General features: G+C 35.0%; 4 protein-coding genes and 1 long non-coding RNA gene across 6 annotated transcripts; 3 read left to right on the top strand and 2 right to left on the bottom strand.

The window, feature by feature from the left end:
* Positions 1–9,779: 9,779 nt before the first annotated feature.
* On the top strand, positions 9,780–16,805 carry LOC106052418 (uncharacterized). The gene is made up of 2 exons (XM_013207791.2): positions 9,780–9,939; positions 11,425–16,805. The coding sequence occupies exon 2, from the start codon at positions 11,578–11,580 to the stop codon at positions 13,291–13,293; it is 1,716 nt and encodes a 571-aa protein (XP_013063245.1). The 5' UTR covers positions 9,780–9,939; positions 11,425–11,577; the 3' UTR covers positions 13,294–16,805.
* A 2,103-nt stretch (positions 16,806–18,908) lies between these two features.
* On the bottom strand, positions 18,909–25,019 carry LOC106052424 (uncharacterized). The gene is made up of 5 exons (XM_056025963.1): positions 24,776–25,019; positions 24,041–24,230; positions 22,695–22,904; positions 21,579–21,784; positions 18,909–20,470 (listed from the first exon to the last, which is right to left on the bottom strand). Exons 1-5 carry the CDS (start codon positions 24,941–24,943, stop codon positions 19,781–19,783), a joined length of 1,464 nt encoding a protein of 487 aa, XP_055881938.1. The 5' UTR covers positions 24,944–25,019; the 3' UTR covers positions 18,909–19,780.
* A 328-nt stretch (positions 25,020–25,347) lies between these two features.
* On the top strand, positions 25,348–36,682 carry LOC106052432 (HSPB1-associated protein 1-like). The gene is made up of 7 exons (XM_056025962.1): positions 25,348–25,627; positions 30,117–30,299; positions 31,517–31,649; positions 31,832–31,964; positions 32,431–32,550; positions 33,612–33,734; positions 35,536–36,682. Exons 1-7 carry the CDS (start codon positions 25,483–25,485, stop codon positions 36,505–36,507), a joined length of 1,809 nt encoding a protein of 602 aa, XP_055881937.1. The 5' UTR covers positions 25,348–25,482; the 3' UTR covers positions 36,508–36,682.
* A 3,824-nt stretch (positions 36,683–40,506) lies between these two features.
* LOC106052438 (testin-like) lies at positions 40,507–106,056 on the top strand. 2 transcript variants are annotated; one of them, XM_013207828.2, is made up of 9 exons: positions 40,507–40,838; positions 55,446–55,535; positions 77,131–77,219; positions 90,297–90,540; positions 100,210–100,440; positions 101,159–101,371; positions 102,726–102,884; positions 103,880–103,971; positions 104,702–106,056. In XM_013207828.2, the coding sequence occupies exons 2-9, from the start codon at positions 55,485–55,487 to the stop codon at positions 104,838–104,840; spliced, it is 1,218 nt and encodes a 405-aa protein (XP_013063282.2). In that variant the 5' UTR covers positions 40,507–40,838; positions 55,446–55,484; the 3' UTR covers positions 104,841–106,056. The 2 variants fall into 2 exon arrangements, with proteins under 2 accessions (XP_013063282.2, XP_055883143.1); XM_056027168.1 differs by lacking the exon at positions 40,507–40,838 and adding an exon at positions 53,892–53,990.
* Positions 43,376–51,531, bottom strand: LOC129925869 (uncharacterized). Its single transcript, XR_008777613.1, has 3 exons — positions 51,482–51,531; positions 44,291–44,420; positions 43,376–43,701 (listed from the first exon to the last, which is right to left on the bottom strand). It is a non-coding gene; the product is annotated as an uncharacterized LOC129925869 (long non-coding RNA).
* Positions 106,057–130,636: the final 24,580 nt, after the last annotated feature.

The raw sequence follows: 130,636 nt of genomic DNA, 5'->3' as shown, positions 1-130,636 counted from the left end.
GCACAAGATACACCTAAACAACCTGCACCCATTTAAAAATAAAGTAAGAAATCATCCTATAATCATTAGTTTTTTGTTAAAATAAAATATTCATAATTCACCTTCACCTATCCCTTAGCCTGTTGGACCATTGGGGTACCACACAAGATTTGTCAACCATCCTTCTCCATTCCTTTCTGTCTTTTGCTTGGATAGAACTTCTTTCAATGGCAAGCCTGTCCATTCTTTTATGTTGTCTTCCCATTTCTTTTTCATAATTAGATATCAACTGACTGCTTTTGAGAAGATTTACTAAATTATATATATATTATAAATTATATCTGTATATATAATTGGCAATATTATGTTCTACATTGTAATACTTAGAGATCACTATTTTACTATGAATTGTGTTTTAGAAAAATTTAAAATGGCCATGAAATAATTCAAATTCTTAAATGAGCTATTTATACTAATTGTCATGAAAATAAATTATGCAGAAACTTTTAAAATGGTTTGGCAACATGTTTTTGGCAAATTATTTTTGATATAGTTCATTTTTAGGCTGTAACAAAGTTACAGAGTATTTGTGCTTTAACTTCAACTGTAAATGATTTTTTTATATGTAAATATACATTTTATTTATGTTATTTATATTGCTAGCAATAGTAGCATTTAAACTTCTTCACTGGCATTCATCTGTGATAAATATTTTTTTTTGTAAATTGAAGTTTAAAATTAAAACAGACAATCATTTTAACATATACATTCTCTTTTTTTTTTTTTTTTTTTGCTACTTTTATTTTTAGCAATATTTTTTTTTACTGCTTTTTAGTATTTTTGTCCGATAAATGTGCCATGATCTCAGTTTTTTTTGTCATTTAATTTTTCCTTTATTTTGTTCACAGCATTTTGTCATGTATTTATTTCTGTTCAAATCTGAGTTTCTTAAAAAAAAATAATTTTTTAAATAAATAATTGAAGCCAAAATCTCTTAGAATTTAAACAAAACTTTTATTTGACTATATAACCCTACAAAACTGTATGTTAGTCAGCTCCTACCAAAAAATATCTTTATCCTTGTACATTTATTTTTTTTTTACATTCAAATAGGCCAATGTTTTTATGATTAAAATCCACTCATTTATTGATTTCACTTTGTGTAAGGACAAGCAAATAGTTTTGTGCTTATTTATATGCTTTTACATATTAGTGCTGTTCAATTGTAAAAGTACTTGTGATTAGTGATTCTCAAACCCACGTTAATGGGATTTTATGGCCTTTTTAAATTTGACTTTCAACAATGAGAATTTTAAATATGTTATAGCAACTCAAAAAACATATTGACATTATTTGTATTAACCGCAAGTGTGTGTGTGTGTGTGAGTCACAATTAGAAAGAACAAAAGAATAAATAGATTGCAGGGGGAGTAATTATCATACTTAATTTTTAAAAATACTATTCAGATACAATTTTGATAAATAAATACTTGTTTTTTATATTCAATTATAATTTAGAGTGAGATATTTATAATTTGTATCATCTTTGTTATGTTAGCATCCATCCCCCATTGTCCTGGGAGAAGTTAAGGCTAGGATGTAATTAGATTAAATTCTGAAGGAATTCCCAAAATATGTAAAAACATAATAATTATATTATAATCTAAAGCCTTATTTAGATGTCAAAGGTCTATGACTTTGTACATGTAATCTCTGTTACAGTTGTTGTGGCATGCATTTAATCACTTTTTCAAGAATCAGACTAATTGGTATGAACATTGCAGCAATGAAGGCTGTCTTCATTAATTATGCTGCACATTGTTAGTGTTTCTTAAATTTCTTTGTTGTGCAAAATGTTTTTCTCAGTGTTCAGGCTGAATTTTTTTTTCTAAGGATATTTCATTAAATAAATAAGGAAATATAAAGAATTTACACACAAAAAAAGAAAAGAAATATTGAATGACTATTGAAATGTAAAAGGTTATTGTCTATGAGTATTTCTATTCCAAAATTTGTTTTTACTTTTCATACTACTAAATCTTGCCTTCAATGTATTAAGACTGGGTGGAATTTCCCATTTGTGTGTAAGTTCATTTGTTTTCAGAAGAAGTTGGAATAAACATTCCCAATCTATTCAGACCTGATCAACATGTTTTCATAAGTTTCAATCTCATAATAGTGAACTGCTCAGGACATTTTTTTTTTATTTTGTGCCATGATGATTTCAATTATGTATACAAAAACTGCTAAATAAATAGAACAATTTAAATATAACAAAAAACTTTTTTAAAAACTTTTCAGATATTTGAGACATTGATAACTATACACAATGGCATAAAATTTCTCTCTAGATCTTGTGACTTTTTACACGTCTGCTATCTTGCATTTTTACAAGAGTCCTATTGGCGCTTTTTTGTAAGGTAGGGGAAAAAAGTTGCTGAGTCTGAATTCAAACTTGTATCACCATGGTTTGCCATTGATCTATTCAAGTACTCATAAAAATAGAAGGTTTTATTAGTCTTTTTTTTATTTAAATATATTTACAAACGACCTAATATTGTAATTATTGTCATGGGTTGCCATTCAATGATTTACTACATTTTCCACATAAAACAAAAATAATTAATTAAGACTAATTGATAAATTTATTGCTTAATTTTTTTTTATTGATGCATATGTTCTCATCGACAGTGAATAATTCTACTAAGTTTCAACTAGATCCAAAAATGGGAAGTGGGAGAAATTGATTGTAAAAAAAATAACCAGACATATGGAGTGACTTATATAAGTTCAGTAACAACATAAAATTAAAAAGTATAACCAATAGAGGAAATCAGTGGAAAAAGAATGTAAGAAGTTTCATGATTGTGCACAACAATTTGCAAGGAAAATATGGAAGGTTTTATTTTGTGTATGTTTATAATTGGCATAAATCTATATCTGTTGAAATTGCACATTAAAAATTAGTTGGTCAAACAATTTATTTGTTTGTGAATTTATTGTTTTGATTTCCCTTTCGTTATGCTTATAGAAACTTAAAAAACACTTCTCACAATTTAATTTATTTCTGTATTGGTGGTAGAGAAATAAAGGAATCCTAAGTAACATTAAAGAATAGCACCATAATAAAATGTGCTTAAAAAAACTAATGATTTTAGGAGGGTGAAGGAATGGTTTTCCAATGTGATACATCAATTGCCAGCTGCCTCTAAGTTTGTTTGCCATATTTTTTTTTTTACTGATAGTTAATTTTTTTTATGGCCTATTCAGTCCCAAAGCCACTATGGGTCGTATGTATCATGGAAATGAGATGAAAGCCTGCGGGAATTAGCTGTGGTCGGAACGATGTCGCCCACACATCAGTTCTCCCCTTTCCACGCAGCTGTTTCAAAAAAAAAAAAGCGGCAAGTAGCCTACCGATACAGTTTTGGGGCAGCGGCTGCGCAGACTCCTGGTTTTTCCTCAGGGCTGACTCCCGAAACTTCCCATGCTTGCAAGGCAGCAGATTTTCAAATTCAGATTTTCCTTCTCATCGGTAGATAGCCAGCAATGGCTAACGAGCCTCTACTGCCCGAAGCTTACTGGTTTAGGCGCCAGTTGCTCCCCTTCGCCCCTTCTCCTGTTGGTGAAAACAGTTCCGCCGGACTCAGTATCTGAGCCATACGTGAAGGCTGGACTCGTTGTCAGATGCTATTTGAGAAGCATGGCATTAGGAAGCATTTATTAGGATATATATATATAGCGGAGTGCTTATATCCATCACCACTTCCGGCAATGACTTTGGTTACGCAATTAACCAACACAGCGCCCTTACGACGCTAAAAAGTAATAAAGGATTGATGAGGATGATGATGAGGAAGGTGAGCTACTGATAACATCGTTGGGCATGTACTGTGAGATGAGAATAGGAGAGGGGGAACTATGTCATAGAGCACGTTTTCTATGACGTAGCTACTGATAGCACCCTAGGGGAATGTTGCTATAAAACATGTGATAATGAGGAATGTTAAGGTTTGTGGTCAAACTATGAATAGAAGTTTATGGTCAAGCTATGAATAGAAGTTTATGTCAGCTATGAGTAGAAGTTTATGGTCAAGCTATGAGTAAATCTTTCTTCTTCTTCTTCTTCTTCATCGTTCTCATTGTTATGTTGGAGTGTTCATATGACTAGACCAATACATGAGATGAACTGCGCAGTGGTTTCCAAATCAGGGAGCTCTCCATATAGTTTTCTTTCTATTGGGGTGATTTGGGGCCAATGTCTTATACGGGCCTCTTGGTAGAGAGAGCAGTTTTGGAGGACGTGGTCGGCATTTTCTGGTGATACTCCACATGGGCAGATTTCACTGGTTCCAATTTTGAGCTTCCGGAACATGTGTTGTCGCATTCTGTTGTGTCCGGTCCTGAGTCGAAAGATTAGACGTTGGTCTTGTCGGGATAGCTTATAGTAAGCATCATCTTTCTTGTGATTTGGATGGGAGCTCGTTCATTTCTCATTTATTTTATCTACAATTAATTTCTTCATTTCTTCTGGATAGAGTGCAGAGTTTACTTGTGAGTTTGTTCTCCCACTCTTGGCGAGTGTGTCAGCCTTCTCATTTCCTGCTAGTTGTATGTGAGCTGGTATCCATTGAATAACAGTTTTTTTTGCTGTTGTGGTTGAGCTTTGTGAGTGCTGTTCTGAGGTTTTTAATATAAGGGGAATCAGAGTTTTGCAGGCTTTGGAGGGTTGTTTTTGCGTCTGTTAGAAAGACAATCTGACTGTGAGGGGAACTTGGATGATTTGCTAGCATGGTAGCAGCTAGTGCTAGTGCTTCCCTTTCTGCTCTGTGACTGTCAGAGAGCTCTCCAGTTGCAAAGGATTTTTCTAGTTTTCCTCCATCTGGCCATTCGATAAGTATTCCAGCTCCTCCATTTGTGGTGGCTTTATGGGATGAGCCATCCGTGTAAACTCTGATCCACTGATTGCTAGAGTAATTGTTATGTAGAAAACAGTTCACTATTTCCTTGAGCTCTGTTGGTCTGTAATCAGATTTTCTTTTTATGTTTTCAATATGGTCCCTTATAGTAGGAAGAGGGCTTTCGTCCCAGGGTGGAGATTCATTATAGTGTATCGAGGATTCCAGAGTAATTTTTTCAAGTTGGTGTTTCTTTTTTAGGTTTAGAGATTCCTGTATGAAATTGGTCCTTTTGAGACGGTTTTTTTGTGCCAGTTTTGTGGATTTTTGTTCTGAGTGGGTGCCTCTCCAAGGTTTCCAATTTAGTGAATTGGGAAAGGATTTTTATTTCTCTTCTTTCATCCAGAGAGATCAGATGGCAGCGGTTTCCTCCATAGCTCTTATGGGTGTTGTTTTGATTGCTCCTGTCATTATCCTTAGACCAATATTTTGAACCTTGTCTATTTTTCTTAGGTTGGTTTGGGCTGCTGAGCCCCATGCTGTGGCACCATATTCTAGTACAGGTCTTACATAACTGGTATAGGTCTTTTTCAGGATGTTTTGATTAGCTCCCCAATCTGTGCCAGCTAATTTTTTCAAGAGGGATAGTCTCTGGATGCCTTTACTCTGTGTTTTATCTATTTGGTTTTTCCAGGTTAGTCTCGGGTCATAGGTGACTCCAAGATAAGTAGGGCTGTCATTTTTTTCTAAAGCTTCCTTATCTAATGTTAATTTTATTGTTTGTTGTTTTGTTGACAGTGAGAATATGGTATATGTTGTCTTTTTTGTGTTAATGGACATGCCCCAGTCTTTGGACCAATTATTGAGTTTATCAAGAGCATCTTGTAATCGAAATTTCGATGTCCCTACATATTCTTCTGTGCTAATTAAGGCAAGGTCATCTGCATACATGCTGCTCTTAACTTTTTTGGGTAGGTTTTGATTTAGATCGTTTATGAATATTAGGAAAAGTGTTGGGGATAGGACTCCTCCTTGGGGGACACCATTTTTTATACCCACTGTGTGGCTTCTTTGTCCTTGCATGCAAACTAAGGCTTTTCTATTATTTAGGTATTCCTTTATCCAGTTGTACATTCTGTGGGATATGTGATGCTGGATTAGCTTGAGCAAGAGACCTTGTTCCCAGACTTTGTCAAATGCTTTTTCTAAGTCAACCCACACAATTGTTGTTGGTTTCTTTTCTTGAAAGCCGTCTTCTATTTCTTGTGTGATGAAGGCAATTTGATCTTCTGTTGATCTGCCTTTTCTAAAGCCAGCCTGGGCTTCAGTGAGTAGGTTATTTGACTCAAGGATCCATGTCAGCCTTCTATTTATCACTCTTTCCATCAGTTTGCAAGTACAGCTAGTGAGGCTGATGGGACGGTAGCTATCCAGTTTATTTCTTGGCTTGCCGTGCTTTAGTATAGGGATCATAATGGCTTTTTTCCAGATGTTTGGAATTCTGCCAGATTTCCAGCTAGCATTGAATAATTGTAGCAGTTTTCTTTTGGCTTGAGGACCCAAGTGAAGAAGCATGTCGTTTGATATTTTGTCTGGGCCCGGGGCTTGTTTTGGTTTGAGGACTTTTAGGGATTCATCTAGTTCCTTCATTTTAAGATTAGTGGTCATTCCCAAGGAGTAAGCTGGATTGTTTTCTTTAAATTTATCTTGGATTTCTGAGTTTACATCTTTATTTCTACTTTCATTAATTTGTATTTGTCCTACGCTTTGGAAAAACTTAATGAATTCATTTGCTGCTTCTTGGCCTTTCAGGGGTTTGTTGTCCTTTTCTATTACTATAGGAGTTGTTCTGTTTTCTTCCTGGTTGAGACATTTGGCTATACGCCAGAGTTTGTGGCCATCTCTATCTACGTTTAGTTGTTCTGTTTTTTCATGCCAACTTTTCCTCATGGCGGAAAGGTAATTTTTCCTGAAAACTGCGTTAGCTGCTTTTAGATTTATGTTATTTTCTATACAAGGGTTATTTTCTACTGTGTTTCTGGCTTCAATAGTGGCATTGTGGAGTTGTTGAAGGTGATCAGACCAGTTGGGGATATAATCTTTTCTTGCTCCTCTAGGAATTGATTCCTTAGCTGCTAGGAGTGTTGCTTTGGAGAAAGCTGAGAATGACTTATTAACCTGATTTGATTTGCAGTTTATTGAAGTTGTATATAGGTCTGTGAGCTTTGAGAATAGGTGCCAGTTGGCTTTTTTGTAGTTCCATCTGGGGATGGTGGAGTTTTCTGATATTTTGAAGGAGGTATCGATACTGATCAATATGGGTCTGTGGTCACTGGTGGCTAGCTGGTCTGCGACTTCTCTAGTGCACTTTTTGGATAAGTTGTCTGTTGCAAAGGCTAGATCTGGAGTGGTTGATGTTAGCCAGGCTCTTGAAAAAAAGGTTGGTTTGTCCTCAGGTTTATTTAGCAAGATAAGTCTGTTCTCTGCTTGCCATTCTTCAATTTCTTCTCCCCTGGCATTTAGGTCTGGGTATCCCCAGCTCTGAGAGTGACTATTCATATCTCCTAAGATTAGACAGTCTTCTTGGTCAGGTATTTGTATGTGGTCAATCTCTATTTCCTTGTCTGGTGGGAAGTAGCAGTTAAATAGATTAATATTTCCATCTGGGAGAATTAGCTTAGTTCCCATTATTTCTGATTCTGAGGAGTTGGGCATAGTTATGTCTGTGGTAGGGATGTCATTTTTAATGAGGGTGAGGATTCCTCCTTTGGGTCTGATTTCTCTATCTTGTCTGATGCAGGTGTAGCCTCTAATGGAGAAACGAAGATTACTGTTCAAATGAGTTTCTTGGATGCAAACTACATCAATTTCTTTCTCATGCAGAAATATTTTTAGAGCTTCTTTTTTCTTTTGGATGCCCTCTGCGTTCCATTGTAAGATTTTTAGACTTTTGGTCTTGGAGTGTTGGCCAGTAGTATTTACTTTCTTGTCCCTGCTCCTGGCTCCACAGGCAGAGATAGAAGAACCACCAGCTCGCTTGTGTGGGCTCCTTCGAGGCGGAGAGCCCGGCCCCCTACCTGCGCGGCGGGATTCCACAGGCAGGACGCCACATCTATTAGAATCGTTACTGAACTCCAACATAGATGAGGTTGCGTGTCAATGTGTTATGCGCCAGGAGGCCCATTGACTCCGACTTCAGCCTGCTTTTCTTTCTGGGTGTGCTCCCATAGCCTTTGATCATCCAAGATCATCTGCAAGGCAGCAGGTGTTTATTTTCGGAGTTTTCTCTCCTAGATGAACTGCTATCCCTAGCTAACGGGTTTCATCTACCCGGGTTTAGAGTTAGAGCGCCCTATACTCGCTTTTTGCAATCATTTCCCTGGATTTCTGAGATGTTTTTAGTAAATATTCTAACCACTGGAATACTTCACCTCATCCTCCATGACTGCAAACCAGTTGGTCCGCGGCTGTTTATTTGCTATTCACAGCTAACCCTTATATCTAAGGGTCTTTCCCCTATCCGCCACCTGGGGACGCGCTTGGTAGAAGGTGGTAGCTCCCCCAAGAGTAAATCTTTCTAAAGTGGCTATATCACAGAAAGATTTTAAATATTATATCCCCCTCCCTGAGATTTTTCACAACGTCTTAAGATTTTTAGACCAGACATCAGAGACTAGGTTTTGAAAGTAAAGCCAGACTGGTCAATTATTCAGATACTCGCGTACCAGAGGAATGCTAGCTTTAAATAAAACTGAAGAAAAACACACTCGTTACATTTAGACGAGAGCCACGATATCATATCATGTAATAGACACTATTGGAGCATTTGGCTGTCATCAATTAGTTCTGAGAGTTCGCAACACGAGGTACTCTATCAAAGCTGGATGCGCGCTGGACTGTCGTTCGTTCGCCTCGATGGTGCCCGCTGCCATCTCCCGTCGTCCTGCGGGGAGTTTGGATTAGGAATACCTGATACATGATGGAGGAATAAGCTAGAAAGCAGTGAACAAAAAAATGTGCTTGATATGATATGATATCTTAATGAGTAGATAATGCCTTTCAATTTGTAATAGTTCCCTAACTGTTAACAGACTAAAGGATACGTGAAGGCGGAATAAGCTAGATAGCAGTGAACAGAAAATGTGCTTGATATCTTAATGAGATTTTTAATAGTTCCCGAGGCAGATAGATATATGCAAATAAGTCTTGGCGCGTTCTCTGATTTTATGCAACTAAGGATGGCTGCCTGGTCGTGCGGTTTGTGCGCTGGACTGTCGTTCGGATTTATCGACGGTCGAGGGTTCAAACCCTGCCCGCTCCCATCCCCCGTCGTCCTGCGGGAGGTTTGGACTAGGAAGTAAACTATCTTCAACTCTGAAGGAACATCCTAAAAATGTAAAACAAAACAATTCCGTAGGAAGAATATCATAGCCTAATAGGCTATATGAACAAATTATGGACATTGAAAATTGAGGGAAGGGGGGAAATCTATAAGCATGTCACACAAAGCAATGATAAAATTTAATTAAATGTAGGGTTAACATTATAAGCAATAATACTTGGCTACTTGTCTCTGTGAATGTACACTTTGGTTTCTTATAGTTATAATGTTTTTTGTTTGGTGTAATGTACAAATTGTAAGACAAATTTCCTTACGGATAATAAAGATTATTATTATTATAAAATAATATTTATTTTTGGAATCTACATAATTTACATTCATGTCTTTTTTTATTTAATTCTTTTTTATAAGGAGCTGATCTCAGCACCCTAGCCGACCTTGCATTAAATCTATAAATTTCCGATTGTAGGCTAATCCACGAAAATCATAATTTTAATCATGGCTAACATAACTCATAACATATGCTGCAAGAATGTCAGTATTTTGAAGCAATGTTCTAAATATACATCTGACGAACATTTGGAAAGGGAGGTAACACAACTTTTTTTTTTCTCTTCTTGTCGGTGCTCATTGCTCGCTCTCCTTCAACAAAAGGGTTAACTATCTTCCCAAGATGGCTGCTTTCGTAAGGCTGTAGGCACTTTTTCGCCCACTTACAACGTAAGTGAATTGCATTCTGAATAAACATTTACAATCTACAAGATGCTTTAGCATTCATTGTCGTAATCATACGCAAACGCCTTCAATTTTTTTTTTAAATGGATTTCTTTTTTATCGACCTCATTGTTTGAGAACTGAGTCAACCAAGCGAATCAGTTGAAATGAATCACATAACACATTTAACATTGATCATAGACATTCCAGCCATTTTACCCAGCTGGGTGATGGTTCTTGGTTCTTACTGCTCACATACCATTATGATTAGTCACTTAACCATGCTCTGCTAGCTCTATATGATACTATATCATATCATATATATCTAATTTAGAATAATAATTTATTATAAATAATAGATCTTCTGCACTAATTTTCTTTCATAATTTAATTAAAAAGGAATTCATTATAATAAGATAAAGATTGATGAAATGATGGGGAGGGGGACAGGTCTCAGGTAGAAGTCTGTTTTTGTCAAATTTTAAAGAAAAAAGTCAAATAGTCCCTACCATTTCGATATTAAGTCTAGTATAGATCTAGAATCTAGATGTCTAGAATTCTTGATAGATCTTGAAAATCTAAACTAGAATCTAGTTTTCTAGTACCAGTATAATAAAATACACATACACAAAATACACTCCAACACCTATTTTTTTCTCTTTAAACATCATTAATTCATTTCTACACATTTTTAGTGACACCTCAATATTTAATAAGGCAAAATCCCTATTGTTTATTTGTCATATATTTAAATGTAAAAAACAAACAAAGGCGCCATCGAGAATTAAACTTTATCCTCTTCTTCATTTTTCTCAATGTACATATAAATGTGCAGTCACTTATGGTTTTCTGAAAGCAAACATGTTTTTAAAATTATTCACATACACTGGAAGCACATAATTAAACATTTTTATAAACCATTTTTAGAAGGAACTTAAACAATTCACATTGAATCTTTCTTTTTCACTAGTAACTTCATCTTAACATAGATCTATCATTCCAATTATACTGGTATTAAGAAAATAAAATCAAATTTTCTATATACCTGGTACTGCTTTTAATTTTGTAGATTTAAGCATGGTATTTAAAGCATGTATATACATATAATATACTCTTGCTTTAAAAAAATAATTTGTCATTTATATTTTATTTTTTCAATTCAAACATACCATTTTTAAAACATTTAAAAGTTTTTTTGATTTTCTACTTATAATAAATATTTTTTGAAAGACTTAATAGTTGCAACAGCTACTTATAATTAATAGTGTTCTAAATCTGTGCACTTCTTTTTTTTTTTAAACTAAGTATGGAAATTGTCAGCACATTATTGAATTATTGTATAAACAATTTATAATTTATTAATCAATTTTACTAAACCCTTTAAACTTTTATGGTATGAACAATAAACATTTATTTATGACCTAGAGTTTTTGTTTTTTTATCAATTTTTTTCTTATCTTTCATAATATAGTTATATATTTTACTTTTCAGGGGGAAGAGACTTCGGTTTCGATGATCATAAGCCAACGTAAAAAAAAAGGGTTGGTTTTTTTTTACAGTAGTACAATATAGCCAATCATCTTCATCAGATTTTGTTATAGATTGAATATTTTACACCAAAAAAAAGCAAGAATAAATCTGAAAATGGCAGATGATCCAGGCCACCAAGCTATGTTGTATTTCTTGGAAATATTAATGTACAGCAATGCTCCCATGAGTATCAGCCAGCTTGCTGGACGTTTTGGGAGCCGTAATTTTACCTCAGAAATGCGTCAAAGTGCTGGTGGAAATGAAGCCGGCTTGAAGAAATTTCTTCTGAAGTATCCCTCCCTATTTTCTGTAAATGGTAACCTTGTCAGCCTTAACGATGGTACCGCCCTTGGGGGAAATTTTCGAGAGTCAAGTCCTGCCTCTTCTTCTAGTCACTCTTGTCTTCCAGATGTCTCTATAGAAACAGAAGCAGTTCAGTTTTTTAGAGCCAAATATCTGAAGAAGGGTGAAAAGTGGATGCCTGTGAAGAGTCTGGCAGGACATCTTTCTCAAGCCTCTCCTGAAATAAGAGAGTGTGTTGGACCTCAAAATGAATTTCTTTCTTTTCTTTTGAAACATCCACTTATTTTCGAAGTAAAAGATGACAATGTATGCCTTAAAGATAATATCCGCTGCAATGCTGCTGACACAGACTCATCTTCTGAACCACCAGTATTACCTCCTACAACTCCCAAAAATAAGCGCCGTCCAAAGTCGCTAGATGTATCTGACTTGCCTAAGCCTGTTGGAGGCCGCACAGTGACTGTAGCTCCAGTTCCTGTCTCTTCAGTGACAACTAAAGCTGGTCCTGTGACAATGACAGCAAATGAGTACAAAGCTGTCATGTTTATTAAAAGTATTATCCAGAAGAAAGGGGACATGAAAGTCAACAGTTTGTCTGGCCATTTCAGTCAAGCTCCTGAGAGTCTAAGGAACACAATCGGTTGGAGCAAGCCAGAACTGCAGCAGTTTATCTCGGCTCATGATAATATCTTTACCATTGGTGAGGATGAAGTGGTGTCTGTTATTAAGAACACTAGATTAAATGTCATTATCACTGGAAGCAGGCCACATGTTCAGACTAAGCCCTCCGTGAGTGGGCGCAAAGGCCAGATATTTCATGTGGCCAAGCTTTGGGGCATCATTGATCTTGGCATGCACGAACATGTCTTCATAGATAGAACAATTTTCGGTAAGAACATTGACGATCTTAACAAACTTCTCAAGATTGGCGAATGGGTTATGTTTGATGCAGTTCCTGCTCCTAAAGGCAGCAGAGCTCGCTGGAAAGCAACAAAAGTGTGGAAGGAGAATGAGTCTATAGAGGATCTGATTGACAAAGTTGCAGCAAAGCTTGATCTTCCAATAGATGGAATACCAAGAGAGCCACAGGTCCCTCTTGGCAATATGAATGATGAGATCAGAAAGATTTATCCTGATCTTGATGACAGTACTTTTTCCAGCACAACTCCTCTGAATATCGGCGGGATTAAGTATTCCTTTCAAGATGCTGCCCCCAGTGGTGCTGGTGTGGTGCCAGTGTGGAACTTTCACCACGTAGAGCTGGAAGGGATGAAAGATGTAGATGAGCTAAACTTTAGTGATGATGATGGAGATATATCTCCCCAGGTGTCTATGGTGGCTGAAAGGCAGTACATGAATCGTTCTGTTTTGATGGATAGTCCCAGGGCAGGAGCTGCAAACATCAACGGTTCTGATGGCAACCTTAACAACTCAGACGCTGAAGGTAAGAAGTTTGTCTCGGTGGGTTGTCAAACTATTGTCACTGGAGATGTTCTGGCAACCCAACTTTTTCACGAGGATCTGTGAAGTACCAAAATAACACTTTTTTTTAAAGCTTTTGTTATTTTTGTACCATTTCCATCATAACAATAATATCTTTGTGTAAGCTCACAAATAACAAGAAATGTATCTCAGAACTGTGATGTAAAAGGTAACGTACAGGTTTCTTATTTTTTAAATTGATTTTTTTTATTTTACTAAATTACTTTTTTAACAAAATATTTAATTATAGCTCAGCTCTAATGAAATTGAAGTTATGAAGTGATTTAATAGTTTTTTAAACTTTAAAATGGACTTCTCCTTACTATTTCAAACATTTTTAAAATCTCACCTACATTTAAAAAGTAATCCTGGCTTTGTTTTAATGTTTAATAGTGTTCAATTTTTATGTTTGTACAAAAAACAACAACTAATTGGTACATAAACAAGGTTATTTATATATATCATTCTCTTTTTTATGTCATTGGATGTGTTTAATAGTGTAAAACAAAATATTTATATAGATTATTTAACAAGCAATCACTTTCTAAAAATATTTTGACTTGCTATAAATGTAACTATTTTTTTCTTATTTTTTTACAGTGTATTTTACCTACCTGTATATTGTGATAATTCTATGGTTACACAATCTATTCATTTATTTGTAATTTAATTTCAACCTAAAGATTCTAAATTCAATGTTAGTTCATTTTTCAGACATTTTCGATTGTACAAGTTAAACAATGGGATGGAGTATTTGTTTTTACTTAAGATTGAATTAAAGAGAGTTTAAATGACAAACTCCTGTTGTAGTATGTTGTGCTTTGTAATATATAGCCTCATCATAGTCTTCCAATATTCATGTACACTTTAAGTTTTATGGAAACCAAAAATTTTATTTAAAGTATCTATGTACCATTTAATATTGCTAGAAAAGCTCTTTCATAGTAAAATGGTAGAACATTGGCTTTTATAATTTGGTAAAAAAAAATTTAAAAAATTCACCATCCCCTAGTTCTTGTTTCAAACATTTAAAAAGGATTCTAATAACTGGCTAGTTATAGAACTATTTAAATATGTACTGTGCAGTGTATTGTGTAGTAAAGTAATATATAGTGTTGGTGTAGATCACATTTTTATGTCCAATTATACAAATAAAATTCTAATACAATACAATGGTTATGATATTATGATACTAGACTTGATGAATACCACTAATTAAAAAAAAAGTATTAAATGATGGGGCATTTTATACTGGTTTTTTTTTTACTGAGATATACTTTTTTTTTAACCATATTTTAATTAATTACTCAATTGTAAAAATTGATTACTTGGGCAAATCTTGGCATACTGTTAGAAAAATATAATACTTATTGCGCTCAAGGCTTTGAGTTTTATTTAGCCAGGATTATACATATATGTTTTTTTATATAAAACTTCTAATGACTGCTTTAGTTATAAATATCACAAGTTTGATAAACTAACTCTTGGTGCTACATGGGCCTGAAGCGTCACTCCTTTAACTGCATGTCAGTTCTAAAATTTAATTTTAGTTTGAGATTTAGTAATTTAGTAAGATAATGCAGTCACTTAAATACTCTGAAAGGTACTTCAAAAATTTATCTGTAATGAAAATCTAATCAAGGCTTGTGCAGTACTAATTGAAATATATATCTGTATGGGTGATTCCCCTGTATATTAAGGTTCTTGTATGAGAATGATAGACTCTGCTCAGATGGAAAATACAGGTGGATTTGTATTGTGAGGTGTGGGTAATTGCCAAACACTTTGTCTTACCGCACAAGTCAGTATTGGGTATATAATTTATTAACTTTTGAATTTGTACAATGTTGCATTTATATATATAGTAGATAGAAGTCTCTTTAAATAAAACCTTTTTTTCTTTTTAGCTGAAAAATTTTAAGGTAGAACTAACTATTTATACAATTGTTCAATAGTTCCTGTTGTAATTTGTAAACATTTCCCTGATGTTATATCATTTAAGTTAAAACATTGGACAATATAAAAGTCGCATCAAAGAATGTTTCAGGTTTTATTGAATGCATAACATCATAAAGGTACTTTTTTCTTTGTACAATTGTTATCATTTTTATTGTTTTTATCCTTAAATTATTTAATTTTGTTTTTTATTTTTTTGACAAATTATTATTGGAAAAATAATTTTTCAATGTTTATAGGTAAAATGTAATTTTTCTGTTTTGAATCAATTGATGGCTGTTAATCTGATCACATAAAACATTTATTTTCATATAACCTTTCATGTGCAATATGATTATGTAACTTTAATATAGTGTTTCAAATACTTTGTTTTTGCTATGTATATAAGTCAACCAACATTTGCTAAATTTTTAATTGAATTCATTTTTATAAAGACAAATCACATGCTTAGTGCTTTTTTTTTTCCTACCTCTATTCTGTTTTTTTTTTACTGGCAATTCCTTCATTTCATTTGAAAGGAAGGCTCTCAACACAAGTTATGACATGACTCCTAAAAGATGACTAAATATATATCCCACACAGTTCAAAGTTTAAAATGTAGCTGCTAGTTGTCCTACACAAGACTGGAAACTCATAAATATTTGCCAAATTAAATGTTAGAAATAATTTGTTCTTTATTGTGATAGTTATTGTGCTATTTTCTAAGTATACCAGTATTTTAAAATTTTGCCAAAATGGTCTATACAAACATGAACATGTAAAAGTCAGTTTCTCTTAAGAGTTAAAAAAAAATAAGCACTAAGCTTGTGAAATGTTTTCTTATGCTTCAACATTGCTACCCACGTTGTTCAATAACTGATTTATTCCAAATGACTTTTGGTTTCTTTTATAATATTGTTATGGAAATTTAGTTCTCTAGATTTAACAAAGTGACACATGATATTCCATTTACATAAAACAGTCAAGTTGTTCTGTTTGATACAGTTTTTATTTAACATAAATGTTTATTTTAAATCTCTTCTTTGCAACTTAGAAATGTGTACCTTATATATTCAGTTACAAGATATTGAGCTAACCAAGTCATAATCTACTCAAATCTATGCATTTTATTTCTTCTTCTGTGTCAATGTAATCCTCTCTGTAGTGTTCCTTTTGCAGCTTCAAGATTGTGATGTTGCTAGCATTGTCATGAAGAATTATTTGATAAGTACAAGATTTTAGTCTTTCTGCATGCAATTTTCAGTGATGTACATTCATGACTTGTGAGCATGTCAAGTTTTGTTTTACTGGTTTCATAGGCTGGTGATATGTTTGGGGCAGAATGTAGATGTTTTTGTCAAGCTGAAGGACACATTGATATGATTTCTGTTGTTTTAGTCTACCATGTGTATGTTTTCTGTAGTTTTGGTTTCCATATAATATTCCTGAAGCTAAAAAGATCTCCACATTTTCCCCCCACTTCCCCTCTTTTTCCTGTAATGGCTGTCATCATGACATAGATGGTACAGGCTGAGACCTAAACATTGGAATGTTTGTTTTCAGAGAAATTTTGTGCTGTGTTGCTTTTCAACAGACAAATAAATATGTCAGCTATAAATCTTTATTTGTATTTTTTTTTATAATTAATATTAGTAAAAAAAAATTATATATTGTATGTATTTTATTGTCTGGGGTGTGCTGTCCCTCGCTTGGCACAGGCTAAGCCACCCAACAACTATGCATTATGTAATACATGAAACACACACACACACAGTGTTACGTCAGAAATTGATTGTAAACACCCATTTTGTACATTTCAAAAGTTATTTATATATGATGCTAAAAGCATCAAATTAGGTCATATCAAATAAGGTCATGTCACAAATAAAGTTCTTTCTTGAAGAGGCACTTCTGTGACTGAATTGGTGATTGAACATTAGGTAAGATTCCTTGAACATATCCTTAGGCAAGATGAAATACATTTACTAAAACATTTAAGCCGAAAATAGCGTCACACCTTTTAGACCTAAAATTCATGAGCTTTAGCTTGGAAAGTGGCCTGTGGAAGTCACCTATGATCAAACTCTAAGGAAATAGCCTGTCGCCCTATGAGCAGAACAGTGCTGGAGGACTTAAGTCTAAGTAAGTATTCAAATTATCAGGAACCAGACACCTGAGAACTATAATTGGTTGAAGGACAGAAAGCCCTGGTGAGAAACTGTTTGGCTTAGCTCCCATACAGGTGAAGTGAAAATACTGTTCATTTTATTATTGTCATTCTGAAACAATCTGAGAAAATGTTGACCTAAAAACTTGATAAAAAAAGAATTAAGCCTAAAATTTGAAAGTCAAATTTGTTATTTATGTTATGACACAAGGGAATTAATTCATCTACATTGTGCAAGCAAATGTAAATCAAAAGAAACAATTGAACATAATTAAATGTTTCACAAAATATTAGAATACTTTGAATGGTAATGGATATAAGTATGGTACAGACCCATTATTCAGCTGCCCTTGTTTGTGCTGTCAGATTAATATACAAAACATAAAAGTGCATTTTTAAATCTGATTTCAGAGTAAGTCTTCATTAGCCTTGAAACATTTGCCACAACACAGGTGTCTAATGCATAGACCCTTAAATTTTTGAAATTACAAGAGTTGTATTGTAGGCTGATACATAGAAACCATTTTGAAAGTAAGATGAAAAATGTAGCTAGTGTAATTCAACAGTTGTATGAGATGACTTCTTTCTCAGGTCACATTCATTGCTATTCTTTAGTTCATTCAAACAAAATCCATACAGAAATGTGATCTTTCTAGCCTAATTATGATTCTATCCATTCTTTCTGTGCATACAAGTAAATGCAATAGAATATACATACATTTAAAGAAAGATGATCAAGACAGAGTAAGTTGACAAATATTCTCATATTTGTCTTGCACAAATCATTAATGATAATTATGGTATGTTAAGATTGAGTCCTTTTTGGTCACTGTTGATGATGTGATTTAAGTGTGCATTGAATTGGGGTATAATATGTAGGTACTTGTGACCCTCAGAAGCAGTGTAACCAGAAACTCCCTTATCACCTTGTTAGCAGCTTGCATTTGGAAAAAAAAAGTCTTTTTATTTCATGTTAAGATCTCAAAAACTAAACTTACTTTTGAAAATCCAATAAACACTAAACTTCATAGTGCTGGAAATAGGTTTTCTGAAATTTAAAATGTTTTTTTTAATTCATGTACACACACACATATAAACCATTTCTTAAAAAAAAAAGATAAAAGGCAAGTGATGCTATGTACTGTCTTAACTAAATTGAGCTGGATTATCCATACAATCCGAAGAACAAGGGAATATATTGCAATGCAGGCACTGGACTGGTATCACAGAGGAAAAGAAAGGCTGGGAGACCAAAGCAATCGGCATGGATGATATCAATAGAGCAAGATAAAAATGGCTGAATAGACATGGACCCATCTGATCGGAACAGCAATGAAGAATCCAAAGGCGAAATACTATTGCAGTCATATGCTCCAATGGAAGTCAAAAGGACTAAGTCAAAGACTGTCTTAGCTTCAAAAAAGAATTAGCTAATTGTTGATACTCTGTCATTGGTTCATAGCTCCAAACAGCTAGTACAACTAAACCGATGTAGGTGTATTCAATTCTTAATGTATAGCTTCAAATAAACTTGAACTAACTTCTTGTTTAACAAAACTTAATGTAACTTTTATTAACAATATACACAGATTCAACAAGTTAAAAATGACATAACAAGATGTAACTCACTAAACAATACAGCTCCTTCAGTGACGTGTCTTTCACTTGTTCTCCCATCTTCAACTTTCACACCAGTGTTTATAAACTTGAACCACAGACCTCTTCATGATTTCAATAGAATCTTTTCAGCCTACGCAACCAAACCATCGCCCACCTTTTTTATAGTTACATCAGAACATGCATTATATATACTCCATAGCAATAATGAGAATGAACTAGGACTCCATTATCATCAGATTTGAAATAGCTGCACTGGCTAAATCCTATGAAAAAGTACTGGTATGCTTTTGTTTTTAATATAAGTTGTGCATATTATATACACAGATGTATAAACCATTTTTAAAAACATGGTTAAAGTAATATTTTTCATTATGTACTGCTTAAAATTGTAGGCAGAATGCGCCACCAAAAGAATGAATACACAAGTGTAATAGTTACCAGTAATTATGGTTAAAAAGATTACAAAAAATCCTCATTTGTCATCTCATATTATATTTAATATTTTGGCACAATTTAGGCCATGTATGTAACAAAAAAGTCCATTTTGTCAATGTTGAAAATGTAAAAGTATTTTATTGTGGAAGCTTATATTATTTAAGGTTTCCTATTCTCCAATATATTTGTATTCTTTATCATAGTGAGTATGATTGTTGACTTTCAACATTAAACAACAAGCTGCCATCAGTACAAAATGAGTTGCACAAATACGCAGATTTTATATCACAGTTTTGTAATCATGAATAATATATTTCTAACATTTCCATGTTAATTACAACTGAAGTATGATAAAAAAAAAACATGGTTTATAGATTATAATGATAGTTTTGTAAAAACCATTAAATGGTCAGATGGAAACATTTCTTCAGGTAACACAGAATAAATTAAATTAATGCTGTCATTAAATATTACATTAAAAAAACAAAGCAAAGAAAATAAATAAATGGACATTAAAAACATTAGTACAAAGGGAGGCAACCTACAAATAACAAAGAAGCTGGCCATCTTGGACTTGTATTTACGAGGTACTATGTCTATCTTGAGAAATAGTCCTTTGTTGAATAAACAGCATCTGTAGCCTAGAATGTCCCAGACAAGCTCTTGATTGAATCGGGATGAGACAACCAGGGCTTTGACCATTGAGTAAAAAAGAGTTACCACCGCAACACAAAAGGAAACCACAAAGAACAAGAAAAGAAGAAACACCCAACTTGTACATTCATTACAGTCTGGAATGTTACAGTTTAGTTTATTCCCTCCATGTATGCAAACTCCACAGCGGCATGAACCATGAGGGCCGCAGTCATGAAAGCATGAATAGCCATGCCTTCCCATGAAAGAATCATATGATGTCTGTATCACAGTTAAAGCTCTATTTCTTAAAACAGAGGTATACAAATTATTTTTATATGCCAGTCCATTGCCTGTTACACTTATTTGCTTCACTGTTAAATTTTTGGAAATGATAATTCGGTCTGGTCTATTCACAAGTCCTGGCTCTGGCTGAAAATATAAAAGTAAATGTTAATATAGGATATAATGACAAATTTTACAATATTGTATTTTACTCTTTTTATATTAAATGGGAACAAAATAAATAAGATTTGCCAACTAATTTTGCATTTTAAACATCTACAAACTCCCTGTGTGGTACCAAGACCAATCTCTATATTAGGCCTGAACACAGACCTGTGACATGGCAACTTGTGGTCAGTGGAAACCAATAACTCATTGTGATGTCAGAGGTCTGTAGTATGTGATGAGGCAACAAGCTACTATAACGATTAGTCTCAGTGGTACAGAGTTCTGGAATACCAGTGATGAGATGAAATGAGAGCAGATAATATATAAAATTTTATGGCAAAAATAACCATTTCTTTTAAGAGATAAGCATTAACTTTTTTTCAGAAATAATTCATCAGAGAAGATGATAGGCTACTAGGAAAAGCAACTCTTGGTAGACATAAACTTTTGTCTTTGAAAAAAACACTAATACATACACAATGACTATTTTATTTTGTAGACTTTGTATATGAAGTTAATGATAATGCCTGTGACAGTATGACAAGATACAAATTAGTCCTATTACTGTCAAATCCTTCCTCTAACTGTTGCTAATGGTTGAAAGAATATAAAAAAAAATATTCTTGTCTACTCTAACCTGTCTTTTAGAACACAATTCAGAAAATAATATTGAATTCTACAAATACAATATGTACCGGTATTATAAGTATGTCAATTAGAAAATCTACTAAAAAAGAAAGAATAAAAAAGCTTTAAATCAAGTTTATCAACATTAATTTAAAGATACTCAGCAAGACTAAACAATGGACAAAATTACAACAGACAAAAGATTTTCAGAATACAAGGAAATACAAAGGAGAAATAGCTTAGGTCAACAATAATAATGTCAGGATATAGGTGTGTACCATGCATAGGCTGGTCGACATCTAAAAATAGAATAGTTATATTAAAAGCTTCTGAAAAAGTATATTAATGCTTAAATAAAAATATAAAACTTGTTTTATCTTGGAGGCATGGTGGTTGAGTAGTAAAGCACTTGATTTATGTTTAAATAAACTGAGCTTTGGTTAATATTAATACAACTTACCATGTTACTGAAAGTGAAACCTGTAGAATCATGACTATCAAAGGAAATCCAGGCATCCTTGAAAGTACCTATAAGATAACTTAAATTGGGGTAGCGTTTAATAAAGCAGGAGGACTGCCTTTTGGATGTAAACATGTCCATTGGTCCAGGAAAGTCAGTGTAAGCATTGAAGTCACCAAGTATTATTACATTGAAAAGTTCCAGTGCTAAATTTGTAAAAAAACAAAACAACAACATATAAACTTATTTGCCATTACATCTTACATCTTTAAGAATCAATAAAAAAAAATTAATGATTTCTTTCCCTTGTTCAATACCAAACAAAATAATTAATTACCAAGAATGTATTAAATAATTGACTAATTTTTTAAACCGATTCTTGTGTTGTCAGGTGGAGGAATTATTAATCGAAAAAATTTCAACTTGATCCAAGATTGGGCGTGGGAGAAATAATGTGTACAAAAATTGTACCAGACAGACAGAGTGAGTTGTAAAAAAAGATGGTATGTGTAGCAGCACTCCTTCATAGGGGAATGTGTGTGTGGTTTATTATAAATACATTGTTTAAGTTAAAATACAAGTTTATGGGTGTGTGTTTTATTCTTAGCAAAATGTTCTGTATTGTTTTCACCAGAGAACACAATTATCATGTCTGTTTCATTCCTTTACTACAGACATAGATTGCTCTCTACATAGCCCAAGCAGAGCTTCACGAGGCTCAATAGTTTTGCTAGCCCTTTCTTAAGAGTCACTGCTTTAACTAGCACTTCTTTTAACTCATTCATTTAACACTGGTTTAGCTAGCCTTCTTTTAACTCATTCATTTAACACTGGTTTAGCTAGCCCTTCTTTGAACTATTCATTTAACACTGGTTTAACTAGCCTTCTTTGAACTCATTCATTTAATACTAGTTTAACTAGCCCTTCTTTGAACTCATTCATTTAACACTGGTTTAGCTAGCCTTCAGTGTATCCTATAGTTTGTTTTACCTCTCAAATAAAGCATAGTAGCTTTAATTAAGCTCAAACTTAATCTTTTTTTTTTCAAGCATAATTTTCAGTGATTAAAAAAAAGGCATAGTAATATTATATACTTCTACTTTAATGTTTACTTACTGGAGATGTACCTCATAAGTTCTTCAGCATTTGAACATTGTTGATGTCTATCATATGAAAAGTGCACCACAATAACATTGACAAAAGTGGAAGGATCCAACCTAATCTTAACATGTAGCGCTATCCTTGGATTTGTATCCGTCTGTCCAACACTTGTAAAATTGATCACAGTGGATGCTATGATTTGTTTTCTGCTTAATATGCCAAGACCTTAACAATGTTAGAAAATAAATAAAAAAAAATTATAGTAACTATTTAATAATGTCAAGGTAACTGAAAACTATGTCACACCATATTGAAGCAAAGCTCTAAGATAATGCACATTCAGTCCTACTCCCCATGAGAGGTTGCATGTTTTTCCTGAGGATAGCTAAATAATAGCATAGTAGAAAAAAAATGTTAAGATGAAAAACTATATTAATAGGCTAAACGTAGCATGAGAGAAGGTGCTGCTGCAAGGATTGGAATAACAGCAAGTCCTTATGTTGTTTTTCTTTTTAGGTTTCTGATGTTCCCTCAGAAATGAAGATTATTATGTCCAAACCTCCTGCAGGGGATAGAACAAGACAGGGTTCAAACTTGGGATTATTGTGACAACATAGCACACCACCAGCTATAAGCCATCCTTCCATACAGGTTGTAATCTGGCATGTAGGTGTAAATCCAAATTACAAACACATCTAAATTAAAATTCACATCAAGTTACAGAATCTCTTTAAAAGTTCAATCATCAGCAATACAATTTCTAACACCTGATAATATCAGATTTTAACAAAACTAACTTCATCACACTAAGGGGCATGGTGACTGTTTTTTAAAAGTGCTTGGCTTTGGAACAGATGGGTCTTGCGTTCAAATAAGTGTCTACCCAACTCCATTAGTTGGAGAAAAGTAAAGGCAGTTGGTCATTGTGCTGGCCCATGACACCATTGTTAACTGTGGGCCGCAGAAACAGATGACCTTAACATGATCTGCCCCATAGATCACATGGTCAGAAAGGGGTACTTGACTTTTTTTTTTAAACACACTCAACTCCTACTTTAATGTTCCCATTTGTTTAAATTTCATCTCTTTCATCATCATTCTCTTATTACCATGCCCAGCCTCTACAGTTAATAAATAATCATACACAAAATGTATACTAACATCTTCATTAAAAAAAAAAAAAACATTCTTGACATGTCATAACACTCCTGAAAATATAGAGCCACAGTAAAAGTTATGTTGCTATTTAATGCTCTGCAAAAAGAGATGAGGATATGTAAGATAATGAATATACAAGAAAAGAACTAAACATAAATAATAAAAATTTCCCCACAAATTCATGTCAACCAGTTTAAACGTACCTTCTTTATTCCATTCATACCAATAAGAATTCAATGGCTTAGATACTTCTCCTGCAACCCTTGAGAAAGTCCATTTAAATTCTGGCAGTAAACTTTTAAACTCATCTAGTTGTGATGTAGCTGGATATGTTTTCAAAACTGTCTGACGCACCTCTTGGAATGCCATTATGTCAATTTCATTTTCTTTAATCTAAAAAAAAATAAATAATTTTATATTATATTTTTTTTTCCTATCGCCTACTGATATAGACTCTAAATGATAAAAAAACAATAGCTGTTTTTATTTCTCATATTTCTTATTAAATGGTAACTCTGATGGTTTTGGCACTTTTTGATATATAGATTAATAGATGATCGGATAGATCTAGAATCTATACAAAATACTATTTTTTTATATTCTATTATAATTATATTATTAATTTATATATGTATCTAGTATGTGTTTTCATTTACTAATGATTTACAGTAAATTTACAGATAAAGAATATATTAATCTTTTCATTTTATTTTAAATAACTTAGTAATTGATGTTTTTCTGACTAAATTTTTCATAATCATGACATCAGACATGAGATGATGTATTTTTTGTTTAGAGTTCTACTTTAGACTGACTTTACTGTCTTTACAGACTATAGTAAATTTAGTTATTACTTAGGTCTTAGACTTAGGCTTAGTAAATTTACAATCTAGTTACCGTTGGCGTTACTCGTTAGTAGTCTACTTAGTATTACTTACAAGTTCAGCGATATGTTGAACTCTTACTCTCCAATTGAACATAACATTCCATAAATTACAAGTTCCAATAGTTAAAGATAGGCTTGCAATATAACTCAGTTTTGTAAAAATCAACAATAATCTGAAAATTAATAATAACTGCAAAGACCTAGTGCTAGATCTAGTCATGATTGTGCATTGAGAAAGAGATTTCAAGATCCTAATTCTTCGTTTCAGCTTAGCATTAGGTACTTAGTAAACATTCAAACTTTTTAATGTTCATGTACAACCTAAATATAGATGTCAAGATTAAAGTATCGCACTAATTTTGTAATGAATGTTATTCTGGCCTATAGTTTACAATGTTAACTCATAAGAGTTTAAAACTCATTTAATTCTTCTAGTATATCTTCTATTATTTAAATGAAAAAAATATTTTAATATAACTGTTAAACTAGTCTATGCATGTATTAAATGATGTGTTAAATGGTAAATAAGACCATACCAATAAAATGCGAAAATTCTAAGGTATATAAAAATCTAGATCTGTATATGTCAGTGTTGTTACAAATCATCAAAAAATTACAGTTTTTAAATTTTGTGTTTAAATATATCGACCTCCTACGTAACCTTAATGCCTTAATTATACTAGAGATAATCATAAAATCAAAAATGGTATAACTTTTGCCCTTTAATTGTAACCAGCGTTGGAAAAAAATTAACAAATCATGGCAAACATTGAAAATCTATCACTACCACTATTATTTCCAACTATAACAGAAAAGTGGTCATGTCAGTCTTGGAATTTTGATTATTTATCAGAAATTTTAGATTCAAAATTGTTTTCATGCAGAGTTTCCGAAAAATCATGTGGTAAGTATTAAAATTAGAGTAATTCAATTGTGATATAGATCTACTATTATGATATATAGATCTAGTAGTTTATTTATTTCGGACATTACATGAATTCGGACATTCGCTGTTTTTTGTGGTCATTAAATAATTATTTTAATATGTATTATAATAGGCACTTCAACAAAAAAATTTGTTTTGATCATATTGTTTTGTAATTGATATCATTAAATAGAGCTTGGTGTCCCATTTACAAAAATATCAAATTTATGTTTCTATGATAAGTAGAAGCAAAGTTATGATTTTTTTTGTATTTATTTTTTTTTCCTTCTTTGGCTTTGTATTCAATAAAAAATTTAGGTACCCGAATTTTGACTTTTTGTTATTAAGGCATGCATATCTTTCTTATTATTCAATATTTTTGGTTCAAATTTTCAGAAGACTTTATGCATGTTATTTAAAACGTAATACTACCCCAATCTTACATCTAAACCGATTTTTCATACTTTTCCAGCCGGGCGAAGCTGAAAATAGAGACGACAAATTTGGTCGAAATTTGACTTAATTAATGCACAACTTTTTTTTATTTGTCAATATTTCCATTTCAAATTTTCAGGAGACTTACATGTTCTTTATATCATTTTATAACCCCCAAATCTTTCATCTAAATCTATTTTTTATACTTTTACAGCCAGACAAAGCTAAAAATAGAACCGACGAATTTGGTCGGAATTTGACTTATTCAAGCACAACTTTTTTATTTATTAATATTACCATTTCAAATTTTCAAGAAACTTTAAACATGTTATTTGCTACAAAAATAAATAATAATTTTAAAGAAAAAAAAAAGCAATTCAAAATTGTGACATTTATTTTTAAAAATTGTACTACGGGAACAGCTAGATTTTTTTCAAATATTGACGAGAACTTGTTTTTATTTCTTAATATTTAATCATAAAATTAAAAGGAGACTTTAAACAGCTGGAGTATGAAAAAGTTATCTTTAAAAAACATTTTTAAAATATTGACCTTTTTTTTTATTTAAAAAAAAAATGCAGATGTAAAATTACAAAATATTTGGATGTGGGGGGGGGGGGGGAAAGCGAGGCAATAGGCAATAGAAATCAATACAATTAGTCAAATTGCCAAAATTAGATATCAGAATGTCTCTTTTATAAAGTTTAAAATATACTGAGTCTATATATATATATATTATATATACAGACATAATCTAAACAAACTTATAATATAACATCTAGATCTAATTTATAACAATATAGCCTATATTAAAAAGCTGTTTTAGTTTTTAGGCTATTTCTCAGATTTTCTCCCATTAAATTTCACATAGAAAAATAGATCTAAATTTAGTCCTCAACATTCTAGATCTAGAAACTAGTAGCCTATTAGTTTATTAAGACAATTAAGTATAGACTAGACTAGTATATATATCAATTAAAGATCTAATCTATCTTATCTAATTCTTATTCTAGATTTCATTCTAAGCATCTGTTCCTATTCTAGAAAATAGATCTAAGTCTAAGCCTAAATCTAAGTATTAGACCTAGATCTACACTCTAGTGTATGATTAAAACAATAATTTGATTTTTCTACATTATCTGTTGCTTCTCTAGATCTATTACTAACTAAATCTAGATCTACATTAATACGAGTTTTTTTGCTTCATTATCTATATTAATAAACAAGGAAACTTCGTTTTTATTATATTTTATAAGTATTTTATTACTACTTCCGGTAGAATTGATAGCAAAATGGCTACTTTCGATTTGGTGGTCATTTTGGCATTCATATACCAAGAGTGCCATCCAAAATAGCTTTATAATCACACGTGATTCTTATGTAGATATGGATACTACAAATTACTAACCAATATAAATAATTACAAAACAAAAATAAAAAAGTAATCATATCTGGAACACACCCTAATTTTGGAAACTTAAAAAAAAACGATCTAGTAAATCAATCCCGTCAAATTTGGTATCAAAAGTATCGCCATTTTCTCCCCGACAAAATGATACTCTAATCTAGAAGATCTGTTAAAAAATAATGACGTTTTACGCACTTTTCCGACGGTAACCGGGGACGCGACCGAAACCATGAGGACCAGTTTTTAAACACACTTCCGGCGTACAAAAATAGCGATGTTGAAGTACCTAATTATAAAACTAGCGTGCTGTATAATAATAATGTGCTTGTCCATTTTCCAATGCTTCTAACCCAATTTCCTTCCATTTAGGTGTCTTTTTATGTAAGAAAATCGAATTTCAAATTTGTTAGTCAGGTGGTTTTTTTTTCCTATGTTACCCGGATGACTTTAGCTCTTCCTAGAGTTAAGACTATATTTTTTGATTGGCTAAGTCTATACTAATGAGCCCGGGAATATTTATTCTGTTTTTGGAGCTAATTTATTTGATTCATAAGCCAAGTTTTCTAATTCCATACCAAAAAAAATTAATACGGTGTCCGAATTAAATTACGATTTTCTTACCAAAATTTATTTCGGACAGCCAGTTTTGGACATCAATAAAAATGATCTTATATTATATTTGTTCGTTTGTTGTTGTTTTTTTTAAATAGAGAATAAATGGGCAAATGTTTGGAGTGAGCTTGGTACATTGAATGAAGTTAAATGCTTAGATCTAGACCTACTAGATAGATCTAGATTTATATAGAGTGAATATAGAGGATTCAGTTAGGCAAGAATGGCTATCGTAACCTGTAGGGGCCTACTATACTACAAAAGATCATCTGTATTAGAAATTTATTAAATTAATAAACAAAAAAAACACAAACATTCAACACACATCTAATCATGCAAACCCCAAACATTCAACACACATAAAATATGATAAAATAAACAAACATAAAATAAGTCTAAAAGTCGGTGCAGAAATCACTATTCCAGTGACCTAATTTTGGTAGAATAAGTGTGTTCATATTTTTATTTTTTGTGTTCGTATTTATGCATAGTTTGAAAACATCCTAATGATTTCATGTGAGGGGCTATGCCTGGGGATCTTAAAATTTAGTTAATGTTAATATAGAATTAAAATCTGAGTTTATTGATGCCTAAATATAGAGACTGTCCGAAATAAATTATAGTGTCCGGAATCAAATAATGTGGGTCAAATGTGTCCGAATTAAATGAAAACACACCGCCTCTTTGACCTTAAATATAATAACAAATATACGTTTGGGGAACAAATATAAGTAGTCATCCTTATTCTCCTTTCACTATAGAAGATTTTGATATGTAATTTTCTTTTCTATGTCAGACCATTGTAAAATAATGCACTGTCAAAGTCAAACTTTCAAATTTGGGCCTATAGGTGTCCGAATAGCATAAACTACTCTGGATCTACTTGATAGATCTAGATCTATAGTTTATAAAGTCTATAATCTAGATTTAGTTCTAGTTTCAGTAAAAGTCAAGATTTATTTTTGATTAAGAATATTCATGATACTAATGTCATGATAGTAAATCATAAATGGTAATGACACTGATGTAAATCATTTTTAAATGAGTAACTTACAGTAAGTATGATTAGTAATGGTAATATAGATTATTATATACTAATTATTATAATTATAGTCTAAATAAATGTAAATAAATTTAATAAGCAAAAACAGGAGATCCTCATGTTACAAAACTTACATCAGTCCCAAGTTACAATGTTTTGTGGTTATGACACATCATCTCCCATATAGTATAGTGAAACAGTATGTAAAAGTAATGGTAATATAGATTATTATATACTAATTATTATAATTATAGTCTAAATAAATGTAAATAAATTTAATAAGCAAAAACAGGAGGTCCTCATGTTACAAAACTTACATCAGTCCCAAGTTACAATGTTTTGTGGTTATGACACATCATCTCCCATATAGTATAGTGAAATAGTATGTAAATGTAACTAGATCTATAGTCTATAAGCCTTGTTACCTTGTTTCAACTGAACCCTTTAGCCACTAAGCAGTTGTCAGAAATATCTCCATCCCAAAGAGAAGGGATATAATTTAGTAAAAATAAGTTCTAAATTTATTTTATTTTTTTTTTACAGAAAAAAACGAATAAAAAGCCTAAACATTAGCCTAAATATGTTCCATTTTTGTAGGCTAGCAAAAAAAACAAACAACTTAATTTCTAAAATCATATAAATCCATTCCAACATGCTGCAGATATAATTATAATCATTTATTTTAAAAAATTTGTGAAACATGCATTATATATGACTTCTAGACATACATAAATGTATAGATGGAGAGAAATAAAAAAGGCTTAATAATGGATGGAATCATTATGTGACTGCTTGTGTGAATTGAAATCTTGTTTTTTACATCTAATAGATTAAAACTATTTGCAAATATACTGGTATAAATATTTATATATGCTAATTATTGAATAAACATTTAACTATTACATTTGTATGTGTCCAAATCATAATTTGATTGTTTATTAACATTAAACTTATTGTGTTTGTTTTTGAAGGGCAAAAAATGGAGACACATTATGATTATCATATGATCACAATAAAACAGTTCAATGAATGGCTTCATGATGATTCTCGAGATGGACCATTGGTAGATTATTGCAGAGAAAAGTATTCTTGCTACATTGATTATAAATATATGAAAGATATGTTTTCAGACGTTCCTCACATTTTCAAAGAAGGTAAATCAAATCTCTCACTATTGTTACAAGTGGTGTTGACCTAATGATTTCAACTTTGTAATTGTCAGGAGAGTTGAGTCATAAACTTGAAACACTGGGCCAATAAAAGCTTCGTCTGTCTGGGAGGGATCTAAGGAGATGTAAATAGATCAAAGCCTATTTCCAATGGCTATTCCAAAGACTCTTGGACTAGAGGTGAGGCTGAAGGCTAAGCACACCGGGGAATTTCCTCCATTTTCCTTTTAATGTACCACAGTGACTTGGCTGTTTGACTGTTCACCACAGAACGACCCCTTTAGGAACATGGTGTGGATTGTAACAGGGTTGTTGTAATGAACTAAGTTCTATGGCACCCCAAAGGGAATCTTCTTTTGCCTAATGACTCAGACAAAATATCAGTTTTTTTCTTAAAGAGCTACAGATTTAAATGTATGTTTTTCATCTAGTACACACACTGGGATGTACAGCTTAAAACTGACAATGAATGTAACATATTTTATAGACATTTGACACAAGTAACAGGACAAAAATACAAAAGCTCTATACTGGTTGTTTTGCCTTGGCTCATCTGCCTGGGCAATCCATCAACTTATTATATTAATTGTATTAAATGTACACAAGTAATATCAATGCCAAACAATACGACCCATGCACTACAACTATGCATGGCCTGTAAAAACCCTGCAGTCTATATTCAGATCAAGCTTGAATAGACTCACAAACTTGAGTCCCTAAAGAAGATAAATATGAATTCCTTGTGATCCCCACTCAACATGACCATAATGATGAATTGATTTGGAGCAACAAAATAAAGATAAAAGTAGAACAAAATTAACTTACTCAGTACTGGGGAACAACAAAGAACCAGCCATCCAAGCTGAAAACAAGAAACAATAACATTTGAAGAGCGCATCTGGCAACAGCACATAAGATACTATGGTGCATAAAAGAGAAACACAGAACAAAGAAACAACTTAATATGTGCATGACATGAACCACATCATTCTAACTAATTGGAACCATATGTCAAGACAATGGGTCAGCAGGAAAACCTTTTAAAATAAAATTAAAATTTGAACTGGCAGTTAATTACAGATATCAGACTTGTTCTTTACCCAGGCCTTTCAATAAAGATTATCTCAAAATTTATGTAAAATTAATGATTTTCTTGTTTTTTTAATTATTATTATATTTTTTTTTTGTGAATATAATTTCAGTTCAATGGAGAGATTTTGGCTTACAAGATTTTGATGGCTATGATAGTACTATTTGGTTAGGCAGTGAAGGTGCCAATACTCCTGGCCACCAAGATACATATGGATTCAATTTAGTAGTACAGATCTATGGCAGGTTAAGAATATTTTGTATGCTATATATTATATTATTACTCTTAAGTTCAGCAATTTTTTATTGTTTTTTTTTAAATTAACTTTCTTGACTGTTAAATGAACACAAACTAAAATTACTGACTGTCTAACATAATAATGTTGTGTCTTCTATGAAATTTATTAAAATAATGAATTCTTTTCAAGAAAATTGTGGATTTTATTTCCTCCTGAAGACAGTCGATATTTGTACCCTACACGTATTCCATATGAGGAATCAAGCATTTTCACATTGGTCAACTTAAGAAATCCAGATCTCACTAAACATCCCAAGTTCAAAGTAAGCTAAAAACAATTATCATTAAAGTACAAATAATGGGGTGTGGTGACACATGGTCAAGGGTTTTGATTCAAACTAGTTTGAATTTTTGCTCTATTATAATCATATATTATATTATAATTCACTTTTCTTTTGCATATAAATTTATTAACAAAATCAGTTTAAAATCTCCCTGTAAATTTGAATTTTTTAAATTTTTGATTTGAATGATGACATTTTAAAAAAATGTTCAGCCTAATACTATCCAACCTTGTTAAATCAAATTTCATGGGAATTTTTTCACATTTCCAAAAGAATATATATATATATATATATATATATATATATATATATATATATATATATATATATATATATATATATATATATATATATATATATATATATATATATTTATACTGAAATTTAATATTATAATTATTTTTGTACATTTTTATACATAAAACTCTCTAATTTTCATGTCTAGTTCACTCATCCAGTAATAGTAGAACTGTGCCCAGGACAAACATTGTATGTACCTAGACATTGGTGGCATTATGTTGAATCTCTTGAACCATCAATAAGTGTTAACATATGGGTGCCATTGGTAAGTGTTGCTTTTTTTTTCCCTCTTGCCATGTTTCTACATTGCTTAATTCTTGGAAATTGTTTTGTTGGGACATTAGTGTTGACTTAACAACTTCATACCATCTGTCTCAAACCTTTTTTGTTTTCAGGCAATCTACAAAGCATAAGATAGCTCATTATTTCATTGCTACCCAAATATCTGTTTTTTCTTTTCTTTTCCTTTTTTTTTTAAATCTTTTAATTCTCTGCCTTCAAAGTTGTTTTTTTAGGTCATTGCCTTAACAATACTGAAGGAATCATGAAATGGGACAGTTAGATTTGTGCTCAGTATTCTGTTCATTATTATAAATGTTTATTTGATAATGCTTTGATGGGATTTTTTTTTAAATGTGCTCGATTGGTACATAGGTCTAAGAGATTCCACATGCTAAAACAAATTAGTACAAGTGCTTCTCCTTCCCTAGAGCTATCAGACCATGTAATGGGTTGCCAGGAAAACCAATGACGTAGCAGAATTTAAGTTTCTGATTAACATGCATGGCTAGATTGGAACATGGATAAGCATATTGTTAATGCAGTGGCTGAGTAATAAAGGGCTTTGCTTCCAAACTGATGGGTCCCAGGTTCAAATCCTGGTGAAGACTGGTATTTTTTATTTCAGGATCTTTAGGGCGCCTCTGAGTCTACCCTGCTCTAATGGGAACCTGACAATAGTTGGGGAAAGTAAAAACAGTTGGTTATTATGCTGGCCAAATGACAACCCCATTAACCGTGGGCCACAGAAACAAATGACCTTTACATCATCTGCCCCATAGATTGCAGATTCAAAGTAAGCTAAAAAAAATTATTAAAGTACAAATAATGGGGTGTGGTGACACATGGTCAAGGGTTTTGATTCAAACTGACAGAGGAACTTTACTTTTACTTTTTGAAGGAACATCTGTAATTTATAAACTATGAAAATGTGTTCTATCCTAATAGTAGAAATAATACAATTTAATTTTTTTTTTTTTTTTGCTGTTGTTTTTAATTGAATTCAAAATGTTATATTTTATTTTGTGTATATTTTAATATTGACAGAAAGTTGACTGTCAGAGTCATGTTACAGAAGCTGTGACCCGTTGTCTTATTACTGGTCTCTTGCCAACTCTGGATTTAAGTGAAAATAATCTGATGAAAGCTAATTGGATTAACCCAAAAGAGGTTTGTTGCATTGTTTTACACTATTAATCCTATGTTTTGAAGATTTTATCATGACACTGTAATGATAAATAAATATATTTATTTGTTAAAATGTTTACTTTGAAATAAGTGCACACTGTGGCGATTACTGCTCAAACTTCCAAGCCGAAATTGAGGCAATTACCATAGTACTACAGACAGTGGAAAACAAAGTATATGAAGGAGTGCAATCACCATCAGATATTGTTGTCTTTACAGACTCCCAATCCACTCTGCAAGCACTTAACAGCAGCACCTCAAACAGCCCAAGAGAGTTGACAACACTAATTGTGATAATCCTTCAGATGTTATCAAAATTAAATATCAAAATCACATGGACACATTGGCATCATGGGAAATGAAAAGGAAGATAATCTATCAAAGCAGGATCATCTGTGGAACAACCAGATAGATCTGTTAACTACCTCACACTAAGGTCAATGCTAGTCAACAATCACAAAGAGGAGTGGCTCAACCAATGGGCATCAAGATGGAAACAGTCCTACCATGTACAAAGAAATGACTATGCCTAACAAACAGGACAGTATTAACTTCCTCCCCCGCAAAGAACAATCTACAATTTTCCAACTAAGAACAGGACACACACCTCTGCTAAATTACCATCTGAACAAAGAAATTCCACACAACTCCCTCTTTGTAGATTCTGCTCCCACCCTTATGAAACCGTAAATCATATCCTCTTTGAATGCCCATTCCTAATCCACCTTAGGCAGACCCTACTTCCACTACAGCCCAACATAACCTAAGACCCTGTACGGCAGTGCTGAACAACTGAAGAAAACAGCACACTATTTTTCCTTGGCAGAGTCTGCAAAAGAGCTGACAGCTCAGCAGCAATAAAGCTGGCTAGAAGAAGAAGATGTTAAAAATAAAAAGCTTTGTAATAAAATGTATACATTTATACATTTTAAAAATGTTTCAATTCTTTTGATATATGAATTTCACACATCATAAATTACTTTGGATCATGCTAGGTCATGTTTTAAAATTGTCTTATTTACTTAGACTTCTTTAGTTCCTCCCAAACCATTTGGCGCATAGTGCAGCAAGCTCTCTCCACAGAGATCCTTCATAAGTGACTTCCTTACCCATCCTAGCTGGTGCCCTTGATATTCTAAAAAGTATGATGCCATGTTAGATTTTGCTTTCTTCTTTTCAGCTTCCATGTTATGGTTGACTTTACTAAACATTTTTCATCTAGTCTAAAGATATGTCCCACAAATCTCAAATGATGTTCAGTCACAACTTCACTTACGGGCTGAGTACCCATGTTGGAAAAGATTTCTCTGTTGGTGACATATCTTGGTATGTTATTCCTAGGATCATTCTCAGCCATCACAGCTGAGCCACGTTTAGCCTCTTTTTGACCTTTATGGACAATTTCCACAATTTGCAAGCATAAATGACCATTGGGACAATGATAATTAGGATTTCGAGGCTTATTGATTTGTTTGCCTAGATAGACTGTATTTTTTTAAGATAGCTCCTGCTTAAGTAGATAACTTTTCTATCTGTTTAAGCTCTGTATTCCCAAATGTTGACAGTGGTGTTAGTTTACTTTTAGTCAGTAACAGTAACTTTTATTTTATGAAGGTTTATCCAGAGGCCAATTTTGAGTGTGTCAAATCAAGATCTCTTTTGTAAACATTTAATTCTTAATTGTTGTTAAAATTTTAATTATATGTGGAGCATTTTATTGTCCTATTTGTTTAATTAATTGTTGTTTTTTTTTTCATCTCATTTATTCTTTTATATCAAACAGACTCTTGATTCCATGGATGTAAACCTGGCATATCTAAACACGGCATTGAGTTTATTGATGAAGAGCAAAAGGGAGATAACTGAAAACAGACATCATGTAGTAGGGGAAATATTTGAAAGAAAATTTCAAGAAACACCTAAAGAACAGAGTACAGAATTTGATAAAGAAAATAGCAGTGCAGCTTCATTGTGCCAAGATCCTGAAGTACAACTACCTGGAAAAGATTATTTAAAAATCTTGTACACCAAATTAACAACTATGTCTGTAAAGCAAGGCCCTAGTCCATTTTGCTTGTGTTATGGAAATAAAAGCCACATCAAAAGAAAGTCATCTTCTATAAGATGTACTGCAAAAATACAGAAACAATCTCCCCATCAAATACCAAGTGATGAGACTGATAAAAAAGAAACCTTTGATAAGAATTCAGAAATACTAGCATTTGAAATTCATTGTGATGCCAAACAGCAGTCTGAAAACAGTGACACAAATTTAGATGTTAGTGCATTGCAGTGTGGATCAAAGAGGGACCTGAGTGTTATTTATGCTTTGGGTTCATGTTCTGTCAAATCTTACTTAACATTCGTACATGACCTTTGTCAAAAAAGCAATTGTCAATGTCTAGCAGGCAGAGCTGAAGCATCAAATGTAGCCACTACAAACTCTTTAACAAATCACTCACATGGCAGTACTGCACCTCAGTTGGAATTTCCTGACTTCTGGAAGGGAGAGCAGGATTTACAATCTAAAGAACCTCAGATCAATAGAGCCCAAACTTTCTCCTTGTTCCACAGTGATTCCCAGACAGTAGAGACTGACCTGGTTAGTACGGAACAGATAGAGACAAGAGTCAAGCAGTTGTTAGATGAGCAGGACATTGCAGAGAACTTACTTGCATGTGTTTTACAGCCTGATGTTGTTAACATACTCTCTGAGAAACTTGTTGAAATGTGTCTTGAATCAAATAAATCCTAGGAATAACCTGGTTTTGAAAACTATTTATATATTATAGCTAATTTTAAAAAACGTTTCCTGATAGTTACATATGTTTAACTTTTGTATGTTTATCATTGTTCCTGTATACTTCTAGTACTAAATGTATATACAAAAATATGTGATTCATTATTTAGTAAATCAAAATTAATTTATACACATATTAATTGTGATTTTCGTAAATAAATAATTTAGATTGATTAAAAAGTTCTTTTGAAGATAAACTCAACACAATAGAATACACTATGCAAGAAGCTTTAAATAAATACAAAATGTCTGCAGTTTGTCTTACACAAAGGTTATGACTTTCCTTTGGTTATCCACCATTTTCCTCCTCTTCCCATTGCCCTGATACTAAAATGCCTGTCTGTATTTTTCAATGAAGTAGGAAGAACTTGCTTTCTCACTTGGAGCGTAGACTAATTTATTTTTTTATTAGGCTTCATGATCCCTCTACTTAAATTAATTGCAGACTTTATATTGCAATGTAATTGTTGGTGTATTTGTTTTTAGCACATGCCAACTCTTATCAAACTATAAAAAAAAAAACGATTATAAATACTATATCTAAGAAATGTTGCTAAAAAACCCTCTCAGAGATTTCAACATGATAATATGGTTTAGTCTAGAAATGAACTTACTCCAACCAGACATAAACATGGATTGGCTTACATTTATACAACTGAGGTCCTAATGATGGTTTCATCTTTAAAGGGGGAAAAAAATGTGTTTCTGCTAATAGACAATGTTAACTAAATGTTTTCTTGATTGTTTTACTGTGTAAACATTTCTGCCATCACGAAAATGCCTCAACACCCCATCCTTCATCTTCCTCATGTGCTGATTAAAAAAGGTCAAAGGTTACTCTTTAAGGAAAAAAAAAACACGTCTAGAATTCTGTATGATAGTGGCAATATAAGAGAGGGGGGGGCAGTGAGAAGGGTGAGTAACTCTTGCAATGATTGCATCTTGAGGAGTTTCACAAGTGCGTAAAATGAGGTGGAGGTTACACGTGTAAAATGTAGGAAATGCAACTTCATTTGAATGAAACCTAGTTAGTTTTCCCATAATTATGTAGCCTATTGGTTGCTAAAGCTGTGAGGTGTATCAAATAGTTTTTTGTTTTTTTTTTGGATTGCAAGTACAAACACAGTACAGACTAATTTCTTTTTAAAATGACATTCCGTAATATTAAACAACTGTATGGCATCTACATTATCTACGATTGTTTTGAAGATTACAAAAGTAGTCGAAAATAAATATGTCTTACACTCTGTCAATGCTGAAACATGTTTTTACATGTCAAGTCACTGCTGGTGTCTGTGTGTAAAATGCTTTGTATACAACTGACCCACAGGGGCAGTCTGCGAGTTCGTAACCCTACACACATTCATTTTTACTGTGCTGCTGATCTGTAATCTCTTGTGCAGGTGAAAAGATCTTGATCGGAGAACTCAATATTGTCATCAGCTGTTTCGTTTTGCCATAGGCTCGGTGTTGGCCCAAAGTGGAGGCTGATCTGTTGCATTTAAGTCGCGGTATTTAAACAAAAACAAAATCTATGTCTGTTTTACATGCGTGAGAACAATGTCTGTCTCCAATTGGGCTGGTGTGCTCACTGATTTAAAGGACATTTACTTTTTTTTTTCCCTATACCACAGTGTTCTAAATATCCAAGTTTTGTGAAAGATTCGAATAGTTGTCTTCTCTCTCTTTTATATAGTTGACATGTACTTCTTTATGAATGATCACATTTTGTTATAGCGGCACTAAAGCCTAATGTTTAGTCTGTCGGCATTTTGGCGGTGCGAAGCAAGGCGTAAAAAAAAAAAAGAGGAAAATCGCTTTTAGAAACATGTCCAATTTTACATTGTAGGCTTTTTATTTTTTAAATATCTCTTGTATAGCGCATCGTTAATGCTATAGTATAGCATAAGCTCAGTGCGCTATGGTCCAATCTTTTTTGTGGGCCGGTGTTTTTGTGCTGCCTTCAGGATCAGCAAATAGAACTGCACGAGTCCATCACGTTTAAATTTTGCTTGCATAATCAACGTAGGTCTGCTTCTGACTTTAACACTCACACTAAAACCGTTCGTTATAGAGGACCTCAATACTGACCTACAACGTCACACTCCGTGGGCAGTGGAGAACTGTGACGTGGCAAAGAGCTATTGGTTTAAACTGCCCACAGGTTGTGACATTGCAGGTCAGTGTTCAGGCCTTCTATAATGATACAATTCTTCTTTTCTAAAAAATGCATTTATCAACATGACTTACTTTATTTTGTTCTAAAGGCAATGGGTTGGAATAGAACTCGTTTTTTGTTTCTATGGAATCATATATTAAAAAAAAAAAGAAAACAGAAGGCCGAATGTTTACACATGTCTTCTTACACCATTTCATCCACTTAGAAGTGCACACACATACACAGAGTCGCATTTTTTTTAGCTATCACGTGGCTCTTACGTCTGGTAGCTCGCCGCCTATCTCAGCACACCGTGATGCCAATGATAATGATGTCATAATAATTTGTAAGAAACTCTTTGAAGAGTTCCTTTCCTTATAACAAGAGGCCCCCGGGGGTAGGGTGGTTGCCAGTAACAACTTACGATGTCAACGACAAGTCATTAACATCCAATTAGAGTAGCTACTGAATTAAATATGCATATTAATAGTTTGTTGTGTTTAAGGGTCCGTTGGAATTAAACAATCTGCGACTTTCTCCCTCCATTCCGTCCATTCCTTGATGTCTTCCAACCTATCTTTCTATCTCAGTATCTGTCCTATTGTCTATCAATCTAATACCTGCCTATCCATCCATAAATCTCCTCACTGCTGCCCACATCAGCTTGATCACACCTTATTATTTTACTCCCACGCCCCCTTCCCTTCCCTTGTGTGCCAAGTTATCGTTTGTTTTCATCCAACTGTAGCAATAAACACCTGGTTATTAGATACCCTTGTACACACCCTGCTTCCCTGGACCGTATGGCTTTTGTTCAGACTGTTCTCTTTATGTGCGTGTGTGTGAGTGAGAGGAGCCATGCTACTGGTCTGGTAGGTCTTGACCCCAAGTGACCTTTCTCACACCTGCACTCCCTTGTATTCTCCCTCAAAAAGAAAAAGAAAAGTGTACAGTGAAGCAAGGTACCATGTCCAGGTTAGGTTGTACCCACATCAAGTTCTAAAGCTCCATGTTCCATACCAGTCCGTGACAATTGAAACAATCTTTTTTTTTTCTGTGTTTTGTTGTTGCACACTTTAAAATTTATATGGATTGGTCTTTGGGGTAACTTACATTTTGTTTATAAAAACTGTAAGAGAGAGACTCACCTTTTCAGGAATACCTTCTAAAGTAAAGACATTATATAGATCTATTTATTTTTATTTTTTCAACTCCTAATTACAGCTCTTAAACATCATCAGATTTTGGCCTTTGAAGAAATCGAAACAAGGTTTTAGCTTCACAGTAAAGCTAGAACACCTGACCACATGAATGTTAAGAGTTAAGGCACCTGACCAGCTGCACCGGAGTTGGGAGTTGGGACACCTGACCAGCTACATGTTTTAATTATTTAAAGTAAAAATTTATTAAAAACAGAGGCGTCATTTGACGGTACCTCAGGTCCTGTGTCTGACAGGGGCCCAGCAAAAATGTACATTAATACCTTCACTTTCGCACAATGGTTTGTAAAAGACAATAAACATACTCATTTTTTTTTAAAATTCGGGTAATGAGTAGTTAGTATTGGTATCTAGCGCTCCTTCATAACATTCAAATTGATGAGCTAACTAGTACTCAATATACATTCGTTTCAAGTGGTAAATAGAGGTTTTTTCCCCTTCAGTAAGAAGGGAAGGGGAGGAAAGCCTAGTGAGAGGAATGGCGATTGTCTCTCTTGTACGCGCGCGTGAGTTGCTTCCTCTTGCGCTGGGATTCCGAGGCAGCAGATATATTTATATCTACGGTATTCTATAACAGCGATAGAAGAGGTGTAGTGCTATATAGGTCCTCCCACCCTCCTCCTTCCCATTTCTCTCTACTGGTTGTAATCTAAGCATTAAAACTATGTTAAGTCGTTGATATGTGCAAGTGTATCGCACCAGCGCGTGCCGCGTATTTGTTGTTTACAGTGGTAGAGGAATATTTAGTTGAACTCTAGTGCTGATTAAGTTGGCTGTTGTATATAGCGAGAGGTTTAGTCGTTTGTACTTATTAAACTGTTGTAGTTCGTGAATAAACAAGAGGTAGAGCACTTTAGGACATAACTTCCATCGAGAGGAGCAAAGATTTTTTTTCCAGCTCTATATAGGTGAGTGATCTGTTAAGTCTCTTAGTTTTATCATCGACTCTTTGTGAGTCTTTTGAGTGTATATGCTTCGAACTCCATCACTTTAGCCTATGTAGTATGTAGGCCCCTTTGCTATGCAAATGCAAGTAAACATTCCAGTTCTTATTTGATTCTGCTAAGTCAGAATATGCATACGTTTTTGGTTAAGCTAATGTCCAAATACTTCTACTAAAGACTCATTTGACATAGAAATAATTACACAAATATTATCTTATTATGATCTTGTTAAATTAAATTATTATCTTATTAAATACAGACGATTTTAGTTGAAATATCATCGGTTATTCACTGCGAACAAAAGCACCTTCACGTGTCAGTAATTTAAATGAGGGAATGGGGATTTAAAATATTCCCTTTAGTTAAAAAAGAATCAAATTGAGTTCAGCTCATCAAAAAACTTTTTGGCCAAAAATTGATAATTTGAATTAACCAGCACACACATTACGTAGAGATCTGTGCCATATGGTCCAGGAAAAAATTCTTTGTAGAATTTCATTGTGAGAAAAAAACGAACATATTTGTTATAAAAATATTGGGTAACTAATGCTAAACCATAGACATGTCTATGTGCTAAACATATTTCATTCCAACCTTAGATAACGACACATAAAAAAAAAGAAAATTCTACCCATTTCTTTTCTCAAAGTTTGAAACTATTCTGCCTTTAAATCCAATTAAAATATTCAAACTGCAAAAGTTGTTTATTCATATCTTTACAAACTATGTCATCTGATATAAATAAGCATGGTGAAAAAAATGTTTAAATAAAAAAACGTGTAGATTTAATTCCAATGATTTCTTGTAGAGTAGACTATTGTTCAATATCGGCTCGTGTTATTGCGGAATCTTGTTTACAAAGATGTACGAGAGAGGCTACGAAATGATTCAAAGTTCCAACTTTATTGAACGAAGTTGCAGACCCACTCCTGTAAACGCCCCTGAAAAAAAATGTAGGCAATTATCATATAAGATAATGGCTCAGCTGGGGAGGGTGGGGGCAAAATCAAGTGGATTTCATTCTGTGTAAACTGTATGAGTGTTATGTACCAGTTGTTATGGGTGTATATGTCTATTGCAATATATTGTATAAAACAGAGTGTCAATACACATTTTAATTTCTTTTTTTTTAAAGATATTAGTAGCTAGATAGAATATGTTAATTAATCATTTTAAGGATACAACTACAAAGGAGTCCCCTCCCTCCATTTTTGTCCTTGACCAAATGGCACTTAAGATTAACATAATGTTTTTGTCTGTTAATTAGCCATGAATCATGAATGCATTGCTCTCCCATCACAAAACTAGGTCAGTGGTTAGACTCGCTAACGAAACACGTGCCTGTGTGTTACAGAATTACTTTTTTGTTTTCTGCTTCGTTCGAACTTATTCAAGTCTAGACTTATCACGCCTAATGTCATAAGGGGGAGACGATCGTGGGATGGGAGAATATCAGAGATATTTTAAAATTCGGGAATTATTCGAAACTTTAGAAAGTTCTAAGAGAACGCAGCTCTACAGAGAGAGAGAGAGAGAGAGAGAGAGAGAGAGAGAAAGAAATGTGTTCTTCTGTTCTTGAGAGTAGGTCAGGTTTAGTTGCGTGCAAGACTAACAATACCGAATGTAACTCATCAGTCATTACATCGAAGTGTGAGTAAAAAACAAAGTTTCAATAAAACTGATCGAGTCAGCTTTTACACGCTCCACTGAGCCAATTATGAAGTTCTTCTTTAATAATAATAATTATTATTAGTATTATCATTATTGTATTTTGTTTGGCAGTGCCAGAGAATGAATATTAGTTCCTTTCTATAATTATAAACACCCTAAGAAGATTTTCGTTGTTTGTCAGAAGGCAGTACTGCTGTTGACCTCACCAAAAAAAAAAATTCCTCAGTGGTCACTGTTAAGGGGACTACAAGAAATTTTGTCTCCCTCTAACGAATTTCGACCCTGGCAGTGCCAAAGAAGGAAACCTAGTTCATTTCTATAATAATAGGTTAGGCTTAATATTTTATAGTATAGATAATAATAATCTTTACTACCCTGGAAGCGATTTGTTTTACGATGTTCTGAGCCTGAAGTAGATTCTCTGTTAGAAAATATAAAAATAAATCCTTTATAAAAAAATTTTTATTTAATTTCTACCTCACTGGCCTATAAAACTTGTGAAGAGCACAGGGAAGACTACAACCATGACAACTGTCTCAAGAAATGTATGTGATCTTTATCAGTAGAAGAAGTATTCTCGATAATTATCATTGCAAATAATAATTAGTTTAACTGGGAGCAAATGATCTGGAAATCTGTTTATTTGTAATGTAAATAGTATATAGTCGACGTGACCTATTGTGCAATGTTTGCATTTGGGGGAGACCAAAAATTATTCAAAGGTTACATTTAAAAAACAATTATTAAAAATAAATTAATTATTTAATATAGATAACAAAAAGAATACGTATGTATGATTACAATCATAATGATGAGAGTGTTAATGACTCTGAAGACAAATTTAACATTTTCTTTTTCTATGACATTCTTGATGTAAAATTGCATACATTAAATGACAACTTTAAGATGCCTAAATAGCACACAAAATTTCAAAATTGTATACAGAACTAGCAAATACCCGTATGCTACGGTTGATATAGTTGGTTTTAATATGTTTATTTTGCCCACAACACTATTTCATCCTTCAACAAAACGGTTAGCATTACAATGCTCCCTTCAACAAAATTATCTGGCTCTCAAATTCTACGTCCTCTCTTCAATCAAACGTCAAGCGGACCGCTAATTTAGTCTTTTGTTTGGTCCATCGGTTGTAGTCCTAAAAAAAAGAAAAAAAAAGATAATTATGTGGAAATTATGGACTACGTGTGGCTGAACTAAATAAGTTGACAATACAGTCATTGAAAGGTTTGTTCTTGATATGCTTGAATACATAGATTTTTAGGAAGTAGATAATGAAATATTTCTTAATCGTTGTCCAAGGCGGCTCCTATTGACCTCGTATGTGATATTTTAAACTATCTAGTTCTATTTATTTCTTGCATATTGAAACACGTAATATGAAAAAAAATGTGTTTAATCCAATCCTCCTTCATGAAGCTGATGCTAGGTCTATTATTTCTCATTTTATGTAGTTCTTGTAATGCTTCAATATGACAAGGAGTCTTTCCAGTGAACTTTGCACAACCATTGATATAGATCTAGTTTAATATTTTACATCAGTGTATCTTATCGTTTCAAAACATTACTGGAGCTTACATAAGACAGCGCACACAATATTCAGTTACGTCTATTTATTTCTTCAACACCTTCTTGAATTAAAAACAAACATTTGGAACTTGACACTGAAACCATGTGGAATAACGAAACAAATAAAACGTAACCAAATTTAATTTCCAGATACTTACACTGTGAACAATTGGAACGAGTTTTCTTTGTGTGGCCAACTATCTGTATTTTGTTTCCCAAAGGTTGACATTATTTGTTAAATTTCTAAAACAGTTGTTTTTCAGGGCCGGCCTTAGATGATTGGCGGCCCTAGGCAAAGTGAATTTGGTGGCCACAAATGAAATAGAAAAAAAAAATACTAAAATTATGCAATTTATAAAAAAAAAACAAGTGTACTCCAACAATAAAATTAAGGACAAGTTTTGCTATTTATCTAAAAATATGATAACATCTGAGGCCCCGAACAATCGGATGCCCTAGGCGGTTGCCTAGTTTGTCTATGACTTAGACCGGTCCTGCACACATTGAAGAAGATACAAACCAATATTTGTATTTGTAAAAACATGAGTAGTGAAGAACAATTTAATGTAATACCTAATTGTACACAATGTATTTATTGCATGGGCGTAGCCAGGATTTTTTTTCGGGGGGGGGGGGGGTTTCGGGGGGTGAATTTTTTCTCCCACCCCCCCCCGACCCCCCCTCCCCCGCGAAAAAAACATTGTATGTATTTATGTGTGTGTGTGTGTGTACATAATCTTTATTACATTCTGACCCTTCATTCTTTCGGAAGACGTTTATTGTGCCCTAGAATAGGTTCTTCCATGAGTTAGTGAAAAAATTGTAGATTCCCCGACATTACTAGCAAAGAGGTCTGGGGAAGCGCTAGTAGCTCCCCCAACGCGGAGCGAAGCCCCGCCGCCAAGCACTATTTCTGATATTGAAAACCAACAAAATGCATATTCTGAGGTATCTACAGTGCATTTTCCTGCTATTAAAAAGTTCTATTTCAAAAAGCTAATATGCTATTCTTACTGACTTAGACCCTCCCTCGTCGTTCGGCGCATTTGCCATCCAACTGTTTCCATAAAATTGTAGACTCCCCGCCATTACTAGCAAGGGGGTCTGGGGGAGCGCCAGGAGCTCCCCAGCGCGGGGCGAAGCCCCGCCCGCCAAGCACTATTTCTGGTATGGAAAGCCAACAAAATGCATATTCTGAGGTATCTACAGTCCATTTTAATGCTATTAAAAAGTTTTATTTTAAAAACCTAATGTGCTATTCTTACTGACTTAGACCCTCCCACGCCGTTCGGAGCATTTGACGTCAAGCAGTTTCCATAAAAATATGTCACTGGTAATGTCTGAAGCCTCTTCCCACCTACCATGAGGACTTCCATGAATGAGTGGCGTCAAGTTGTACTAGGATATCATTGCAACTCTTCTTATGTGTAATTCATTTTGTCGGAGAACATGTCCCGCAAACCTCATGCGTCGTTCTCTCACAATCTTACTAAGGGGTCGATCCCCAGTTCGGCATAGGATTTCCTTGATTTAGATCCGATCTCTATAACTGACTCCTGAAATCTGTCTTAGCCATCTTTGTTGAGCTATATTTAGTGTTTTTCGATTTCGGTAGATGACTATTCACTGCAGTTTATTAATGGAGCCCTGCCACTGGTAAAAATGTGTAACCTCTCTTGAATACGCTCTTGGAATTACGTGACTTTAGTTTGATTTAGATTTTATATCGAAAAGAGAAGTTTTATCGTCACAATCTTCTGTTGGGGGTTTTCCACCTCAAAATGCTCTGTAGGGGGATCTTAGACTCAAAACCATCTGGAGGGGTTATAAACTTTAAAAAAAAAAACCCATCTGTAGAAGAAACTCAAAATCCTCGATTGGCTTGGCTACGCTCAAATAATTTTAGTGTGCAATTTGCTTTTTTTTTATATTGAAGATGTATTTTTAGCAGCAAACCCCTCTGAATGGGGGTTTAAACTCAAAACCCCTTTGACTACGCTCATAGATTTTAGAGTGAGTAATTTTCTTTTATTTATATTAAAGAGGTACTTTTTGCTTCAAACTCCACTGGAGGGGAGTTTAAACTCAAAACCCCATAGACTAAACTCATAACATTTTTAGTGTATAATTTGCTTTTTTTTATTATTAAAAAGAGGTATTTTTTACCTTCAAACCCCACTGAAGTGGGGTTTAAACTCAAAACTGAGTCAAAACCCATTTATCTACGCTCATAACATTTTGAGTGCGTAATTAGCTTTTTTTTTATATTAAAGAGGGGGTTTATCGTAAATTTTAGACGGGGTTTTAAAATCAAAATCTTCCTTAACTGTGCTCTTGGAATTAGGGGATTTTCGTTTGCATTTTTTTTTGTTTTGTTTTATAGAAGAGGGGGAGTTAACTGCAAAAACCCCAGGTAGGGGGTTTAAAACTCAAAACCCCTGGTAGGGGGTTTTAAACTCAAAACCCCTAGTAGGGGTTTTTAAACTCGAATCGCTCTAGTAGGGGTTTTAAACTTGAACCCCCCTGGTAGGGGTTTTTAAACTCGAACCCCCCTGGTAGGAGTTTTTAAACTCGAACCCCCCTGGTAGGGGGTTTTAAACTTAAAACCTCTTTGGTTTTGCTAGGGCAAGTGATGGTTTACTATTAAAATCTCACCTAAAATAAACAAAATCAAAGCAAAAAATCAGTCACTAAATTCCCCGGGGGGGGGGGGGGAAGGGGGGGGATTTCATTTCGGGGGGGGGGGGGTTGAACCCCAAGAACCCCCCCTTGGCTACGCCCATGATTTATTGTCACTACATTCATTGATCACACATCAAAATGTTAAGGTTTGTAAAATTTGAAGGAATCAAATAGCAAAATGTGTTCATCCGGCTGAATCACGAGTCCAAAAGGTTAGCTTGAAGATGGATATTGTTAGCTAAACAGATTAGAGGTCATCATTTAATATAGCTGGATTTCTAGACTAGCTGAATTTCTAGTGTGATAATATTGAAGAGATTAGAGACAAGATTAGTACTTTTGGTCCCCACGATGACCAGTTAACTACTGTCAAAAAACACAAACTTAAACGCTATGGCCTTATCACAAGGTCCTTAGGGCTCGTAAAAACCTTCCTTCAAGAAACAGTACCAGGAAAAAGAAGAAAAGGCAGACAGAGAAACCGATGGGAAGACAGCATAAATAATGGACGAGCCTGTCTTAGATTAGATTCTTATCAAAGGCGAAAGAGAGAGAGAGAGGGAGAGAGACGGTCAACAGATCATGTGTGGTGCCCCAGCAGTCCAACAGACTTAGTGATAGATGAAGGTGAATAATGTTGAAAGTTTCACACGGTTGACATAAGAGTTTGTTCGATATCGCATGCATGGGAAACTCCTTAAGGTTGAAATCCCAACATTTGGGGGGAGGGGCGCAGGTCATTTAGGTTTTGGTAAGTTACATAGTGTAGTGAAAACTTTTTTAAAAACTTTTTTCACCAGTATTTTTTAAGTTGCATCCAGGGCCAACCCTAACACTTGCGGGGCCCTGTGTGAAACGAATTACGAAGGGCCCAGTCTGGGCAGGGATTAGGATTATAAGTGAAAATTTAGATTTTGTATTTGAAAGTAAATTCGTCTTTACATTTTATTCATTATTTCATCTTTATTAAGTACGAAATCCCGATCAAATTTACTTTACGAGCCATGAGTCCTACAGTATATCATCAAAATTCTGATTCTTACATAGATCACGCTCAATAGAAAGAATTGCCAAATTGTTCAATCGTGAATTGTTGACCTCAAGTAATTCTTGATTAGTTTGAGGCGCGAGAAACTTTCACCAGATGTCACAGTTAGGGTATCGCTAAAAATATTCTGAGTGCAACAAAGTAGTTTGGGGAAGCGTATCTTTCACTAAAATTTCTACTGGGGTTTTTGGCACTATTTTGGTAGAAATGCCTTAAAGACGACAATTTTGTCTATTTTTTGAGGAAATTTTAATAATTTCAGTTATAATGGTTTAATTTAATAATTTACACGTAGAATTAGTGCGGGCCATTGAAAGTATGGGGCCCACTGCGGCCGCATAGGCTGCAGTGGCCTAAGGCAGGCCCTGGTTGCATTTAATGTCTTATACACAACACAAGTGACAACAAAACAAAGCGATAAAGACTTTTGAGGGCGCAGTTGCATAATTTTCACAATATGTGCTTCATTGGAGCCAAAAGTTTGGATTTACATTGTTGAGCGAAAACTGAAGTCCAACTGCCTTTTTTTTTTTCTCAGGAAAATTGGTTACATTAACATTAAGTCATCACTGAGGACAACAAACAATGCGATAAAGACTTTCGATGACGCTGTCGTTCTGACTGTATGTCTATAATACCCCACTTTCAGCAAGACCAACAGGGGTTACTTATTCACAAATGTAGATAGTTCATGATTATTCACACTGTCCATTGAAATATATTTGCAGTACTTCATTAGTTGTAAATTTAGCATTACAAATTTCGGAGCTTAAGCAATAAGCTTAGAATGTTTTTTTTTTCGTTTTTTTTTAAGAAAACCTCAGAATTTGCGCTATTCAATTTTAGCTTTATCATCATATGAATTTTTGGTCCTTAGGCCTCTTCTCTCTGCCTCTTTTTAGATTTTTCCGGTCGTTTTGTGAATACAAGAATAAGGAAATTGAAAGATTGTTTTTTTTCAATTCTTTTGTTTTTAAACTGGTTTAATTTTTCTGCATAATACTGCAGTGTACTATATTTCAGTGATCTGTGATCAAAAGTAAAACTGTACTTAAAAGGTTAACATTTATGAGATAATAAATAAACCTACATATTTACCTTTATGGTGTCGCATGTAAATTAAGTCCCCCTTTCCTACAGTTTATATATTTTATTAATCAATTATTAATAAAGCATTGTCTTTGATGCTTACATATGTCTCATGGCTACACAGACCCAGCGTCAACCTACATATTTTGTCACAACTGAAGTTGACTTTCGAATATGTTACGTCGGGTTTAAAATCAATCAGTTTTTTTTTAACTCCGTTAAAATGTAGCGTTGATTAGGCCATCAAATGGAGTTAAAGCAATCACCGTTGCACATTCTACTCTGCATGTTGCAAATAAAATCGTGATTATGTCTCTTCGTAACTGCTCATTCCATTTAGAGGAGGAAAAGTGGAAATGCAAGAACAATAATTGTAAAAAAATATTTTTAAAATCCTTAAAAAAAACAAAGCTTATCTAAGGTGAAGAACTCCGCACTTACAACTGTACCACTCATGAATATATATAGAAGTTATTTCCCTTTTTTCAATATCAAACAAAATATTTAATTATCAATAACTAATTAACTAATTGGTTAATTTTTATTTTAAAAAAATGATTCATGTTTTGTTAGGTACAATAAATAATTGTTTAAAGTTTCCCCTTGATCCGAGAATGGGTGTGGGAGATATAACGTGCACGATTACTTAAGGGGACAAAACACGACATATGTAGCCATAACTGTATATAATGAAGGATTCGTTTTTTTTTTTGTGTTGGTATCAAAATAATAAATAACCAGTTGACTAATTTTTTTAATTAATTCCTGTATTGTCAACGACAACGAATTTGCAAAGTTTCAAGTTGATCAGAGAACGTGGTGTGGAAGAAGAAACGTGTTCAAACTTTTGTACCAGACAGGCAGAGTTCATATAATCTTTGTAATAATAAACATTTACAGGGAGACATAATGAACTAATTAGTAGAATATAAAATTAGTAGAATATAAAATTAGTAGAATATAAAAACTAATCACCACAGTTTGTTAATGGAGACGTATGTTGGCTATAAATATTAAATTGAACAAGATAGTTGACCTAACCCTTAGGATTTACATAATTGACGGGTTGATGAATAAATTTAATTTAAAAAAATAGAGTTGCTATAAATTTAATGCTTTTTTTTAACCCTTAAAGTGCTGATCTTTTTTACAAGAGTGCATACAAAAAGCAATTACAATTCTACTGTTTCGAGGCTAAACTACCACACGCATCTAAAGCAGAACACCTTAGTTTTACTTGTTTCGGGTGTTTCTTTGTTTTACATGATTCTGTAGTTTCTTTAATTTACACGTTTCGGATGTTTCTAAATGTTTGAACATCATGACATCCTAGCCCAAATGTTCCTCAGGACGGTGGAAGAGGGCAGTAGACTTGGAATGAACCCGGCGGCAGTCCAGAGCGCATACCACCTGAAAAGACAGCCATTTCTATGAACTCTTAGTTAATATGTAACTAGGTATTCGTTGAAACTGTAACAATGGAAATTAGCTTTTCACACTTAATTAATATTCCACGCAATTATCTCATTTTAATTTCTTTTTAAAAATGACGTCATTTGTGGTCAATTTTCAATACACTGAGCTGCGTAAAGCCATTTCTTCAATTTATAATTTAAGGACTCTAATTAAAAAAAAAAACGACGTCACTTCCTAGACGTGGTTAAGTATTGACCTATATAAATTAACATTACAAGTATCACTTGAATGCGATACTTTAAAAACACTTCTAGTTTAATCATAAATGAAATAATAACTGAAAAATTATGAAACAACCGTATTGATGAATTAATTAAATAATCAAACAAAGCATTTGAAGTTATTAAAAAGAATGTTTACTAATCAAACAGGAAGATAAAACTAAAATGCTACCTTGGTTAGGGCAATACTAGAAATGCATCCTTTGTTTGGGATCCCTCAACTCGGGAAAAAAAAAAAGACATTAGAAATGACACAAAATAGAGCCGTAAGATAACTAATAAACGAAAATTCCTATTTGATTAGAATAAGACTATTAGTAAAATCATTAAATCTAGAGACTGAAAAGTAAAGTAGCGGTACTACATAAAAAACTGAACAATAATTTACAAACAGAAAAAAACAAAACCTAATAAAATACTCAGAAAGAAACAAAAGATAAAGACACATTTCTTATTCCATATGTTAGAACGGTAGTACTCATTCGTATAAATGCCAGTTCTTCATTAGTGGCGTTACAATCAGCCAGGAAAACCAACGACCTAGCACTGATTAAAATGCATGACCAGATTGACACATGAAATGGGTAAGACGAACTATGTTCTATTTTTTGAAGTAACATCTGTAATTTATAAGATAAGAAGATAAACCAAAGCAGTTTTGACGGTATCAGTGGGAAAACTGAAAACATTTTCTTAGGTCGTAACCAAATGTGATAACATAATGTCCTTAAATAACACCGCCTGTATTGAAACCTAAAAACTAGACCTGACTTATTCTGAGGCTCTAAGACTAGACCCGAATTATTCTATTAAAACACTAAGACATCACTCACCCACTCGACGATGGTCACACAAGATCAGAACCAAGTGGTCAACTTCCTGCTCTCAAAGCCAAAAAGTTACAATGAACTATTGTTCCTCCACAAGGACATGTCATTCCACTGGCGGATCCAGGGGGGGGGCGGTAGGGGCGATCGCCCCCCCCCCCCCCACTCGGCCGACCCCCCCCCCCCGAAGGGGGGGGGGCGGACGAACTTTAGTATAGGATTCACACAATTTGTATACAAATTTATTACTTATGTTAAAAATATATACTAATTATTTATATTTCAACCTATTTTTAGATTATTTCGCCCCCCCTCTAGTATGTTGGCCGATTTGGTGGGGTCGGGAGGGGGCGAAGGTATCAATCCCGCCCCCCCCTACACTTTCGAGTGGGGGGGGCGGTCCAATTTATTGGTAGAAATCACAGCCTGCTAACAAATCAATCAAATATCTATACCCCTGCAACTTGTTATTGATATTTTAACCGATCTTTATATTATGTCGTTCCTTGTTTGCCGATTGGTGGGGGGGGGGACGAATACCTCTTCTGCCCTTCCCACCTAAACCCTTTGAGTGGGGGGGGCGGTCCGTTTTTATGGAGAAATCATAGTTTGTGAACAAAATTAGTTGAATTAATATATAAATTTTATATTATGTCGCTCCCTTTCTGGTGGGGTGAGTTGGGGGGGGGGCGATTGCATGTACTGCCCTCCCCACTCTAGCCCTCTGAGTGCTGGGGGGGCGGTCCTATTTTTGTGGAGAATCATAGTTTTTGAATAAAATTAGTTATATAATATAAACTACGTATTGATATGTGACCCATTGTAAATATGTCGTACCACACTCTAATCTCAAATTGTATCATTAGTAAATTTAAATGAAAAAGTGTTGTACCAGGTGGAAGGGGCGATACATGCTATCGCATTTCCCCCATCGGACAAATCAATACTTTTTCTTTTTGTATTATAGTTAAGAAATTACAAAATTAAAAAAATCTGTCACTAATATAATTTATATATACTATAAATTAAATTCTTATATCGAGTCGCCCCATACCTATTCTTTAATGCCAAATGCAATCTTTAGCAGAAATTAGTAAAGGAGCGAGGATTAATCGTTTGCACTCTACCGCCATTCCCATTTCCAGACAGAGTTTTTGTAATTTCACATGAAGTTATCATAAGTATTTTAAGAAAGACTTTGCATTGGAAAAGTTAGAATTCAAACGAAATTTTTCAGTATAAGAGTCATGATTGAGATGAGTTCTAAACTCAAATAACATTTTCATAGTCACCTTTTCCCAACCTTTACTCAATCTGATATTTTTCTAGCTAAAAAAATTTGAAACTATAACTCACAATTTATACCATAGTTTTCATGAATACTATTTATCGAATAAGTTTTTTTTCGGCGGCGATCCTCAAAGCAAAAATCTAAATACGTGGGGTATCCTATCTTTTCAAGGAACAAATCGGTTTTATTTGCAATGTATTATGGGCCTATAAATTCAAATTAGAATACTTTTCAAGTACAACATTATTCGAAAGGTCGTTTTTTAATAGTATGAATAATGAGCTTCAGGTCAGGAGAATGCGTTTCTGCAATAAATAATGCAAGAAAACGCTTTTGGCGTCGGGGCTTCGCCCCGAACTTCATTTATGGGTAATGAGTTGTAGATGTCAGGAGAATGCGTTTCTGCAGAGAAGAATGTAAGACAAGGCTTTTGGCGTCGGGGCTTTGCCCCGAACTTCATTTATGGGTAATGAGTTGTAGATGTCAGGAGAATGCGTTTCTGCAATGAAGAATGCAAGAAAACGCTTTTGGCGTCGGGGCTTCGCCCCGTACTCCATTGATGAATAATGAGCTGTACTTGTCAGGAGAGTGCGTTTCTGCAGTGAAAAAAGCAAGAAAACGCTTATGGGGTCGGGGCTTCGCCTCGAACTCCATTGATGAATAATGAGCTGTACTTGTCAGGAGAATGCGTTTCTGCAGTGAAAAAAGCAAGAAAACGCTTATGGCGTCGGGGCTTCGCCCCGAACTTCACCAGAGAACCTTATAGCGCTGCACCAGTTGTTTTGTTTTTCGCCGAAGGTTGAGAAATGATGCTTTTTTAATTCTCATATTTATATATATATTTTTATATATATATATATATATATATATATATATATATATATATATATATATATAAATATATATATATATATACACATATATATATGTGTGTGTGTGTGCGCGCGCGCGCGTGTGTGTGTGTGTGTGCGCGCGTGTGTGTGTGTGTGTGCGCGCGCTCTGTATGCACGTTTATGCGTAGGGTTAGGGTTTGGAAAAAAATCGCCCCCCCCCCCACTCCAAAGTTCTGGATCCGCTAGTGTGTCATTCTCACTTTGTTCATTTTTGTTTCAAAGCTTCGGACGTTCACAAAGAGATACCATTCTCACTTGGTTCACTTTGTTTCAAAGTTTTGGACGTTTCTTCAATAAATGAAGATTATTTATTCTTCTACCGGACGGCAAGGTACGAACTGACTAGCATCATGAAGATAGCGCATACCTTACGACTAGAGATACTCGATTGTAACAATTTGAACTCATTGCAGTTATGATTCACTTGTGTGAATGTCTTGTAATATTTAATATTGTGTCATCTTGAGAATGGTCAATAATAATAAGAATGTAATAGGAGGTCAATTTAAATAGTAAAAAAATAACATGATTATCTATAAATAGCGTCTAGATTGTTCTGACATATTTTTTTTACATAGCAACAAACTATAACATTATCTAACATCTAAAATCCTCATGCCCAGAAAATGAAACCTTTCCTTCCAATCACAATCTCAGATTCTATTTATACAAAGAGGATTACAATCTCAGATTCTATTTATACAAAGAGGATTACAATCTCGGATTCTATTTATACAAAGAGGATTACAATCTCAGATTCTATTTAAACAAAGAGGATTACAATCTCGGATTCTATTTATACAAAGATGATTACAATCTCAGATTCTATTTAAACAAAGAGGATTACAATCTCGGATTCTATTTATACAAAGATGATTGCAATCTCAGATGATTCTATTTAAACAGAGGATTACAATCTCAGATTCTATTTAAACAAAGAGGATTACAATCTCGGATTCTATTTATACAAAGATGATTGCAATCTCAGATGATTCTATTTAAACAGAGGATTACAATCTCAGATTCTATTTATACAAAGAGGATTACAATCTCAGATTCTATTTATACAAAGAGGATTACAATCTCAGATTCTATTTAAACAAAGAGGATTACAATCTCAGATTCTATTTAAACAAAGAGGATTACAATCTCGGATTCTATTTATACAAAGATGATTGCAATTTAAACAGAGGATTACAATCTCAGATTCTATTTATAGATGATTGCAATCTCAGATGATTCTATTTAAACAGAGGATTACAATCTCAGATTCTATTTAAACAAAGATGATTACAATCTCAGATTCTATTTATACAAAGAGGATTACAATCTCGGATTCTATTTATACAAAGATGATTGCAATCTCAGATTCTATTTAAACAAAGAGGATTACAATCTCAGATTCTATTTAAACAAAGATGATTACAATCTCAGATTCTATTTAAACAAAGAGGATTACAATCTCGGATTCTATTTATACAAAGATGATTACAATCTCAGATTCTATTTAAACAAAGAGGATTACAATCTCAGATTCTATTTAAACAAAGATGATTGCAATCTCAGATTCTATTTAAACAAAGAGGATTACAATCTCGGATTCTATTTATACAAAGATGATTACAATCTCAGATTCTATTTAAACAAAGAGGATTACAATCTCAGATTCTATTTAAACAAAGATGATTGCAATCTCAGATTCTATTTAAACAAAGAGGATTACAATCTCGGATTCTATTTATACAAAGATGATTATTATCTCAGTTTCGATGTTTCTTTTCCTCAGAGTGTTTTGATGAGACCTTGAAATAAATCTCTCTAAATAATGGCCACAGTCTTACCTGATGTGACTAGCTGTGGTAGCAGACCACATGTGGTAAGTACACGTTGTAGAATTCAATTTGTTAAAATCCCTAAATCAGGTTAATTACAATTACACTTATCCCCTATTGTTTTTTTTATCTTCTGCAAAGCTTTTTGTCTCAGCCAAATTGTCGCCCTTCATTGATTCTTTATATACTAATTGCTTCTTCTTCCTTATTCTATAGTTTGTACAAAATAATTTGTTAAAATTTACAAGTTGATGATTATGTGATTTGGTCTTAATATTGAAATCTGCGAGTTTTGCTTAAACTAGCTAAATAATTGCAAAACAACTTTTAAAAAATATTAGAAAGGCAGTTTTTAATGTAAAACCAGAAATGTCTAATTTAAGTCATTGGGTAACTTGCATGACTAGATTGACATAGAAACACATCTCATTCCATTTCATTTTCTATTTTGCTATAACGTCTGTATTTTATAAGATATGAAGATAATTTTTAAAGCATTTCGGATTTGCATATTTTAAAAAAAATCACATTTATTGCATTTCAAACTGTTTTGGATGAAAGCTACATATATTTTTAAAATCTTATTTCCATTGACAAGTCAAAGCATTGCTTAAGAAAAATATCTACTTGTAGTTTATCAGGTTCCAATTCTTCTTCTCATTTCTACATTACAAACTGAATCTATAAAAACGTTTGCTGACAACTCTACGTGTCAGGTGATTCTGAGACTCACTAAAGAGAAGCACTTTAAAAAATAATTCCAAAATAGTTCTTCGCAAGGACCGATGGTAGAGTATCTCCAGAAACATCTTCAGTGATGGCTGTAAAAGAAACTTTCAAAACTTTTTAGAATTTTCATATAATCCAACAAGGCAACTACTTCATTTTTGTAGTTTTTGAAGGGTATTGTCAATCAATTGGATGTCACTAATTGTACCTAGATAAGTGCCTAAAAAGAAATAGATGTGGACCACTAGCGGATCCAGAACTTTGGAGTGGGGGGGCGATTTTTTTCCAAACCCTAACCCTAACGCCCAGTAAACCCTAACCCTACGCATAAACGTGCACACACACACACACACACACACACACACACACAGGCACACACACACACACATATATATATAAATATGAGAATAAAAAAAGCAGCATTTCTCAACCTTCGGCGAAAAACAAAACAACTGGGGCTGCGCTATAAGGTTCTCTGGTGAAGTTCGGGGCGAAGCCCCGACGCCATAAGCGTTTTCTCGCATTCTTCACTGCAGAAACGCATTCTCCTGACCTGAAGCTCATTCTTCATACTATTAAAAAACGACCTTTCGAATAATGTTGTACTTGAAAAATATTCTAATTTGAATTTATAGGCCCATAACACATTGCAAATAAAACCGATTTGTTCCTTGAAAAGATAGGATACCCAACGTATTTAGATTTTTGCTTTGAAGATCGCCGCCGAAAAAAAACTTAAAACTTATTCGATAAATATTTTTCAAGAAAACTCTAGTATAAATTGTGAGTTATAGTCCCAAATTTATTTAGCTAGAAAAATATCAGATTGAAAAGGTTGGGAAAAGGTGACTATAAAAACGTTATTAGAGTTTAGAACTCATCTCAATCATGACTCTTATACTGAAAAATTTCGTTTGAATTCTAACTTTTCCAATGCAAAGTCTTTCTTAAAATACTTATGATAACTTCATGTGAAATTACAAAAACTCTGTCTGGAAATGGGAATGGCGGTAGAGTGCAAACGATTAATCCTCGCTCCTTTACTAATTTCTGCTAAAGATTGCATTTGGCATTAAAGAATAGGTATGGGGCAACTCGATATAAGAATTTAATTTATAGTATATATAAATTATATTAGTGACAGATTTTTTTAATTTTGTAATTTCTTAACTATAATACAAAAAGAAAAAGTATTGATTTGTCCGATGGGGGAAATGCGATTGCATGTATCGCCCCTCCCACCTGGTACAACCCTTTTTCATTTAAATTTACTAATGATACAATTTGAGATTAGAGTGTGGTACGACATATTTACAATGGGTCACATATGAATACCTAGTTTATATTATATAGATATTCAACTAATTTTATTCACAAACTATGATTCTCCACAAAAATAGGACCGCCCCCCCAGCACTCAGAGAACTAGAGTGGGGAGGGCCGTACATGCAATCGCCCCCCCCTCACCCCACCGAATCGGCCAAAATACCAGAAAGGGAGAAACATAATATAAAATTTATATATTAATTCAACTAATTTTGTTCACAAACTATTATTTGTCCATAAAAACGGACCGCCCCCCCCCCCCACTCAAAGGGTTTAGGTGGGAAGGGCAGAAGAGGTATTCGTCCCCCCCCCCCACACACCAAATCGGCAAACAGGGAACGACATAATATAAAGATCGGTTAAAATATCAATAACAAGTTACAAGCATATAGATATTTAATTGATTTGTTAGCAGGCTGTGATTTCTACCAATAAATTGGACCGCCCCCCCCCCACTCGAAAGTGTAGGGGGGGGAGGGATTGATACCATCGCCCCCTCCCGACCCCACCAAATCGGCCAACATACTAGAGGGGGGGGGCGAAATAATCTAAAAATAGGTTGAAATATAAATAATTAGTATATATTTTTAACATAAGTAATGAATTCGTATACAAAATTGTGTGAATCCTATACTAAAGTTCGTCCGCCCCCCCCCCCTTTGGGGGGGGGGTCGGCCGAGTGGGGGGGGCGATCGCCTTTACCGCCCCCCCCCCCCTGGATCCGCCAGTGATGTGGACGACTAATCTGGTTGTGTAGGCTGTAGGCGTAGTTAGGAATTCGGCTTGACCTCTTTGGGCGCCCCTGCATTTTGACATTCGACATCATGACATGACATAATGGCGTAATACTTAATATTTAATGTAAAACACTGATTTGGGGGCCCCCATCAAGTGGGGTCCCAGGGGGATTTTCAAATTTCCCCTCCCCCACCATAGTAGGGCCTACAAGCTAATAAACAAAGGTGTGAACGTTGAAGAGACCAGGCGAGAGATGTGAGACAGCAAGGCGTTTTGTTTTCTTAGAGTGAGTTTTGTTGAAAGTGTTCAGGATAGCATAATTTGATATGTGTTTCTACAATCATAAATATTGAAAGCTATGTACGCTATGTAGACTACGTAAGCTATGTAATCTATATCGGTTATATAAGCTATGTAGGCTATGTAAGCTATGTAGGCTATGTAAGCTATGTAATCTATATCGGTTATATAAGCTATGTAGGCCATGTAAGCTATGTAGGCTATGTAAGCTATGTAATCTATATCGGTTATATAAGCTACGTAGGCCATGTAAGCTATGTAGACTACGTAAGCTATGTAATCTATATCGGTTATATAAGATACGTAGGCCATGTAAGCTATGTAGACTACGTAAGCTATGTAATCTATATCGGTTATATAAGCTACGTAGGCCATGTAAGCTATGTAGACTACGTAAGCTATGTAATCTATATCGGTTATATAAGCTACGTAGACCATGTAAGCTATGTAGACTACGTAAGCTATGTAATCTATATAGGTTATATAAGCTACGTAGGCCATGTAAGTTATGTAGACTACGTAAGCTATGTAATCTATATCGGTTATATAAGCTACGTAGGCCATGTAAGCTATGTAGACTACGTAAGCTATGTAATCTATATCGGTTATATAAGCTACGTAGGCCATGTAAGCTATGTAGACTACGTAAGCTATGTAATCTATATCGGTTATATAAGATACGTAGGCCATGTAAGCTATGTAGACTACGTAAGCTATGTAATCTATATCGGTTATATAAGCTACGTAGGCCATGTAAGCTATGTAGGCTATGTAAGCTATGTAGGCTATGTATGTAGGTTACGTAGACTATGTAGGCTTTGTAAGCTATGCAGGCTATGTAGGCTATATAGACTATGTAGGCTATGTAGGCTAGGATATGTAGGCTATGTAAGCTATGTAAGCTATATAAGCTATGTAGGCTATGTAAGTGTTATGTAGGCTATGTAAGTTTTATGTAGGCTAAGTAAGTGTTATGTAGGTTATGTAGGCTATGTAGTCTGTGTAAGCTAAGTAAGCTATGTAAGTGCTATGTAGGCTATGTAGGCTATGTAAGTGTTATGTAGGCTATGTAAGTGTTATGTAGGCTATGCAAGCTATGTAAGTGTTATGTAGGCTATGTAGGCTATGTAAGTGTTATGTAAGCTATGTAAGTGTTATGTAGGCTATGTAGCCTATGTAAGTGTTATGTAGGCTGTGTAGGCTATGTAAGTGTTATGTAGGCTATGTAGGCTATGTAAGTGTTATGTAGGCTATGTAAGTGTTATGTAGGCTATGTAAGTGTTATGTAGGCTATGCAAGCTATGTAGGCTATGCAAGCTATGTTTGCAAATAAAATTATATTCGGTTTTGTTTATAAAGAAGTTTGTTCAATTTTATTTAAAGTTCTTTATTAAGAATTTCATACTCCTACACCGGTCTACTAGATGTTTGGAGCTACAAACCAACGAGTATCATCAGTAGTGCTCGACCCTCTAACCTACTAAATTTGAAATAAATCATGTTATATCAGGTAGAACTTCAGAAGTAGGTCACAGACACACACACGTTGTAGGTAGGAAAGACTTGTGTGAGACAAGAACATTGTGTTCAATGCTCAATGTGCGCTAGTGTTTGTATGTGAGTACTCTTGGCCACCAAACAATATTTGTTAACCACTTATGGATTTGTCTTTAATTATTGGAAATAAAACTTGCTCCGATTCATCAAAAATGTACTTCTAACGTTCACGTGTTATGACCGGATGGATCTCTGTGCTGCTGAGCAAAAGGCATGAGTTCGAATCCTGGCCGAGAGGACTGGAGTATAGTCAAACAATAAAATCAACTCAAGCTGTAAATGGTACTAGGCTAGAGACATACCAAGACTCGTCTCATTTGTCTTCATTGCTTTTCATTGTTCGAGGAGTTAGCGAACAGAAAGATAAACTATCTGGCTAAGCTGTCGTTTGGTTCGCTAATGTGGGTGGCTTCTAACCGAGTCAAGGCGACACTATTTGGTGACACATAATAGTAACCTAAGTAGCACGTCAGACACAGTTGAGCTAATTCTCTGTGATCTCTTCTCTACCCACCTGTGGTCCCATCAGGGGCATATGCCACCAACCAGCTTCCTCCAGGCGTCTCTGTTCTAGGCTAGTCTCTCTGTGCCCTCTTTGATCTGCCCTAAGTTAGTTAACTGAATGGTAACTTCCCCTGTAAACTAGTATATTACTATTATATTTATGTTTAAGTGATATGCGTATTATCCTACTCTGCGAGTTCGAAAAAAAAATATGATCTCTAAGAAAAAAATGGTTTATTCTGTAAACTTGAGAATGTCGTTTCTATCGGTTATTGGAATGCTCACATTTTCCCATACCGAGGGAGTTCAATTATAAGGCATGTCAGTCAAAGTCTATAAGGGAAGTAAGCAGGCATGCTTTTTACTCTGCTCAACAAGTTCTGAATCCTGACCTCTAGCTCGTTTCCAAAATTACAACAGGGCGTGGCCAGCCATCATTAGGTCAAGTCAATTGTCCCCTACTTGAACCTGATCCTATCTGACTCAATGTCATAATTTACATGCCTGACAGTTACATCTATGTTGAAGTGTATATTCTACATAAGTCTGGATATAACTTGCCTATTTTGAACACGTTGATTCACACACTCATATGCTATTAAAGTCAATCAAGTTTTTGCGCCATGTTAGACAATTACTTGTTCAACTTTTCTCTTTCAATCTTTGAGTGTGCCAGAGCCGACACACACTGTGTGATGCCCTGCAGAGTGTTTCAAAACTGTATACTTTTTTTTTAGAAAATTAAAATGTCCTAGTGATCAAAATGAGTTGAGTTTTTTTCTGTTACCGTGTCGTCGTATTACTAGGGACGACAACTTATTTCAGTTGTGTTGTGGAATTACTAGGGACGACAACTTATTTATATCATCGAATCCACCTACAGAGATGACAACGTAATTGTATAAAATCTCTTTTTCAGAGATTTGCTCTGTTGTTGTTTTTCATCCTACCATGAAATGTTTTTGAAAGTGATTCTTTCTCATGACCTTTTAATTTTGTTCAATATTTCAGTGTATCACAATTTTTTTAAACTCAGTAAAGTACAACATCTATAGCATAGAATCTTCTATCCTTACCATACATATATGTTGTACCTTTTTTTTTTATTTATTTGGCATTCAACCAATTTCATCTTTTTTTTTTCAATCTTTATCTGTTCTTTCTATTTTTTTTTTCATTACTATCTATTTTTTTTTTCTTTGTTCCCTCTATCCCAAGACCTATCGTTTCATTTTCTTATAACTACATTTTTTCTTCAACACTCCTTAGAACCGAGGGAGGAACAAATTAGACATGCTCCAAGAGAAAAACGAGACCCCCCCCCCCACCCCAAAAAAAAAAATTTTTATTTATCTTTCTTTTCTTTCTTCAAATGGGGTCATACCGGGCATGACTCACGCGAGATAACTCTTGCACCAAGGGCAGACAACTGATGGTGCACTCCTAGTCTGTCCACAACATCGTAACCTACTGTAAAGGCAATGTTAAAGTCATAACACGGGGCGTCACTGACGTAGCGTAAGGGAGGAGGGGGGGCAGGGATGGGGAGCGGTTTCTCTTGCGTAAAATTTGGCTCTAGCTTCTCTGACATTTCAAATAATTACAGGGATTGTTAGATCTGATTGTTTACGCTAGTCTTACATTTTAGTGAGTGAGTGTGGAATTTACAAATGACCCCAATGAATCCTTGAACTCTGGCTTCCATTAAAGCTGGCATTTTGTGTATTCATATTTGACGTGCTTTCAACGTAGGTCAATCATTATATTTCAGATTTCTTCGCCTGTCCATCTTCGTCAGGCTAGGCTTTTTTATATAAAAAAAAAAACAAGAATTATGGACATATTAAAAAAAAAAAAAAGGATAACCGAACACAGACAGCTGGCCGTTAATAAACTAATCAATCAAATTGACCAAATCTTCGTTTTTAGCTATCGTTTGAATTCTTCAGAAGAAATTTTTTTTTAGCTTAGACCTAGCATTAGTGCAAGTTATTTGGTATTGAAAATAAACAAGGTATCATGTTACACACACACACACACCTGTTTGCCCTTCTCTTTACACCTCCTTCTTCCTTTTCTCACTCTTAGCCTTTCTTCTTCCATCACTCTCTCTCTCTCTCTCTTTGTTTTTTTTTCCTATCGCTCTATTACTCCCTTGGTTATTATCCCTCCCCTCTCTCCTTCTATCTCTCTATTCCTCTACCATGCAACGAACAAAACGTAATTTAGATTATGGCTCATGTCCTATCAATGTCCTCTAGAGCCTTTAGAAGTTGTGTTCTTTTTTTCTGAGATGTTGGGAGGAGGGGGGGGGCGGATGGATCGATCCATGCTAATTCTTACCCAAGATGTAAACACGAATTATGGGATTATAATGGCGACTGTGTCTCCACTTTAGGCGTTGCTCTCTATAGATGTACACTGCGTCTGCCTCTCTCCGTGACGTAAATAGTTCCCCAAGAGATAAACACCGATGTTTCCATTGTTTACATCACATGGGAGTACCACTGTACTGGCAGTATTCCAAGTGAGCAGAGCCAGGAGGTCGAGTTGGCGAGGAGAGTGGGTTTGAGACCTAGATATAACTTTATGTTTCTATACACTCTTTCTATTGACTCTCTCGACTTATTTTTTTTTTTCTGCGACCCTTTCAAAAATGTTTCGGTTGTTACACTTCATTTATGCTTCTTGTATTTAGGAGCTGCCAATGAGAGCTGAGAATTGTGTAGTGTAATGAACGAAACATTTGGTGAGATAGAAACTGAGCAGAAACATTTAAAGGAGAAATGTTTGCTGTTTAGTCAAAATGTATGGGTTAATATACTCTCTAAGCAAACTCTGTGGGTGGGTGTGTGCGTGTATGTGTGCGTGTTGGAGCTCGCTCTCTTCTTTGATTTGAAGACGAGGCTTTGTTAATGCAAATTTGTTAACTCCAAATTTTTCTAATGCTGAACATGTGCTTCACATGGCAAACTATCTCATTAGAACAATTAAATCATGTATTTGCCGGACTAATGTCGAATTTAATTATTATTATTATTTACGTAAATCGAAGTTCAAACTATTCAGAGTGAGAGACAGATTGTAGGACTTAAAAGTAATTAGAATTGATAGAGCATCCTACAATCTAATATTTAATTAGCATTGATAGAGCATCCTACAATCTAATATTTAATTAATCATTCATCAATGTCATCTGTCTGTTGAACGAGCCCGAATTATTGACAACAGTTATTTGTCTCTATAGTTTAGAGAGTTAATGTGTCTATAAGGCATGTTTGAGAATTCGAACAATTAATAAGGAAGAACCAGTCTTTTCTTAATTTTGACAGACGACTTCCATGTCTCACATGCATTGTTGCTGTTGGGATGACGATTGTGTTGAGAAGGTGAATTTTTTTGTCTCGAGTCCAATGGCTTGACTTGTCCAAATAGGCTGCAGCCTTTGGAAAATGCTCCCTGCCTTTCTTATTCGGCAAGCTACATCATGGTAGGCATCCCCATCATTTGTTATGATGCTGCCAAAGTAAGTGAACTTGTCCAACTCTTCAAGCATTAACTCCCCAAGTCTGACGGGGGCACCCTTTTGCCGTATATCACAATCGCAAAATTTTAGTCTTTTTCAAGTTTATGCGGAGGCCAATTTTGGGTGCCTCTCTGTGTAGGCTCTCCGTCATTTCTTGCATGCATTTATTTGCAGCCCTGAGTAGTGCAACGTCATCTGCGAAGTCCAAGTCCTTTCTTCGGTTTTGTTCATGCCATGGAATACCAAAGGCAGTCTGGTTCATTGTTCTCCTCATTATTTAGTCCATGGCTAGGAGGAAAAGGAAGGAAGATAAGAAGCACCCCTGTCTCACACCTGTCTCACCCCTGTCTCACACCTGTCTCGATGCTTAAAAACCCTCAGTTGCTCCTTCTTCTGTTTTAAGGCAGCAACTAGATTGACTGTATAGGTGTCGTAGAATCTGGACGAATTTTTCTGGGATGCCGTATTCTCTAACTATTTTCCATAGTGATTCTCGGTGGACACTATCAAACGCTTTCTTAAATTCTACGAAACTGTTGGTACTCCAGACTTTGTACTATGATATTTCGTAGGACAAAGGTCTGCTCTGCACATGATCTTCCTTTTCGGAAGCCTGTTTGTTCTTCTCTGAGTCTGTCATCTACAGACTGTTAAAGCCGTCTCAACAGAACAGTGCTGAAAACTTTGCCCGGGCCAAAGAGGAGAGTAATGCCCCTCCAAATGTTGCAGGATTTTACTGTGTTTATAATACATTCCGAAAATCTGCAATCTTTAATGGAAAAGGACATCGACCATTTATAGGCTCCTTTTAGGTAAAGACACAGAATCTCTTTGTTTAAAAAAAAAATAGACTAGCCACGGTATGTCCATTATTGTTAGAATGTTTTGTTTCGTGTAATGCACACATTGTAGGACAAATGTCTCTTATGGATAATATAGATTATTATTATCATGATCAATAAAAGGATTTCTGATATATCTCCGTTCGTTTTGTGTTGTAACAATGGGGCCTGCCCAATTTCTGTTCCAAATGGCAGCTTAGCATACGAAATGTAAGGAACTAACATAGGTCTAGATTTCTGCTTGTGTAAGTTAAAATAAAGAGCTAGATCTACTTTGTTTTTACACGTTAGGAGATCGTTTTTATCAGTAGCGGCCTTATGGGGTGGCAAGTGGGGCAACAAACTTGATCATTACAAATTTTCCTAATAAAATCCGATTGCACGTCGATGTTTATATACAAAATAAACTCTTTGGATGGCTTGCTTCCGCCTGTGTTTTATATGCTACTGTTCGTAGACATCGTACGGCCATGGGAGTATTTAAAAAAAAAAACTTTTTCAACTTGAAAGAAAAATGTTTTATGCTGGACAATTACAATACAGTATATAATGTGTTTAAGCGGCCAATAGTAGGCTAACAGTACCCACGTAATGTTCTATGTTTTGTAACAAAACTAAGGCCCACGAGCGTTAGAGGCGGACATACTGAATTGTTATTGTTACAGCGTTAGAGAAGAATTAGCCCGTTAGCGTGATGTGGTACGGTACATTTAGTCTACTATTACGGCTCAGGGCCCCGCACAAGACACTCGCCCAGGGCCCCGCGCACTGCTAAGGCCGCCCCTGGTTCTTATGACAAAGACACTTGAAGCTAATCAGATTTAAACAGGATGTCGCTATTTATTCTCACCCTTACCTCTCTTTCAAAAAGAGGCACACAAAAAAAATCCAAGTTGATTGCACGTGTTTCGGAATCAAAAAAATAATAAACAAACAGAATGTGCTATGTATTTCAACCCTAACCTACATATTGTTTACCGAAGATCTTGTTGGAAATTTTATTATTAGTTATTCCCGTCATTATTCAAGTTGATATTATTGGATCAAATAAAAATATTATATTTAAAAAATCAACAAAAAGATTTTCCCACGATGCCAGATTTTTATGCATCTCACGTCTAGGAAATGTACGTTTAGATTGATTATCTGTGAGTTCGCTGGTAGTGTGAAGACTTTTTTTTTAATGCTATTTTTTTTTTTAAAGACTTGGTTTTGTATACCTGTGCACTCAATATGCACGTGTTGAGATTTCTGACTTTTATTGCAGGGGTTCCACAGTTATGGTTCCTGGAATACGTTTCATTCAGTATGGATATTTTTTGGAGGGATATTCAAGGATATAAATAAAATATAGTTTAGTCGTTAACCTTTTTAATACTGATTTCTTATTGGTTTTTTAATTTTATTATATGAGTACATTTCACTCAGATGCAACTATATTTATACTTGTTAGTTCTAACTACGTACGACTGTTTTTCAGTTTCAGTTTATATTTTCACATTATAGCATTTTTTTTTTTACAAAGTTAATATCAACTCACTCTGTCTGTGTGGTAAAAAGTTTGTACACATTATTTCTCCCACACCCAATCTCGGATCAAGTTGAAATTTTTCAAAATTATTTCTTGTACCTGACAAAACAAGAATCAATAAATAAAAAATAAACAGTTATTTAATTAGCACAATTGCCATTGATCATGTCATTGATTATTTTGTTTGGTATCGAACTAGGATAATACAGATGTGGTGGTATAAGTGGAATTAGTTCCCTTGAGGAGGCTTGAGCCCCGAGTTCGAATTCTAGTCGCACACACTTTTTTTAAATCCATTTTAAAAGCAATCACGGTAACAGTAACAAGATACCTGCTAATTAGTGATCCAAGAAAAAAGAAAAAAATAGTAATGATTATTTTTATTGTAAAGGAATATCCAATGTGTGCATTATGTAGGCCTAATTTTATTAGATTTGATGCACTCCTGACAAAGTTTGAGGACCTTGACTTCTTCGCTCACTTCTGATATAGCATTTTAAAAAAAAAAACAAGATTAAATTAACCAAAAAAAAACCCATTTACGTGGAGAAATGACGTATTTTAGAACTGATGAGTAAGACAGGGATAGAAATCTGTGGAAGAAATAGTTTCCTGTTTCAAATCTTGCTAAGAAGTAAATACGCGTAGGCATTCAAGTCTTTTAGATATATATAGTTTGGTTTACAAACTTATGCATCTACCTAAAGACCTATTATTGATTGACAACCTGAATGCTTATAATGTATTAAATTACATATTCTTTATTAATAGAGTGTAGAGGTAAAGCCTGCAGCGCCTCCAAATAAAGAAAAAAAATGGAGGAGTTGTGAAAGCAAAAGACAAAGCCAAGAAAGCTGTATTAAATGGGCAACCTGATAAAAAAAAATCAGGACCTCTGTATACCTTAGACAGCAAAAAAAAAAAACGTAAAACTTCCTAGAGCTCCAAAGTGTCCACGTCAAAGTGTGAACAGAAATAATAAGCTTGACCAGCATGCATTGATTAAATATCCTTTAACAACTGAGTCTGCCATGAAAACAATAGAAGCCAACAACAATCTAGTGTTTATTGTGGACATGAGAGCCAACAAACACATGATACAAATGGCAGTTAAGAAGTTGTTCGTTATAGATAGTTCCAAAGTTAATACTTTAATCAGGCCAGGGTGTGAAAAGAAAGCTCGTGTTCACTTGGCTTCTGATTATGATGCATTGGATGTTGCTAACAACATTGGCATCATCTAAAAAAAAAATCTAAATGACTTATGATGATGAAAAAATAAATAATTTATTAAAGGATGAGATCAGTTTGGCTAACAAGGTGAGAAAAAGTATAGCTACTATAGGACATTCTTCTTCTTCGTCATTCTCATTTTTATATTGGAGCGTTCAGATGAAGAAACCAATACATGAGATGAACTGCGCAGTGGTTTCCAAATCAGAGAGCTCTCCATATAGTTTTCTTTCTATTGGGGTGTTTTGGGGCCAGTACAGGCCTCTTGATAAAGTGAACAGTTTTGAAGGACATGATCAGCATTCTCTGGTAACACTCCACATGGGCAGATTTCAGTGGCTCCAATTTTGGACATTCAATAAGGTAGTTGTGGGGAAGAAAAATGACGTCTACTGAGTAATTATGGTCATGTCTTCGATTCCGAAGGTTAAGTTAACTGAGTAGGGAGAATCTATTTACTTTAAAAGGGGGAAGCCTTTGATTTTTTAAAAGTTGGTTGTTTTTTTTTTTTGGGGGGGGGGAGCTTGAGTGGCCTCTTATTAGTTAAAAGGTCATGGCGGTAATTAAATCATTTATTAAACCTTTGTATTTTATTTTCGATATTTCTCCAAAAAGCCTCAGTCCTTATATAAAGTATTAATAGAAATAGCACAAAAATAAGACTTCTATATTTCTGTTAAATCTCGAAGCATTCTAAGTATATTTTCTTTCTATTTCCTTAAATAAAAACAGAAAATATCTGTCGGAATGTGTGTGTAAAAACTTTCTAAGAACAAAATGAAATCAAAATTATTCGGGAGCTCGCCATTGTGGACACTTTCAAAAGTGAACTAATAAAAGCAAATGTTTTTTTTGTTTTCTTTTTCTATTTCTCTCGAAAACACTAGATATCTAGATATTTTTAAGGGCCTATTTCTTGTTTGTTTGTTTGGGGTTGTGAGGAAAGCAAAAGAGAGCCTTTTGAATGTATCAATAGTAAATCGAGAAGTCCGGAATAAAATAATAATTAAAAAAAAACACCTGCTTATCCAGGGTAAAGAACTCCGCACTTAGCGCTATATCTCTCAATAATTTAGAAGCTATTTTCCTTATTCGATACCAAACAAAATAATTAATTACCAATAACAAATTGACTAAAAAAGGGTTATTTTATTTTTATTGTTCCATATTTTTTATATTAAAATAAATAATGGTTAAAAGTTTCAACTTGATCCTAGAAGGGGGGTGGAAAAAATAAGGTGTTCAATTATCTAAAGGGATGAAACTCTACATATTTACCCCTATATGTCCATACTGAAGGATTAATTTCCCTTGTTGGTATCAATCAAAATAATTAGTCTCCAATAATTACTTGACTAATTGGTTAGGTTTTTTTTTATTGATAATTGATTCATGTCTTGTCTATGCCAAAAAATAATTGTGCAAAATTTCAACTTGATCCGAGAATGGGTATGGCAGAAATAACGTGGACAAACATGTTTACAAGACAGAAAGACAAACAGATAGACAAACATGCAGGGTTCATATAAGCTTTGTATAAAAACCAAGAAGTTTAAAAAAAAAACAACTCTTAAGCTTAAACACTGATTCGGCTTTGGAATATCGTAGACGTCTCTGTACCGGACCCCACTTCAGAACAAAAAAGATCTTGGTCTTATGTTTGGACACACATAGTATGTTCTTCAACGACTGACCTCAGACACTTTACACTCTACAGCAGCTATGTCCGAACTGAAGTGCGCGAGCTAAACATCCGTCCCATGTCGCTGTGTCCGTCCCTTCGAGACGTTTGACAACATTGCATACAGAAGTCACAGAGGCGCGATTCTATTAGATTGAACGATTTTGTTTTACAAACCTTATATCAACTCACTCTATCTGTCTGTCTGGTAAAAAACTTACATCAACTCACTCTGTCTGTCTGGTAAAAAACTTACATCAACTCACTCTGTCGGTAAAAAACTTACATCAACTCACTCTGTCGGTAAAAAACTTAATCAACTCACTCTGTCTGTCTGTCTGGTAAAAAGTTTGTAAGAGTTATTTCTCCCACACCCAATTTCGGATCAAGCTGAAAAATTATTTTTTTTAACCTGACAAAACAAAAATCGATAAAAAAAAATTAAACAATTAGTTAATTAACTTTTGGGAATTAATTATTTCGTTTGGTACCGTTTGGAAAGAAGTTGTACTTGACTGATACGTTGGTATAAGTTGAATTAGTCCCCTTTATACTTTGCAGGTCGCCTCTTAAAATTTGAAACCAACAATAGATAACTATAAAACCTTCTATTTTCATAAGCACCTGTGTCCTGGCACATTGACTAGTACATTTACCCTAAGAGGCTAAGGATGTTTGAGCCCCCGAGTTGGAATAAAGGTCTTTCTTTTTTTTTTTAAACGCCTTAAAAGAGATCGGTACTAGAGATGGGAAACGAACCGAACCCGAACCGAACGAACCGAACTCGAACCTCACTTATGACCGAACCGAACCCGAACTTTGAAACTGCTTGGTACGAACCGAACCGAACGAACCCTCCTTTTCTTCACCGAACTAATTTTGCAATTTTTACTTCCCTTTTTAATATTTTGGGTTTAAAAAAAATTACTTAAATATTTTATTTAAATTCTAATGATTCCATTATACTTTGAAAACTTGGGAGGGGGTGGTGATGGTAGTTTGAAAAAAAAAAGCGGCGCGCTTTGATACCCATGGGTTTTTCCGTACGTGCCGACTCTCCCCTAACCTTGAATTTTCGCGGGCTGTTAGCAATATTGGTTTTGAGTCGAATAGGCGCCCTCTAATTAGATCTAGATCTAGATTCAAGTTCCTAGTAAGTAGAAAGTTGACATTAAAATATTGTCACTTTTATTTGAGATGGCTATTAGTTGAGAGTAGAATATTTTTTGCCGATTAGAGAGTGTAGATATAAATAAGTCCATTTGTGTTCTAGTTTAAAATAAATTTTAATTATCTTCTATTAAGTGATTTATTTTTACAAAATTGTGAAGTATTCTATATTGGAATATTATCAGTGGCTTAGCAAGGGTGGGGGAGGAGGGGGAGAAATGTAAAATACCCCCGGGCCCCCAAATTATTGTTTTTTTACAATAAATATTCAATATTACACAAAAATGCAGTGGCCCCCAAAGAGGTCCAGCCCCTCCCGGGCCCCCAAATGATGAAAAATTCCTATCTACGCCCCTGAATATTTTTACTATTATTGTGTTTTGCATTATTGATCATCAGTATTTTTAATGTAGCGTTTCTCAAACTTTGGGTCCTCTCCCGTGGGTGGCGATGGTTAGTACCTTGAATTGGGGGATGGGGAGACGCAAATTCTTGACAAAAAGGGGTGTCATAAAGTGTGTGTGTGTTTTTTCTGGTGGCGGTAAGAAGAGGTTAAGCGATTGATTGGTGTTTATGCATTAAGGATGATGAAATTAGCGTAATGCAAATGTGAAAGGGCAGACAATCTTGAGACATGAAAGAGTAAAGACGTTGTTTTGTGGTGACCTAGATTTTGTTTAAATATCAGTATATTTCATTAATATTACATCTCTATCTCAAGTTAAATATCAGTTTATTTCATTAATATTACATCTCTATCTCAAGTTAAATATCAGTTTATTTCATTAATATTACATCTCTATCTCAAGTTAAATATCAGTTTATTTCATTAATATTACATCTCTATCTCAAGTTAAATATCAGTTTATTTCATTAATATTACATCTCTATCTCAAGTTAAATATCAGTTTATTTCATTAATATTACATCTCTATCTCAAGTTAAATATCAGTTTATTTCATTAATATTACATCTCTATCTCAAGTTAAATATCAGTTTATTTCATTAATATTACATCTCTATATCAAGTTAAATATCAGTATATTTCATTAATATTACATCTCTATCTCAAGTTAAATATCAGTATATTTCATTAATATTACATCTCTATCTCAAGTTAAATATCAGTATATTTCATTAATATTACATCTCTATCTCAAGTTAAATATCAGTATATTTCATTAATATTACATCTCTATCTCAAGTTAAATATCAGTATATTTCATTAATATTACATCTCTATCTCAAGTTAAATATCAGTATATTTCATTAATATTACATCTCTATCTCAAGTTAAATATCAGTATATTTCATTAATATTACATCTCTATCTCAAGTTAAATATCAGTATATTTCATTAATATTACATCTCTATCTCAAGTTAAATATCAGTATATTTCATTAATATTACATCTCTATCTCAAGTTAAATATCAGTATATTTCATTAATATTACATCTCTATCTCAAGTTAAATATCAGTTTATTTCATTAATATTACATCTCTATCTCAAGTTAAATATCAGTATATTTCATTAATATTACATCTCTATCTCAAGTTAAATATCAGTATATTTCATTAATATTACATCTCTATCTCAAGTTAAATATCAGTATATTTCATTAATATTACATCTCTATCTCAAGTTAAATATCAGTTTATTTCATTAATATTACATCTCTATCTCAAGTTAAATATCAGTCTATTTCATTAATATTACATCTCTATCTCAAGTTAAATATCAGTATATTTCATTAATATTACATCTCTATCTCAAGTTAAATATCAGTCTATTTCATTAATATTACATCTCTATCTCAAGTTAAATATCAGTCTATTTCATTAATATTACATCTCTATCTCAAGTTAAATATCAGTATATTTCATTAATATTACATCTCTATCTCAAGTTAAATATCAGTATATTTCATTAATATTACATCTCTATCTCAAGTTAAATATCAGTATATTTCATTAATATTACATCTCTATCTCAAGTTAAATATCAGTATATTTCATTAATATTACATCTCTATCTCAAGTTAAATATCAGTATATTTCATTAATATTACATCTCTATCTCAAGTTAAATATCAGTATATTTCATTAATATTACATCTCTATCTCAAGTTAAATATCAGTATATTTCATTAATATTACATCTCTATCTCAAGTTAAATATCAGTATATTTCATTAATATTACATCTCTATCTCAAGTTAAATATCAGTATATTTCATTAATATTACATCTCTATCTCAAGTTAAATATCAGTTTATTTCATTAATATTACATCTCTATCTCAAGTTAAATATCAGTATATTTCATTAATATTACATCTCTATCTCAAGTTAAATATCAGTATATTTCATTAATATTACATCTCTATCTCAAGTTAAATATCAGTATATTTCATTAATATTACATCTCTATCTCAAGTTAAATATCAGTTTATTTCATTAATATTACATCTCTATCTCAAGTTAAATATCAGTCTATTTCATTAATATTACATCTCTATCTCAAGTTAAATATCAGTATATTTCATTAATATTACATCTCTATCTCAAGTTAAATATCAGTCTATTTCATTAATATTACATCTCTATCTCAAGTTAAATATCAGTATATTTCATTAATATTACATCTCTATCTCAAGTTAAATATCAGTATATTTCATTAATATTACATCTCTATCTCAAGTTAAATATGTGAATATTGTAATAACAGTTAGGCTATATTGAGTTGTTCACATAAGAACTTTATTTTAAAGTTTATTAAGTTTATATATTATTGTAAGGCTTGTCTTCGAGTCCGAAGATTAGATAGGAATGCAGTTTTTCCCATGTCTGCGCAGGCCCAGCTGTGACCTACATATTTTGCCACATCCAGGGCAAGCAAAACCACTGTTCGCAGGTGGTCGATTTAGTTTTTCTTTTCGCGTCTTCGTTTGTCCACGGAAGCGGGTTCTCTTTTGGTCTCAAATGTGTATCCCGCGGCCTTCGGGAGTGAACTCCAACTGATTCGTTTTAAGGCCGCATGCAACCAGCTGCTCTCTTCTATGTCAGCTAAGCAAATTTGACGCCTAAGCTGGTCTTTGAAGCGTTTCCGTGGGGCGCCTCTGTAACGTCGACCACCTTTTAGCTCACCAAAAAAAAAAGACTGCCTTTGGCATACGTTCGTCTCCCATACGGGATACGTGCCCTGCCCAGCGTAACTGTCGGACTATAAGAAGTCCATCTATACTATCCTTACCGGTAAAAATATAAAACGCCTATATTGGTTCAATTGTACTAGCTGTTTGTAAGCGACAAACCAACGACCAACTAACAAAGAGAGGGGGCATCGAAAAAAAAAGTTTTATTTTTATTGTAACTTATCTGAATATTAGTATAATTACATGTTTAAAAATTAAAATATATTAAGTGGAGATGTCATTTTATCTTCTAATAAGACCTTGTCAACTGAAGACTGCTTTTTGCGAGGCGCGTATGCACAATATGGGTCAAAACGTTTTGAAGAAAACATTTTAAAACATCTCCGCTAGTGTGATTCTTCTGCATTTTTTTTTGTCTCAGAATAGTCGAATTTCTTCCGTATATTGCAATTTATAATAGTGACGACTTATGTGTGAAAAAAAATCCTCGATAGAGACGTCTTTACACGAAGAATATTTCTTTAAAAAGATCACGCCCATTATAGAAGTACGTGCGCAATATGTAGGCCTACCTAGAATGTCCCTTGCATAATTCTATTGGCCAGGTCTGCCTCTTTATTATTAGATTTAATATGGCCCTCGACTTTTTTTATTATGATGAATAGTGCGTTCTGAAAGAAAGCACATCGATATTAGCCTTTTAAAAAAATTCGCTTAGCGCCGAGTCACGCCCTGACTTGAGCGAAAACCTGCCGCATCTTCATTTCTATCTCCATTAAAAATTTTTTACAACGCTTTAAATGTATGTAGGCAACATTATTTTGGCAAAAGTATTGCCCATAGGCCTATTATATATTGCAAAGTATTTGTTTTATGTAAAAATTCAAATAAAAAAGTTTTAACTAATAAATTGCATTAAACCTTATAACTTAATTTTGCTATTACATAATTTCATAACATCGAACCGAGCCGAACCCGAACTTTAGACATGACCGAACCGAACCGAACCCGAACTATACTCGTCATCGAACCGAACTGAACTCGAACTTAAATCTGACCGAACCGAACCGAACCGGAACTTTAAAAGTTGGGTTCGATTCCCATCTCTAATCGGTACCATCCATTCAGATAGCCCCATCTTGAGACAGCTAAAAGAATGAAATTGCGCTAAACAATCGCACAGATTTATTATTGTTAGTCTAGATCTATTACAAATTTAATGACTGATCTAAACTAACTACGCTTAATGTAAGTTGTTTTTTAAAAAAGTAATTTCTATATTGTTTTGTTAGCTTTATTGAGGGCACATGGCACCTGTGTGGTAAATGTACATGACGACAAGGGCTGGACAATATTTTTATATAGCTACTTTTATAGCGCTACTTTCATGCTTAAAGCATGCTCAGAGCGCTTTGGTCCAATCTAATTTGTGAACCGGTGGGGGGGGGGGGGGTGGGGGGAGGGGGTATCTAGTAGTTGGTTTTCCGTGCTTTAGGCGCTCAGTAAACACAACTCTGCCCGAGTCGGGTGTCGAACCTCGAGCCCCCTTCTAGGTAGCCAAGCCAAGCCAAGTTCAAGCGCACTTAGCCACTCGACCACGCTTCCCACTATTTGCTCTAGAAACATCTAAATGATGGACGTTATTTTGTTTGCACATATAAATTAATAATAATAATAATAATAATAATAATAATAATAATAATAAAGAATGTAAAAACTATATTTCCCTTGGTTTGATTACATTGTACTGTTGCTGGGTTTAGCGTGTTGAAGACTGAGATAACATTGTTTTAAATAAAATGATGCAGTAGCTTCTGGATGAGAAACTAGCTTACACCGATGGAATTATTTTTTCAAAGGGGTAAACAGAGCTCTATGGTGCAATAGCTCTACCTGTTGTATCCTGCTCTCCTTTAGAAGAGGTAGAGAAAGACGTGCTGGTCACGTGCCGACCGGGAAATAGATTAAAAAACAAACGTCTCAGTTAACGTTACTTTTGATGAGGGGTGGCCTCGTTTTGAAAAATTGAATCACTATTGACGTCATCGCTTCGTCACAGAAAGCCTCGACCTCCAAGAGCCTTGGCTTATTATTTCTGGCTCAGGTTTTCAAATCTCATCGGGGCAATCTAAGTAGAGATTAATGGATACTACTGTCTCAACATCCTCGATTGGCTGGAATCCATTTGTTTGTGTGTATCACGTGACGTTCTAATTCTCTATGATCTAAATGTCTTATTCCAGATTGTGTTGTTATTTTGTTTTGTTTTATTATGGAAAGTTCAGAAGTTTATGAATATTTGTTGCAAAATGCTTTTCTAGTTCCTCTTACATTCCGCCTTTCCAGCTTTCGAATCCCACTGCTAATACGTACCTTGGCAATAACGCAAACACATAGACCTATCTCTCTCTCTCTCTCTCTCTCTCACACACACACACACACACACATACACACACACACACACACACACACGAACGATCATCCAATTTTGTGCCAAAGACGTAATGATGAACAACAGACAGACAGTGAGCAAGATGTGTGTAAACAAGAGCTCACCACAGGGAGGAAAAGGGGGGAGGGAGGTAGCACGTGTAATTAAAGTTTATTTATGTTCGAATGCAGTGGAAGGTACGGAGGGGGGGGGAGGAGTTTGGGAGCTGGGGTGGCAGGGTATGAGCATAAAATGAAAGTTGGTACAAAACAGCTTTTGTTGTATTGATCAGATATTAACACAATGCTATCAGTAAATAAAATTTGATTTAGGGAAATACAATTATAATGTTGGGCTATAGGAAAAATAAATGATATGAACTTTAAGAATAATCTATCCATCCATCCATCCATCTATCTATCTATCTATCTATCTATCTATCTATCTATCTATCTATCTATCTATCTATCTATCTATCTATCTATCTATCTATCTATCTATCTATTTATCTATCTATCTATCTATCTATCTATTTATCTATCTATCTATCTATCTATCTATCTATCTATGTGTTTATCTATGTGTGTATCTATGTGTTTATTTGTATGTTAACATTTAAATACTAATAAGTAGCGTATGATAATTTTGTAAATTATCTAATTATTTATAACATGTGTTTAATTTTTTCCCATTTTCTCCTCTCCCCCCCCCCAAAAAAAAAACGAATCATCCACCTCTTCCTTTTACCATATAACTATGATAAGTATTCTGCAAGTCCTGTGATAACTTCTGGTCATAAAAAGATCATTCAAACATTTTTGAATTAAAATTGTTTGAATGAAACCAATGCAATTAAGAATAATTTCATTTAAATCAAGTTAAAGACTCACACTATATTGATTTCCTCTTTCCAAAGAGCCCGTGTCATATTAAGGATTACAGCAATGGACCAAGATGTCTCAAATGCACAGACAATTGCCCGGGCCTAGACCTGCATTACTTTAGGTAAGAGAAAGCAGCTAAAAGATGTGTTACCTATTTGTTGTGATTCTTATATTGACATGAAACTGACTTTATATTTTGATCATTCTGTTACTCTCTCTCTCTCTCTCTTTCTTTCTCTCTCTCTCCTATTCTATCTCTCTCTTCTTCTCTCTCTCTCTTCTTCTCTCCCACTCTGTCTTCCTCTCTCCCTCCCTCTCTTCATCTCTCACTCTATTTGACATGTAGACAGATGGAGGGACAGAATGGTTCAAAGTGACAGTTCGAGAACGTGTCCCACCATTTTGTATGACGTATTTACATCAGGATTGAAACACAAATATTTCTACAAATACGCACGTGTTTATTTCTTGTGAAAATCGCATAGAGATTAAAATCATCACATCTGCAGTTGACGTTCAACTGGCTCATATGTGTCCTTGATGTTTGTAGACGTTTCTTTGTCACATAGGTTGAAGATGTTTCTTTGTCACTTGAGTTAAAATATGTAGGTCACAGCTATTGAACACTCTCTCGTAATCTTCCGTCGCGAGACATTCAAGTTCGAACTCCAGTAAAGACTGAGAGTCTGAGAAATGGAACTTTGGGATTTTTTTTTTTACTTTTTGTGAGTCCTTCCAACTCTAATGGGTACCTGACCTTAGTTGGGGAAGTAAAGGCACTTATTCGTTGTGCAGGCCACATGACACCCTCGACAGCCCTAGAAACAGATAAGCTTTACATTTATCTACCCCCTTAGATCGCAAGGTCTGAAAGGGGTATTTTGAATTTCTTTTACCTCCAAAACAGGAGGCTGTGCGCAAATAAATAATTATGAAATATGTGGTGTGTGTTTTTCAAGTAGTAAGTAATCCTTTGATAATGAGAGATAGTCATTGTGTTAGCTATCAATCCCACGGTGCTCTCTCCTCTGTAGCTGGTTCATTCTATTTCAATAGGTCTTTTTTTTTTCCTTTGTTTCTTACGATCTCAAAAAATAGAGCAGCACAAATACTCAGTAGCACAAATACTCAGTAGCAATCAGATGGTTCACGTTCTGACGTACTTGATGACGCAATCTGCGAGTGAGATGTTCACAGGTACAGAACTAAGATAAAACCCCATTTACCCCCTCCCCCAAACCGTCACACCCACACACACACACTCCCCGGGAGGTTTAGATGAAAGATCCTTGGTATTCTTTTTATCAGTGCAATCTTTGCAAGAGAGTCACCGAGATAGAAAGAGGAAGAAAATAGAGTGAAGGAGGGAGAGAGAGAGAGAGTACGAGATTGCAAGGAGGGGGGAGATAGGAAACGAGTTAAAGAGATATGAAAAGAGGTAGATTATGTGAGTGAGGAAAGAAAGAGAGAAAGAAAGAAAGAGAGAAAGAGACTTATACGCAAATGAAACTCCCCCGTACATTATTTTCTTATCTCTTCATGACTCACCCTCCCCTTCCTCTTATCCCAATGCCAAACGTTGAGTACAAGAAATGTCAGTAGGAACACCATCTGCTTAAATGACATGTCATTTCGATGACCTGTGTCGGCAGGTGATGGGGTGAAGGGGGACTATCAAGTTTTCACGCCTAATCATTAATGGATTTATATTTTTTTTCTTGTTACTTCGACACAAAGCAATGTGATCAAGAACTTATCAAATCTCAACTGACTTTTTTTTTTAAATCTCGGCATGAAGATATATTTTCTTTTTACATTTTTTGTCTGTAAACTTTTTAAAATCTAGATCTTAGCTTTCAATTTCTGTAAGATACAATTTTTATTTAAAAAGAAGAACTTCACATTTCAAAATGTGAAAACCTTTACGGCGTACAATTTTTATTTAAAAAGAAGAACTTCACATTTCAAAATGTGAAAACCTTTACGGCGTGTTCACCTTTTCCTCGGGCTTTGTGGCTATCCCAGTCAAAGTAGATAATTGTAATGATAGAAGACATCAAGGTACTCAAGTACTCAAGAAGCATATTTTGAACACGAGTAAAAGAGTGAAATGAAAGTGAATAAGGTACTTTTAATGAAGTAAATGTTGACTAAAAAAGTGAAATGAAAGTGAATACGGTACTTTTAATGAAGTAAATGTTGACTTACTTAGACTTACTTACTTAGGTCCTCCCGCGCCGTTCGGCGCATTGGGCGGCAAGCTGTCTCCATAATGATCTGTCACTGGCAATGTCTGAAGCCTCTTCCCATCTGGTGTCCACTGTTCTGAGGTCCTCCATGAAGGTGTGTCGCCAGGTAATACGAGGACGTCCCTGTTTGCGCTTTCCTAGTTTTGGCTTCCATGTTATCGCAACTCTTGGTGTGCGTAATTCATTTTGACGTAGAACATGTCCCGCAAACCTCATGCGACGCTCAGTCACAACCTCACTAAGTGTTCGACTCCCAGTTCGGCAAAGGATTTCCTTGTTTGAGATCCGGTCTGTGTAACTGACTCCCAAAATCCGTCTCAGCCATCTCTGTTGAGCCACATTTAGTCTTTTCTCAATTTTGACAGATGACTTCCACGTCTCACATGCATATGTAGCAGTTGGAATGACGATTGTGTTGAGAAGGTGTATTTTTGTCTCGAGTCCAATGGCTTGGCTAGTCCAAATAGGCTGCAGCCTTTGGAAAATGCTCCCTGCCTTTCCTATTCGGCACGCTACATCATGGTAAGCATCTCCATCATTTGTTATGATGCTGCCAAGGTACGTGAACTTGTCCAGCTCTTCAAGCTTTGACTCGCCAAGTCTGACGGGGACACCCTTTGCCTTATATCCCACTCGCATAATTTTAGTCTTATCCAAGTTTATGCGGAGGCCAATTTTGGGTGCCTCTCTGTCTAGGCTCTCCGTCATTTCTTGAATGCATTTATTTGTAGCCCCGAGTAGTGCAACATCATCAGCAAAGTCCAAGTCCGTCAATCGGAGTTGTTCATGCCATGGAATACCAAAGGCAGTCTGGTTCATTGCTCTCCTCATTATGTAGTCGATGGCTAGGAGGAAAAGGAAGGGAGATAAGATGCACCCCTGTCTCACACCTGTCTCGATTGTAAAAAATCTGTTGTTCCCTCTTCTGTTTTAATGCAGCAACTAGACCGACTGTAAAGGTGTCGTAGGATCTGGACGAATTTTTCTGGTATACCGTATTCTCTAACTATTTTCCATAGTGATTCTCGGTGGACACTATCAAACGCTTTTTTGAAGTCCACGAAACTGATCGTTAGCCGTTGTTGGTACTCAAAACTTTGTTCTATGATATTTCGTAAAACGAAAATCTGCTCTGTACATGATCTGCCTCTTCGGAAACCTGCTTGTTCTCTCTGAGCCTTTCATCTACAGACTGTTGAAGCCGTCTCAACAAAACAGTGCTGAAAACTTTGCCTGGTACAGAGAGGAGAGTAATGCCCCTCCAGTTGTTACAGTCTGCCAAGTTGCCCTTTTTTGGAAGCTTTACAATCACTCCCTTTTGCCAGTCCTCTGGGACTTTTGAAGTTCGCCAACAGAGATTTAAGAGATCAGTCATTCTGTTAACAATGCACTGTCCCCCATATTTTAGCATTTCTGCTGATATCATGTCTAGTCCTGGTGCTTTGTTATTCTTTAGCACTGCAATGGCCATGGTAACCTCCTCAGCAGTTATTGGGTCTGTCTTGACCTTGAGATCATTGTCTGGAGAGGGGTCCTTGAATATGTAAGTTATGTCTGGCGACAGTTGGTAAAGGGTCTCTTTAAAGTGCTCTAACCATCTTGCATCCTGTTCTTCTTTCGTTAACAAAGTTTTGCCTTGCTTGTCTTTTATTGGTGCCCCATGTCCACTCTTTGCTCCAGTGAGATCTCGGACAATACGATGGAGGGTTTTTGTGTCATTTCTGCTTGCAGCTGCTTGTGCCTCTTGTCCCTTCTGCTCAATCCAGTCCCGTTTATCTTGCCGACAGCTTCTCTTTACTTTCAGATCTGCTTCCCTATAGGCTTCTTCCGCTAGGCTGCGATCCTGTGTTTCATTTTTCTGATCTCGTCTACGTTTGGCCTCTTTCCTCTCATCTATCAATTTCCATGTTCTGTCTTGTATCCACCGTTCCTTGTATGAACCTCGCCTCCTTCCGATAACTTCTTCTGCGCACCCAATAGTGGTATCTTTGAAGTTGGCCCACTCTTCTTCAAGGGTCAGTATATCTGCAAGAGCCTCACAGCGGTTCGTTAGTTTCAATTGGAACTGTGCTGCAGTATTGCTGTCTTTAAGCTTCTCTAAATTAAATGGGCGGGGTCGTGTTGACTAAAAGAGTGAAATGAAAGTGAATACGGTACTTCTATTGAAGTAAATGTTGACTAAAAGAGTGAAATGAAAGTGAATAAGGTACTTTTAATGAAGTAAATGTTGACTAAAAGAATGAAATGAAAGTGAATAAGGTACTTTTAATAAAGTAAATGTTGACTAAAAGAGTGAAATGAAAGTGAATAATGTACTTTAATGAAGTAAATGTTGACTAAAAGAGTGAAATGAAAGTGAATAAGGTACTTTTAATGAAGTAAATGTTGACTAAAAGAGTGAAATGAAAGTGAATACGGTACTTTTAATGAAGTAAATGTTGACTAAAAGAGTGAAATGAAAGTGAATACGGTACTTTTAATGAAGTAAATGTTGACTAAAAGAGTGAAATGAAAGTGAATAAGGTACTTTTAATGAAGTAAATGTTTACTAAAAGAGTGAAATGAAAGTGAATAAGGTACTTTTAATGAAGTAAATGTTGACTAAAAGAGTGGAATGAAAGTGAATAAGGTACTTTAAATGAAGTAAATGTTGACTAAAAGAGTGAAATGAAAGTAAATAAGGTACTTTTAATGAAGTAAATGTTGACTAAAAGAGTGGAATGAAAGTGAATAAGGTACTTTTAATGAAGTAAATGTTGACTAAAAGAGTGGAATGAAAGTGAATAAGGTACTTTTAATGAAGAAAATGTTGACTAAAAGAGTGGAATGAAAGTGAATAAAGTACTTTTAATGAAGTAAATGTTGACTAAAAGAGTGGAATGAAAGTGAATAAGGTACTTTTAATGAAGTAAATGTTGACTAAAAGAGTGGAATGAAAGTGAATAAAGTACTTTTAATGAAGTAAATGTTGACTAAAAGAGTGGAATGAAAGTGAATAAAGTACTTTTAATGAAGTAAATGTTGACTAAAAGAGTGGAATGAAAGTGAATAAGGTACTTTTAATGAAGTAAATGGTGACTAAAAGAGTGAAATGAAAGTGAATAAGGTACTTTTAATGAAGTAAATGTTGACTAAAAGAGTGGAATGAAAGTGAATAAGGTACTTTTAATGAAGTAAATGTTGACTAAAAGAGTGGAATGAAAGTGAATAAGGTACTTTTAATGAAGTAAATGTTGACTAAAAGAGTGAAATGAAAGTGAATAAGGTACTTTTAATGAAGTAAATGTTCACTAAAAGAGTGAAATGAAAGTGAATAATGTACTTTTAATGAAGTAAATGTTGACTAAAAGAGTGGAATGAAAGTGAATAAGGTACTTTAAATGAAGTAAATGTTGACTAAAAGAGTGAAATGAAAGTAAATAAGGTACTTTTAATGAAGTAAATGTTGACTAAAAGAGTGGAATGAAAGTGAATAAGGTACTTTTAATGAAGTAAATGTTGACTAAAAGAGTGGAATGAAAGTGAATAAAGTACTTTTAATGAAGTAAATGTTGACTAAAAGAGTGGAATGAAAGTGAATAAAGTACTTTTAATGAAGTAAATGTTGACTAAAAGAGTGGAATGAAAGTAAATAAGGTACTTTTAATGAAGTAAATGTTGACTAAAAGAGTGAAATGAAAGTGAATAAGGTACTTTTAATGAAGTAAATGTTGACTAAAAGAGTGGAATGAAAGTGAATAAGGTACTTTTAATGAAGTAAATGTTGACTAAAAGAGTGGAATGAAAGTGAATAAGGTACTTTTAATGAAGTAAATGTTGACTAAAAGAGTGAAATGAAAGTGAATAAGGTACTTTTAATGAAGTAAATGTTGACTAAAAGAGTGGAATGAAAGTGAATAAGGTACTTTAAATGAAGTAAATGTTGACTAAAAGAGTGAAATGAAAGTAAATAAGGTACTTTTAATGAAGTAAATGTTGACTAAAAGAGTGGAATGAAAGTGAATAAGGTACTTTTAATGAAGTAAATGTTGACTAAAAGAGTGGAATGAAAGTGAATAAAGTACTTTTAATGAAGTAAATGTTGACTAAAAGAGTGGAATGAAAGTAAATAAGGTACTTTTAATGAAGTAAATGTTGACTAAAAGAGTGAAATGAAAGTGAATAAAGTACTTTTAATGAAGTAAATGTTGACTAAAAGAGTGGAATGAAAGTGAATAAGGTACTTTTAATGAAGTAAATGTTGACTAAAAGAGTGGAATGAAAGTGAATAAGGTACTTTTAATGAAGTAAATGTTGACTAAAAGAGTGGAATGAAAGTGAATAAGGTACTTTTAATGAAGTAAATGTTGACTAAAAGAGTGAAATGAAAGTGAATAAGGTACTTTTAATGAAGTAAATGTTGACTAAAAGAGTGGAATAAAAGTGAATAAGGTACTTTTAATGAAGTAAATGTTGACTAAAAGAGTGGAATGAAAGTGAATAAGGTACTTTTAATGAAGTAAATGTTGACTAAAAGAGTGGAATGAAAGTGAATAAGGTACTTTTAATGAAGTAAATGTTGACTAAAAGAGTGGAATGAAAGTGAATAAGGTACTTTTAATGAAGTAAATGTTGACTAAAAGAGTGGAATGAAAGTGAATAAGGTACTTTTAATGAAGTAAATGTTGACTAAAAGAGTGGAATGAAAGTGAATAAGGTACTTTTAATGAAGTAAATGTTGACTAAAAGAGTGAAATGAAAGTGAATAAGGTACTTTTAATGAAGTAAATGTTGACTAAAAGAGTGGAATGAAAGTGAATAAGGTACTTTTAATGAAGTAAATGTTGACTAAAAGAGTGAAATGAAAGTGAATAAGGTACTTTTAATGAAGTAAATGTTGACTAAAAGAGTGGAATGAAAGTGAATAAGGTATTTTTAATGAAGTAAATGTTGACTAAAAGAGTGAAATGAAAGTGAATAAGGTACTTTTAATGAAGTAAATGTTGACGGAGCTCTACCAATGAATTGTGGACAGATAGTTTCACTGCCTTCTTTGGTCACAGTTAATTTTAGTTTGTAAGCTTTGTAAGCCAAGAGCCTTACTACTTGTAAATAATAGTACTATTCTTGGATGTTTGATATATATATATTGTCACGTGCCTAGTGACACCTCATTGTTCACAAAATGAGGACATTGTACCTATCTCAAATCAGGTCAGCGCACTCACGCTTAAATGCCAGAAAGACGCCGATTAAAGCTTAGTTCAAGGCTACAGCAGGGAAACATAATTAACGTAGGTTAAATTAAAAACAATTAAAAGGAAAATTAAATGTAAACGGGTCAAAGTGTCAAGGATGGGTATTGAGATGTCACGGTTCTTTATTCTAAAGAAAGATATAAAAGGCGGAGTGTTAGCTTGAGACGGGAGAGAGAGCTAGAAAGTTAGACTTAGAAGTCGCTAGTTTTTAAAGTAAATATTTACTCATTTTATTGATCATTTTCACTGAATCCTGTATCTGTTTTATATATCTTTGTACATACATTTATTGTTTCAAGTTCAAGTTTTAAATAATTAAAACTCAAGAAAACACATCAGCACTTTGTTACTTCATTGATTATTAAAGTGTTTGAACTATAATCAAGGCACCTCCGAACCCACATATGTCACAAGTTTATAGCATCAAGATCTTCAAGTCAAATAAACATAAGAAATACGTGACATATATATATATATATATATCATGGGCGTAGCCAGGATTTTTTTTCGGGAAGGGTTTTTTTTTTTTGGTGGGGATTCCCCCCCTGACCCCCCCCCCCCCCCGCGGAAAAAAAATAAATATATATATATATATGTGTGTGTGTGTGTGTGTGTATGCACATAATTAATCTTTATTACATTCTGACCCTTTCGGAAGACGTTTATTGTTTATTTTAGACTCCCTGCTAGCAAGGGGGTCTGGGGGAGTTCGCAGCGCTCCCCCTGCGCGGGGCTTCGCCGCCGAGCACTATTTCTGGTATTGAAAGCCACACACTTTATTAATGGAGCCCAAGCCACTGGTAGAAATTTGTAACCTTTCTTGACTACGCTCTTGGAATTACATGCCTGTATTTCGCTTTAGATTTTATATCGAAAAGGAAAGTTTTTTCGTCAAATCATCTGTTGAGGGGTTTTGAACTAAGAAATCTCTGGAGTTTTTTTTGTTTTGTTTTTAATTCAAAACCCCATTTAGCTACGATCATAGAATTTTGTGACTGTAGTTTGCTTTAAAATAATATTGAAGAGAGAGGTTTTCAACTCTAAACGCTCTGTAGGGGAATTTTAAACTCAAAACCATCCGAAGGGGTTTTAAACTTTAAAGAAAAAGCCATCTGGAGAAGGGGGACTTAAACTCAAAACCCCTTTGGCTACGCTCATAGATTTTATAGTGTGTAATTTGCTTTTTTTTTATATTGAAGAGGTACTTTTTAGCTTCAAACCCTAACTGGAGGGGAGGGGGGTTTAAACTCAAAACCCCTTTGGCTACGCTCATAGAATTTTGAGTGTGTAATTTGCTTTTTTATATTGAAGATGGGGTTTATCGTAAATTTTGGAGGGGGTTTTAGAATCAAAATCTTCCTCAACTGTGCTGTTGGAATTTGGGGATTGTTGTTTGCATTTTTTTGGTTTTGTTTTATAGAAGAGGGGGATTTAACTGCAAAAAACCTCAGGTAGGGGGTTTAAAATATTCAAACCCCCCTGTAGGGGGTTTTAAACTCAAAGCCCCCTGGTAGAGGGATTTGTATCTCAAAACCCCCTGATAGGTGTTTTTTAAATCTCAAAACCCCCTGGTAGGGAGATTAAACTCAAAACCCCCTGGTAGAGGGTTTTTAACTCAAAACTGCCTCGGCTGTGCTGTGGTAAGTGATGATTTAGTATTAAAATCTCAACTAAAATAAACAAAATGAAAGCAAAAATCAGTCCCTTAATTCCGTTCCCCCCCCCCTGCGGTGGGGGGGATTCCTTTCGGGGGGGGGGTTTGAACCCCAAGAACCCCCCCTGGCTACGCCCATGATATATATATATATATATATATATATATATATATATATATATGTGTGTGTGTGTATATTTTAGGTCTGTCATTGTGTTATGTTTTCATTGGAGTAATCTCCACAACAGAATGCTATGTGCAAAGGAAAAAAAAACTTAAGTGAGGCGAGTCCTCTTAGCTGAAGTCCTTCAGATTAAGATAGGACATCCTAGGACATCCTTGTTGGAGTCCACATGATTGACCTTAAACTACAACTACTAAGTTCCCCTTTCAGAACTTGCGTTCTATGAGGGCAAAGGACGTAAAAGTGGACCCCATGATGACCTGCTGTCGTAAAAAAAAAAACGCAAGCTAAAAATCTATGGCTTTATTACAAGATCTTCGGGGACTCGCAAAGACCTTCCTTCAGGGAACAGTACCAGAAAAAGATGGGAGGACAACATAAAGGAATGGACGGGCCTGCCATTGAAAGAGGTTCTAACTAAGGCAAATGGCAGAGAGGAATGGAGAAAGACGGTTGTCGAATCTTACATGGTGCCCCAACGGACCAACAGGTAAAGGTAAAAGGTAAAAAGGCTCGAAGGCCAAGAGCTTTACCACTCAGCCAACATGCCACGACTGCAGCTTCTAGCTAGAGTTTATCTGAAAGATTTAATCACTTGAATGCTGACTGAAGGCGTTCTCTAGGGTGCAATGTTATTTTCACTGGGGGCGCCCTTCTAAATGTTCAAGACTTGGGAGTCTTGTCTGATTTATTGCCTACCCATTGGCAGTGGGGTGTACCTAATAATAGTGACGTTACGAAACGGATCTTACTCCACAGAAAAAAAAAACAACAAATAGAGCTTATTGAGACTGGCATCAATTGTTGTGCTCGAAACTGTAGGAAAACTTATTTCAAGTATATACGTGTCAAAATATAACAACAGTGTTTGAAAATAGTGTTAGTAGAAATCATTGCTTTTAAGGTTATGGATGTCTTTACATGGCTAGCGCCTTTTTAAAAAACTATTCCTATCTTTCTGTAGGCCTGGAGTCACTTTAGTTTATCTTAGAGAAATGATGTGTTAGATAGCCCAGAGGTGGGGCAGGACTTGTTTAGCTTGAGATATGTGTGTGTGTGTGTTTAGCAATCTCTGTCTGTCTGTCTGTCTGTTTCTCTCTCCGTGAACCGGCTTTTCTTTCTTTGTGTTTCACCCATCTATTGGTCACACTTTCCCAAACTTCCAAATAATAAATTCATTTACTGGAGCAGTGAAATAATCTTTGTCTGTCATAGAGCGTGGCTCATTGATTCTGCCTAAGACACAATGCAATCAAAAGTGGTATGGAATCTAGCGACAGAAACTTGTTCGTTCCATTACCTTATCGGCTCTTCAATTCTTTTCTCTCAGCCATTTGTAATCCGTTTCTGTCTGTCTTGTCTGTCTGTCTTGTCTGTCCATCTGACTCCCTCAGATTTTCTATTCTCTAAATCTATTCTAACGTATTTTTTATAGCGGTTCGTTTGTTGCTTTCATCTCTGTTTCTCTCTTTCTTTCTTTCTTTCTTTCCCCTATCTCTTTCTCTCTTTCTCTCCCTTATCTCTTTTTATATCTCTTTTCATCTATCTCTCTCTTTCTCTCTAAATCTCTTTGTCTCTCCTTCCCGTTCTCTCTTTTCATATCTCTTTCTCTCCCCTCTCTTTTTCTCTCTTTCTATATCTCTTTCCATCTCTCTATCTCTTTCCATATCTTTTTCTCTCCCTCTTTCTCTTTTTCTATATCTCTTTCACTTCTCTCTTTTTCTCTCTTTCTAAATCTCTTTCTCTCTCTCTCTCACTTTCTCTCTTTCTATATCTCTTTCTCTCCATCTCTCTTTGTCTGTCTGTCTCTTTCTCGCTTTTCCCCTCACTCAATCTTACGTAAAGTTTTGCTTCATCAACATTAGCAGGAATGTCAACAACGCCCCACCACAAAAAGATAATCTTGGCGTGCTTTTAGACTTCATGCCTTTTTTTAAACACTTAACAGTATTCATAGCAAACGGCCAAGACATAATAGGGTGCATTTGTAAGGGTGCTGAATGTAAAGGGGGGGGGGCGATGCTCAAACGTCCAGCTCTAAAGGCATACTGGGTGTCAGATTCATGGCGTACGAAAAGATTCGCTTACGTTTACATGATAGAAGTGTTTGTTTTCACAGCTGATATCAGGGGCGTTTTCCAAAAAATAAAAATAAAATAGCTGATAGGACGTTTGAAAAATAAAAAAATAAAAAAATCACTTGACATGTTTTCTTTCACATCGTCCAGTGAACTAGATTTGGAGTTGACATGATATTTGATTTGAGTCATTGTTCTAACATGACATTTAGCATTTCGTCAACTCTTTGTACAAATATGCATCGAGAGATAAATTCAATATTTTATTTTATTTTATTTGAAGTGCGCGGCTGTGTTTCTATTTAGATTACATACAGACGTAAAGGTGAAGTGTTCGATGGCTGCCTGGTTGTGCGGTATGGACTGTTGTTCGGTAGTCTCGATGGTCCGAAGTTCATACCCTGCCCACTGCCATTCCTCGTCATCCTGCGGGAGGTTTGGGCTAGGATGTAGGTTATTTTCAACTCTGAAGGAACACCCTTTAACAAAACAAACTAACCCGTTTTAAATCAGCACTACAACTAATCGACTTTTTTTTTGTTCATAAACTGCCATATTCATTTACCACATGAAGTGTTTTGTTCAGAGTATTAGTTTATAATAATGATGTCCAACCTTTTGAAAGCCTTCTCGGAAAACTTTCCATTCATGATCCAGATGATTAATAAGATAAGATAAGATAAGATAATTTTATTGATTCAATCAAATGGAAATTCAGTTTGACTACAATTGATAACATCAGCGTAACTACTGTACAATAACAATATAGATGAAAAATTCCAACAACATTCACATAAGAAACACATACACATTCACAACCAGCGCTTTATGAATTTGACTTCTATGTACTTCTCGATGACGACAGCTGATCTTGTAACAATTTGACCGAAAGTGGGATAAAGGAGTTTTTAAATCTTTCTGTTTTAGTCCTAATGGAAAGGAGACGACCTATTCGTTCAGATCTTATGTTAACTTATGTAACAATGGTTTAATTGGTGCAGGTTGTCCTAAAATTCTATGTTCTCAGAACAAAATTTAAGCAGTTCTAAACATGTTCAATAAAATATGTATTTTAAAAAAAGAGGTACATATGAAAAATAATCAGAAATGATTTTTCTTAGTGAGGTTTGACTCTGCGTTTTGTAAAGGTTGTATTACTATTCTTATTATAATGTTAAAAACGAAATTCATTCTCTGGAGCCGCCATGATCTAGCTTCGTTAAAGGGAAACAAAATTCACTGTAGTCCTTTAACATTGTCCACAGAGGGTTTTTATCGCCATGTTGAAGGTCCGCAACAAGTAACGAGAATCTTCTTAAGGATGTTTAGGGCCTCAAATGTATCTGCGAGATCAATTGTTATTTGTTACTATCCCTTCGGATGATATAATCACACTGTAGTCTATATTGTTATTTGTTACTATCCCTTCGGATGATATAATCACACTGTAGTCTATATTGTTATTTGTTACAATCCCTTCGGATGATATAATCACAGTGTAGCCTATATTGTTATTTTTCTTAACATCCATAGTCGCCTTATCTCCAAAGCTAAGGTTTGTATACTGTATTTGTTTTTCACTTTCCGTTTTTCTTATGAGATAGAAGTATTGCAATGTCAATGATAGTTGCGGTTTTTTTCTTTTTGTCTATAAACAGTCAATCTGGGCGATTAAAATTATTTGTATCATTATTTTAATTGTTATCATTTTCAGTCTTTTTTTTACCCCACAAATATTATTACTATTTGTTTTGAAAATATTTATATTCCTAGTCTACTCATTTCTTGACTTTCAGAAAAATATGCAAGAACTGTCGATGCCTGGCAGAGGACCACGACATGCCATCTTGTCAACAGAGAGATTATCGACCAATGAGCATGCTCTTTCAGTCCTGCGAGCTATCGCCAGCGTTACCGGAAATAAAACCTGATTGGACCAACAAGTTTCAGCAATTGTCGATAGCAGACCCCGCAGACTTCAGCCAATTAAAAGCGCCCCACAATGACGTCGTCATGACAAAACTCATCAGTGAAAATGTGGTAAGCTTGTTGTTACAGATCGTAGTTAATTTCCACACTTCTAGTCCAACTAACCTTTGTTGGCATTGTATTATAATATTCAACTTTTACGAACCAGAAAAAAAAACACACTTCTTTTTAAGCAAAAAACGGAACTGAACTTTTATGACAATATACCACTCACGAGGGGATACATATGAAATAATAAGATGGGGGTTAATTTAAGCAAAATCGAACTTCGATATTACAATAAATACTCATACTTCCGCCTCCGACATCAACTGAATTTCGCCATATTTATGTATCCACTCATTTGCATCTTGTTCAAAGGTTCCATCAGAATTCAATACAATACAAACACGCACCACAACAAAAGTTTCATTTTAGTTTTCATTCATACCCATTTCGTGGTAGAAGGTTGTCACGAACATTGTGCTATTGAAAATTATTTTAGGCTTTAAAATCCCTTTTGTAGATACTTTATGAGGAAGAAGCTTGAGTTAATTTCACCTGTGATGTTTTGACAGATGAGAGATTGAATTAATGATCAGCTCAGAAAGACACAAAGATAAAGGCACATTCCTCGTTCCATATGCTAAGACAAATTTGTACAAATGCTCCTTCTTCCCTAGTGTATTAGAGCATGGAATGGGTTGCCTGAGCTAGCCAGGAAAACCAGTGACTTAGCAGAATTTAAGTCATTGGTTAATAGGCATGACTAAATGCATGAAGCGTAGGACGTAATCATCTTCTTTTTTGAAGTAACGTCTTTATTATATAAGATAAGATAAGCTTCTTTGCTTATTACATATTTTTTGTTTTAAAAATTCGAGAGTGTCATTAATGGATACAAATCTATAAATAGCTAGCTTATTGGCGTATCCTGTGTACAGAATACCCACACACTGATCAGTTTTGGTTTTTTCTTTCAAAAGCATAAAATAATTTCTGTGCACTTCCTAACACTGTAAAATCGAAATTCTAAGCTCCTTTTTAAAACAAAAATTTTTTTGGTGACACTTATCTTTCAGTATTGCGTCCTTGACATTTTAGTTTGTCTATTTATTCCACAAAACTCACTTCATTTTCTTTCGTTTTTCTTTAAGGTACAGAGATATCAAACCCACATTTCGCATATCGCTTTCTATTCTTTGTTTCTATTTCCTGATTTTATTGCTAAAAGAATGTAAACCAGATCTTCAAAACAAGAAAACGTAAAAATACTTGTTTAAAGACAATACCTCCTTTATACAATTTAGTAAGCGATTCTTTTGCTCTTACCTAAGGATTGTTAGATTTAAAAATAAGGAATTGTTTTTAAACCACCTACCGCCCCCACCCCCCCTCGAGAGAAAAAATCCTGGTTAAGCGAAAGTATGAATCTGTTAGACTTTATGGTATTCTAATAATAGCCCCTTGATCTAGTCTTTTGAGAATCGCGTCCACACACGCTTTGCCAAGCCAGAGGGTACAACTCCGAAAGTGTGACTTGAATAGAGGTATTGTAGTAAACATTTAAACAAGGATAAAATTACTGTGATTAACTTAATGAATGAAAAACCTCTTTAATATACAATCAACTCTTATTATTGTAATTGGTTGGGGGCGCGATGGCTGAATGGTTAAGTGCGTGGCTTCCGAACCTGTGTCCTGTGTTCGAATCTCGATTAGGACTGGGATTTTGAATCCCAAAAGAAACAGAAACAGATGACCTTAACATCATCTGCCTCAAAGATCGCTAGGTCTGAAAGGGAAATTTTAATTTATAATTGGAAATATTTTAATTAGCGTATGACTTAAGTAAATTCACTTACTGAAAAAAAAAGGGTCAGTTTAAATATAGAAGTGGCTTACCTATTCATTGCATTTTTTTTTAAAATTTAAACTTATATAATAACTATAATTTGAAATACCTACACATTTTATCATTAAGAAAATCCTATCCTTTGCCATACAATCGTTGTTACATATTGAGAGAAGTTTCAAATGATCTCAGGAAACGTTTTCTTTTGAGAACTAAATTTCTGAATGAAAGAAATCGCGCTGCTCTGGAGAAAAAAGTTTCACTTTATCTGAGATGTGTGTTAATCTTTATGTGAGTACTTCAGAACTTCTCTCGGATCTGCTTGGACGTCTGCGCAGAAAAGGCTCATGATGACCTGATACAGAATCTGTCCCAGAACGCTAATGTTGAGTCAGCATGTCGTTTGGGGAAAGGACCCCCCCCCCCCCAATTTTTTTTTTTCTTCACTGGTCATTAATATTAAGTTTGTTACTATCATTTTTTTTCTTGGGATAATCGGACAATTGATGGACAATGTCTCCGATAGTCTAGAAGTAAAACATATTTTTTTTCCGAAAGCCAATGCAACAAGATTTTGTGTGTCTGTGTGAGCTTCGATACAATGATATTTAAATTTATCAACAAGTTAATAGATCAATTTTAATTTTCATGACACAATACCTACTTCACTTAATTGAAAACAAAACTAATACAACTATTTCTAAATTCTAATAATTCGTTTGCTTCAAAGTTACGTAATAAATTATTTGTGGCCAAATAGCTGATGAGTGTGCCGTGTGACCAGCACAAAGATCATCCGTCTTTTAATTCTTCACAACAAATTTCTGAAAGATGGCAGTCTTTACTTACAGTTAAGGTCGAGATTGATTGCATGCCATATAAAATAACATGTTTACACGTTGTATCTCTCTAGCTTTGAACTCACTCATTGTATTATTTTTTAATGGAAAATAAATAAATAAATAATATCATAAATAGAAATTAATATACGGGATTTTTAAGAATCCCTGTTTCGTGGCTAAGTAACTCTGAGCTTTGCTTTGAATTCCGACTAGCGTGACGTAACTGAAAGTTTCAATAAACGTTGAAAGATCGGATCAGTGAGTGAATTGTTACAAAAGTTACAAACATTCAAATCAATTTAAGTGATAACTGTTTCACTGAAACAAAAAAAAAAAAGATTAGTAGTTAAAATAAAAAGAACACATAATTCATTTTTTTAAAACTTGTATCTTATAAGTTACACAAGAATTATGTTTTACACCTATCCATTTGTTTATCTAGTCGTGATTTTAGCTATGCTAAGTCAATGGTTTTCCTGGCTTATTCAGGCAACCCGCTCCATTCTCAAAGGAAAAAAAAAAGAAGACTTATGCAAATTGGTCCTAGCATATGGAATAAGAAATCTGCGTTTGAATAATTTTTTTTGTATTTGTAAATTAAGTGGTTTATGTATTTTGTTACATTACCGGTACTCTTAATTCTCTCAAAACGACTCATGCCCCAAGAGAAGGACACATATGAACAAAAACTTTTATTATGACTCAATAAAGAGAGAGATAAAAGAAGAAGAAAAAAAAAATTACCAGGATTTTTATTTGTAACGGTCTGCTAGCCCTGAGCTTGTTTTATGAACTAAGAAACCTGGCATTATGGCATTTCATTAGGAAGCTCCGGGGTAGGAAGAAGGGATTTAAAATAACTCAAAGTTGGTAAAGTTGGCACTGCATGACATCGTCCATTGTTTAGTGAAATATATGCCAAGAGAAGATGAACACTGAGGGTATAGAATAGTGAAACACAGAGAACCTATCTAGTCAATACAACCTTATGCTATCAATATTCTTGGTCATATGTGAACATATTCTACAAGACGGTTTCAGAATAGCCATTAGAGAGAATGCAGAGCACGTTCTTCTAAAAACTAAATCCCTGCACGTTTCATTACCTAGAGTAATTAATGAAATCAATGAGCGGAATAAACGAAAGGTTTACCATGATGTGTTCCCAGTCAAATCGTTCTCTCCCTTGATTCAGAGTGCCAGCAGACAGGGGAAGATAACCAACACGGTTGTCAGTTTTTATCTGAAATCACTTTTTAATGCTGTGTTCCCTCCCCTGTGTACGTGCCTCCACAAGTTTGTACGTCTCCCTTTCCCCCTCTCTTGTCTGATCTTCTTTCCTCCAATGTCTCACCTGGAACATTTTCTTTCTCTCTCTTTTTCTATTCCTCACTCTCTCTCTCTCTCTCTCTCTCTCTCTCTCTCTCTCTCTCTCTTTTCCCTAGGCACATTTTAAAGAAGAACAGGTGAAAACATAACTTTGAGCAGTTTTAATAAAACAAAGTTCATAGTGACACGTTTGATATCTGTTAATATCTTCCATACTGAATTAATCCTCCTCTCAAATTAGAAAAAAAAATAACAATCATTGATAAGTAAATAATTTTGTTTTAAAAATGCTTATTTCCAGGGCCGGCCTTACGAATTGCGGGGCCCAATTAAATGGATATGCTTGAGAGGCCCCTCTTCTATTTTTTTTACAACAACAACTAATACTGTTAATTAGATCAGTGATGCCCAAAATACGGCCCGCGGGCCAAATCCTGCTCGTGACATGGTTCCATCCGGCCGGCCGAAACGTCGTTATAAAGTGTAGAAAATATAAAGGTTGAAAAATGTATCCTTACCTACGTTAGGGCCCTCACTTTTCCTCTGATAAATTGGTACCACTAGCTTTAACATTTGCGCCTTTATGAAAAGGAAATTAAGAATCTATCAGAATCATAGGACGGATATTTTTTGTGGAACATGGTAATAAGCCAACAAACTTTTTTTCATAACGAAAGTCTGGCTGTTTCACTAAACAACATATAGTAACAGCGTCAAAAAAACAATTATGACGTGGAGGATCCATGGGAATATAAAGAGACAAGAACATGACTTAATGGCCAGGCTAACTACTAAGTTGCTCACAATCGAAGTAGAGAACTAAAGCCATTTCCAGACAAGTAGAAAACAATAGATTACGGTTAAACTTCAAATATACCAAATTATTAATGTAATTACTAGATCCACGGGTTTTTAATGAAATAGTTTCAGGTCAAATTCAAGTTGTTGTTTTTTTTAACCTTTTTTTTTTTTTTGGTCTTGTGGCCCGCGACACGAGTGTCGGAAATTAAAATGGCCCGCAGGTTGAATTAGGTTGGGCATCACTGAATTAGATCATTAAACTAACGTGTATTACCAACATGCATAGGAAGCAGCTCAAATGCAATATGCGTCAGTGGGCTAATTAAAGTGACGTCAATCTTACGATAAGCTAAATATGTTAACCCTTTAAGTCCTACATCTTTAAAAGCTTGTTACAAAAACCATGACTGATAGTGATATGCTAAATGTAAATTGCGTGCTGCTGTCTGGCGCGGGTCCTATTTGGGGCTATCGATCAAAGCGGCCTAAGGCCGACCCTACTTATTTCCTAAGTTATTTGTAATTTAATTGTGGATAAGGCTACCTGGTCGTGTGGTATGCGCTCTGGACTGTTGTCTTGATGGTGCTGTTTCGAATCCTGCCCGCCATCATACCCCGCAGTATGCGGGACATTTGGCCTAGGATGTAATAATCTTCAATCTGAAGAAACATTTGAAACGTGTAAAACAAACAAACAGAAGTGAAAATTAGACACAATATAATAGACTATTCCTGATTCTGAAAGCTGGAACTAGCGAAATATGTCGTTGTGGAGTGTCACCAGAGAATGCTGACCACTTCCTTCGAAGCTGCATATTTTATCGAGAGGCCAGAAGAAAATACTAACCCCCAAACACCCCTTTGAAAACAAAAACTGCCTGGTCCGGAAACCACTACACAGTTCATCCTCTGGTTGGGACCCCTTAACACACGAAAATATAAAGAAGCTAGAACAGATCCGAAATAGAGCCATAGCATTTATAAAATACGAATTAGAGAAACATCATTAGTAAAATCTCAAAATTTATAGAGACATGTTAGGACAAAGGAAAAAGAAAAATAGCAATAATGCATAAAACACTGAACCATAATTTTCAAATAGAAAAACGGAAACGAAATGAATTACTCAGAAAGACACAAAAATAAATACACTAGTCTTATTTGATATGCTAGGACGTATTCATACACGTACTCCTTCTTCCCAAATGCCATTAAAGAATGGAATTGGTTGCCTGAATGAGCCAGGAAAACCAACGACTCAGCAGAGCTGTTAAACATGCTTGACTAGATTAACACATGATGCGTATGGCGTAATTTTCTTCTCTTTTGAAGTAACGCCTTTAATCTATAAGGTATAGGACTGCGGGACTGGTCACCTGAACCCTCCAACACGGTGAGAGCGCAGAAGAAGAAATAATAAACATGCCCAAAATAATTTATTATGTCCGTTGTGAGTTTTCTGTATTAAAAAGAAACGTAGGCGTGGCTTAGAACAAAAAAACAACTTCTCTTTTAATGTACCTTAAATCTACTCTGCAGACGCCTATATAATCGGCACAGAGAGAATCCAATAGATCTGCTTCCTTTTTTTACCTATCAATTCTGAGAAGCTCCTGGCCAGAAAAAAAGATGAAATGACATGCACGCAATCTGGCATCTCTCATTATTTACCCAAAATATCTTCCCTCACGTTTCCTTGTTTCAAGTTACACTACCTTCAAAATGACGTGTCGAGCAGACGTCTGATGATGCAATAGCCGCGCAGGAGTGATTAGCATTCTATTCGTTTGACTCCGAGGCAGTTTATGTCATAATTTTGTTGACGTTGACAGGAAGCATCTGGCTGACATTTTAATTATGTCCTAGTGCAGGGGTTCCTAACTTGTAGGTCTATGGTTTAACAAACAACAACTTTTTTATTTTCATTATAGTTCAAACTGGTATAAAACCATTCAGACAAACATGAAATGTTGAAATAAACAAAGGATTGAGAAATGTAGATAGTGTTACAAATGAACAGTGATAGGTAGAGGTCAACGTATGACCCCGGCGAGATGACACAGCAGCTAGTGTTCCCTGGAATCTAGATGTACAAACAAAGACAGGATGTGACGTGTCCACACGTGTTGTTCCAGGGGACGAACAGATCTAAGTAGGGGGACAGTTACTAATGAACAGTGACAGATAAAGGTCACTACGTGTGACCCCGACTTGATGACACTGCAGCGAGTGTTTTCTGGAATCTACGTGTATAAATAAAGACAGGATGTGACGTTTCCTGACATGTTATTCCAGAGGATACTAGGAGTGTTTGTGCAACTTTGGAGAAGCGATTAGGGACTCTATATAAGCCAGAAAGTTAATGTGAAAGTCAGTCGTATGGAGTCGTGAGTGAGCCGTTACAGTCGATACAGACTATGTAAGACGTGTGCGGCTCTGTGGAAGAGAAATGTGTACGACTCGATGCAAGTTAACTAGGGTAGAGTTAACTGGAGTGGACTACTGTCGTAAAAGTCTATACAGCGAACTACAGTGGACTTGAGCCGTTACAGTCGATACAGTCGATGTAAGACGTGTGCGGCTCTGATTCGGTAGACTTGAGTACGACTTGGTTCAGCTTTGGGAGACCTGGAGCGACACTGGGAAGTGTGTCGTTGGTCTGTTCTGTGGAATACGGCTCGAGGAAAGTTGAGAAGAGAGGAATTGCAACAAAATGAAGAGATGCAGTGCAACGAAGTTTAGCTAACTGTAAACTGACAAATATTGTACAGTCTTCTACGCTACATGTTACAGTAATGTTAGAGTTAATAGTCATTAAAGTTATATGAAACTGAAAGTTTAGTCGTCAAGTTCTTTACAGTGTTTTTATTTGTGTGCCAACTAATACATCTAGCCAGAAGATTCAGAAATACGTAACAATACCAACAAACAATTTGCATGCCAAATGCGCTGACTCACTTCTTGGTTTACTTTATCAGTTTGAGAACTATTCTACCAGAGGTTTTTAATTCTTTCATCATACTGTACTCCACTCGAAAAGACAAATGGGAGGGAAGATAATAGTCCAAATTTCCAATACTTTAATATAGCCAGTGGCGTAGCAGGGTACCTGTGGGCCCGGGTGCAAGAATATGTTGGTGGGCCCCCTTCCCCAATGAGATTAATGTAAAGTGAGACAGAACAATTGAGTACTTTGAATGTATTGGTAAATTTACCAAAAGACATGTCAATGCAAGTAGAGTAGCCTTTTGTTAATAAGTAATAATGTCTTTACATTTGATTCAGTTAGGATTCAGATATGTAATAGTATTACAGAAGTCAATATTTGTACAATTTCTTAACAGAATTAAACGATTTAAAGATGTTTCAACTGAATAAGGAAATGTTTTAATGAGTTCTACATTCTACACATTTACATTTCTAAAACACGTCTCGGTGTAAAGCTTTTAAATATTGATACAAACTATAATCTTATTCTACTTCCATCTTTTAACTGGATCGAACATTTTTCTGGCCTTCTAAGTAGCAAAGTCAGTCACCAGTGGGGCATCTAGTTCTAAACTTTGAGTTGTTTCTCACTCAATGGAAGGAACACAAAGGCCAACCTGCTCTGTGTCATAGACATTTTTAAAATATTTTTTCCTGAGGTTTTTGTATAAATATAATGGTAATGACTTTCTTTAAGAACTATGAACCAAATAAATATGAAGTATTTGTTACAGATTGATACTTTTCCATGAACAGTTTGGATATCTATCTATCTTCTAGATCTTTGCTATAAACCTGCTCTCCAATTCGGTTTCACCATTCATTGTAATTGCACAAGTACGATGCATATGATGTTTCTTTTGCTTGCTTAATATTTAGTGATAATTTTATTCTGTTGTAAACATTTTTAACATAATACAGAAGACACCAAGACAATATGATGAGGACTTGCGCTATTAAGCCATAGCGGTATAAACTTTGTTGGATGGGATAAATTTTTAATAACATTTAAGTCTCTTAAGATCTCAGACTTAATAATATTCTATATTCGTTATGTACCATACAGTAAATTAAAATGAATGTATTTTAAATACAGAAAATAAAAGAAACAGATTAAGCTTTTAACAAAATTGAATAATTAGTAGATGTGTCGAAATATTAATTCTTGACCATCTGGACTATCTGATTAGTCCTAATTGTCATAGTTACTCGCCCCTTTCCTTATTCTTCTGTACAACACATTCATAGTTTCTACATCAAGCTCTCTCTCTCTCCCACTCCATTCATTATAATAACAACCTATTAATACTAACAATGGTTTATGAACATACATGCAAAACAAGGGGACGATCTGGCAACACTAGTCCCCTCGTTCACTTGGAGCTAACCACCATGACAATAAACCTGATGGAGAACATTTCCTTACACTTCAATAATACAAGCTGCTGGTATATTAACTCTAGCTTCAAACATATGGTTCATGTTTTGGATATTTCGAGGGAGCTTTTCAGATTCCATATAGATCTAGCATTATTTTTACAATAGTACATTTTTTTTTTATTTTGTGTCCTCCCTAAATTCTCACGTGGCCCCCAACTGGTCAAGAGTTATGGGCCCAAGTGCAATCAACTCCTTTGCGCCATTGTTGCTACACCACAGGCTGTGGGCCCCTAATTGCCATGGGCCCGGGTTCATTAAACCCCTTCGCGCCATGGAGGCTACGCCACTGAGTATAGCAGCTAATAGGGAAGAACGTGTGAGGGGAAGTGTCTATGTTACCTTGATTACAATGCCTCTATTCAGCCTGCACATGCAGGAAGTATTTTCTATGTTTTGCTTAATATGTCGGTCATGTTCTCCTAGTGCCTTGAGCCTAAATTAGTGTTGTTAACGGCCCTATATAAATACAATTATTATTCCTTTCAGAGATCTCAAAAGTTCATTTCCATGTTGCCTGAAGACAAACAGGAGTTTGCTTCTCAGCTCCGTAGAAAGCAGCTTCAGAGGCAACTTCCTCTTCACGACCTCGATCCTCGCTTCTGCAACAGTCTGGCCACGTCGGAGCTGATCAAGTACGACAAGTTCGCTGAAAGAAGGCGAAAGAAAGCTGCAGGCATTGGTCAGATTGGAGAGGTCACATCATCCGGGTCTATTGTGGTGAGGTCATAGTTCAATCAAACTGCACCATGTGTATGACATTGTCAGCTTCCTACAAGCCGTCTGCTAGATTCTAGACGGATATCATTTTTTTCCTTTGATTTACTCTTTCATCTATCTTCCCCTGCCTTCTTGAAATAGCATATTTTTATTCCAAAAAATTAACAAATCAGTGAAATATAGGTTATAATTGTGTTAGTAGTGTAGAGTATAAGTAGGATTTGATTGAACATTGACATTTTCTGTTTTGAGTTTGGTTTAGTCATGGTGAATACATTTTTGAAATATGTTATGCTTGTGGGCTATGTTACATAATACAAAATTCAAAAAATGAGACTAATTAGAAAGAAAGCTTTAGGTCTAAGCTTAAGTAAAAGAAGTTTAGCCACTGTTACGTTAATGTACTTCAAGGCTCAGTAGACCTGTTACTGCTTTACCCAAGATAGTATTTAGAATTATGATCTTATAGTACTTCTGATGTAGGTTACAGGTGTACCTTCAAGGCGATGTAAAACACGAGACTTTCTTAATTTTGGGACTTAAAAAAAAGGCTTGTTATTAAAAGCTGTCTAAAAAAAACACATCAAAATGCCCTTAACAAAACAACAACAACAACCCTCTGTTGTTTGCAGTGTACTTCTGTCACCAAACAAGTTAGAACAATGTGGCTTTCCACTTCCCAGACTTCTGTTTTAATCAATTTTGTATTTGTCCCCAGGGCTGCCAGAACTGCCAACAGAGGATGGAGACAGGCGGTCCGGCCGTCATAGCCAGCAGAGTTCCAGGGGAGTGCTGGCACCCTGGCTGCTTCGTTTGCTACACGTGCCGACAACTGCTGGTCGACATGATCTACTTCAGTAAGAAAGGGAAGATCTACTGTGAGAGGCACTACGCTGACCTTTTATATCCTCGCTGTTCGGCGTGTGATGAGGTCAGTTCAAATCCCACGACTCACTCGATAAAATTGTTTTATCTTAATGAGTAGTCCGTGAAGTCATCTGCGACCCAAGACTCTACTGTGTTATTTGTTTCACTGGTTGTTTCACTATTTGTTTCACTGGTTGTTTCACTATTTGTGGAAGCAATATTGCATCAGTGCATTTCAGTAACACAGTGCTACGTACTTGTCTAATTGCACATAAATAAGATATATTTTTTTTTGTTATAACATGCTAATCTAATAGGTTAACAATTAATCAATGTTGTTTTGTTTCATAAAGGTTTAATTTTGATGTTTTTTAAATGAAACCAATTTTTTTTCTAATCTTGCAAATCTCGACGAAGTACAAAGAATGATTCATCTTTATACTAATAGTGTAAAGGTTATTTATAGCTATACTATACTTATCGTGTGAAGTGAGATTAGATATGCACCCACTCACACAATTCTACCAAATTTTGAAAATAAAACAAGATAATATGATATTATGATAAATATTAGTTGCACATGGACTTGCACGTTTTATTTGAAAAGGGGCGCGGTGGCTAAGTGGTTAAACACTTGGCTTCCGAACCAGGGGTGAGTACTTGGATTTTGAATTTCGGGATTTTTGGGGCACCCCTGAGTCCACCCATATCTAATGGGCACCTGACTTTAGTTGGGGAAGGTAAAGGCGGTTGGTCGTTGTGTTGGCCACATGACATCCTGCTCGTTAAACTGTTAGCCAAAGAAACAGATGACCTTAACATCATCTGCCCTATAGACCGTACGGTCTGAAAGGGGAACTTTTTACTTTAAAAAAAAAAAACGATATAATTAGGGACACTCCAAAACCACGCAGCAGTTGACACATTGCGTTCTGAATTAGAAAAACTTGTATGTGCCTTCGTTAGGGAAGATGTCACACTGTTTTAACGTGTCGATGTCTTTGGTTCCTTGTCTGTATAATACCAGGTTTTAAAATACAGCAATCATAAAGTATAATACTCTAAACAAAACAGTTTAAAGTGATTTGAATAATTTCTCACATTACGACATAATGAATAAGCTTTGTTCGGCAAATATTCTCATAACTTCTGCCATGCTATCGACACTCACCTTGAACTTTTTCATGACAACTTGACCTTTGAGTGGGTATACACAAATACCCTAGCCCTGCCCTCACGCAACACACATGCACACAGGAGCACATACAAATCTATTGCTTTATTTAAAGTTTTGTTTTTCGATGTTCTAATAGCACTCTACAATAAAAATGTATTTATCTCCCCCTTACGGTGTGGCTATCTATTACTCACATCTTGGTGTCTATTCTCACGATGTCTTGCGCGTTCTTTGTCTCCAGATTATATTTTCCCGTGAGTACACCCAAGCTGAAGGTCGATCTTGGCACGTGCAGCATTTCTGCTGTTGGTACTGTGACGCGGCTCTGGCTGGACAGCGGTACATAGCCAAGGACAACAACCCATATTGCGTCAGCTGCTTTGATAAACTCTTTAGCAAGGTAAGAGCCCCTGTGCCCGGCATATGTTTTATTGCATCCAAAGGAGGCCCCATTCATAGTCGTTCATTGTAGATGTGCCCTTTGTGAGCGACCAAAGGGCGTATGGTATATGGCATCAGGTTAAATCGTGTATACCCCCCCCACACACACACACACCATACAAAAAAAAAAAGACTTATCGTTTCAAAATCATAGGTGTCAGCTTTTTTTTTTTATTGTGACAGGGAGAGACGGAGTGAGAGGTAAAGAAATAGAGAGAGAAGAACAAGGAAAAAGAGAGTGAAAGATTAGGGAGAAAGAGTAAGAAATAGTGAGATATCAAGTGAAAGAGAGAGAGAGTGAGGAAGAGAATGAAAGAGAAAGGAAGAGAAAGCGAGTGAGAGGGGAAAAGAGAATGAAAGGGAAAGAGAATGAGAAAGAGAGTAAAAGAGAGGGAGAGAGTGAAAGGGGAGAGAAAATGAGGGAGATGGAGAAAGAGAGTGAAAGAAGAAGAGAGAGAGAGTGAAAAAGAAAGGTAGAGAAAGAGAGAGAGAGAGAGAGAGAGAAAGAGTGTGTGAGAGAGGGAGAGAGAGAAAGAGTGTGTGAGAGAGGGAGAGAGATAAAGAGAACATGATAGAGATTGAGAAAGAAAGAGAAAAATACAGAGTGACTAAATGAGAAAGATAGAAAAAGTACAAAAGAGAAATAGCGAGAAGATGAGAGAAAGAATACATGAGTCAAGAGAAGAAAACAAAAGACTGGAGAAAAATGAGCGAAAAAAGGGAATTAATCCAAGTTTGTTGATCAATCTGCTTAGGTAGAAGAACCTAGTTAGCCGGGTCTTACTGAGGAAGTTATCATTGAACTCTATGTCATGTGTCAATGTAGTCTAGCCCATCTACTCATGCATTTTATAGATAACCCATCTCTCCCATGCAGTTAGCTAGACGATATACTTTCATCTTAATGAAATCCGTGACTGGCTTCATACTCACTTAATGTTGTTTGGTTTTCAGATCTGCAACACCTGTCAGAGACCAATCACTGCTGATGCACCTGGAGTGACTCACGGAGAACTACACTGGCACGCGTGTCCACACTGCTTTAGGTCAGTTGCAAGACGTGTGGTCAGAGACTGAGAAAATGACCACTGCTCCATCTTTTTTTTAACTATTATTATTAATTAGCACTTCTTTTCATGCTAGCCGCGAAGCACTGGTGATTCCCCCCCCCCTCCCCTGATATTGCGTAGACAAAAATGATTCGTTTACTCAATTTCAACAAAGTAGCTGTTGTAGTGACTACCAAACCAAAGGTCTTGAGTTCAAACCTTGGTAGATTCTGAGATTTGATTTGGGGCATTTTTTGGAGTCCGGAAATCTACTAAATTTTAATTAATAACCCGGTACCATATTATTCCTTAAATTGGTTCTGCCTTGAAGAAAACATGTCTAGCACTAGACTGTCTTGAATGAATTTTGTTTTCATATTTTTAATCATTTTAAGATACTGAACAAAATTGTGTTGATATATTATGAAAGTTTGACTAGCATTGAACTAACGTTTTCAGCGTACACCTTACCATAGTAACAAGCTAAATATAAAAATACTTTTTTAAAAATAGAATCCCTATCTAAGGGAAAGAACCGCAAAAATCAGTGCCATGTATCTCAATACTGAATAATTATTATAATATTTTATTAATGTTTACTTTTGTGTGTGTGTGTGTGTGTGCGCGTGTGTGTGCATAGTTAATATAAGTTAATGCAAGTTTAATTATGTTTGTAGTGATTTCAACTCAAAAGTAATATTTCAATGATTCTTTTTTTCTTACACAGCTGTCATTCCTGTGGACGAAATTTGTTAAATCAACAATTCCTACTAAAGGACAACAAACTATTTTGTGGCATCAACTGCCGACACTTATCTGGCCCATCCTGTTTCACGGCGTCCATTGCCAGACAGTTTACTCAGTGACCTTCATAACTATTCATCAGAAGATTTTAATTTATTGATTCTTAAAAACTTTCTTTTCTTCCACTTTTAGCATCATGGACAGTAGTTGTAGATAATACTTTTTTAGGATAAATATTTTATAAACGATTTGAAAGCAGCTTATATCTTGACCAAATTATATGGACCTAAATGAAACCGGCTAAGACCCGATGTAGATATTACTATACTGTGTGTGGTTTTATTATTGATAAAGAAATGCCATTGCAAAAAAAAAATTGTTTGATTAGATAAAGGTGGAGACGTTCTAATTGAAGATAAGTTCTGCCCACGCGAATCTATGTGTTCAACAGTTGTTCCTATAAATTGAAAATTTACTTTTTTGTTACATTACGTGTCGGGAAAGCTTTCTTAAAAATGTTTTAGGCCTACACAATATGAGTTAATGTATAAACGTATGCCTGTCTTTCTACGAGTTTATTTTTTAGCATTTTTGTATTACCGGTATGTTGAGAATTTGGCAGCAAAAGGTGTTTTAGTTCTCACTGAAAATTTGAAGCTTTGAAACAAAAATTTAGTCTTGTTTGACAAATTTCGGACGTTCCTTTAAAAAAAAAAATATGACGTCCTAGTCAAACGTCCTGCAGGACGTCATGTTTTAAAAATCAGACAGGATAGAACTGGGAAACGTCGTGACAGCAGTCCGTAGCGCCGCCCACACGTCTAGGATCTATTGTTAAATCAACTGGGCCAAACAATCATCAGACCAGTAACCTTGAACTGTGAACTTTGAACAGATCAATCGGCTATCATTAAAAATTTATGATAATACATTTTTCACACTGCTATGAAACAAACAAAACAGATCAAAACTAGATCACAATGTGTATTTAGACTTCACTTGGTTGTATGCAAGATGAATATATTATCTTTTAGTTACGATTATTATTTTTTTTTAGAATTTTTGTTTAAACATATTGCTTTTCTAACTGCAGAACTATTTCGATTTTTTTTTACTTCTGTCAATAACATGTTTAGTATAAACAATAGTTTTAAATTTACTTTGAGACATGAGATAGCAGTCTTGTAAATATTTTATACTTTATACAACTAAGCTTTTTATTTTTTTTTTCGTTTATTTTTTTTGGCTTCATTTCCAAGTCTCACATTTCTTTTTGGCTTATCAAATTTTTTAAACATGAAAAAGAAATGAAATAAATTTTGTTTTCTATAAACACTGGCCAAGTTGTTTTTAAATGTATGTTTGTATCTGTTGAAGTTTTGCATTTATGGCGGATACAAATAAATAGTGAGCTCATAGACATAAATAAATATAGACTGGAAAAAGGAAGTAACTTCATGTAACTTGAAAACATGTATATCTGTTGTATTCGGATTTCCGAATTATGAAAAATTGCATGATCTTCACGATGAGAGATTAAAAAAAAAACACTAGTGAAAATATTGTAATACTTATATAGGTTATGAAATAGATATGAATACTTAACTTTTATACTGCTCATAAATGCATTATAATAAAGTACACAAAATTGCAAGTCACAAATTTTCGTTTCATAAAACTCTTTAATCGGCCAGTCTATATTTATTTATGTCTATGAGTGAGCTATTTTGGTGTTCATGTTGTACAGGATGTTGAAACTGTTGATAAGTTATGAATTTTGAAATCATTTAGCTCACTATTTAGCGTTGTAAAAACAAAATTCGAAGCTCTTTGGCTTGTAGCGTTATGCAATTTGTATTATTTATAACGCAATTGATTTTTCTGTCGAGCCTCCTTAACATTGTTTTGTTTATCTAATTATATCAAAATCTCTCAAAATATTTCACATTTTACAAAGCTTATCTCGGATCAATTATTTCTTTTACCTGACAACACAAGACTCAATTTAAAAAAGAATAACCAATTATTTAATTAGCGTTTGGTAATTAATTAACTTGTTTGGTATTGAACAAGGGAAAGACATTGTACTTGAATGATGTGGTGGTATAAGTTGAATAAGCCCCTTTTATACTTTGTAGGTTGCCGCTTAAAAAATTGAAGCTAACAATAGATATCTATAAAAACCTTCTATTTTCATAAGCGATTCGCTGGCAAAGTGGTTTTTGTGTTGAACAGGGGTCTAAGTGTAGGCTTTAACCCTCGAGTTCGAATTCAACTTTTTTTTTTATAAATACCTTTAAAAAAATGATCTCTTTAACATTGACCCAGATATCTCCTTTACACATCTGGTCCAGACAAGTGATAGGATCATAGCGCATTGAGAAAGCTAAAAGCATGAAATCGCGCTAAACAAAAACATTTGGTGAAGTATCGATAATCATGCACATTTATTATTGTTAGTCTTATTATTTTATGAAATACAGACAATACATCAAAAAAAGGTCAATCTAGGCATGCATGTTAATCGATGGCTTAAATTCGTAATTGGTTTTCCTGACTGACTCAGGCAACCCATTCCATGCTCTAATAGCTGTAAGGAAGAAGTAGTTTTTTTACGCATTTGTCCTAGTCTAAATGTATTACGAATTTAAATATATGACTGATCCAAACTAATAGATACGACAACGCTCTATAAAAGCTTTGTATCTTTAAAAGAAGTATTTTTTAAAAATTATTATTATAAAAGGGTTTTAGCTTTGATTTTTCGTTAATTGTATTTTGATGTTTCAACCATACACTTTTTATTTATTTATCAATTCACTCGAAATATAAGGGAAGCTACAATAGTAAATGAATAACATCTTTGCTTTTCCACAGTAGTGTCCCCTACGTTACAAAACAGAAAAAAAAGAGAACGTCTTGTTGACCATAAATCATACACAAAAATGTTTGAATTGCTTCCCTTAGACACCATCTTTCCAATTTCTTTTCACGTAAAGTTGTCCCTGCTGGAAAAACAACTGCTGTATTTGTGTTGTGCTAACGTTTGTTCGTCTGTCACGTTGAGCTTAAAATCTAAAAGCATTATTGGAAATCTGGTATTACACCATCACATGTATGCTTAAAATAATCGCAAGGATTTCTCGGTGAGAACTGGGATTTTGAATTTCTGGATTTTTAGGGCGCCCTTGAGTCCAACCAACTCTAATGGGTACTGACTTTAGTTGGGGAAACTAAAGTCGGTTGGTCGTTGTGCTGCCCACATAACACCCTGCTTGTTAGCCGTTGGCCATAGAAACAGATGACCTTAACACCATCTGCCCAGGATGGCTGCCTGGTCGAGCGGTTTGCGCGCTGGACTGTCTTTCGGATTTATCGACGGTCGAGGGTTCAAACCCTACCCGCTCCCATCCCCCGTCGTCCTGCGGGAGGTTTGGACTAGGAAGTAAACTATCTTCAACTCTGAAGGAACATCCGAAAACATGTAAAACGAATAAAAAACAATGCCCTATAGATCGCAACGTCTGAAAGGGAAACTTTACTTTTTTGTTGTTTTTTTTTTACTCTGGACCCAACCTTTTGGTTAATTTTAAATAAATACGCTCAGGTGGTCTACCTATAGTCCTGTACACACAAACCATTTTTTAAATCATTTTTAAAACCCTAAACAGTAATAGCATTAGCACTAGACAGGCTCTGCACTATCACTAAAGGAAAACTTATTTGTCTTTTGTGACAAAGATCTTTATCAAATTATGGTCTTAGAAAATTGTGTAAACGTTCTATGGTTTTAAAGCTACTTGTGTACATTTTAAAACACACAGAAATAAACCAAGATTTAGACAAGATTTGAAGGGAAGTTCACAGCCGATTGAATTATGTTGGTCACATGCGAGACGGTGTGTAACGTTTTACGTGACCACAACTGAACCGTGGGGGTCCACCTGCTTGTTAATTATATTGCTTTAAAATAGAACATACGTTTACCACTAGCAATGCATTACAACACAATATCCACTATAACATACAATAGACCTATACAGTAGTCAATGGCCTACCATTCAGGGTGACATTACTTCTTTACGGTCATTGTCACACACAACTCTTATTTACGTTTGTTTGTCATTTTGTTTTCGGGGCAGCTGAAGATATTTTATTGCTATCATAAATGTCTCAATTCAATGGACCTCATTCACCAATCGTAAACAAACAACATTTAGCCACGCGATTCTCTATATCTTCTATACAAATTATGTAATCCATAAAGGCTGTCACGTGATACGTATTTTTCATTGTTTTATCAATATATGACGTGGCTAAATGTATTTATTTACGATTGGTGAATGAGGTCCATTATAAGGAAATTGATTAATAGTACTTTCTGTTTTCACGACATAAACAGACATACTACACAAATATAAGGCGGTATTCTCGACAAAACAGAAAGAGGGGACGTAACGGAGCTAAAAAAGAAGCCCATTTTAAATAAATAAATAATGCTCTTTTCTTTAGTCTGTTTTCAAATTGGACCGAGAATCCATGTTGTCAATCATTACTGTCCTACTTCTATTTCTCTCTAGCACACACGCACCTACATAGACTATGGACGTCCTGTGAATAAAGCAACTCTTTCGTCATACAACATTGACGCCCACCTTGTGTGTCGGTCCAGAAATTTAAAAATCTGTCAGTAATTGAAGATGCCCCTTTTCTGGGGTTGCGTTCTGTATCTCAAGGAAAAGCGTCATAATGCTTTAAAATTAAATAAATTGCCTCTCTCTCTGTTATCTTACCCCCAGGGCTAATACAAGTTTTCTTAGCATGTAAGATGCTACTGTAATCTAAACAATTTTATTTATTTATGAAACTGAAGACATAGCTTTAGTATACATTTCTATCAGATTCGATTTATTTCCAGTGGCGTAGCTAGGAAGTAGCCATCATTTGGGGGCCCGGGGTGGGTTTTTCATCTTTGGGGCCACTGCATTTTGTGTAATATTTAAGGCGTAATATTTAATATTTAATGTAAAAAAAACCCACTCGTTTAGGGGCCCCCTAAAGTGTGGGCCGGGGGGTTTTCAAATTCTCCCCCTCCCTCCCCCAACCTAGCTACGCCTCTGTTTATTTCTCATTTCAAGAAATATTTCTACCTTAACTTTATATCTCGAGTAATTGTAGACTTGCATGAGCTTAAATTGTAAATCAAAATTTATTAATCTAACTAAATGACGTGTGAGACCTTGACCTGTACCCCAGACTTGATTTCCGACAATTCTGTACATGCTCAAGCCATATATAGGTCTAGGCCCTCTAGGGTGTGATATGAATATTTTTGCTCCATCACTGTGTTCTGGCCGGGTTTGGATATAATTAGCACTAAACTGAGATGTGGGAAATTTCACAATTCTAAATGTTTTATTTGATTTTTGGAGACCAGGAGGACTAAACTGATATGGAATTAAGAAGTATATAGATAGTGAAATAATACATCTTGAACTTCAAACAGGGCCGGCCTTAGCTTGAAGGCCCTAGGCGAAGTGAATTTGGTAACCCCAAAAGAAATAGAACAATAACAAATCAACAGCCAAGAAATAAAATTACGAAAATTGTTTCAAATCTAGTGTACTACCTCAAAAAACTGACCACAAGTTTCGCTATTTCTTCTCTTAAAATATTGTTTGGAGTCCTGTGTAAGCCTCAACCATTCATAGGCCATAGGCGGATGCCTAGTTTGCCCATGCCTAAGGCCGACCAGTTTAAAAACATTATTATAACAAGCGTTTATACGCTAACTCTGGTAAAATGCCCAATTTACAAAGGATTAGGCCTATTATCTAATCTCTAGCAATATTTTATAAGAATTAAGGAATTACTTTCAACTAATGCAGTTTAGACTATAAACCTACTGAAATAGATATGACTATTGCTCACTGGACACGTTTTCGTGAGCCCTCAAGAAAAAAAAAAGGGGGGGGGGCCTAAACAATAGCTTGCGTAACTTATATGCAAATTCTGCACTGGGGTGTTTTTCGTCCATTCAAAGAGAGGGTCCTAGGTTCGAATCAAGGTGGCTGCTTTGACAGAATAATTATTTGAGGTTTTCGAATACCTTTGAGTTAACCTAGTTTTAATTATCTTCGTGTGTGTGTGCGTGGAGAGTTTAAGAGTTAACCATCGTCCTAGGCAATATAAACTTGTAACTATTAGACATTTTATTAGCTGAAGCGATGGGAAGACAACCCAAAAGAAAGAGGTTCCATTCAAGGCAAAAGACAGAAAGGAATGAAGAAAGGCGGTCCAACTGTCCAACAGATAGGTGAAGGTGAAATATTAAGCTGCAAATCTCTGCTCGAGTAAAACAGATCTAGATTTAATACTTTGTAGAAACAGTGGATACGAAACTAAACTCAATATATGATTTAAAAAAAAAAAAAAAAAAAAGAATACAAGTAATTTACGGAACAGCTTTACTTCCGGCACGTGCCAAGCCCTCGCGTGACACGATCAGCCGACCGCTGTCAACAATCTGAATACGTCTGCTCAGCTTCTCTTGCAATCCACACAGAGTACACCGTCGTATCAATTTTCTTTCGCTTTTTTTCTTCTTTAATTGTATTTTTGTATTTTGTCTTATTCTTTCTATTTTTTTGTTCTTTGTGGCATTTATATTTAGAGATAGAGTTTGTCGTGTTGGTGAGAAGATAATGACCAGCTGCTATTGATTATTGAAGGCCTACTTTGGAGACCGGGTTTTCTATAGCGTATTAGACTTGGCTTCATTGTGTTTGTTTTTTGTTTTTTTCATACGATTATATTTTTTTTTTCAAAGTATTTTTTAATAAGCTAATCTTTTTATTTTTTAATGTTGTGGTTTTAAAAGGAACCCTCTCGTAAAAAACAAGTGGTTAACACAGAATCAATGGTGGTGTTTTTCTGGGGGATATCTGGCCATTTGATAGTCATTCTGTTGTTCTGGCAATTTGATAGTCATTCTGTTGTTCAAGTTTTTAAAAAAAAATAAAGTAGGGTATATAGGCGGGGCTGAGTCGGACACAAAAAAAATTCCAACTGCCAGAGACGATAATGATCTGCAAAACACACACACACATTTATTTTCGAACCCTGGTTCCTTTATTTAAAAAAAGTGTAATTTAAACAAGATCAAAGATACTTTATACGTTCAAATGATGAACTACTTTGTATCCACGTTAACATTCTCTTTTTATTTGTCATCGAGAAATAGAGAGAGACAAACAATGGTCTAGTAATGGGATCAAACCAACACCATTCACTATAGAAGGCCTCAACACTGACCTGACGTCGTACAGACCTGGGACGCGGAAACGAGCCATTGGTGTAAACTACCCCCAGGCTGTGACGTTACAGGTCAGTGTTCAGACCTTCTATAAAAATTGGTCTCGATCAAACCCACGACATTCGCGTTAGTGGCTCGACGCTCTATCAACTTCGCTCTCCAGCGATATACAACTAGGTACAAGATTCTAGCTTGAAATAGATTACTCCATTTTTACCCAGCAGCTTCCAAATTGTAATCACCATCTATCCACCTTTTGTACTAATGTCTGTGAAATGTTTGACATGTTTCGGGTGTTCCTTCAGAGTTCCAAACCTCTAGCAAAACAGCGGCAGGGTATGAAAAAAAAAGTAAAAAAAAAAAGAGAAAAAAAAAATCAAAATAGTAACAAAATTGTCATCGTGTTTCTAGCAGTAATGAGAGTTGTATCCCCTTCCATGGAAACAATGAACAATCCAGTACTCATGTTTCATCATTCTTCCCCTTTCGCTAAAACTTTCCTCAAGCTGCTTACACACTGTCAGACAAAGCTGCTACGTTTAGCAACGCACTAGATCCAAAGGGGAAAAATATGCAGGTCGCTACTGTAGTGTAGACATGTGAAACACTACACTCATCCTTAATCATCCTTAATCTTCGGCATCGAAGACGTTAACATTATTATAACTAAACAAGAGCAAAATACTTTTTGTTTTTGTCAAGACCAACTCTTAAAGATGTTCATCAAATGATAAACCAAGAAGAAGAAAACATAACCGTGACACTAACTGGAAAAGTTTCTGTGCAGTGCCTTAACATTCAACCAAGTTTGTTGCAAGGCTTAATTTTTAACTCACCAGAATTTGAAATTTAAAAAACAAAAACTTAGTTTAAACAAGCGAGAACAACAGATCCAACCCTATACTCTTACCCAACGACCAACCTAAAGACCAACCGCCTTTACTTCTCATTCGAATTGGGTGGACTCTCAACATCCCAAAGCTCAAAATCACATTTTCCCCAGGATTCGAGCCTGGTACCCTCGGTTCATAAGCCTATCGTTTTACCTTTCGGCCACCACGCACAATTATCATTTATAAGATCTGTTTGTTTTGAGGTAGAGTGACATAAGCCTCTTGGCTACCTAAGCGCTTAAAGGCAGCACGGAAACCTGCTTCCAGATACTCTCTCCTCTATTTCCCCCCCCCCCCCCCCCAGACCCAAACGAGCCCACAAAAGTGATTGGACCATAGCACTTTGAGCATGCATACAAAAGCAATGAAAAACAAGCAAAATATTTTATAAAGACTAAAAAAAAAAGCTTATATAATGAAAGAACCGCACAATTGATGTTAAATAACTCAATACTGCGACATTTATGTCCCTTTTCTATATAAAAGAAAATTAATGGAAATTTCACTAATTAATAAATGAATTGGTAAATGTTTTGATTGATTCATGTGTGTCACGACAAAGAATAATTGGGACACGTTTCAACTTGATCAAAGAGGTGGAAGAAATAACGTGTACAAGACAGACACAGACAGACACAGACAGACAGGGTGAGTACAAAGCATGCAGAAACTTTCTGATCTCCCTATTACATCTTTGCTTCGGTAAGCTTACATGTGACAACTATTGCAATAGGGCTCTTTGTGTCAGTGTGCGTGTTTTAGTGTGTTTCTGTGCTGATCTGGATGACTGGCAAGTAGTATCCAGAGAAAGCGGCTCTAACTGAGCTCTCCTTACAGTTTTTCGTCTCTAGGGCTGCTCTTTGGGGCCAGCATCCTGCTCGAGACGCTCGATAAAACATGCTGCTTTTAAGGTTTGCATCGTCTGGTGACACTCCAAAAGGCATAGTTTGCTTATCTCGAGTTTCAACTGACGGGAAATGGGAGTGTGTGTATATATATATGTGTGTGTGTGTGTTGACTTATTCTGATGTGTCCGGTTTCGATGCACACACACACACAAAATTCACTAAACGTGTCGGAATAGTTTGAATAACCAACTTTTTTTTTTTGATGTTTCGGTGAGTGACTGATTATATGTTTATTTGACTGGCATGTGACTGATTATATGTTTATTTGACTGGCATGTGACTGATTATATGTTTATTTGACTGGCATGTGACTGATTATATGTTTATTTGACTGGCATGTGACTGATTATATGTTTATTTGACTGGCATGTGACTGATTATATGTTTATTCTACTGGCATGTGACAGATTATATGTTTATTTGACTGGCATGTGACAGATTATATGTTTATTCTACTGGCATGTGACTGATTATATGGTTATTCTACTGGCATGTGACTGATTATATGTTTATTTGACTGGCATGTGACTGATTATATGTTTATTTGACTGGCATGTGACTGATTATATGTTTATTTGTTGTTGGAATGACACACTTGAAAATGGACAAATAAAAAATCAGATTTCCATATCCGCAAGCACGCTATTCTGCCTCAACGTGGCGCTCGTGTGGAAATGACCATTAGAGGAAATGGTTAGGCTAAATGAATAACAAAACAAAACACCCGTGGGGGTGACCACGGGTGGGCGAGAGTTTACCCATTGCACGGAGCGGAGTTGAAAGAGAGCCCTCACGGTCCTGTCGATAATCTATGCGCCGTTCCTCAAAGGACCGTTACACTAATGGCGAGCCCTCCACGGTTAGCTTGGTACAACATAGGAAAATGGCGGAGGTTCCCGGTGCACTCGGCCTTCGGACATGCCTAGCCCATGCGCCCGGAAATAGCAATGCTTTACATAGGCATTGACTTGGGTCTCTTCCAGACAGAACGGTGGTTCACGCAGGTTTACTGTTTGACGCTCAAACAGGTTGTTTTTTTTTTCAAACCTAGAGCTCGAAGAGCCTTCGGCTCAGCTCTTAGACGATCAAACGGTTCCCATATAAAAATTCTCGGCTGACCTGACCCTCAGAGAAATCCTTCTCAGTGGCCATACAGGGTTTTGTAGTGTCTGGTGTTAACTCCAACTTTAACAGGACTTCATTGTGGGTTCCAGTCTGCTACTCTTTTCTTCTGGCACTCAAGTTCAATGTTTCTTTCGTTCTCCAGCGCCAGCATCTAGAAAACGTCTAACTTGATCTTCTTGGTGTACGAACTAAAGCCAGTGACTGACATGTCCTTAGGGCTTTGGGTCAGAGTCCAACCAATCGAATGCAGCAAACAATCATTCAAACCTTCGTTGTTTTGGTGTTATTTTTCTGACCGCTTATTACATTTTGTTTTGTTTTCTTTTTTCTTTTGCCCGATGGAAATACTTAATTATTTTGCCAACTTATTATTTCATCATTTAAAACGAATGATTAATTATTAGTAAAACTAAACTCAATTTTATCTCTGTCAGGTCTCCACTATTTCTTAAAAAACATTAACTCTTCTGAACTTGTATATTGTTTTCCTACTCAAAACAACTCCTAAAAATATCTTCAGGCGCTGTTGATCACCAAGACCTATATACACAGTGTTCCAGACACACAGAGACAGCCCTTTATTGATATATTCTATTACCGTCTGCTGAAGGTTTTCTTCTATTTTTAGCTAAGATGTCAAACTTCTGGTTTTGTTTTTTTCCTTTGTGGTTTTCTATTTCATTTGCTCGTGACCTTAATTCTATTTCATCAGATTTGTCAAGACAAAGAAATACAAACTTCTAGTTTTACACATGTTTCAGTTTTAAGGTTTACATTAATTATTGTATTTAAAAAAAAATCTTTTATAATAGCTACTGAAAATCTGGGTCACCTTTTTATTTATATCTGCTTTGAGACTTATAGGAGTTATCGTGTTACTTAGTGTTTCAGCAAACTCTTGATGCGTAGCGTAGCACTAAACTCTTGATACGCAGCGTATGATGATTTTTAACGTAGCACTAATCAACTGTGATTAGTAGCATAGTACTAAACTGTTGATACGTAGCTTAGCACTAGATGTTGATGCGTAGCGCAGCTCTAAACTGTTGATACATTTCAAAGTACCAAACTGTTGATACGTAGCGTAGAAACCAATAGTGCCTTGGTCATGGTTGAGATAGGAAGTGACGTGTACGTTCCATTAGGTTTTTGAATTCTTACTTTTTAAAAAAGTAAATAATACATATTGTATGCTCATATTTATAAACCATTTTTAAAACTAAGAAAAAAAAAGGAAATTCGTGTTATTCACTGTCATATATAATGGTGGACGCATTGCAAAATCAAATCTCCTAATTGTTTTTAAAGTAAAATTTCCCTTTCAGACCTTGCGATCTATGGGACAGATGATGTTAAGGTCCTTTGGCCAATGGTTAACGAGCAGGGTGTCATGTGGCCAGCGCAACGACCAACCGTCGTTACTTTCCCCAACTAAATTAAGTCAGGTACCTATTAGAGTTGGGTGGACTCAGGGGCGCCCCAAAAATCCCGAAATTCAATATCCCAGTCTTCTCCGAGATTTGAACCCCAGGACCCCAGGTTCGGAAGCCAATCAGCAACCAACTTGTCTTTATTGTGCTAAAACTTTAAACTATATTCATTCGTGCATCGGATAGTTGAGGTCTTCTAAAGTTAAATTGGTTTTTTTTTAATGAAAGTATACACTTTATCTATGCCCATAACTGTAAACTATTTTTTGTTCAATGTTCTTCAAAAGCTGAACCGGTATTGGAATTGGGCAATGTCCGAAATATACGGGTATAATCGACCCGCAGGAGCAGCCTAAAACAAACCTTCTATATGGAGCAGTCAGTTTAATGCCATCAGAAAAAAAAAAGCACTTTTGTAAAGAGCAGAAAAAAAATGGATAAATGGTTTTTATATTTGAAAGGACCATTTTCCACTTTGTTAAAAATTGCTGTTTTTGCCGGTGGTCAATTTTCCATTGCCCATTTTTACTGTGGCCAATTTTTCAGTGGTCTTTTCCCCATATTCTTTCTACACACAAACTCTCGTGGTGGGATCATGATTTATACGTACTTCTGAGGTTCTTTCAGGGTTGATGTTTATCTACATACTAGTCCAAACCTCCCGCACGACGACGGGAAGTGGCAGCAGGCAGAAAAATGAACCCTGGACCTTAGAGACAACTCCACGACAGTTCAGTACCCCACAACCATGCAGCCTTCCTGAGTTTGTTGGTAACTTTGTTTTTAAAATTTAACTTAATCCATTTACTTATAATTACATCTGTTGCCACGGTAACAGTTTCAGCATTAATTTTTAAAACAGCTTTTCTTACTCCCTCGTACGTGTGATACATTAATAAATCATATTAAAGACTCATCCAGCTGGATAAATGTGAACCTATTCTATTTATAGATTAAACACATTGGCTAGGCTTCTCCTGTTTTAGAAACGTAAGTTAATAGGTCGTGCTATTTTGGGCTAGAATTGTGTGAAATCAATCCATTCGTTAACTCATTTATTTGGATCTAGATCTGGGTTTTACTTCTATCTTAGAAGTCTCTCAGGCACAAGATATATATCTGCGTTAATAGTGTAAAAATTTTTAAACAATGTCATTTTTATAAACACTCGTTACACATAGGCTATGCTTCCATTTTTCTTGTCACAATGTCAATGATTGGAAACATTTATCACTTCAACCACTGAATTTTAGATTAGAGAGAGAGGGAGAAATGTATATATATATATATTTGAGGGTATCACCAGGACGTCATCTGGACCTCCTGAGCCCAGACTCAGCCCTAAGGGCTCCCGTTTGGGCCAACGTTCATTCCCCGTAAGGCCCATGTGGTTAGCCCTTTCATACCCCTCAATGTTTGCCCCATACTAGCCCCATGTGGGTTCCATCAGGGCTTCATCTGGGCCCCCTGATTGCATCCAGACTCGACCCTTAAGGATCCCATTTGGGCTTTCATTAATTCCACCCAAAGGGCCAAGTATCTTTGGTCCTGTTGGGGCTCACAATTCCTTCCCCTTACTGGCCCCATACGGGTTTCATAAGGGGATTTTCTGGGCCCCCCCGACTGAGCCCAGACTTAACTCTAAGGGCGCCCGTTTGGGCCAACGTTCATCCCACGAATGGGGCCCATGTGATTAGTATGGGCTGGCCAAGGTGGGGCCCTTACCGGGCCCACAATCTTTGCTATCAGGGACCCCCATTCAGGAAAGTGACATAATTATTGTGTTAAAGAAGTAACCCTACCGCTCCCTTTTTCCTCTTTATACTTGTGAGTGCCACAATTTTCCGATTTGTCTTTTTTTTTGCGGCCCCCATAGGGGGAATAGCGGTTTTGTGGGGTCTGTCTGTCTGTCCATCCATCCGTCCTTTAGATCTCAAAGACTTGAAAAAATATTGGAAATCATGTTACTTTAGACCTTTGAAAATTCTAATGCAACGGCTATTTTTTTTCTGAAAGTAACAAATTAAATTTAAAATGAACTATGCAAGCAGTTTTTTGCATAAAATACACCATTTTTACAACTATTCACTATTAATAGTAAACTACACGGGAGACTTTCAGTAAAGGCACTCAATATGTACTTTAAATATTTTTAAACACAATAATGCAAACGATATTAATATTTTTTCAAAAAAAATGTTAAATTAAAACTTTTTTTTTACAAAATAAAGTAGATATATAATCGAGCTACTTATTTTTTTTTAAATGTTTACTTTTGTTTACAAAACAAAGGTACTATTGTGTATGCATAAAAGTCAAATATAATTTAAAACAACATTTAATAAGCAGTGATTCATATACACGTGAAGTGCACTATACAAACCTGCATATATATATATACCAAGACATTTAACCAAACCCCATGCAAAACATGGGCCCTTTTCATTACAATTAAATCAGATAATCATTCAATTACATCTGTTCATATTAAACTATATCTTCATGGCTATCTATTCATTGAATACATATGAATAAAAAGAATGCAATAATAATAACATTTATAAATATCCGTATCCTGTGTTATCCTGTCCTTGGTCTAACTAACAATACAAAAGTATGGGCAACACTTTCGACACGCGTACGTCTCTTATTCTTCGGGAGTCGATTTTGAGTTTGTGTTTCCACACAAACTGTCTTTATAACCTTGTTTTTTTTTTGTTTGTTTTTTTGTACAATTAAACAAAATTGTAATTTTTTATGATGTCGCCAAAAAAATCATACCCTAGGGATATAGTATACATTAGAAATTGAAATATCTTAATGGTCAAGGCCCTTATAGAAAAAGAGGCCCATATTACCGGCATCATTTTTTCCCGCCTTTCCAAAAATTGACCATTTTACTAGTGCCCAATTTACCGTTGGCCGATTTAACTGTTGCCTTTCATTCTAAATATGTCAAAGAGTTGTTTTACTCCCTCTGTGACGTCATCTTTTTTAATGTTTAACTGACATAAATGTGTATGTCAACACTACACGAGACTGCATTTTGTGCGCCTTTGCTTTAAAATTTTGGAAGCTATAAAATAAAATGACCAAAGCAATGTTGATTCTTGTGAGACAACTATAAGCAATGTTAATTCTTGTGAGACAACTATAAGCAATGTTAATTCTTGTGAGACAACTATAAGCAATGTTGATTCTTGTGAGACAACTATAAGCAATGTTGATTCTTGTGAGACAACTATAAGCAATGTTGATTCTTGTGAGACAACTATAAGCAATGTTGATTCTTGTGAGACAACTATAAGCAATGTTGATTCTTGTGAGACAACTATAAGCAATGTTGATTCTTGTGAGACAACTATAAGCAATGTTGATTCTTGTGAGACAACTATAAGCAATGTTGATTCTTGTGAGACAACTATAAGCAATGTTGATTCTTGTGAGACAACTATAAGCAATGTTGATTCTTGTGAGACAACTATAAGCAATGTTGATTCTTGTGAGACAACTATAAGCAATGTTGATTCTTGTGAGACAACTATAAGCAATGTTGATTCTTGTGAGACAACTATAAGCAATGTTGATTCTTGTGAGACAACTATAAGAAGTTACAGACATTCCTAAAAAAAAAAAAAGATGTATTCATTTGTTAAACTACTGATTCTAGTTATGCATGTTTATTTTAGAATATATTTGAGTTTATCTTTCCTGGCAGATTTGAAACTTTACTGGCACTGGGAATGATATACAAACTCGTAATATGTATATGTAATAATACATGCGCCTTTTTTTTTTTTTGCGTTTTTATGAATATTTGACCACACATGTATTATGTATTCACGATCGAATATGTGTTCTTTTTAAAGCGGGGATTTTTTTTTTACTGTATAGTGTTTAGTTAACTAGTTAGTAATTAAATCATAGGTTATAGGTCACTGTTTTCTTAACATGTTTCTTAATGTTTATGGTAGTGTCCATTATGTTTTTTTTTATTTTTATTTTTGTGCTGCAGTTCATCCAACACTTTGCTAGACAGATTATTCCATGGTTTCGTTAGGGTGTTTCTGGCCATGTTTTTCCTACCGTGACAGATTCGAAACTAAATTTATTTATTGCATCTTTCCAACGGACTCAAACCTGGCCCCAAGGTGTGGAGCAGGGCGCTTGTTAGTGTCAAGCTTTTCATCGCCACTATGCCACTCTCCTCCCCCGAGCGCCAGTTCTGACGGCATGCCATGAGTGACGCCGTTGGTTGCGTCACAGCTTTCTAGTTTATAGCCTAGGACAAACGAAACCCGGGAGGGGGGGGGGGTAAAAAGTTTGAAGACAGGGCTTTTCACTGGCCCCAGGGGGGTAATTCAAGTTTAGGTGTGGATTGGTTTAAAGGGCGCTTTTTAAACTGACCAACCAACCATTGACTTCTTTCTTCCCAGTTGTTATCTTTCTCCATGACCCAGATAGCCCCTTTCCTCCCACCCATTGACATTCCGCTTCTCTTTCCTTCTCAACCCCCCTCCGCCCCTAACTTTTACTCTGCTGTTGACCAATCCCCAAGAGAAGTGATGGGTCAACTTGACCTCAGCCTTTTTTTTTCGTTTCCTCTCACTCACACTCCCCCTCCTTTCTTATCCACCATACCACCCTGACCACTCTAGCTCTCTATCCACACATCCATCTCTCTTGCTGTGTCCGTCACTCGGACATTCCGTTCTCCATCTGCAAGCTATTAGAAAAGAGGAAGAGATTCAAATGCAAGGTGTAGCAGTGGAGAGGGGCGCGCAAGGGTGGTGCTAAGAGTTTTTGTGGGGGAGGCAAGGGAGGTACTTCATTCCCATTATTCTTCTGCCCCTCTCTCACACACACACACACACCCGATTTACCACCAACGTCGGCACTGCACATCAGCAACCAAACATGCTGCATAAAGATGAAAGAAAATTTGGCACCAATTACACAGGGAAGTGAATGAGTCAGCTACTAACATCCAAAATTTTAAAATCATAATCATTCTCTGAACTGTTTATTTCCCTGCGTTTTAGTAACTCAACCATACCAGCTTAGCCAAATGGAACGCCAATGATCCTTAAATTTTATAAACCTAATTTTCTTCATCAAATATGTATCACAAAAAAAATACTAAAAATCCAATACATTTCAAAACTAAAAATCACTACTATTAATGTACCTTACCAATGTTAACTATTGTATTCCGAAATAAAGAAAACAAAAAAAACATTACACAGCTGCGCTTTCGTGCCATGTACGTTGGATTAGCAATAATTGTAGATTAACTAGGTAAAATATAAATTTAAATAAATAAAAAAAAAGATTATATATAAGGTATGTATAAATACACAGCACTGTATATATCATAATATACATCTGGTTATTTATTTATTTATGAGATACTGTTTCAAATAGATATAAATAACAATTATAATTAAATACTTTTGGTGGGTATTGTCAAAGCTTGCGATTATATTCACAAAGGGTACAAATTTTTAGAATGTTTTTTTTTTTTTGAGGCCCTGAATGCTTATGTCAGATAGACAAGTCAGAGGGACAAGTCAGATGTTAGTTTTAAATTTTTAAAAGATATTTTAAAAAATTATCTACTCTACTTCAGGTAGAGATCTTGTTGGCTTACAGAAAGGTCACCCAAGACGAATAAGATTCAAATCTTGAATGTGAATATCTTGCTTAGCTATACATCTTTGTGGCTGTAGCTTGAAGATAAGAGGATAAGGGAGATCATTTCAACACTTTTCTACCCCGTGAGAGTAACAGATTCTATATTTGAATGGCAAGTTGAAAGAAATCATTTAAATCTCAACTTCAATAACATGTTTTTATTTTGCAGTATTTCTGGTCTTGTGTTTCCTTTGGTGTAAAAATCCTTATCGAGCCAAAGATTGAAAGTTAGTGTGTGTGTGTTTGAGGAGGAGAGAGTTTGATACAAACTTTGTCCCGTAAATCCTTTCAAGGGTTGACTAACGTGTTAAAACTGGGATCTTGCCAGTGTTACGGGATCCCAAAATGAAGGCTGTCTCACACAACCATGCCCGACACAAGCGTCCAAAGTCATTGTTGACATGTTGAAAGTTTACAAACCAATGCACACATTTTTATTTTGTTCTTGCCCACTTTGTGGTCAGCAGATGACCACTTTGTTGAAAAGCGTGACATTGGTCATTTTCACGCCTGCGTAGTCCGAGAGTTGTAGTCATTCACTCTTTGTTCTTGACTGACGTGGCCAAAACCAAAGCGTTAGCAAGTAAATACCAGACAGCCGTTTGAGAAAGAAAATTGTGTCTCAAAGGGAAAGCTTGAACATGAAATGAATACTTTTGTTTATAGTTCAACGCAGTCTGTCTTATCTATCTATAACCAATAGCTCGAAAAAGAGGAACAATTCACCAGGCAGCTGGACTGTGATACTCAATTAGTCTTTACAGAACAAACGAATTATCCAAAAGTATGCTAGAGTGTCAGTTTCATATATAGTCACAGTAACCAAATCCCTACATTTTCCCCTGTCGGCAACTCTTCTTATAAGGCCACCAATAGAAGATATGGTATACATGTACGTTAAAAAGATCTAATTATTTAAAAAATTAATGTTGCTATTAAAGAATGCCATTTTTTTCCGGAGCTCATTTTACTGCCTTGTCAAAATGGCCCATTTTACCGGTGGCCATTTTCCGGGTGGACACATTTCGGTGCCCAATTTACCGTGGTCAAATTTCCGGGGGCCAAATTTCCAGCCTCTACCAAAAGTAGTCCAGTGTTGTGGACGTGATGAAAAACAAATCTTGACCATGAGTGATTACACCTGTTTGACACTTTCTGTCAAATGGTTCTTAAATGTGTCAGCTTTAGTAATAATGCGCTGAATAGTTTTGGTCTCAATAAGCGGTCAAACAAATTGAATAGGATACCTTTTCAAATTAAAAATAGTTTCTTTTTTCAGGTTTTGATTCGAAGTAACAATTGAAGAAACTCTAAAAGAATATCTAGAAGATCGAAACACGGAGATATAGTAGTGATAAAACATTCTGCCAAACGACCTGTTTTCCTCTAGATATAGATCTTATAGAATACCCAAAAAACCAAGATAAGGATAGGGGGATGTGTGAGAAGTAATACGAGTTTTGGGGAAGGTGTGGGTGAAATAGAACAATGCCTTACAGATCAAATTAGGGAAAGTGTAAGCGGTTAGACTTTCAGTTTGTTACATGACGCCTTCGTTAATATAAACAGATACGTTTTACAATACCTATACATAACAGAAAACATACTGCTTTATTGGCGTAACAATAAAATCGAAAGAAGTTGAAAAATTAAAAAAATGTGTTTTTTTTTTTTTTAGTTTAAGTCTATTTTAGACGTTGTGTCTGTTTCTTTTTTTTTCTCTCAACAAATGTTGTTTTTTTTTTGTTTTGTTTTGTTTTTTTGGACATGTTCATGGTTTAACAATCATATGATATTCATCTATTGTACTTTAAATTATGACCTTTAGTTTTTAATATTTATTTTTTTTAGATAAACGCCATGCGGTATTATAAGAGGGCTTGTTTCTCATTGCAATTTCCCCACTAAATTCATCGGCGTCATATTTTCCGTTTCAGTTTTTCCAATGTTTTAATTACCCCCCCCCCCCCGCTACGATGTCTGAGGAAAAAATGGCACCCGAAAGGCCTAGAAACCTACCAAGATATATTGTATTATTCGCTGCCGATTTTTTATTTAAAAAAAAAAGACAATTTAATTAGTGTATAGCGCACGCAATAGAATAGGTTTTTCCAGATTTTCTCCCCTTGATCTTGGCAAAATAGTGTGTCGACACCCTGTATTGAGATCTTAGCGTTTTGTCCTCAAACCAGCGTGTTACAAATGGATCTAGATCTACCCGGAAGCATGCGTATATATGAAACAAAAATGTCGTTTAGAGAGTAAAAAGATTTCAAATGTAATTTCTTCATTACTTTATTTTTACATTCTTTATATGTATACATTACAAACAGTCCCTTCTAATGGTGTCTACGTACTTATGTCGTAGGGCTATATGTAAATATGTAGACATCACCTCTACTCAAATAATTACTGGCTGATCCCTTTGCCATGTTCTTATACCATTAGGAAATTAAAAGTGCGTATATAAATTTGTCCTAGCAGATGGAATAAGAAATGTGCTTATATATTGAGGCATTCCTCGGTACTTTATTACCGGTACTTTTTTCTTATAAGGCGAGGTTACATAATGTTGCAAACACTTTGATACACTTGTAATATTTTGCTTTTGAAACCTTTACCCTAGACTAATTACTCGTTGCTGTCGTAACGTCATCTCTGCAAATTATGCCTTGGATTTCCACCATCAATAATTTCAATATTTACTTTGATATATATATATATATATATATATATATATATATATATATATATATATATATATATATATATATATATATATATATACCGATTAGAAAATTGTGGCGCTGGAAATTTAGGCACCGACATTAAGTCGCCCGGTAATTTAGGCCACCGAAAATTTAGCATCACCAATAGCTGACATCAAAGGATAAAATATACATCAATTTTTCATTAAATTACCTTCAAAATTAAGGTTGCTAATAAAGAGTGCCTAATTTTCCGGTGCCTAATTATCCGTCTTGTCAAATAATTAAGTGCCCCAATTTACTGGTGTGTAAATTTCCAGGTGCCTAAATTTCCGTGTGCCTAAATTACAGATGCTTAAATTTTCAGTGCCTAAATTTCCAGACACCTTATATACCACGAATACTCGGTGACTTGATGTAGAGGCAGATCTACAACAGACAACAGCTAATACATTACTAGCAGAGTAACGAAAAACGCAAGACAGATCTGAATGAATGTGTTGAAGCAGGTGAGATCTGTCCATCGGTGTCTGGAAATTTAGGCACCGGATATTTAGGGCACCGGATATTTAGGCACTTTTTGACAAGGCGGATAATTAGGCACCGGAAAATTAGGTACTCTTTAATAACAACCTTAATTTTGAACATAATTTAAAAGTTTTAAGTATATTTTATCCTTAGGCTATGGGCTATTGGGATCCAGTCCATCGGCTGTAGTTTCACTGGGATGTATATATGTGTATATGTCTTATATATGTATATAGATCTATTTGAATTACTGCAATGGAATGTGCAAACATTTTCAAGCCCATTATGGTACAGAGTTAATTATAGACTAAACAAAATGAAGACATCTTTAGAAACTAGTTCATTAAACAAAGGGAAATGAAAGGAACAAATATAGGTAAAACGACGTACCATAAACTAATGGGTTGGAGTCTTTCGACCCCATTCTTTTCCCTGATATGACGTCTTTTTGCGTAATACTATAATACTAAAGTGTAGCTAAAGGGTTAATAGTTAGGCAATAGGTCACGAAACAAAGTCAGCCAATTGACCTTCATACGACTTGTCCAAACTAGACATTCACTGCTTTCACTACACCCCCCCCTCCCATTTCCCAGGGACTCTTGACCAACAATCGCCCTTATCCAAGTGGTCGGGTAACTCGGCCTTTAATTAAACCCGCGGCTCGGCGCTCGTGAATAAGGTGAACAAACACGACTGACCACCGCTTACGTCAAGCCCTTGTTATCGAAACACTCTGTTTTGTCCACCGGGTGGTCAAAGCAAACGTCACGTGGGTATGTTTACGCCGTCGGGTATCTATAAAAGTGAAAGCAAAGAACACATGTGGGGGGTGGAGGAGGAGGTGATAGTCCAGATACACACACACAAGCCTATAGGTGAGGCGTGACCTACGTGACTAAATTAAGTAGGTTCGGGAGGGGAGTGGAAAGAGGGGGGGGGTAGATACCGGAGAAAGAGGGTAAGGGGATTTTTAGATATAATACGTTTTTTTTGTTTTACATTCGTGATTACAAACAGAAAACAGAGACTATTGTCAGGGTACATTGCTAGTTAGTAGAAACAAAAATAATATGTAGGCCCCTATTAGATATTTTACACGCACATGAAGCCCAAGGAAAAAAATCTTATAAAAGACAAGCTCATAAGACAACCGCCGGAAAAAGGCTTTGTCTGTATAAAGTGTGGGAAAATATGCAGATCGTAACTGCGTTCGTGTGGCCATGTGAATGGCCGAATCTAGGAAGATGGGCCAGTGGAAAGTTGGCCACCTATAATGTTGGCACCACACCAAAGATTTTGGGCAGCCGGACATTTGTCCTTTTTTTTGAAAAGGCGGAAAATTGGGCACTCTTAAAAGGTGACCATAATTTTGAACACTGCATCCTTAGCATCTTAACATCTATATACCAACTATAACAACTTTAAATGGGTTGTTACGTATTTCTTCCATGTCACGTGGTAATGTTGTTTACATTAATAACCTCATTGATTTCATTGTTACATGAATGTGAAAATAGTCTAGATATATACATCTTTAAGTAATAAGTAATATTACAGTAATTCACTGATTGATATGGTTGTTTAGTACAATGTTTCTCAAAGTATGGCCCGCGGACTACCATGGCGGTCCGCAGTAAGATGACTATTAATGATAATTTAAAATCAATAAATATCTTCATCGATAAAATCTAGTTTATCCGATAGGATAATTGGAATAATAATCAAATCGCCTCTCAGTAATCTTTAATATCAAGTAGGTACTATTCTCACTATTCTGTGTCGACCTAAACCCAATATATAAAAATATTATTGACTTTGATATTCCCGACACAAATTCTGCTTACAAAAACATATTCATAGTTTATATATTGCATTATGTGTCATTGTCAAGAAGTTGTTGACTGTTTTTATTTTCAATGTTCTTATTTGGTACAACGTGGATTTGTACAAATGCTCTTTCTTCCTAGTGCTATTAGAGCAATTGAATGGGTTGTCTGAGTCTGCCAGGACAACCAGTGACTTAGCAGAATTTAGGTATTGGTAAATATGCATGACTAAATGCATGACGTGTAGGACGTAATCATCTTCTTTTTTTTAAGTAACGTCTGGATTATATGCCGGCTTTGATATAAATATAGTATCGTATAGTATAGACATCCCTGTAAATTCATGGGAGGGACAGTAGTGGCGATTTCTCACTCATGGTTTCACCTCCACCGGCTCCACCACCATCCCCTAAAGTTGGCGGGCGATTTTTTATAATGATTAAATACGCAATTTATGTAAATAATTAGTTACTTATCTAAATACTTAGGATAAATCGTTGATATTATAAATATATATTTTATGTCGATATCCCTCTCAAATATAAAACTCAGTAACTCAGTAACCTTAGTAAATGTACAGTAAAATTTAGGGGCAAAATTTAAGGGTAGTAAATGTTACCAATCAACAGCCCCCCCCTCCCAGCTATAATGCAAGATATTGGGATGATAGATGCATGGCTGTATTGGGGAGTGTTGACGATAAATATAATGGACCTCATTCACCAATCGTAAACAAGCACCCATTAAGTCACGTGACAATCGTAGGTTGAATCTAGATAGAAACATGGAAGCTATAATATTGCTAGAAAACCACTATTGTACATTTTACTCTACCCTTCAACGTCATTGTCGAAAATATTTTGTACAATTTTCGCAAAGGTATGATCCTTTTCTTCCGTGTAGAGCGTTGCCGATAGATTTCAAAGGATATACGTAGTCTTCATTGATTTGAAACAGGTATATGATAAAGGATGGCGGCCTGGTTTGATTCATAAGCCGTGGGGGTGCGTGGATATATAACTGGACCAGAGACTTCCCACAAGACAAATACTTCCAGAATCTAATATATTGCTATTCATTCATTGAGTATTTTATACTCTAGAACCAAAGTTGTTACGTTTAATCAGAAACGTATGACTTATGACGACAGTTTTAGGTTAGAGAGTTGATATTGAATTTACTTAACATGCAAGTAAAAAAAAAAGACACCTAAAAGGGAATGTAAATAAAAAAAAGACCCGGGAAAAAACATCTAATTAGTATATAGATTCTAAAGTTCGAAAACCTTATTTTTAACCACTAACTATAAATGCGAATACCCGTTCAAAATGTTTTTGAAAAAATAAACAATAACATACCCCAAAAACTAAAGAAGAGTCAAGGGGAATAACACCCGTTTCAAAATAGTGTGCTGGTTTAGGATTTCAAGACAGAAATTTTAACTTTCTTTTTCTTTTCTTTTTTATTTGGAAGATAACATTTTTTTCCATCTAGATATCTATATGTCATATTTAGCCCAAAGATGAAAAACAAATATTTTGCATTATTAAAAATAAAACTTGTGTATGAATTCAACAACTAATAATTTTTATTGACTTGTTGCGTTGGTGTTTGAGTGTTCTCTATGTGTGTGCACATATGTGTTTGTGCATGGGTATGTGTGATTTCAGGTGTCTGGAAATTTAGGCACCGGATATTTAGGCACCCACTTATGCATATGACTAGCTGTCCGGTAAAAAGTTTGTATACGTTATTTCCACCATATCTCGGATCAAGTTTAAATGTTGCACAATTATTTTTTTTTACCTGACAAATAAGAATCAATAAAAGAAAAATTAGTTAATTAACTATTGTTAATTAATTATTTTGTTTGGTGACGAGCAAGGCAGACTTTGCCACAATTCGTGCATGTGTTTGCATCTGATTCAGGGCTGGTGAACAGGGCAGCTTTCTTTTTTTCCCTCTTGATTAAGGCCGTTTCGTTTCTTTTGCTCTCAGCGAGGATCGTCCCAGCAAGCACAGTCTCTCTCCATGCACTCCGGTCTTTGGCTATTTCTTCCCACGTACTTTCGTTGATGTTTGTGGCTCTCATGTCTCGCTTGCAGACATCTCTATTGGTTAGTCTTGGGCGGCTCTTGGGTTTGACTCCCTCCACAAGCTCAGCATATAAGATATCTTTCGGGATTCTATCACCTGGCATGCGGGCGACATGCTCGAGCCAGCATAGTCTTCTTTGTGTCATGAGAGCATACATGGTGTGCATATTGGCCAATCTCAAAATTTCCTGATTGGAGACATGGTCCCTCCAAGAGATGCGCATTATGCGTCTTCATGAGAAGGCGAGTAAATAAGGTCCTAACACGATCTCAGAAGGCGAGTAAATAAGGGCCTATCACGATCTCAGAAGGCGAGTAAATAAGGGCCTAACACGATCTCAGAAGGCGAGAAAAAAGCATATCATGAAAAAGGTTTATAAAACGCCTAATTTTCCGGGTGCCTAAATATCCTTGTGCTTAAATTTCCGGGTGCCTAATTTTCCGGTGCCTAAATTTCCGGGTGCCTAAATATCCGATGCCTAAATATCATGTGCTTAATTTCCTGACACCCATGGGATGGAGAGAAAAACGCATATCAAAAGAAGGGGAAAAGGAGCATATCACGAGAAAGGGGCGGACAAGCGCATGGATAATGTGTCATTAAATAATATTGACATTGACTTTTCAGAACATGGAGATTTTTTAAAGCTATCCAGCTATTTATTGCAATGATAAAAAGACATTTTTAACATGGAATTTAGGAAGAAAAGGTCACTAGAAATATGAACACCAGAAAATTAGCAACCTGGAATAAGGACCACAGGTAACACGAGCACTCTGTTGACAAGGCGCTTAAAATAAGCAGCGAAAAAAATGGGCAATCTTAACCTCTAAGATAAATTGAATATTTTAACGCATAGTATATCACCAGGGTATGATCTATTGATGAAGTTCTCAAAAATACCAAATCCAATAACTTTGTAGGAGTATTTTCATGACACAAAAGTAAAGCTGAACAAAATGGGGAAAAAAATGGCTCTCGTGAGAAGGCGGGAAAAAATAGCACCGGATAGTACTATAAATACCTCTGGTGACTGAGGAAGTAGAGGTGATCCCCCCCCCGCCCCTCCTTTTCCTCACAATTTTATGAGGCATTATAAAATTACTACCTTATATATGCTTAACATTAGACACATACACACACACACACTCTTGAGATCCTAATTTAAAAAACTATTCTTAGAATGTGTAGTCCTTATCCTTATCCTTATGTGTAGTCGTTAAAATTTCCTGTATAAGATTACTTTAAATAGCCTTTGCCTAATAATAATAATAGTAATAATAATAATAAGCTCACCGAATTTTTTTAAAAAAGAAGAATAAATAGCCTTTGATATACTCTTGATTCTTTTTCTTTTCTTGAAGAACTAAAACCTACCAGTAAGTAATATC

This window comes from Biomphalaria glabrata, chromosome 4, assembly GCF_947242115.1.
Source record: "Biomphalaria glabrata chromosome 4, xgBioGlab47.1, whole genome shotgun sequence".
NCBI classification, from domain to species: Eukaryota; Metazoa; Mollusca; class Gastropoda; family Planorbidae; genus Biomphalaria; species Biomphalaria glabrata.
The sequence above is the reverse complement of the archived record's forward strand: the minus strand, read 5'-3'. Positions and strand labels throughout refer to the sequence as shown.

Excerpts from the sequence above, each read along its gene's own strand:
- LOC106052418 (XM_013207791.2), top strand. The coding sequence starts at position 11,578 with ATGGCAGATGATCCAGGCCACCAAGCTATGTTGTATTTCTTGGAAATA.
- LOC106052424 (XM_056025963.1), bottom strand. The coding sequence starts at position 24,943 with ATGACTAGATCTAGCACTAGGTCTTTGCAGTTATTATTAATTTTCAGA. Across the intron at positions 24,231-24,775 it reads TTCAACATATCGCTGAACTT|ATTAAAGAAAATGAAATTGA; the intron begins GTAAGTAATACT and ends ATTTTTTTTTAG. Across the intron at positions 20,471-21,578 it reads GTTTCACTTTCAGTAACATG|CCAGAGCCAGGACTTGTGAA; the intron begins GTAAGTTGTATT and ends TTATATTTTCAG.
- LOC106052432 (XM_056025962.1), top strand. The coding sequence starts at position 25,483 with ATGGCAAACATTGAAAATCTATCACTACCACTATTATTTCCAACTATA. Across the intron at positions 30,300-31,516 it reads TCCTCACATTTTCAAAGAAG|TTCAATGGAGAGATTTTGGC; the intron begins GTAAATCAAATC and ends ATATAATTTCAG. Across the intron at positions 31,650-31,831 it reads GTAGTACAGATCTATGGCAG|AAAATTGTGGATTTTATTTC; the intron begins GTTAAGAATATT and ends ATTCTTTTCAAG.
- LOC106052438 (XM_013207828.2), top strand. The coding sequence starts at position 55,485 with ATGGCCACAGTCTTACCTGATGTGACTAGCTGTGGTAGCAGACCACAT. Across the intron at positions 100,441-101,158 it reads CATCATCCGGGTCTATTGTG|GGCTGCCAGAACTGCCAACA; the intron begins GTGAGGTCATAG and ends ATTTGTCCCCAG. Across the intron at positions 101,372-102,725 it reads GCTGTTCGGCGTGTGATGAG|ATTATATTTTCCCGTGAGTA; the intron begins GTCAGTTCAAAT and ends CTTTGTCTCCAG.